Source organism: Notothenia rossii, assembly GCF_949606895.1.
Source record: "Notothenia rossii genome assembly, chromosome: 10".
Classification (NCBI taxonomy): domain Eukaryota; kingdom Metazoa; phylum Chordata; class Actinopteri; order Perciformes; family Nototheniidae; genus Notothenia; species Notothenia rossii.
The window spans coordinates 9,803,725-9,947,903 of NC_136908.1; the positions used below are offsets into that span (position 1 = coordinate 9,803,725).

At 39.5% G+C, this 144,179-nt stretch overlaps 10 protein-coding genes across 17 annotated transcripts in view; 7 read left to right on the forward strand and 3 right to left on the reverse strand.

Moving 5' to 3' along the window:
- Positions 1–8,987: 8,987 nt before the first annotated feature.
- On the reverse strand, positions 8,988–28,324 carry LOC307021161 (SNF-related serine/threonine-protein kinase-like). The gene is made up of 8 exons (XM_079653007.1): positions 28,112–28,324; positions 23,561–23,906; positions 22,421–22,639; positions 20,838–21,084; positions 15,334–15,475; positions 13,703–13,915; positions 12,746–12,880; positions 8,988–12,121 (listed from the first exon to the last, which is right to left on the reverse strand). The coding sequence occupies exons 2-8, from the start codon at positions 23,681–23,683 to the stop codon at positions 10,903–10,905; spliced, it is 2,298 nt and encodes a 765-aa protein (XP_079509133.1). The 5' UTR covers positions 23,684–23,906; positions 28,112–28,324; the 3' UTR covers positions 8,988–10,902.
- Positions 28,325–33,472: 5,148 nt separating this feature from the next.
- On the reverse strand, positions 33,473–38,042 carry rpl14 (ribosomal protein L14). Its single transcript, XM_079653438.1, has 6 exons — positions 37,968–38,042; positions 36,661–36,762; positions 36,482–36,576; positions 35,807–35,906; positions 34,053–34,106; positions 33,473–33,568 (listed from the first exon to the last, which is right to left on the reverse strand). Exons 1-6 carry the CDS (start codon positions 37,968–37,970, stop codon positions 33,509–33,511), a joined length of 414 nt encoding a protein of 137 aa, XP_079509564.1. The 5' UTR covers positions 37,971–38,042; the 3' UTR covers positions 33,473–33,508.
- Positions 38,043–43,861: 5,819 nt separating this feature from the next.
- LOC307021673 (uncharacterized protein) lies at positions 43,862–50,293 on the forward strand. Its single transcript, XM_079654019.1, has 7 exons — positions 43,862–44,103; positions 45,663–45,718; positions 46,123–46,154; positions 47,760–47,797; positions 47,907–48,289; positions 48,404–48,533; positions 49,830–50,293. The coding sequence occupies exons 1-7, from the start codon at positions 43,980–43,982 to the stop codon at positions 49,880–49,882; spliced, it is 816 nt and encodes a 271-aa protein (XP_079510145.1). The 5' UTR covers positions 43,862–43,979; the 3' UTR covers positions 49,883–50,293.
- A 12,099-nt stretch (positions 50,294–62,392) lies between these two features.
- LOC307022411 (uncharacterized protein) lies at positions 62,393–65,712 on the forward strand. 2 transcript variants are annotated; one of them, XM_079655222.1, is made up of 5 exons: positions 62,393–62,509; positions 64,116–64,132; positions 64,226–64,343; positions 64,459–64,632; positions 64,780–65,712. In XM_079655222.1, exons 1-5 carry the CDS (start codon positions 62,507–62,509, stop codon positions 65,407–65,409), a joined length of 942 nt encoding a protein of 313 aa, XP_079511348.1. In that variant the 5' UTR covers positions 62,393–62,506; the 3' UTR covers positions 65,410–65,712. The 2 variants fall into 2 exon arrangements, with proteins under 2 accessions (XP_079511348.1, XP_079511349.1); XM_079655223.1 differs by lacking the exon at positions 62,393–62,509 and adding an exon at positions 63,959–63,974.
- A 6,218-nt stretch (positions 65,713–71,930) lies between these two features.
- LOC307022863 (uncharacterized protein) lies at positions 71,931–74,908 on the forward strand. The gene is made up of 5 exons (XM_079655765.1): positions 71,931–72,579; positions 73,149–73,189; positions 73,315–73,697; positions 73,809–73,938; positions 74,093–74,908. The coding sequence occupies exons 1-5, from the start codon at positions 72,503–72,505 to the stop codon at positions 74,281–74,283; spliced, it is 822 nt and encodes a 273-aa protein (XP_079511891.1). The 5' UTR covers positions 71,931–72,502; the 3' UTR covers positions 74,284–74,908.
- A 2,099-nt stretch (positions 74,909–77,007) lies between these two features.
- LOC307022069 (uncharacterized protein) lies at positions 77,008–78,702 on the forward strand (the record flags this gene model as incomplete). Its single annotated transcript, XM_079654642.1, has 4 exons — positions 77,008–77,407; positions 77,502–77,637; positions 77,740–77,913; positions 78,076–78,702. The coding sequence occupies exons 1-4, from the start codon at positions 77,337–77,339 to the stop codon at positions 78,700–78,702; spliced, it is 1,008 nt and encodes a 335-aa protein (XP_079510768.1). The 5' UTR covers positions 77,008–77,336.
- A 5,960-nt stretch (positions 78,703–84,662) lies between these two features.
- LOC307022198 (uncharacterized protein) lies at positions 84,663–88,322 on the reverse strand. The gene is made up of 5 exons (XM_079654858.1): positions 86,604–88,322; positions 86,177–86,439; positions 85,938–86,004; positions 85,695–85,733; positions 84,663–85,399 (listed from the first exon to the last, which is right to left on the reverse strand). The coding sequence occupies exons 2-5, from the start codon at positions 86,253–86,255 to the stop codon at positions 84,985–84,987; spliced, it is 600 nt and encodes a 199-aa protein (XP_079510984.1). The 5' UTR covers positions 86,256–86,439; positions 86,604–88,322; the 3' UTR covers positions 84,663–84,984.
- Positions 88,323–105,915: 17,593 nt separating this feature from the next.
- LOC307021780 (uncharacterized protein) lies at positions 105,916–110,363 on the forward strand. 2 transcript variants are annotated; one of them, XM_079654208.1, is made up of 7 exons: positions 105,916–106,043; positions 106,726–106,792; positions 107,174–107,205; positions 108,892–108,929; positions 109,039–109,421; positions 109,530–109,659; positions 109,800–110,363. In XM_079654208.1, the coding sequence occupies exons 2-7, from the start codon at positions 106,745–106,747 to the stop codon at positions 109,832–109,834; spliced, it is 666 nt and encodes a 221-aa protein (XP_079510334.1). In that variant the 5' UTR covers positions 105,916–106,043; positions 106,726–106,744; the 3' UTR covers positions 109,835–110,363. The 2 variants fall into 2 exon arrangements, with proteins under 2 accessions (XP_079510334.1, XP_079510335.1); XM_079654209.1 differs by lacking the exons at positions 105,916–106,043; positions 106,726–106,792; positions 107,174–107,205 and adding an exon at positions 108,028–108,291.
- A 2,550-nt stretch (positions 110,364–112,913) lies between these two features.
- On the forward strand, positions 112,914–114,729 carry LOC307023179 (uncharacterized protein). Of its 3 annotated transcripts, XM_079656284.1 has the most exons (5): positions 112,943–112,976; positions 113,124–113,143; positions 113,237–113,354; positions 113,470–113,643; positions 113,793–114,729. In XM_079656284.1, the coding sequence occupies exons 1-5, from the start codon at positions 112,974–112,976 to the stop codon at positions 114,420–114,422; spliced, it is 945 nt and encodes a 314-aa protein (XP_079512410.1). In that variant the 5' UTR covers positions 112,943–112,973; the 3' UTR covers positions 114,423–114,729. The 3 variants fall into 3 exon arrangements, with proteins under 3 accessions (XP_079512409.1, XP_079512410.1, XP_079512408.1); XM_079656283.1 differs by having other exon boundaries at positions 112,914–112,976; positions 113,124–113,354; XM_079656282.1 differs by lacking the exon at positions 112,943–112,976 and having other exon boundaries at positions 113,072–113,354.
- A 24,797-nt stretch (positions 114,730–139,526) lies between these two features.
- LOC307021256 (uncharacterized protein) overlaps positions 139,527–144,179 on the forward strand; it is a 6,114-nt gene continuing 1,461 nt past the window's right edge. The window contains exons 1-4 of one of the 4 annotated variants that reach the window (XM_079653216.1): positions 139,527–141,087; positions 141,166–141,401; positions 141,495–143,244; positions 143,350–144,179. The exon at positions 143,350–144,179 is cut by the window's right edge and continues 1,461 nt beyond it. In XM_079653216.1, coding sequence (XP_079509342.1) covers positions 142,209–143,244; positions 143,350–144,179 — 1,866 coding nt within the window. In that variant the 5' untranslated portion in view covers positions 139,527–141,087; positions 141,166–141,401; positions 141,495–142,208. Of the gene's footprint in view, positions 143,245–143,349 lie in introns of all 4 variants that reach the window. The other 3 variants (XM_079653215.1, XM_079653214.1, XM_079653213.1) reach the window with 3 other exon arrangements.

Below are 144,179 nucleotides of genomic sequence, written 5' to 3' on the forward strand. Positions count from 1 at the left end.
ATCTTTCATCCATACCACCACATACAGGTTTCTGCAGCCAGAGCATCAAGCTCTGATCTAAAAGCTATCAGTGATATCTCTGTCTGACTAAACATATATTTCAATGATTTTAAGGACTATTTTTATGGTTCCTGTGTAATTTATGTTACATTCAAAGCTTTTGAGACCCTATTCTGCTTTTTTGAGTTCTCCTTTTCCTGTAGTGTGTTTAATAGGTTTAAAAAGAAAGACCTTTTTGAACATTCTAGCATGGAAACAATGCTAATTTAATTTAATTAAAGTGATTGATATCATTGGATAAAATAAGTTGGTATTTTTCTTAAATCAACTTTTGTTCTAGTTTTTTCACTTAAAATATTGTTTTTGTAAACCTTAACGCATAGTAATATGAATTAAAGTGGTAATTACTCCTAAACTAAAAACATTTGATCGGATTTTGATGTTTTTTACATCCATCTGTTTTCAATGCATTTTGAACGTCAATAGTTTCCAGTTACTGAATTTCTTCCTATCACACACGTTGAAAGCAGTCCTAGTAAAGTACTAATAACATTACTCTAGCCTAGTCTGTATCATAAACTGAGTTCCATTGAATACAATAAGTTGAAATGCAAAAAATGTAAAGCTAACAACAATACAACAAACAATTATTCAATTTTTACGTGACAATCCACTGCAATGACACATTTGCAGCTCCATACCCGCTTGTCTAAACCAAACTATTAGAGTAACTCCTAATATTTATTTTTATCGCAGAGTTGGTAACTAGCTTGATATTTGCACAATAAACAAGAACAATATGTCACTAAAGTGTGCAGTGCCACTGTGTTTAAAAAAAAAAAAAAGGAATATCTATAAAGTAAATTCCCCGACTACTGATATGAAAGCTAGGTTTCTTTGGCCAGAAATCCCACAATTCTCAGCCTTGATGCATTGAGAGCTCTTCAAAGCACACACATCATACCAAAGGCGTCTAATGATCACAGCATTTAAATGATGCCTGAAAGAAGTAGATCTGGAGTTTGCCAGCTGGTTATTCTCTACAGACACAGCACAGGAAACGCATGTGGATGTGATGACTTCTCTTCACCTCGCAGGAGGAGGTAAATGCATCCAAAGAGGCAATGAGAGTTTTACATTCAGACTCATGCAGAGCCATCTCATCAGAGACTTCACTGCGACTGAAACTGAAGTGCTGCTGATTCATAACGTCCTGTGTTCCTCCTTCTTCACTAAAACTATTGAATACAACTAAATCTGGTCTAGCATGTCTCCAGGCAAATGTACAAGCGTGTCTCAATTGTTTGTTTACTTTCAGTTCAAGGTTCGAGGTTCAAGGTTCTTTACTTTGTCCTATAAACATAGCTACAGTGTAGTCATGACATGAACATCTTAGATCACAGGCTTCTCCAACAGTGCAACACAATAACACAGATACACAGAAAAAAGTAAAGTTAAAAGTAAAGCTGGGCGTTCAACACCTACACATTTAAACTCATTATAGAATTATCATTAGTACATATTCAGATGGCTAATTTATATGTACTGAAGATGTAAACATAACTTTAAAAAGAGTACTCCAGTGGTCGCCAGTAGGAAGTTGTTGGACTAAAGTTGACTCCATCTATTATACAAGAAACAGGTTTTTAAAAATGAATGCAGCAGTTAGAAATATCCTTACTTCAAAGCTAGTCAAAGCTGCCTCAAAGCTTACTTCAGCTAGTTCCCCTGAGCTCTATGCAGCATTTTAGCATCTTTTTTTTACATATTGTTTTTTGTTTTATTGCTTGAAACTTGTCTCACTGGTTGTTTTCTGCAACTGACAGCTGTTTCCAGCTAAATAGAGTCTAAAGAACCCTCTGAACACCAACCGGCAAGCGCCAAATTAGCAACTGCAGTTAGCTACTAGAGTTAGCCATTAGAGTTAGCAACTAAAGAGCCAAATATTTTGAACTAAAACTTAGCTAAAACCAAACACTTTTTATTGTCACCCTGCAGACTGTTTTGCCTTTCTTGGAAAAGGGCTGTTGGCTGCATTTGTTACTTACTTTCGAACAATGGCTTTCTAGCTAAATGTCTTCCTCACAGTTGAGGAGCCTCGATGGGCACTTTTAGAAACGCGCTTGGGCTAGATCCAAAACGCCATTCTCATATTTAAGATCATTAGTGTGAAAGAAATCGTCCTTCAACCAAAAGGATGTGGCATGGAAGGAAGTCCCCTGTCCTCAAAACCAGTAATTATCTACTCTATAGTCAATTCAATTCTCATATTCTTAAAGCTGTAACTTCAAAGCTATATCGTGCAATCATCTTTGCCTTTGTGCAGCTTTGTTTTTTCCTGTTTAGCAGCAATGTTGTGGCTGCCATTTATAGCACAATGCCCAATGTTCCCTGTGTCCTGCCTGTTTTCTTGTGTGTGCACTCCTGCTGTTTGCTCCTTCGATTCCAGGTCATATAATTAGAATTTCACAGGTTTGTTTTTTGTTAACCCTTTCATGCATGAATTATGAAAACCTCAGTCAGGATTTTTTTACCAAGTGTTATTATTGCTCTTGGGGCATGAAAAACTTTAGTTTTTTCAAATAGATTTGTATATGTCCACTCAGGTGGACAGTATGTGATGATATGATAAATTAAGATGTGCAAACTTAAAATTACATTATAAAAACATAAGTATATTGATTTACGGCCCAAAAAGATATTGCAGATGAAGTATTTTCAAGAATAACCAGAGCCAGGGGCCAATTTGAGGCCCCACGCAGTTATTTAATGAGTGCTAGTGGAGCCTCGCAGCAGCGAAACCGTGCCGCGCCACCCTAATTGCGTCACATAAGCGCATAGGTGCGCCTCAGATGAGGCCCCCCTCCGCAAGGTGTGGCCCCCTCCACAAGGTGAGGCCCCACACAGTCTGCATGATCTGCCTGTAGGGAGGGACGGCCCTGGGAACAACAGCAGCAGTACCAGTATTCATTGTAGTTTAAATATAGCCAGTGATGCATGACGTCCACTGTAGTGGACAGGTGGTTAATCTTGATTTCCTGCAAACATAAAATCAATACTTTGATAATTTATGAATCATATGATTCCTTAGTTGTTACTTGATGTCACCACATGTTTTATAGCTGCAGGGGACGCTTTCCATAAAAGGATTGGCAAGATATAGATGGGAGACTTGGTCCATATGGCTTTCTGTCGTCCATCTTGGTTTAGAGAAATGTATCATGCACTTACACTGACTTTCCACTGAGTGGCAGTCTATAGGATGATGCATTAGGGTCCTATGTAGTGGCTGATGGTGCAACTATGCAAAAAGAAAACAATGCATATACAAGAAAACACCTTTTGAATAGCTGTCCACTGTAGTGACCTCTATGCATGAAAGAGTATTTAAAATACATTCTCCTAGCTTTTCCAAGACATATGTTTGTTGGTGCCAATGTAAAAAACACAACTGGAACACTTACTTTTCATTTTCCTTACTCTTTGGCAAGAAGGGATAACAATCCAAAAGCACTATCCTCTTCCTGTTTTGGTTGTGTAGTTGCATTAATCCAGCCTTCATTTTCCCGGAAAATTGTACCTTTTGAAAGACAGAATTGCATACTGTAGTGAACGAGAGGTTTATAGGGAACCAATCCCCATAAAAAGATTATGCATATGAATGCATAACGTGTAGGCACTGTGACAAGAATGTGGTATCGGAAGTACCACGTTTGACTGGGATTTGGTGAAATTCAGTAAAATGGTTGGTGTGGAGATTAGAAAAGGCAAGCTCAAATTTGTATTGGAATGCTTTGGCTAACGTCTGACAAGAATATCCCTTTTATTAACTTACAACTAGTTTGTCGCAGTCTTAATTTGCTAATCAGACTTAAGGGGCACACATGAGGAAATCTACGTGGTTCCCATCAGAAATGTAGCCCTTGCCTGGAGAGGCTCTAAAATTAATAAGGAACCAATTTGAAAGTTGATGGTGTCATTATTTTACAGCCTTGACATTTTGCAATCAGCATTTTCCTCATAATGGAAAGTTAAAGCAAAAAAAAAAAGGGTCTAATTGCCATGGCTTTTGTTGCCTTCCATGTAATGTCTGTAATAATTGTTATTTTATGCTCTCCCTCCCCTGTTTGCTATTTTCCCAGGCTGTCACGGCTAATGAAAATTCCCTTTAATTGACTTGCTGTTTTCTCTCTCTCACTCTTTGGCAGTCCTTGGTTTCACATTGCATAAGATGAGCAAACACACACTCTGTTTCAGAAACACTCTGAGCAAGTGAAATCAAATGTACTTTACACACACATAAAGAAAACATTGCTAAACACACACTTATCAATGCCAGATTTAAAAGAAAGGTTTGTTACATGGCCAAAAAAAGTGTCTGTTTACTCTGAGACCAACCATGTTAGTGTGTAAGGGTGTGTGTGTATAATGTGTGTGTGTGTGCATGTGTGCGTGTGTATGTGTGTGTGTGTGTGTGTGTGTGTGTGTGTGTGTGTGTGTGTGTGTATGTGTATGTGTGTATGTGTGTGTGTATAATGTGTGTGTGTGTGTGTGTGTGTGTGTGTGTGTGTGTGTGTGTGTGTGTGTGTGTTTGTGTGTGTGTGTGTGTGTATATTTTTTACATGTTAAACTTTAAACAAAATCTCACAATACGGCTGGCATTTGGAGGTATAGTAAAAGAAAACATGGTACATTTAACACTAATTTATTGTATTTACACCCTTTTTTATACAGTATTTTCATGTTTTTAATTAAAAAACAAGGTCTTGTCTGCAATCCAAGCCTCAGACGTAATATACTGAATATGAGACAGAGGGAAGAATACAAATGTGTGTGTGTGTGTGTGTGTGTGTGTGTGTGTGTGTGTGTGTGTGTGTGTGTGTGTGTGTGTGTGTGTGTGTGTGTGTGTGTGTGTGTCCGCGCGTGTGTGTGTGTGGGGGGGGGGAGCTTTAGTTCAGCCATAATATTCTGCTTCACTGACAGTTAGATTAAATGCTCTGTGCTTTTTCCATACCATGTAAAAAAAGAGAATTACATATAATGGACATAATGCTCAGAAACAAAGTGCGAAACCAGCTGATATTGCTGAACATGCTGTTATCCAACAGAAATGACATGCATTGGATGAAAAAGAGAAGAGCTACTCTAAGAATGAAGGGCTTTTCTATGTGAATATTTTCCAATGATTAAAGCAGCTTTAAGTACAATTTGGAGCCACTTGTGCTTCATTTCAGCAACAAGGCAATTCAAAGTGCTTTGAATAAAACATTGAAAACATCGAGACAAAGTGAAAAGAAACACACCTCTGAAGATTTTCAAATACAAAAACAATCACCAAAAAGCCAAAAATATATGAAATTGAAAACAACTCAAATAGAATAAGACAGGTAAATGAAAAACTTACAGTGCAATGTAAGACATTATTTATTATTTCAGTTAATTAAAGGCATGTGAAAAAATAGAAAAGTCAGCAGCCTTGATTAAAAAATCCCTAGGACCTGCAGTTTTTCATAAAAACAAGAAGAATAATGACGATAACATTGTAGTTTCTATACCAATTTCAGGCTTACAAAATACTCTTTTGTGTCAGTACAAATGTCAGTAAGGGATTAACTTTAAAAACCTCCTGCTGTTAATACGCACTGACATGCCAGAAGCAGATAATCTGTCTGCTGCTGTGAGCGGCGTGTCTGTGGACCGAGTTTTACTGACTGTCTGCCAGAATGATCCCCCGCTGCCCTGTACGAACCACAGGAACTAATTTGGACTCACAGGATTACATAAAACATGCTCTACAGATTAGGTAATTTAAACATACTATTAAACTAACTAATAGAGGTGTACAGGGAAGGAGAAAGACCCTCATTGCTTTTCTAGAAAAATATGTATTAATGTACATATATGTGTGTACAGTATGCATGTGTATATGTGTGCGTATCTATGTATGTATGTGTGTGTGTACATATGTGTGTGTTTGTGTGTGTGTGTTATATATATATACACACACACACACACACACACACACACACACACACATACACATTGTATACAATACATATATATATGTATGTATTGATATCAATGTCCATGTATTTGTATAGTAACATACCATTGTGGCAGTAACCATTTAAAACATTGTAACACCTATAATTACAATAATAGCAGTAACTTTCCTTACTATATACACACTGGATCGTTCATGTATAGTTACCAGCATAACATACAAAATAAAAGGCAAATATAAGGCAGACATCTTGTAATGTTCTAATAGCAGTTAAGTGATATACCACCCTGCAGAAAACATGACTTTTAGCTTGTCGTTTGTGACAGAAAACCCCCCCAGAGATTATCTCTTTGGACGGAGCAGAATTCTCTCCATGTATTTATTTTCCTGAATGGTCTGGAAGCTTCCCTCCACACACTGCAGCGAGTTGTAATCTCTGCAACATCTGGGCCACTGTTCCACATCAGCCAGCTGGGGGGAAATCAGATCCGACCAGATGAGCTCCAGGGCTTACACACACACACACACACACACACACACACACACACACACACACACACACACACACACACACACACACACACACACACACACACACACACACACACACACACACACACACACACACACACACACACACACACACACACACACACACACAAGCATGGTAAATGCAGGATAAGGTGACAAGTTGTAAATGTTGGGTTAAAAAAAGAAAGAGTAAGGCCAACCAGTGGCGGTTCTAGACCAATTTGACTGGGGGGGCCACTGGGGGGCCAGTTATTTTCTGAGGGGGCCACTAATAAATGCACGACGAAAAAGAGAACTAGACCGTATGAAGTAATTGCGCATAAGAAAACAATGCAATACAGTTATTGGTATTTGTTTCAGAACACTTATTTATTTCAGATATATCTTATAGTTATTACTGTTAGCTTCAGCTTAAGTTATAGTATAATTTTTGCACTAACACCATATCGTATTTATATAAAAATAAAGGCAATGAACAGTTACATCTCTGCTTTACATCTACAATTACACGGATACAATAGTTTAACTCACCTTCAATTATCGTGTTAGTCTCTCGAAACGTAGGTTTCAATCAGTCTTTCTTGGATGCAACAGCCTGATGATCCGAGATGAAAAGTGTTTGTTTTTCGCGCGCTTCAGACGGACAGTGAAAGTGAGTGCACCGCTCTAATGGGTCCGACTAGAATGACGAATAACGTTAGTTCCGCCTATTCCGTCATTCAATAAATTGTTTAATAAATCATACATTTTTCATTTTTTTCACTTTTCATTTTTCTTTTCCCCCTGGCCCACCCTAGAACCGCCTCTGAGGCCAGCTGAATATTGTGTCAGAGAAAGGCATGTACATTTACTTAAGTACTTTAAAGGGGCCCTATTACGCTAATTTTGTAAGGTTCATAATAGTATTTAGTGTCTCTACTGCAGTGTTAATTTTGGCAGCTGTTTTTGATTTAGTCTTAGTCTTTAGACGAAAATGGTTATTAGTTTTAGTCACATTTTAGTCATTCCTATCCTTCATAGTTTTAGTCTAGTTTTAGTCGACGAAAACTCAAAACGTTTTAGTCTACTTTTAGTCGATGAAAAATTAAATTTTAGTCAACTTTTAGTCAAAATGTTTTCTCTCTTTAAACCAATTCAGTGAGGCAAATACAGGTAGGTCGGATTGGAATCAATGTGACAGTATCAAGTGTTGAAATTCGTAAAGCAACATTTCACTCTCTTAACACTTTACTTGTGTAATATCTAGGGATGGGTATCGTTAAGGTTTTCTACGGTACTACTAGTCTTATCGATACTGCTTATCGATCCAGTACTTTAACATATTCTTGTATTTACTTTTTGTTATTTTTTAAAGGGAAAAACTAACAAATTGTTAACCGAATTAATTGCTTTATTTAAATGTGAAATAAATGAAATATATATAATTATGTTAAAATATTGTACTGTACTTGAGCACAATGTTGAGGTACTTGTACTTTACTGGAGTATTTCAATGTGTTGCTACTGTGTTTATACTCCACAACATGTATTTAATACCTTTAGTTACTTTGCAGATGTGGATGCATGATGCGAAATCTAATCAAGTGTTAAATCAGACTTTAGTTCCACCTTGAGTAAATTCACAAGCTACCCTGCAGTATACAAAGTCATTCAAACTTGAAGGTCTCCAGCATGTGTCCCACTCCCTTCTGAACGCTCCGTCCCCGGCAGATCTCTGTGTGCCGCTCATAGACTGGTGCCGCTGCAGCATGTCTGTTAGGCCCCGCCCCCCACACACAGAGAGACACAGGAGGGAGATCGCTCTTCTGGAGTGAAGAGAGCGGAAATAATGATATTGCAAGTTAGAAACGTAAGATGCATTTTGACAGACAAGACAGACAATTGGGGGAAAATACCCTGCATTTTGAATGTCCGTTAGTCCACCATTAACACCTTAGTCCCGTCTCGTCTCGTCAACGAAAACTAAATATACATTTCGTCAACGTTTTCGTTATCAAGAATCTATTTTTAGCTCGTCATCGTCTCGTCTTAGTCATGTAAAAAAGGACGTTGACGAACATTTTTCGTCATAGTTTTCGTTGACGAAATTAACACTGCTCTACTGTGACATGTTAACATGCTTCAATGTTCAAAAAGGTTTTTATTTTTCTCATATTGCCTGTGCTTCAGCACCTCTTTCACCCTCTGTCTGAAACCAGAGCCAATAGAAGCGTGAGTGTTACATGGTGATGTCATTATTTTACAGAAGTAAAGGAGTCCCAAAAGTTTCAGGCGGGGGGGGCAAGGGTGTGGGAGCCTTTGCTGTCCATTTACATGCACTAAAACCTTTGTTTAACCTTTTGCTTTGCGTAGGATACTTTCACAAGATTTTGAATGCAGGATTTTAATATATATGCAAATTAGTACAAGAAAAGAGCGCATCAACTTGAATTAAAGAAAAATCAAGACTTCATTCACTTTTTTTCATTTTAATATATCTCTATCATATACATACAGTACAATATGCTCAAGACAGAATTTATGGCACATCCATTTTTGTTGTACATTTTGCAGTCGCTGGTATTGCTGTGAGGCTACAGTAAAGTGACCATTTGAGTCTGTTAGTTCAGTAGTTAACGCAGGTGGGTCAGAGTAATGTTGCTACAGTAAAAACACATGCACTGTCAAGTTATATATTCCACTAGGGGTCACACATCCAGTAACACAGACCGATACTTGGAGGGGCGGTGTTGTTTTGTTATAATAAAACCCCTCGTTGTTGTTTTTGTCTTGGAATATGCTACAACAGTGGCTACCGTGATCCTGGAACGCTACGGGATATACAAGGTTTCCTATCCAGAAGTCATCTGAATTTAAAGAGCTGCCATTACCTATATCCTAATTTATTTTAAATTGTATTTTCAAATACATTTCTATCTCCGGGTTTAATGGAAACCTTGAATAACCAGTAGCCGTGATGATTAATGGTGTATAAAGGATCTAGTATTCAGGTTTCTACTGAAATACAACGTTACCGTCAATACTACAGGTACAGAGTACTGCTATTCACATATGTACAAACTCTGACGTGTTACTGCAGAGACTTGACAGGTGGGTGCGCCTTTTCCTTTCTTCCGATTCTGTGGAGCAAGTACGAGATAGAAAAATAAAACAGTGATAGACTACAAAATACTGTGTGCCACCATCTTAAGTGCTGCTATCCATTTTCTCTGTTCTCATTTCAATTAAAAACAGAATTTCAGTCAGAATAAAAAAAAGTGATAAAATGATTGTCTCAAAAAATCATTAAAAACAATTATGATATTTAAAAACAAAACAGCATAAAGTACAACTAAATACACCATGTAACATGATACTAAAACTCCTCATCTTTCCCTTTGATCAGCTTATCAGAGAGTGATATAGTGTGGATGTGTACATACAGTATATACAAGTGTAAGAGCAGGGATGTGAGCACCTCCAGTATCTATTTCCAGAACGTAATGTCTCTTATTTAAACACACCAGCAGGTTAAAATGTCCCTTTAGTGTCCCGTATAATCTCCTGAAAGTGCTTCACATGCTCTGCAAACCTCTGAGTCTCCGAATGTGCAAAGTAGGCATTTCTCCCAGTTATCCACCGTTAGTGTTAAATAATAGTAAACAACATGAAACGCAACGTGAACTCATGAGCCAGTAGTGACATGTATGAATCAAATGATGAGTTCGTCTATTTGCCAACTCCTAGGGTCCTATTGTGAACCCGGAAATGTCGAGTACCCCAAAGTTTGATATTAGAAATGTTAAGTACGGGTCCCCAGCACATAGAAACTGCCGGATTTGCCAATTGCACAATTAGTATAAATTGCGTTAATTAGCATTATAGCTTAAGTTGACAAAAGTTTAAAAAATGGCTTGTCCGATTTGGACAATTTTGGAGTGGTTTCGGGGGTTATTGAGGATTCTGAGTCAATTTCTGACACGTTCAGGATACAAAATTGAAGGTTTAACCAGATTGTTGCCATATTTGTACCCCTGATGGAGTGTTTTGATACATTTTGGGTCGGTTTTGAAGTCTTAGGGGATCATCTGTATTGGAGAGATTGCTTATCTATTTAAAGAAAATAAAAAAATTGTCCACAGTAGAGGTAATCATTTTCCTCTTGTGCTCTCTATATCCAATGGTCGCAAACCTATTCTTAGTCAAAATCAGCCCACAGAAATTAAAAAATATGGCGACCTATGCTAATTGTGCAAATTGCCCAACATATGCAAGTAAGCATGTGCTGGGGACCCGTACTTGACATTTCTAACATAAATCTTTGCGGTACTAAACATTTCCAGATTCACAGTGCTGGCAACTAGACTAAGTGTGGAGGTGCAGCAGATCTAGATGACCTGGCAGCAGCTGTGGGGGGTGGGGGTGCACAGCAGACCCTCCTTGGGGCCCCGGTGGATGTTGACGGACAGAGTCTTGTCGCTCAGAGGCCTCTGCAGCACGCGGTTCTTCATGTTCCTGTGGTTCTCCCTGGCCAGGTCCAGCTCCCCCAGCCTCAGAGTGCCCGAGTGGGGGCCGTCCAGCAGAGGGTCCCCCAGCGGGTCCCCCAGCGCGGGCTGCTGGTGGTACAGGTTCCCCCTGGGGGAGGGGCCGCCCAGGAGCGAGACTTTATCAAGGCTGCCGGTGGAGCCGCCCATGCACATCCTCCACATTGGGCGGTCCTGTGTGTCCCCAGCAACAACAACACCCCCGCCTTCCCCGCCCCCCCCTCCTCCCCCCGTCAGGTTGTGGAACTGAGAGCTCAGACACAGGCTCATCAGCTTCAAGCTCTCCACCAGACCGCTGGCTGCTTTGGCCTTGCCTTGACCCGACAGGGACCCAGGACTGGCGCAGTTTGAGGGACTGGACTCCCGGTTCTCCCCCCCCTCTTTGCTCTCCTCTCTCCCGCCCCCGTCTCCATCTACACACGTCGTATCCAGTTTATGGTGACTCTCTGTCTCGTCGTCACTAGTCTCTGCGCTGGGGGTGAAAACAGCGACCGGTGCTCTTAGTGTTACCGTTTTCGGCGATGATATGAGCGTGGTCGGGGACGGTGGTCTAGGGTTCAGATTGAGGCTGAGGCTGGGTTTGGGTGGGCCGAATCCATGCAGCTCCCTCCTCTCCTGCTGCTCTTCCTCCTCCTCATGGATCTGGTTGAGAACAGGGGCGCTCATTCGGGATGTCAGCCGATTACCAGAAGAAGACGAGGGAGCTTTAGCACGAAGAACCACCTGAGCAGGTAGGGAAGAAGGTTTGTCGTCCTCTTCCTCGTCCTCCTCCACGCTGAAAAGACTGGGACTGCGAGTTTTTCCAGGACCCACTAAGGTCAGAGAGCCCAGCCTGAGGGGGTTGATGTGGGGATTCACCGGAGGCCTGGGCCCCCTCTCCTGGGTCTGGCCGAATGCTGGCCGCTGGCCGAGGTCCAGCAGGGCTGTTTTGGGCCGGGGGCCTCTGTGGAGGCTCTCAGCGCTGCGGGCAGGGGACTGTGGCCCCCCGGGGAGAGAGATAGTTGGACCCCCCAAGCCATCGCTGACATCCTGGTGAACATCCACTCTGGTTGGCCAGGACTGCCTGTGATAGGTTGAACACACAGAAAACAAGGTTTAGTAAGTTAAACTGAAAAACATGTTGATATATTTGAGTCGTTAATAAAAGGTTAACAGAAAAACACCAAGGAATATTTTGGAAATGATGTGTACATTTTCTAGAGTTCTAGATTAATTCCTTAGCTATCTGGTTAGCTTTAATCCTGCAGCCACTTTGTTTCTATGAATAACAATAACAAGATGTCTAGCTTATAACCCTAAAGAGATAACAAAATTCTTCTTCAACCTTATTAATAAGGACACTAGGAGCTGTTTCTCCTTTTATTTCAAGATATCTTTTGGTAGTACATGCCGGGCAATATTGCTGATCTGCAAATTCTCATCTATTCTCAGTCCGTTCTCTATTCTCTGCTGAATGAAAAAGGCTTTGTCTGTCCATCTGCTGTCAAACTGAGAGTACACAAACAATGCAGAGGCAGCACCCTGTCCATCTGAAGATGTGTGTGTGTGTGCGTGTGCGTGTGCGTGTGCGTGTGCGTGTGTGTGTGTGTGTGTGTGTGTGTGTGTGTGTGTGTGTGTGTGTGTGTGTGTGTGTGTGTGTGTGTGTGTGTGTGTGCGCGCGCGTGCGTGCGTGTGTGTGTGTGTGTACCTGAACTGGGCCTTGCTGGGGCTGGGGGAGCGTGTCTGGTTATGCTGCTCCTTCTCCTGCTTGTCCCTCAGCATCTTCTCAGCCAGCAGGAAGTAGGTGGCTGTGATGTGGTTGTACTGATTCGACTCCAGAGCCCTGAGAAGGAAAGGAGATGGAGAGGGGAAATCAATTTGAAAAAAAACACACCGAGACACACAACATGACCTCTGATCAGCACATAAAACCCTGAATAAAAGGAGTGACGGGGGGAGAGATTCAAATAGACATGGCAACATCTCAGTAGTGACAGCTGCTTGTTAATGGCAATTATAACTGTCAAAGCACTCAGTAATCTCTGTGCACCGTGGCGAGTGTTTGAGATAACACAGGAGAGAATAGCTGCATGATCATTTGTGAGCAGTGTACAAAGTTATAGTAATCTGATTACATTTGTGTATAACGCAGTAATGTAATGCGTTACTGTTGGATCAGCAGTTATTACATGACAGTTACTGAGCATGAAATGATGTTGTTACTTTAAGGTCTTCGACTGTCTCTCTATCTCTCTGTCTAAAGCCAGTTGAGTAGCACTTGAAATGTTTTAGCTCTATGAAACCTGATGTACTTATATGATTCTGTTTTCTTCTGTTTGTATCTTGTTGGTCGAATGCACTTAGTCGCTTTGGATAAAAGCGTCAGCTAAATGCAAAGTAATAATGCATAATGGGAGGACTTGGACATAACGCAATGGAAACTGAGCTCAAAAAAACATGGCGGATGTTCAAATGAAGAGCAGAAAACAGAGGGCAGAATTGTCCTTATTAGATTAAGGATTTGTGTCGATCTTAAATTAGGTTGAACTTTATGTTGCTCTCAGGTGATGTTACAGAGTAATCCAAAATGAATGAAACGAATAGTGTAACTAATTACTTTCTAAGGAAGGCATTTTTTATGAGTGTGTGTGAGATAGAGACATACTCGGTGATGGTGTCTCTGTCTGCGATGGCCCCCAGCACCATGCGCTGGATGATGGAGCCGTGCTCCTCCTCCGACAGGCTGCGGTGGGACACCAGAGGCGTGGAGAGCTTGGTGGCCGGGGAGGGGTCGACTCCTTGAAGCCATTCGTGGGCCCCGATCTCCTCTAGGGTCGCTCTCTTTGTGGGTTCCCTCTGCAGCATACGGGCTATAAGGCTGGAGGAGACACAGAGGGGGAACGTTATTATGCAATCAAAATGTCTCGTCAATGAAATGTGTTTAAATACGTACTCATATCACTAAATCTGGCACATTTACATGAGGGACTTGAGTGCTCATGTTATTAAAGCGAAATGTCCGTGAAATTATCATTTTATATGGGAACATTATGTCCATTATTTGCCATTTGCACAGTAAAAAAAGAGTATATTTATTGAAGGATGTATGCAAATCATACAACTACAAAGGCTGCACATTTTATATAAATGATATCAAAAATGTGGACTAGTGCAATATCCAAAATCACAGTTAGTGCAATATATGGCATACATTTCACACAAGAGGGCCGTAGTAGAAGATTGAGAAGGTGTTATGGATGATTTACTTAAGCCACTTTCTGTCTATGTTCGAGAACAATTGTAAACTAAAATGTCAAATTATAGTGTTAATAACAACAAAAACGTGAATAAAAACAATGGAAATGAAAAATGATGGTGATGAAATTATGAAATAAGGTTTTATAGGGGATGCTCATTTTGAAGTTTGTTCTTGTATTTTGGGTTTCACATGTACTTGTTTCCATGGTTTAATGTTTAAAAAACATGTTGTTTTTATCATACTGTCTGTGTGGACGGCATACCATACCTCTCTGCTCTGCTTCCTGCCTCTTCATAATTAACTGTCCAAAGGCTAAATGCTGTAAAAAATCTGATAATAGATTTGCAGTGCCTTCTGCCTCCAAGAAGAGGGATGATGCCCTTTTTTCAATAATGTAATTTTGGTTTAAGTGATCAAATTGCTCTGCTGGCGTGACAAATGGTCAAATGCAGAGATATTTCACAGTGTCAGTAGGAGTCGACCTCTGCGGCTGATATCCAAGAGCCATGTTATCGGTGTTTGTCTTTAAACCCATCAGTCAAACTCTAACCTGGCAGAATCCAGGTTAATCCTGTAAACAAGCTTTCTACGTTTACTGTGTGATTTTGCAGAGCTAACCTTTCTGTCTAAATCTCTCTCACAAAACAGGAAGATGTGCTACTTCCTATGTTGTTTCCAGACCAACCAAACAACAAAGGAATCGTGATGTGTGCCAATATTTCAAGTCATGTCCGAAAACATTGTGAGTGTTCTCGAAGCTACAGCCATTCAAAATGTGTTCTATTTTGCCCTTCTCTGCTTTGACGCATCGCTAAACCCTCGCAATGTTAAAAATAGAGGGCCGATTTTAAAGGGTGCATTAGATACACTTAACGCAGCGCTGCATCTCTGCTGGAGCAGCTGACTGCAGCAGAGAGGGAGAAGCAGGACGAGGAAGAGAACAGAGGTCTCTCTTTCTCTTCACACATCTATAAACATGAAAAATGCAGCACCTGCAGAGTACTCGGTGCATCTGTGTGCACGTGCGTGGTACTCACTCTTTGCATGCATGGGAGATGTGTGGAGGCACGGTGTATTTGCAGTCCATGATCATGGTGAGCGTCTCGCTGTCGTTAGTCTCCTGGAAGGGGGGCTGACCGCAGACCAGCATGAACAGGATCACCCCCAGACTCCAGATATCTGCAAGGACACGCAGGGAATAATGTATGATCACACCAAAGAGAGTTGTGCACACAGTATTACAACTAAGTGTGGATTTGAAGCAGTGGTGTAAAGTAACTAAGTAGATTTACTCAAGTACTGTACCTAAGTAAAATGTTGAGGGACTTGTACTTTCCTTGAGTATTTCCATTTTATGCTACTTTGTACTTCTACACCACCACAATGGTGTAATTTAACTCCACTACATGTATGTAATACCTTTAGTTACTTTACAGATCTGGAGTAATGAGGTGAAATATAATCAAGTGTTAAATCAGACTTTAGTTCCACCTGGAGTAAATCCACAAGCTACCCTGCAGTATACAAAGTCCTTCAAACTAGCTGCACCTTTACCAGCTTTGAGAACACTTTCATGTTTTGATGCTAATGCATTTGTACTTTTACTTGAGTAACATTTTGAATATAGCACTTTTACTTGTAACACAGTATTCCTACACTCTGCACTTCTACTTTTACTCAAGTACAGGATCGGAGTACTTCTACCAAATTGGATTTTAAGGAAGATGGACTTGGAAACAAACAAAAAATAAGGAAGACAGACCTGAAGCGTGTTCTGCTTACTGACCTAGATAAATAATCTAGACAGATACATTAAATGAAGCGTGAATAGTATTCGATCAGAGACATTTCTATAAATATGTCGTGGCTTTGGACACATCTGTCTAACCATGGGTGAGTCTCATCCACACACAAACACACACACACACACACACACACACACACACACACACACACACACACACACACACACACACACACACACACACACACACACACACACACACACACACACACACACACACACACACACACACACACACACACACACACACACACACACACACACACACACACACGCGTTAAATTGTTCATCCCCTTCATGTAAATGCTCATTTCATGCAGCAGTTCTCTTGGTCTAATGATCCGTTTTTAAAGCAAAACCTTTTCGCTCCGGTGCGTTCGCTGGCTCTCTGGACAGCGCGATGGTCCACTGACACACATTCTGCAGTCACACCGACTCAGGCAGAGAGACCGTGACAAACAGCCTGCAGTCTGTTGAGCCCCGAGGATTACTTTTATTCTTTAATATTACAATGCCGTACTGAAGTTGTTTTGTTAGAATAAGCTCCCCTGTATCAAAGTAACAAGAACCCGGTGTTTGTCATTATGTTGAAAACCAATGTTCAGTTCTATATATAATAGTTCTAAAGAAAATAATTTATATATTTATGATAATATAATCTACCTGGCTTTTGTTATGATCCTTTTCAAATGTATCTCTAGCCATCATCTGTTATATTATTTAAATGTATTTGCTTAAGATTTTAGGATGATGTACTTGGATTCACAAGGAAATGAAAAAAACTGGGTTGAAGATTTTGAGTTTTACGTGTGCTATCAAGCAGGATTAAGGGTTAATAAACGAGAAGATAAAGCCTTCATTCTTCTTTTTGCTATGCAGGTAATTTACAATCTCTTCATCATTTTACAGGTTGTGTTTATTTATTTTTTAAACCACTTTGGGGCAGCACAAAAAGCTCCAAACGTAACATCGGGGTCGTCTTCCTGTTCAGCTAGTTGCTAATTATGTTAGTCTGAGGAGGAAGTGTGTGGATGAATTATCAGGTTTTTTTTTACAACCAGCTGATAGGCTAAGGGGCGGGACATCTCTAAGGTGTCGACCAATCACCAGTTTTAGTGCTAATCTTTGAATGTGCCTATTGCTGAAGCTACTTTGCACTACACTTTGCTCAGATCACTATTTGATCAAACCAACGGTGTGACTTTTCTCTTAAAGATTTCCTGCTGATTAAGCTTTTCTCTGCATTGCTGCTAAGGCCGAATGTCCGTTCTTCCTCTGAATATTAATACCAACAAAATACTTTTTCTCTGAAGACACAACAACAGAACCTTGAGCAGACCCTTTGCTCATGTCACCTGCATCAGTTTGATATTTTAAAGACTTATTCTGCAGAAGAAATGTGGGTAAACTAAGCGGGTTTATCCTCCCTGACATCGATGATACGTCTTCACATCACTGCAGTTTGTCACGTTACGCCTGAGATTCCCATCAGGTGGACTAACTGTGCCAGTTGACTGTAAGCGGGGAGTATTTCTTGCTCCGAGGCTGATGGAGGGAGTCAACGCTGCTGCGGTCGCCACCACCATCTTACCCCTAGCCAAGGTATCCTAGCAACCGTCACCCTGCTCCATCATTACTTGCGTCAGCAGTGGTCCAACGAACTTCCTTCCCAGATAACTTTATTTATAAACCAGATGGCCGACACATCTCTGGATAACACCTTTTTGCGTCACTGGCCATTTGCATCACTCGAGGAAACGACGCCGTCTACTTATTGGCGACAGCTCGGAGTGTAAACATCCCATAATACTGCCCGCGTTGCATTTGGACACCAGTTTCCTTCCTGAGATAACCAAGAAGCACTTCCTTGTGTTGGGACACGGTTCACCCCGAGGTGGAGTTAAGCATCCTGTCCTGCTGATCATTATGCAACATCTTCTTCTACAAAATCTTTCCTAATTGTGAATGATTGTTATGCACAGATATGCTCTAAATTATGCATAGGCCCAGGATATGTACTTTGAAATTGCTATTAGGAAAGTGTTTTTTTATTTCGAAGTGCAGCTGGTGCTTCTTGGAGATTAAGCAAATATCTATATTTAACTTTCCATTAAGTGGAGACAAAAGGAGAGAGCCCTCCCGTTGCATAACATCAGAAAGAGGCATCTTTTCCCAGCACTTATGAGTCCATTATCTGCTCCCAGAAGAGACACCCGGCTGCATTGTGACAAACCTGTGATTTCCTTCAAATGTTATGCATAACAATAAAGTTCACCTGCTTTTGTTGACTTATTTCTCCCACCTTGAGAGCTAAGATGATATTATCTTTTTAATTATTATTTTGACATTTTAGAGCCCAAACAAGTCATGGGAAAGAAAACAAATCATTGATTGATATAAACAAATGATAATAAGGGTCGTTATGTCCAGCCATGCTGATAATGAAGCATGTAACAGAAGGATTGTGTGCTGTTAAAAGCACTTGACAAGCGCCTTTTTTGTCAGCTCTTTTAGCAGTTTGCTAGCGCTAATTGGCTCCTTCTGTGGGACTGACGGCTGGTGCTAACGTTTAATCCTCTCTATTTTGGATCACTTTTCATCTCAAATTATTTTCAGCACTTCCTCAAAAGGGCCACAACTCATCGGCTTGTGAGCGGGCCGGGCGGGGACAGCCTCTTTATCTCTGCAACAAACGGGGCCGGCGGCCACATGGCTCGCCTCCAGCACAACTCAGCACCCTGCGACTGTCAGCAGGTACTTAGGCAGCGATGTAATCCCAGGCCGGGTTGCCTCAAAGCCCCCAAAGTCAGGACTTCTGGCCTCCGTTCAGCCTGTTCCATTTAAACCTGCACCGCTGATAGAATCGCATAATATTACATCCTGGCTGGGTGGGTAATCCCCGCAATCAAAACATCATCATCTCAGCTGAATGAACAAAAGGCAGTATGAACACACACACACACACGCACACAGACCACATGTCCACATCTGATTTATCATCTGGGTCAAGTGCTCAGACAACCTATTACAGAACAGCTGACCGCACATATCCAGCTACTCACATCCAAAAACACTGCTGGTGGAAGAAGTACTCAGAGTTTTTACTTAAGTAAAAGTAGCTATACTTCATTGTAAAAATCCTGCACTCAAAATTGTGAAAGTACAAATGTATTGGCATCAAAATATACTTCTAGCATCAAATATAAAATAACTATTTTTACATATTATTATTAATGCATTAATGTTGTTGTTGCACTTGGCATAGGTGGCGATTATATCAATGATTTGACATACTGCTGGGTAGCTTAACCTATAATAATACATAATAACTTGCTATTTATATTCTCTTTTATAAATCCATGCCTGCCAAGCAGCTATTAACTACATTTTTTAAATAAATGTAGTGGAGTAAAAACTAAAAATATACTTCCAAAATGCAATAAAGTATAAAGTAGCATAATGTGAAAATACTCAAATGAAGTACAAGTACCTCAAAATTGTACTTAAGTACAATACTTGAGTAAATGTACATAGTTACATTCCGCCACTGAAACACACACACTACTAAAATAACTATTACTACTGCACTTCCAATATTTGGGAGCAGCAAATCTGCAGACAGAAGAAAATGTCCACTGCGAATCCATTCAGTCAGAAAAAATAGAAAGTGTTTGTGAAGCAGTGGCTTCTGGGTAGACACACAGAGGTAATTCTGATGCATTTTCTCACTCGTTTCCTGTAGTTTCTCTCCCTGTCTTTCTGAAGCTTTTTCCTCCCCCGAATCTTCACGCCTGTTTCATTTCTTTTCCATTACATTTTGATTGAATATCTAAGCTGTGGCTCAGTGTGGATTGGTACCACTATCGATGGGAGAGACAGAGGGCTGCTGGCGAGGCTGCTTCAGAGTGCTGAGGAAACCAATTTCTCCCTTATCTGATTTCAGATTTTGTTATTCACAGAAAAGCCATGACTCTCAATGAAGGTAAACCACAGACACAAAATAAACTGCAGGTGTAGGGCGGTAGTTCTGTGGGTTCAATTATCGTCTTATGTCAAAGCTGCATGGCAGACTAACACAATCTGAACTTTGAGCAGCTCTCCTCCCTCTGATAAAGCTTCAATGCTGTCTGCACGGTCCATCCAAAGTCCTGCAGGCTGTTCAGTACGGTCAAAGTGTATTCAGAGCTATGAGTAGATTGTACCTACAGAGCGAGTGTGTGAATGTGAAAGCATCAGTTCACCAGGATATGAACTACAGGACAGCATGCACCATGTCCTGCTGCTGGGAACACACACACACACACACACACACACACACACACACACACACACACACACACACACACACACACACACACACACACACACACACACACACACACACACACACACACACACACACACACACACACACACACACACACACACACACACACACACACACACACACACACACACACACACACACACCAGACTTTTACAATAAAAGCTATATTACATTACATGGTGCAATCAACCATGAGAATACAAAATCAGAACAGCAAGAATCCTGCAAGTACATTAGCTTCAAATAAGCCACACCATGTTAATGAACCTTTTTACAGACAAAAGGTTTGGTCAGAACAGGTGGGTTTTGTATACCATGGTAGAAAATGTGTAGACTTTCTGCAGTCCTGATTTCAATGGGAAGTTCAGTCCACCATTTTGGAGGTCAGTAGGTCAGCTCTTTTGACTTACCCACAGCAGGAGCGTCGTACTCGTCCCCCAGCAGTATCTCAGGCGCAGAGTAGGCCAGCGAGCCGCAGGAGGTGTTGAGCGTCTTCCCGGGCTGAAACCTGTTGCTGAAGCCGAAGTCGGTGAGCTTGACGACGCCCAGCTTCTCGAAGAACACCACGTTCTCCGGCTTCAGGTCCCTGTGCACCACGTGCAGCCGGTGACAGTAGGAGATGGCGTGGACAATTTGGGCGAAGTAACACTTAGCCACCTTGGAGAGGAAAGACATGAACGGTAGTTAATTAAAGTAATGTATCTTGTTAATAACAAGACGGACAACCCTTGAGGTTATTTAGATTCTCTAATCCATCTTAATTACATTATAAGCTTGTGAGATAAATATCAAGAGATACTGGAAATACTGCTAAACAACAATGACCTTTAGCAATGCAAGTAGACACCTTAAGGCGGTATTTAAACATTTCAAGAAGTACGCATACTTGCTTTATGTCTGAGATATGAACAGTTTGAAACCAGGTTAGCACCAACCCCACAACCACCCTTCTTTTTTCATGTTTTACTCTAAGCTATGCTAGCTCTTCTGCCTTTGACTCCGTAATTAACAGACCAATATACCTCTGTGCAAGAAGGCAAATAAGCATACTTCCTTAAATGTTTACTTCCTTTGAATTAAAAAACAGGACACCATTTCTCATTTCTCAACAGATTCTCTGGGGAAAACATTGACAAACATCTTACAAAACATGACAACCTTTGTTTCAACATATTTTATTACAAAACTGACTTTAACTTACTCATTGGCTCTCACCATGTACCAGTGAGCGTGCATACAAACTTAAAGGGACCCTTTTATGCTTTTTGCATTTTCCCTTTTCTATAGTGTGTTATATAGGTTTTGTAAATGGTCGGCAAAGGCTAAAATCCCAGAGTTTCTCTCCCACACACTCCACCTGGAGGGCAGGACATCTCTAAGAGGTTGACCAATCACAACAGAGCCTGCCAGCTAACAAATCAGAGCAGACTGGGCTCTGGTTTTAGACAGAGGGTGAAAAGAGGTGCTGCAGCACAGGCAGTATGAGAAAGATAAAGAGCTTTTTGAACATTACAGCATGGAGACATGTCACAATAGAGACACTACCTACAAATATGAACCTGAAAATGAGCATGATAGGGCCCCTTTAATGAAAAGCTACTGTTAACCATGCAGTTTGAGAGCTTCTCAGCCCTTTTCCCTGCTTAACTTGCAATGTCGCAGCTTTGAATGTCACACACTTGCCTCCTGGTGTCGGGAATTGATTCCCTTTAAAGAATCGGTATGCGCGATGCATTGGTGATTTCCTAACTACCTTTGAAGTGTCCTTCCCTGCATTCCAACAAAGTAGTCTTAACTTAAATAAAAAAATACATTTAAATTCGGTTCCAAAGATATGTTTTACTTCAGTGATTCTCATCCATTCAAAGGAGAATGAATATGATCCATTATATATCTACTTTCTCTTGCTTTATGGTAGCACAGAGGGCCCTTCTGCAGGTAGGGTTAACCTTCCTCAGCCAGCAGAAAGCCTTAAGTCCTAAATCCCACTCACCTCCTCAGTGAGGCCTCCTTCGTGCTTCATGATGCAGTCGTACATGTCTCCTCCGTCTCCCAGCTCCAGGATGAGGTAAAGCTTGGTTGCCGTGTCGATGACCTCGTAGAGGCGCACCACGTTGGGGTGCTGCACCATCTTCATGCAGCGCACCTCCTGGAAAAGATGTGCCCGCGCCACTGGGTCCAGCTTAGTCTTATCTATCACCTTCACTGCAACCTGGAAGAAAAAGAAAATGAGAAAACTGAACAACTGATAGACATCTGAGCCAATCTACAACTATCACACGCAGCGATTGCACACTGGACTGACGTGGAGTGCCTTAAACGCTTTTTAAACCCATGCATACAAATACTTTATTCTTAAAAAGACAAGAGGTGATTTATGCCAGACTTGAGCTAATATCTTATTTCAATCTGCAGGCCCTGGGCAGGTACACTTATATATTGTGATTATTTTACATATATATGATCTATTCCTGCACTCTTTTATGGTAAGGCTTGGTGATATGAAGTGGGTAAAAGCAAAACAATTGAAAAGCTGCAAGTCTGTCAAACTGTAACTCATACTTTTAAACCAGGAAAAGAAAAAGCTTACCATATTACAATATGAAAAAGACAATCTCCCTCTTTTGTGAAATGTATCTTGAAATCCACTCAATATCAATATATTACCTAGCCCAATTATGGCAAACTATTTTACCTTTCTTTGTATTTATCTTTCTATTGCTTCTTTTTTTGTGTTAAGTATATTGTCTAATGCATTGTTGAAGGTGCCTGAGACTTTGCATTTCAGATTTCCATTGCCAACAATTACGCTGTAGCTATTGTGCACATGACAATAAAGCATTTGAATCTCTTGAATGATTATCAAACAGTAACATGACAAGTATTTAGGGTTAAGTAAGTGCCTTGAGAAGGAAAGACCATGATGTGTCGCTTAAGCATTCATAAAAGCCAAGATCAACACAATATGTTGGCGAATCGCTTCACTCATCACCCTTGAGAGCACACGATACTCGATTCTCAGAAGTGTTATCAGTCACCCTTGTGCTGTTTATAAGGGTGAGGCTACCTTTAGCTATTTAACGCTGAGGAATTTCAATACAAGCATTGCATTTGCATGTGCAGACAAGCCTACCTTTTCCCCTGTGAATACATGTCGGGCCAGTTTCACTACGGCAAAGTGTCCACGGCCCAGCGTCTTATCCAGGTCATACAGCCCGGCGACCTTCCCATCGTGATGACGTTTGAGCCCCGCCATGGACACTGGTGGACAGGGGGGGGGGGGTGGTGGCCTTCTGTTGCCTGGTGGTTTCCAGTCAGTTCTCCATTTCTTCAGGTTAAAGTCAGACAGTGAGATCCGTTGGAGGCTCCTAGACGTGGACTTTCAAAGGTAACGCTTTGACGATCAAAGGTTCTGCTGGATGGGAGCAGCAAAAATTCAGAGTTTTGTCCAGCTCAATTCTTTCCAATCCTTTTGGTATCTGAAGGTGAAAATGATACAACAGAAGAGACAGAGAATGAAAACTCACCCCTCTATATAGAAAATATGACACCAATTAACCTGTAAAATGAACTGAGTCACCGCTTTGGAGGGAATACTGCCGAACCCTCATGAACCTTGGCATGTTAGTGTGTCATGTAGCAATTAAATCAGTTGTTATAATGGAATCCAATACTTCCTATAATCCTATTAGGTGGCTCACCATTAAGAATTCCTATTAATTAAAAATGAAACAAAAATACTACAGCCATGCTTGCAGCTCTTTAGCGCTTTGAGCTAAATGCTAACATGCTACCGTGCTCATACAAGGACATTGTTAACATGCTGATGTAAAGCAGATCAAATGTTCACCATCTACGGTTTTCTGTCAAACATTTATTTATTATCAGAACTATACAAATGTACAGCTGGTGGGCTTGTTTGGCTGGCAGTTGATCACAAACCTTAAGTGTACAACCGAACATATGGCAGAAATCTTTAAATGTACTGATGATTTATTGTTCTATATACTGTAGGTATTGGGAGAACCACTGGTAATGTGTACAATGACGTTTTTTATAGTGTTGATGAGACTTTGTTATTATACACTTATCCTATCCCTTACCAGGTGTTAGTTTTGGCAAAGTAAATGACCATAAAAGTAGGGAGTACAATTTGGCCTTCAAATAATCCTTTAAGACATTTTTGATAAATCAGTAGTTATTTCAATTTTCTATTAGTAGACTGTAAAAAGTAAAAACAATCAGTTCTTATAACCAAAAGGAAACATTTGTATATGTTTTGTCCGACCAAAAGTCCAAATATATCCGATAAACAATGATATCAGCGGCGTGTGGCGCAGTGGGTTGTGTTTAGGTTGTGCGTAGGTGCGTTGTGCGTAGGTGTTCGGATCAGGAGGTCACAGGTTCAAACCCCACTGCAGTCAGCATGTCGTTGTGTCCCTGGGCAAGACACTTCACCCCAAATTGCTCCTGTGGGGATTGCCCACAGTCTTGAGTATGTAAGTCACTTTGGATAAAAGCGTGTAACATGTAATGTAATAATGTAATGTAATATCAAGCGGGGAAAAGCAGAAAATCCACTCGACTCCAAATGAGTACCTGGAACCAGCAAATATGTATATTCTTTCTTGATTACATCCCTAAAGCGGTCCTATAAAAAAGAATAATAGGGCCTCTTTAAGTGATAACATGTTTCTGAATCATATTATTTTAAAGTATTTATCAATGACTATTTTCTCAACTCTAGTTAATATATTGCATCATCGTTCTCCGGTTCTCTGTGTATTTAGATTGTTGTAATGTTGCGTCACGTCACGTCTAACCCAGTCTATGTTCTAACCCTCTGTTTTTGTTGATCACAACCAGGGCTGTCATTCAGTGCGATGCTTCACAACCCTAATTATGAAAGAATGCCCCCGGGGCAGCCATAGCATTCCTCTTCTAGGAGTCTACCTGCGTGCCAAGATCGAAATGTACAAGTGAAGAACATTCCTGGGAGGTGATACTTCACCAAGGAGTGTCCTTCTCACCTGGATTCACAGAGACAACTGGAAACCAAACAAAGGTTGCCTGGAAACATGCCTAACAGTTTAACCGAGATGAAAAAAGAAAAAGGTCTCTGATCCACTGGCAGTTTGTGGCTGCTCAAATGAAACGTTGAAAGCCTAAAAAGCTCTTTTGGGGGGTTTTATGTGATCCTCAGTTTGTACCTGTGAGAAAAGAGTGAGTCATTTTCTTATAATAGGAGGCTGACAACTCCGTCTGTCTCTGCTCTGAGTCTCTCTCTCTCACACACACAGGCACAAAGTAATCTCAATGCTTCTCAACTCCTCGCCTGACACTGACAATGTGTAAGTGTTGATGTTAGAAAAACTGCTATGAAAATAAAAAATAAACCACATGCACACACACACACTAGGGCTGCTCAATTAAATCGTATTTTAATCGCAATCTCGATTACGAAAACGTTTTTAATAATCGTGATATCAATTATTGACCCAAATAATCGAGATTATGATTTTTGCCATAATCGAGCAGCCCTAACAACTGCGTCAAGCCGGGATCTACTCGTCTAAATCCAGACATCTTAAATCACCTGAAGAGTGACTGAGTGTGTGTGTGTGTGTGTGTGTGTGTGTGTGTGTGTGTGTGTGTGTGTGTGTGTGTGTGTGTGTGTGTGTGTGTGTGTGTGTGTGTGTGTGTGTGTGTGTGTGTGTGTGTGTGTGTGTGTGTGTGTGTGTGTGTGTGTGTGTGTGTGTGTAATCACTTGATCGGATTAAAGCAGGTGATGATGACATTACAAGATGAGAAAATGCAAGTGACCTTAAAAAACACCCAAACCTCTCCGACATGAAAGTGCAGCACAGCAGTGTATCAGTGTGTGTATCAGTCAGTTGTGTAACTATACAAGGTGCTGGAAGTTTGTTGATTTACAAGGTAGTACACAAACACAAACAAATATGAGGTCAAGGACCTGTTATTGGAGCTGCTCCGCTCGAATAGCTTGTGAGATTCAAGATATGAACGGGAGGTTATCAAGCCTCTGGTTAGCTGGAATTAGCTTCCGGGTAATAAGATATCAATGTGTTGAAGATTAGATATAACTTTATTGCTCAAGTACAAAGACAACGCACGATGCAAAAAGCAGTAAATTGCAGAAAACATTCACATAGGTAGAGAAAGAAATAGTGAGATATGAACATTATATGCAGAAAGTTATACACAACAGTATGGGGTTAGGTTTATAATACAGTGGTATATAATAGGGTATACATAAGGTGTATAGATCAGTCAGTTACTGTATGGACAGTAGTATAAATATATACAGTACAGGTCAGTGAAAAGTTATATACTCAAGTTAGTTGACAAGCTAATGTATGTGATATACTGCAGATGGTCCTCAATTAAAGATTGAATTATTTACCGGACAAAGATTTGGTTTTCCCCGAGCTTTCCAACCATTGTGGCAGGCACTGACCAGATAATATTAGATATTACTACAGTAGTAGAACCTAAGATGTTATTACATAGGCCCAAAATTACACTGGTAAAATTGTAGAGATTTGAGGAAAATCTAAATAAATAACATTTTAAGTAGCACAAATATCGTCTTTTCTGCTGTCCACAACTCATCATTAGAATATACTTGTATCCACTTGCATACCCAGGTTGGGAGGCATTACTAATAAAATAAAATACAAATACAGCAGAGAAGTTATAAACTTAACTAAGGGGCAGGATATATATGGCGAGACCGTAGTATTTGTATTTCAGTGTTCAAGAATGTCCTATGCATTAACAAAGAACTTAATACCATTATATTTCCTGCAATGGTGCTATTGAGAACTCAATGTAAACTCACAGCACAGGAATACTGTATGTACCTAGTTTGATATAATTGGGAAAACAGTCGAAATGTATGTGATACATGTATGCAATGCGGGAATATAGGTGCATTTATATCTGCTTATAATGCACACATCTGTTCATTTAACATTTACATTTGTTCTACTTTACAGTATTTACTTTTACATTATGTTTTACCCTATCATGTTTTACATGTACAGTATAGCTATACATGTATAGTTCCTGCAACTTAATTGCACCACTATTTGTTTATTTTAAGTATAGCATGTTGCATTGTAAAGATTGTAATGCCATATATACATTGTAGATATTGTGCCTTTAAAAATGAAACACACTATGAATCTTTGAATGCTTTGCTGGCCATCCTACACTGCATTATATTATGTTTTACCTTATTCTTGAATCATTATGTCTCTTGCACTATTTGTATATTTTAAGCACAGTATGTTGCATTGTAAATATGATACATGCTATGTCTAGGTTTAGTGCCTTTGTAAATAAAACACACTTCTCCTAATCTTTGAATGCTCTGCTGACCATCCTACACTGGGTATCTATCCCTGCATTGACGCCAATGCCCATATGGGATCCGTCCAACCCGTCCAACCCCCCCCTCCACTGTCAACATGCCTGCTGGCTGCATCCACAACAACATGGCAGTACTGACCACCCTGCGCCAAACGCACACACACAAACACACACATATGAAATGCAATAAACAAGCGCCTCAAAATATTCACATTTAGGAAACCTTGAAAGCTTCTTTGACACATATTACTCCACGGGGCCCTGCACGCGCCGCAGCAGATCTACTCACCACACAGTGATATAATGATGATGCGTCCTCCCGGTTACACTGCGGGGGCTCCGTGCGGTGAACAGGGCCCAAGACCTCCGGTAAACACTCGGTACCGACTGATAGGAAAGCGGTTATTCCATATTCCCTGTGCAAGTGTGTGACACTGTCAACTCAACCTCCCTCTTTCTCGCCCCCCTCTCTCGAGCGTTAAGTTGCGTCAAAGTCACAGGTAAGCAAGGCAGTACCGGAAGCGTTGCTTTCAAAATAATAGGTTATATTGGGGTTTCTTTCGATTCAACAATCTATGTGATACAGACAGGGAGATTGATATGCTGCGTCTCACCCTCCCAAATAATAAAATACATGTGTATACATACATACATAACTATGGACAGTTATTGCACTACTTGTATTTGTGCTGTTCTCATATTCAACCGTTTTTGTCTACCAGACTGTTATTTTTATATATTTATTGTTGTGCCTTTTTATGAATATTTTATTTGTATTTTTTTGTATGTACATATTTTTATAAATTGTAATCTTTGAGACGGTGGGAAACGGCATTTCGGTCTCCCTGATAATACCACACACATAGAGATACTTTGACTTTGATACAAACCTGTACATCCACTCATATATATTGTCATACATAGACACACATACACACATTAAGAGGGAGAAATAAAAAAAACTTGTTTATCATACCTATTTTGACTTGTGAAATGAAGCATAACGTATATTTCACATCATATTTATTATCCCCCATGCCATGCCCAGGCCTGCATATTTGGACAATTGTAGAGGAAAATAGACACAATTTAATGCAAGAAATCACATGGATAAATGTACGTACACCCTCAGACAGTTTGACTAGTTATCACATATTTTGTACTAGAGCCACAATGTACAATTTTTTATCGATTGAGCCGACGATTATTGTTCTAAATGAACCACTTCAAGTTTTGGTGTATTTTTAACACATATATATATTTAAGATGTCCATAGCATTTACTCATCTATCTACCTATCTACCTACCTATCTACCTACCTATCTACCTATCTATCTACCTACCTATCTACCTATCTATCTATCTATCTATCTATCTATCTACCTACCTACCTACCTACCTACCTATCTATCTATCTATCTATCTATCTATCTATCTATCTATCTATCTATCTATCTATCTATCTATCTATCTATCTATCCATCTCTCTCTCTCTCCATCTATCCATCTATCTATCTATTCCACAGCGTGAGCACACCGTATGTATAATGCTTTTATTTTGAAGGGAAACTAGCTTGTGTTCCGGTGTCGTTAATACTGATTGACAGCTCCATGGCCACTGCGCATCCGTACCATTCATCTCTGACGTCAGAACTACGCTCCGAGAAAAGCGTGTTAGTCAGGCTCAACACAAAATGTGCATATTTACTTTAATCAGTCTTTTATATGACACAGGATACAAAACCACAATGGGGTCATTATTTTACTTCCTACAATTATAGTATTATTATATAAAAGTAAAAAGGTTTATTTCTTAGTTTATGTATATCTTGTATCAACTAATAACCTGAATCTGGAAGTGATTTTGTAAAATACATGCAGACTTAAAAGTAAATAATTGTTTCCAAATGGAAGTATAAAGCAGCATAAACCAAAAATAAAGAGTAAAGTACTACCCCAAAATCATACTTAAGTACACCACAGAGGTGGGAGAAGTACTCAGATCTTGTACTTGAGTAAAAGTACAAGTACCAGAGTCTAGAAAAACTATGTTACAAGTCAAAAGTCCTGCAATCAAAAGGTTACTCAAGCAAAAATACAAAAGTATTCACATCAATATATACTTTAAGTAGTTTTAAGTTCTCATTGTGCAGATTGGCCCATTTCAGAACAATATATGATGTGTTTTATAATGATTGACCATTAAAGTGTTCTCAAAGCTGGAAAAGGTGCAGCTAGTTTGAATGACTTTTTATACTGCAATGGTATATGATTGTCTTTCACATCACTCATCCAGATCTGTAGAGTAACTAAAGGTGTTACATACATGTAGTGGAGTAAAAGTAGCCTACACCATTTACCTCTGAATTGAAGTGGAGTAGAAGTACAAAGTAGCATCAAATGAAAACACTCAAGTAAAGTAGAAGAATCCCAAAATCATACTTAAGTACAATACTTGAGTAAATGTACGTCACCACATTACTCACTGCTTATTGCAGACTTGGGATGGTTACTTTAAAAATGTTATCCATTACAATAACTAGTAAAAAAATGTAATCGGTAACCTAATCTGAGAATCTAAATAGAAAAGTAATCCGTACTTTCTGTTACTTTTGGATTTCCTCAATATCAAATGCAATGCAAATAAAAACAATAGAAAAATAAATAAAATGCTTTTTACAAAAGTGTATGTAACAATATAACCTTAGAAAAGAAGAAACCAAGATATTTTATATAGAAAATGTACAAAAGTAATAGTTTACAAATGCTGTTTAATAGACTCTATTTCTGTTTAATAAATCAGCTGTCCACCAATTTCATTAAAACAAATGTTTTTAAAATAAATTAAAAAGTATCCTAAATATAAACCATAAAGATAATTCAGTACGTATATCTATATTATATCAATCTTTATTCCAAAATGTATGGTAACAATGTCATCCTGCTAGTAATCTCAATTTATTATGTTACAGTAATCCGATTATCTTTTTTTTTTTAAATGCAATTGTCATTTAATTAATTTACCTTTTTTTTTTACCCCGATTACGTATTCTCGTTACATGTCGTTACAATGCCCTTCATGCTTTTATTTAACTATAAAGGAATTAACTTCACATACGAGAATAAAAACCTACATTCATGCTTTTGGGGAGGGTTTATTTAAGATAGTTTATTTATAACTAAAATAAAAGACAAAGGGGTCAGCATCCTTTGTTAGCTGAGACTGACATCTAGTGGACGTTTGGGCACAAGGCTCTTATAAAACAAACAATTTCCAATTACATTCTCTACTTTAATGCTACCAGGGCCCTTTCTCATTTCTCTAACTCCCCTCCTCGACTCCTATCCTCGAGACTGAGTCCCGCCCACAGGAGATGCGAGGGGAGGAGCCGGGGAGGGGAACCGAGGAGAGAGGAGGGGAAGCAGCAGGCGGTTAGAGAAATGAGAACTTCTCTCCTCTGAGTGGTCATTTTAAAGAGACGTCCATTAATGATGACAGGAGGCACAGCAGCACTCTGTTTGATGGAAAGAAGTGTTCATGACGACTTATATATTTACTTTAATTCATTCACAGTGCGGTATAATGACACAATAACAGGCTACAGATGCGGACACACACGCACGCACGCACACACACACACACACACACACACACACACACACACACACACACAATTTCAGAATCAAACAGAGCACTCGTAACGTAACACTCAGAGACTGGATATTCCACCCTCCCCTCTCTGGTCGCTACAATGAGGAAAATAAATGAAGGGCCCAAAGTTTAATTTACAAGTATTAAAAGTAAGCAGAGGACACCAACCCAACTGAGACCTGTCTGTCCGCTGCATCTACAACACAAACACCTACACACTGTACCAAACGCACCTACAGCTCCTAAAGCATATAATCAGGCTACAGCCGTTGTGTATTTTATTATGTGAAGCACTAAATGTTTTTTTTTAAATTGACTTTGTTTCTTGATATCTACTAAACTAAAGCAAATAAAGAGAGTAGGCCTGTTATACTGAGTTATATATATATATATATATATATATATATATATATATATATATATATATATATATATATATACACACACTGCTCTGCTTTCTGCACGGACCTCACAGCTGTTCTCTCTGTAAACATCGCGTCGCGATGAGAGCAGTAAAATAATATCCAGGGGATGCATGCAGAGCTGTCATTGGCTGAGATAAGTCCGGCTGTGCGTCACGTCTCTCTGAAAAATCTCTGTTCCCGGAAATGCATCCGTGGAGGACCCATCAGTGTATCCTCGGTTATAGCTCCTCCAGAGAGCCTCCTCGACGCTCGATCCTTGATCCTCGAAGTGCATTTCATGGTGCATTTAAAGAAATTAGATGCCCTTCAACATGGCGCGCTGAAATTCATTTCCGGGTCACTACCGGAGGACCGAGGAGTCGAGGAGGGGGATTGGATGAAATGAGAAAGGGCCCTGGTCTGCAGTGAAGACACATTTAGGGGACTCCAAATCAATCCTAAATCCAGATTAAATTGAATCCCAGGAAAAAACTAGATTAGGAAGAGCAGACTAAGTTATACAATGCATGCAAGTATTTAGAAACACCTGAAGGTCAACATTCAAGTGGAGCTCTGTAACTATTTAATAAAGTAAGAATATTGGTCGCAATAATCAGTTCAGTTTAAATTGCCGTGTGTGCTTTTGTTCAACGTCTGTTATCCGTTACTGCTTATATTCAGATGTCAATATCCCTAATTAATTTAATTCATATACATTCATTTTAGATTATTCAATATTAGCACTTTAACCATCTCTTCATGTGTATAGGTATTTCTATTTATCGATGCACATTGACACAAAACAGGGGCTTGAAATTGAACCGCTGATACGCATATGGCCTGAAAATGTCATAACTGAACCAAGAGTTTATAGTTGTGTGGCTGGGAGAAAAGCCAAAGTGTAATCTGAACTCAGATCAGTAATGTGTCTTTTCCCTCAAAGCAAAACACAACCCTTGAGCTGAACATAAGTGTGTGAATGATTATGGCGTATATAAACAAAAGTTATTTAAGTTGATTATTATTTACTTTTTGCATCTTATGAATAATTAAGATGGAGGGAAGTTGGGTGTTATGGTGATTTGCCATCATCCTGTTTTCCCGTAAGTATATTTCTTTAATTTAGTGACTGAATGACAAGTGGATGCTTATATAAACATACATGGTCTCATGGTTGTTAAACTCGAGAAACTACTGATTAAGTGTTGCCTCCTTGAGAAGCAATATATTAAAAACATTCAAAGCAAACCCCACAGCACTGAACCGTCTGAAACACCAACCAAAGGCAAAGCTGAAGCAAGATCAGACGGGATTCCAGGCTTGACCAGTCAATCATTTCATTTTTAATTTGGCTACAAGAGTTTAACTTTAGAGTATTAACAGACTAAAAAGCGGTGCCACAAAATACTATGTCCTGCATATTGCATTATGTTTACACTTCATTCCCCTGCTCGCTGCACATACAAACATTTGTAAGCCTAAGGTTGACATTTACCAGTCACTAGTTTATATTAAAGTACACACGAGAAGGAGAGTAAACCTCTAACTGAGCCATTAGATGTTTTTCAAAGATGGCGAAGACAAGACACAGATGAACAATTGAACAGGAGATTTATTTTGTGGGCACTGTTCACTTCTTTGCTGCCTCCTTCTGGAGCTTCTTCACCTCATGCTTGATGATCTTGTTCCTCTGCAGAGACAAAAAGTGCATCGATTAAGAACTGCTCAATGACTGCTGTACGATCTCTATTCTACACACTTAGACCAATGGACCCGTTACATTTAATTGGCTTTGGTTGTTAAATCAAACTGCTGCTCGTAGGAATTAATAACCACATTTCATTCGAGGGCCAGAGACGGAGCATCGGCAGGAACAAACCATTGTCAATTATTTCTCTCTGGGACAATTAAAATCAGCCCGACCCATCATTAGTTTTATGAGCTGCAGCTGTTTAGTCAGTCAGCTGTGAGAAGAGCTCCATCAGGAGGCATTACAAGTCCAACCTCCCAGATCTACAATGGCCCATTTTATATTTAACCATTACTATTGTGTAATAAATGTGACTTAAAGAAGGAAATGCAGGATAACTTAAGACCACATATAAAGCAAGCATCAATTTGCTGGCCAGGTTTTCCCCACGTGAATGAAAGCTGCCTAAATCTGTTTCACTTACCATCCTCTTGGCCTTCATCACCTTGTAGCGGTCAAAGTCGCACATTTTGGACCTCTGCAAAAAGAAGGAGAAATAGTCAGGGAAGAACCAGAGTAGTTGATTTCTCTCACAGTTTAGCGCAGCACAATTCAGTTTTAAGGATGGACATGTGCATTGATAAAGGGAGTCAGTTTGCTTTAAGTTTAATGTTTGGGGCACATGAAGCAATCCAGAGACCCCTACAGCTGGAGAAATGGAAGGTGGGCTGCCTCTTTAACAGAAGCCTATTTGTGAAACTCAAACCTGCAGGGAAACCGCTCAGAAAGGAGGGGCCGCATTTTTTTATACAATCCTCTAAACTTATCACACAAACCACCATCAGGATCAGCTGAGCAGTAAACAGTGACAGCTCAGCCTCACACAAACACCCTCCATGTTAAATAAAGCAGAATATAACACAGTTGGGGAAAAAACTGAAATCATGTTTTTTCAGAAATCGTTGGAGCAATTGTATGGGAACCAAACTGCTGCACTCACCAGCTGAATGTACTTTCAACTATGTCAGTAACTACGTAGCGGATTCAAATCGAGCCGTTTCCTGGAGAAACCGTGCAATCCATCATTGAAATACTGGTAAAAATATAATTTGGTCTTGCTTCTATGGCATTCAAAAGTCTTTACCTACCCTAGCACATTTTCCCACACTAACATGAGAAGTTAAAAATATTTGTTTTGGAATGCAACAGAAATGTTGAACAAAAAGCCTGATACTGCTGAACGGAAATCATCAAAATCTTAGCAAGATTTGAGAAATTCTCACTACCGGCTAGGGATGAGTATTGTTTGAAATGTATCTATTCCAATTCTGATTCCGGTTCTTATCGATTCCGGTTCTTATCGATTCCCCGTTTCGATTCCAAAATGGTAAAAGAAAGAGGTCAAACGTTTAGATAACAAAAATATCTTTATTCTTTTAAGCTTTAACTTACATTTTTACAAATAAAAAATATACATGCAATAAAAATGTATTGCACAATAGCTGTGCTTTATTTTAACTGAGCTATGCCTGTGGCAAGCTATTAACTTGCCAGAGGCCTATATAGCTTTGTGCCTTGTCTTTTTTAGTGTAGAGGAGCCTCACTTTAGAGCGTTTACCGCGATCCATCTTTAGTGTGATGTGAGTGAGCTCGTGAACTGTCTACGGGAGGAGCCTCGCTGCGGGGCAACTGTGGACCTCTGTCGCCTGTCAGCGCAACTTAGATGATGCCGTTTTAAAATAATAATAAGGGCGGACCATGCCGTCAGCGAACCGAGCCGACCGTACCCTGTATTCCACCGGGTCACCGCAGCGCAGACGGAACCGTTGGAATACAGGGTCTGCCGCGTTTAGGAACCGTTAAGCAGAACCAAAATTGTGTATTTTGTCAGGAGTTTCGGTTCCCAACCGTACTACCGGCTATAATACATCTTACATTTGAAGGACAAGTAGGATGCCATGGTTTTGCCCATCCTTGCAGTGTTCAAAGTGAATAAATAATGCATGCATTTGCCTTACGACTCTTCTTTTACCCATAGGACAACCTTCAAACTAGTTTCATGACTGTTTATGTATCCCTGCTGTCAAACAGAACAAACCAGCGGGGGAAACATCTCCTCACTGCCGGAAGCAAATCAATTATTTAAAAGCCAACTGGAATCTGCTGCAATAACAACTTATAAAATCGTTTTTTATTATCTAATATGTTCATAATGACCAGAGGGAAACATTGCCTTACCTTCTGTCTCGCCTCGATCTTCTTGGCCCAGCTGCTTTCCGACCACTTCTGGGTGACTTCGGCCTTCACCCAGGCTCTCCTCACAAACTTCTGACGAGCACTGTGAATAAATACAAACAGTCAGTACATATACAAGAGGGATTACTCAAGTTGTATCAAATAACAACCACGCAGAAATCATGTTTTTCCTTTTTGAAGTATTAGAAATGCAGTCACGGTAGTCTCATTTGCAATACTGCGTTTGCACAAATCTGGATTTCTTAAGATGCTCGATACGAGGAATTTCTGCAAGGCTGTCAAATTTTGAAATAATGAATTAAGAGTCCTTAGCTCTGCCTCCCTGGTGCTCCCAGTAAACCGCTTTATTACATGTAACCGCTTGTAGAATTAAAAACTATCTCCAACATTAAAATAACAGATAAGAAAGTGGTTCCTTTTGAACTAACTTTGATTGCAGAGACAAAAAACGATGTTGTGCCGCCCTATTGACCACAATGACAGGCCCCTTATAAGATGCCGCTTCTATAAAATTGCAAACTAGGGTTATCCTTGAGTGGTTTCTAGAAATGCCTAAACTCTTGTGTACCTAGCCTGGTAGGAAAAGGAACACAATCTGTACCCTTTGTTTAAAATAAGTTGTGTTTTTGTTTTAAGAAAAGGACTGTTCCCACTCACCTGTGAGGTACTTTGATGACGTAGTCTGTAAGCTGCATGCACTTGAAGGGCATGGATTGTCTCTTCACACCTGTGCAGGGACCATCAACAAGGGCCTAAAAAATAGAAACACCATTATAAAAAACTATATAAAACAAATCCAAAGTGATGCTTACGCTACTCAAGCCAATCTCACTCACCCTGTTTTGGTCGATGACATCTACGATGGCCACCAGCTTGCCAGCATGGGGTCCGAAGGAGATGTAGGCAACGCGGCCGATCTCAACGAAGCGTTTGAACACCTGAGAAACACACATCACAAAATACAGAAAGTCAAAATGAGGCCTTTACATGGACAGGTGGATAGTCTCAGTTTAGCCAGTGGGGCAAACGAACTAAGTACTTATACTAGAGAACTCTACTTTCTTCTTCTACCCCACTTCATTTTTACCAGGTAAATCCTGTACTTTTACTCCACTATTATTTAATACCTTTAGTTACTTTGCCGATTTGAGGAATGACGTGAAATTTAAACAAGACTTTAGTTAAACTTGAAGTAAATTCACAAGTTAACCTCCAATAAATAAAGTAATTTAATGTAGCTGCACAGTTACCAGCTTTGAGAAACACTGATGCATAATGTGTTGATCTACAAATTAGACAATCTGCATAATGTATGTTTTACTTTTGTCAACCATATTTTGATGTTAATACTTTTACTGGAGTTACATTTTGAATGTAGGTCTTTTACTTGTAACCTATTATTCCTACATTCTGGTACTTCTTATACTTGAGTAAGATAAGATGTAGTATATTGTCGCAAATTAGTTTGTTTTTTTCTCCACTAAGTACAAGATCCGAGACATTACATTTCAAACCTTTATTTAACCAGGTTGGTCCCATTGAGATCATAAATCTCTTTTTCAAGGGAGACCTGCAAAAGTACTTCGAGTACTTCTTACACCTCTGAGTTTAGCCTTTAATTGAAGACACCCAAATCAAGAGACTGTATATTTCTGAGTCAACACAACTGCTCGATTTGTAGGCAGGAGACTCACTTTTCTTGACTTATAGCTATGTTCGGATATACCAGTTGATAACGTTGCAAACAAGCTAATGTATGCTAGCTAATGTGTCTGCTAACGACTTGCATGCCGCTAAAACGGGGCTACGTAGAATCGTATTTCCAGGTGTATGTATAAGATATGTCAAACAATTGAAAAGAAGACATCGCATGCAGACGATATCAAGCAATGTTGTCGTGACAAAACACGTGTAATTAGTCCAATAAAGCGAGCAGGCCTCTCCCCGGACGGACCACGTTGTAGCCGACATCTTACGCATATAGCGTTAAAACTTCAAATACAACCATAATACCACACAAAACTATCCATGAATATATGTGCAAGTGTGTTAACATTGCACATTAGTCTCGTTGTTCCAGTTAAATTAGATATATGAAAAGAATTTCGACAAAGAAACGCTACAACTCTGATGGCGAACTCACCATGATGGCAGTCCGGGAGCAGAAAGGCCGTCTCAGCTTCCGGTTGACGCAGATACGTCTTCCGCTTATACTGTACGCATGCGCACTGTGTATATTTTCTTCTATGAGTTTTCTCTTTTATAATTTTGGATACCAAATTCATGATGTTCATATACGTTCTTGTATAAATAAAGGGGGAAAAAAACCAAATCTTTACAAAGATAAAAGTTACAAACAACAACAATAGGATTTATTAAAGTAACACAACGAATACGTGCATTACTGCCACCTACTGGACTGGAGTCTGGATCAGCAGATTTTGTTTATTAGTTTTTTTTTGAGAGAAATTAACAAAAATTGTCTAATATTTGTTGAAGCTTTTGACAATGGGATGTTTATTTGAGGAAAAACACATGTAAAAAGTGTACATTTACAGGGACAACAAACATTTCAGACCCCATTATATCCTATACAACTTTGTGCAATACATGCAAGTGCAATTTATCCTCCTGCAATTTGACGTTTATTTTTGTATTTATTATTTATTATCTTTATTTACAATTGGCAAACAGTACCAACTAGCTTTTTTATTCAATATGGTCACTTTTCTTAAAAAACAAATATACTGCTACTTTTTTTTACCATGGTGTACATATCTGCTATTTAGTTTTTGATTTATTGTGCTAATAATAACGTGTGCATACTTAGACATTTTTATCTGCTGTTGTAATCGTGTACATTTCCCTGTTACTGTTTTGATTCTGATTTCAACACTAACAATAACATATCTTTAAAAATAATTTTAAAAGAACATTGAGAATGTTTACCAACATTAAGCAAATGTTATCTTTTTATAAACCGGAAAGCAAATACATTTATACCTTGAAAAATGTTTTATCCTTTAATTTTATTAAGGGAAATGTTAGAAGATAAGTGGTTTTGTTAGATCTTGAAAGGGACAACTTGGGACTAACACTTTGTAGACGGTCCCTGCAGATAGAAGTTGCGCATCTCGGTGTATATCGGATTGTTTTGATAGAAATAAGGTTGATGCTCCTTTACTCAAGTTATGGTGGTTAAGAAGACACAACGTGTGTGTCTTGGGAACATTTTGTTTGACGTATTGATCAATGTCTTTCTAACTTAGCCTAAATGTTTCCAGAAGGTGTTTCGATCCACAGATAATAGCTCATAAAATGTCATATAAAGTCGAAACACTGTACATATCTTAAAGTCTGGCTAACGTTGGCCCTGCAGTAAAATAAATACACTATTAATATGCCAAAGACAGGTTATTATGGAAGACATTGTGATTGGTTGTTCTCGTCACCACTACTTTTAACCATGGATTTAACCATGGATGTATAATATGATATTATTTATATATAATAAGAACGGGATACAGCGTCGGAGGCGGGGTCTCGTTCTTTCCTATGAGAGCTGCTCCTTGGCGCATGAGGACAAAATGGCCTTCACAGTTTTAACACAACTCTGAAATTATGTCTGGAAGAGGCAAGGGAGGAAATTCACTTGAAATATTTTGATCTGTAAAGATGAGTGGAAGAGGCAAAGGAGGAAACTTTCTTCATAACGTCGAAGAATAATCTAATAGAAAATGTAAACATTATTCCTATAGTTGACCGTTTGAGGATTCGTTCTGAGCAACCCGATCCAACAGACTCGAAAATGAGTGGAAGAGGCAAGGAAGGAGCTAAAAAACGGTGATAAAAATGCGTGCCATCTTTTGCTTCAAAATTTGACATTTGAATTTCACAGGCTCAGGAGAACCCCCAGGTTGTGAATATGTTGGAGAATGTTTGATACCGAATAGAAAGTAATTTGAACTCTGCTTCTTGAAAGAAGCTGACGTTTCCTTGATGTTCTTTCGACTAAAACCTCAGATCCAAAGTGGAAAGACTTGACTTTTTAATCTTCAATTCAAATAGATATTTCAAAAATCCTTGTTAAATTCTGGACTGGCCGAATTCCAGACCATGATGTTGAAACCTATTTGAAGAGATATGGAGATATAGCCTAATCAGTAAATACAAACCCATACATTTGAGATATGGTATGGGGTGAGAAAATATAAAATCAAGATGAACAGAAACAGTGATGGTGAGATCCAAAATCTCCCAAACTCTCTTTGTCTCTGCCCCTACAATGGGAGAATAATTTTATCCAGGGCAATCCGTCACCTGCTTCATCTGCAACTCAGCTAACCATCAGCTCAGAAAATGCACCACAGTGAAATGTTGGAGATGCAATGAACTGGGCCACAAGGCTAAAGATTGCAATTCAGATAGTCTCTGCAATCTGTGTGGAAAGATCGGGCACACCTTCTTCAACTGCCCATCTTCTTATGTAAACAAGGCAAAAACCCAGCAGCAGCCTGGTCCTCCTCCAGTCACCCAGCAGCAGCCTGGTCCTCCTCCAGTCACCCAGCAGCAGCCTGGTCCTCATCCTTCAGCCCAGCAGCAGCAGCCTGGTCCTGGTCCTCGTCCTGCAGCCCAACAGCAGCCTGGTCCTGGTCCTCGCCCAGCAGTAGCCTGGCCCTGGTCCTCGCCCTGAAGCCCAGCAGTAGCCTGGCCCTGGTCCTCGCCCTGCAGCCCAGCAGCAGCCTGGTCCTCATCCTGCAGCCCAGCAGCAGCCTGGTCCTCGTCCTACAGCCCAGCAGCAGCCTGGTCCTCGTCCTGCAGCCCAGCAGAAGCTTGGTCCTGGTCCTGCATGGTCCTCGCCCTGCCGCCCAGCAAGGGGTTCAAGGTTCTTTATTAGTCAAACATACACAGTGTAGTTATTTATGATGAAAATCTTGTGTCACAGGCTTCTCAAAATACAACATTTTTAATTGTCCTTATGTCATAGAAAGTGCTCATTCTTATATATTTAAAAATAGTTGTTTGTTTTAATCTTCCTCTCAGAACTCAGATTTCATGTATTTATTTTAACAATGTATCCGTACACAGATGTCTCCAAAACATTCTCCGCAGCGACAATGGAGTTTGCGAATAAAGTGAGTACCACATGTTGATGGAAAAAGAAGTATGTAGTAATGTTACGTATTGTGCCGAGGCTTCGGAGCATGTGTATGGTAATCCCCGAAGCCTTTTGTGAAGCTTGTATCGAGGCTTGTATCGTTTTGGGCCAGTGACGTCACCGATGACAAACAAAGCCTCGCTGCCTGTCAATACCTCGTGACTGCTTCAGAAAGCGATTCAGATCGGTTGAACCACAACGCTCATATTACCCATGGATGTATAATAAGAACCATATTACCCTTCCTGTACCCGGGCCGGGTGACACGATGGAATCAAGAGAGCTCAGACCCTCACTTATATAGAGGTCGGAACATGTCATAAGTAGGCCTATAAATAAATAAAAGAAAATAAAAGTAGGAATAAAAACATCAATTAATTAATTAATAAATAAATACAGGAATAACTATAGAGTGTTTTCAGTCAGAATCAGTGTCTGTGCTGTGGCTCAGCTGGAAAACAGTTGACTCACAACCACAGGGTCACTGGTTCAACGACTGGTCAATATGTCTTCTTTTTTGTTTATAAAAGTTACAGCTAAATGAGATAATGTAATAAATGTATTCTTTGATATGGTTTAGCCTTTCTCAGGCTACAACATGGTTAAGTTTACGAATATTATTAAGGATTTATTATTTTTTGAGAGCAAAACGTTACAGATTACCCGTCATACCTGGCTGTCAGAGCAGAAATACCTGTATGTTCGCTCATAGAGCATGCACAGTGGAGTTGCCACTTTTACAACTTTAAGGACCTTATGAATATAATAAGGGCAATACAAATGTTCATACTGGCTGGTTTATTTAGTTAAAAAAAAAGTATCCGCTGATTTACAGACGTCTCTTTCCCAATGTTCACACCCCAGCCAGTGCTTTAAGGTCGGCTGACCAGCTGTTGCTGATAGTGCCCAAGAACAGGCTCAAAAGAGGAAACCGAGCCTTCGCAGCAGCTGGCCCCAGGCTCTGGAACAGTCTGCCCCTCCACTTGAGGTCGGCCCAGACACTAGGGTTTTTTAAATCCTCACTAAAAACACACTTTTTCTCTCTGGCCTTCTAGTCAGAGCGGAGTAGGACACCTGACTATTCCCTGTGTTTTAGTTTTTTTGTATTTATGTTGTAAATTATTGTCTTTTATTGTGATTGTAGTTAAGTGTTTTTATTACATGTACAGCACTTTGGCTCGAACAAAAATTGTTTTTAAATGTGCTATATAATTAAGAAAATGTTTGATTTGATTTGAATGAATGGGAAAAAGTCTTTCTGGAACCAGTGACGTCCCAGACTGATACGGAAATTGTAGTACCGCCGTTTGGCCACTACGAATACTTTCCTCAGAGTGTGGCGCACTTCCTTGGAGCTTGCTGCAGCTGGGTGTTATTGAAAATATCAGGCCATTTTGTCCTCATGCAACGCTGTATCCTGTTGTTATTATACGTCCATGGTTCATCCAGGAACAGGGAGTGGTTAAAGTCGCTATAAATGTGAATGCTAGTGATGGGCAAATGAAGCTTTGAATGAAGCATCGAACCAATGGGACAATTGTGTCGGAAATAGGTTAATTTCTCGAACCTTCAATTACAGCGACCTCTCCTGGCGAAATGTGCAGTGGGTTTAACGTATCTTTGCCTTGAAAAATATTCGATGCACACACACTATTATACTGAATATCATGTTCTATTTGCAATTAAAGATTGATAATTGTGTGTATTGAGTTATGGAAAGGAGAGTGCTGGAAAATGTAACATTGGTGGGGTGTGCTTGTGTAATTATGGCAGGGGGTGATTATGTGGGATGGGGAACACTCAAAGATCTTTATTGAGATCATTATTATTTTGTATTTTTCTAAAGGCATTTTTTTGGCCAGGGAGGGCCTTTTATCAGTTATAGTATTAAAGTTGAAAAGCGGGCAATGATTAAAAGTTCATCCATACCAGGATTTGAACCAGTTGCGCGGAGGACATCACCGCATGCGGGCCTCCGGCTCTATCCACTAGGATATCTATTATTTAAACTATCCGACTTTTTTTTAATACTCATAATTTGTTCACAACTTCTCCACATTTTGAGGTGTTTCCCGAGCTAGAACGACCTATCTTTCTTCCTGGCTTGCTCTATAATGATCCAATACAAATGCAGGACAACAACAACGCAAACTACTACAACAACCCACACATTGCGCATTGTTTAAAGCGGTTATAAAGTGTTGAAGAGCTCACATTCGAAACTGTTTTAACCTGTCACCTGTCAGAATCGAGACGAGGCAGTGCATTGAATCACCTGATTGGACGGCGAACCAGTGAGTTTATTCAGGCCCAATCACAATCCACTCCCTCGACCCTACCCCTCCGTGCGTCTGTAGCCACACTCGCAGCTCAACGAGGCTCCCTCCTGTCAGATGGAGGGAGTAAATACAGCAGCAAACTTTGGGACAAACTCCCCTCTCTCCGGCAGAAACAGGAAATGCCGTAACTGTATAACTGTAACAACGGTTTCAAATCAGCATCTCTTTGACAAAAAATGTAAATTAATAACTCAAATAAAACATCTTTAATTGTGTTACTTTTTTGTAAAGCTCTTTTAGTTTTAAACCTGATGTTTATAAGCTTCTTAGTTTTTGCAACAGTCTGTAAATATACACAACTTTATAATAAAATGCACACATTTACCTTTTTCTAGACTAAACACAGGTATGATCCTAAATTGAGGTTATCATGAGGTTGTTAACATTGCAGTTTATCAGTGAATGTTTGCTGGAACTACTTGTTAACAGCTTGTTTCCTGACGGACACACACAGCGTTGAGACGGGTCAGGTAGAGACCAGTCTCAAGTCAGCACCAATGCAGACCTGATGCAGACTCGCTGTTTGAGGGCTTGATAGCCCACTCCCCGTCCACACCGCTCCACACTCGTTGCTTTGGAACAGCCCTTAATATGGCGGACCCTCCGCGTGAACGCGCAAACGGAGGGGTAGGGTGTAGGGGGCGGTTTGGGACGTCGTATGTCACGTGATTTGAAGCAAGCTTCGAAGCACTGCTCCTATGGAATAGGAAGTCCAGGGTTTCAAGCACGTATCGAAGCTTCAGTGCCATCACTAGTGAATGCAACTTCAATCTACTTTTTGGGTAACTATTATTTTCGTTTGTATGACTTATCCCACACTTTCGGTTTACTTACTTCAGTTCGAGGTGTATTTGTAAAACAATTGTGCAGGCTAACATTGACGTAGAATATGTAAATCAAGAGTTAGTGTTATTTTATTTTTGCGTTTTACTCATATAGGTTTAGGCTGCTTAACATTATATTCAGATAGAACCTTGCCAATTGTGCTAATAGGTTTAGGAGGATTACTCGAAGAGAAAAGGGTGTTGTCTGGGCCCGTCTTTAAAGGAAATGCGAAAGCAAATGTGTTCCTGCTGGTTTCTGGCGTAGGGACAAATACATACCGAGTATTTCTCGTACAAATCCACACGATTCGACTTATAATGAAGCACGTATGTATGCTCGAGTCCTCCTGTCTGTCGGCTCTGCTGCTCCGCGATGAGGGTCTAACTTCAGCAGCTACATTACCTACGGTGCGTTTGTTTACAGTAACTGTGCGGAGTCACTGTGGCACAGACTGGACCGCTGGTGAACAGCTGTTATAACAGTTCAGGTGTTCAGAGCAGAGCTCCCTGTCGCAGCGGCAGAGCGTGATGTGCACTGAAAAGTTGTTCTGTCGCAATATTATTTAAGGAATCGTTGAGCTAGCTAACTAGCATACATTGTCACTATCTGCTAACGTTAGCTGTAGCCTTCGTTTTCTAATAGTTTTTTTCATAGGCTATCAACAGAGGTGGTAGAACTAGAAGTAGTCCTACTCAGATATTGTACTTGAGTAAAAGTAGAAGTTCCCAGATCTTGTACTAGAGTAAAATTAGAAGTACACAGATATTGTACTTGAGTTAAAATAGAAGTAGAGTACACATATCTTGTACTTGAGTTAAAGTAGAAGTATCAGAGTGTAAGATTACTTTGTTCAGGCCCGGCTCCAGGATGAAATGACTGAGGGGGCTGTAAACAAATCCGAGCGATTTTTTCCTTCCTCACTGCTCTACAATCTCTTTGCTTATTTATTTGTATTCTGGATGTACCCCTCTCATTCCATTATTTTCCTATGATCTTTAACGATAGTAAATTATTAGATGGCTGCACTTTTTTAACAGACTTTTGCCCCCTCGTGCCGCCGGGCCCGACTCTGTTACAAGTAAAAGTCCTGCAATCCAAATGTTACTCAAGTAAAAGTGCAAAAGTATTATCATCAAAATATAGTTAAAGTAGCAAAAATAAGGTAGTCATTGTGCACCACTGGTTATAAAGATAGAAAGACTAAGCCTTGCACAGAGGCATGAAAATACATTTTCAAAATGCTCAACAGTGCTGCCAAAATTATAAACTGACTGCTACACAATTAAAATAAATGCTATAATATATTTATATTAGATGTGACTCTATGGCGTTTCTGTTATTATTACCACTGCTGCTTTAGTTGTTCTGACTGCTAAAATCCTCCGTTATCCCAAATTTTGAAGCCGATATTCCGTGGGGTGGGGGGGTTCGGATCCTTGTCACCTTTTTCATACCTAATGAGTTTGCATCCCTTGACTTAATACAATTATTATTTTAACAATGTTTCTGTACACAGATTTACCGTACTCCAAAACCTTCTCCCCAGCGACAATGGCAGTTTGTGTTGTTGAAGTGAGTACCACATGTTGATGGAAAAAGAACTATGCATTTATTAATTAGTTAGATGTTGTTAAATGAAACAGACTATTACAATTGTAAATTTGAACATTTATATTGCAACATTAAATGCAATATTAGATAAGCTATACCTTATTGGCTCAGCCAACATTTTGTAACACTATTTACCCTTTATAATAAATACAAGTTTAAATATAACTATTATTATATTGTCTGTTATTGTTTTTTTATTAACATTTTTATTGATTAGATTCGATGCTCTCTGTTGATATAGTGTATCATAGTGTTTCCGAAAAGACACAAATTCTGTAATGGTGTTATAATGAGTAAAGGTTTTGATTTAGATTCATTTTACCACTGTTAACAATGCATTTTATTTTTTTGTTTTCCTTTAACAGCAAGCTATTGTGGAGCTCAGTCTGGAGAGCAAGTAAGAATTTTTCTTTTCTGTTAAGGTGACTTCTACACCTTTTCATTACGAGACCCTCAAGTGTCTTTGAGAGTTTGGAGTGAAGAATGTGGTTCAAAGAAGATTTGCAATTTTGCTGTGCACATATAAGACCTGTACCACAAAACTAACTGCGTCATGAACACCTTCAAGAGGAGAGACAAGATCAGGGCCGTCCCTCCCTACAGACTGCGTGGGGCCTCACCTTGCGGAGGGGGCCTCATGTTGCGGAGGGTGCCTCAACTGAGCCGAAAATGTCATATAACTTTGCGTGGGGCCTCATGTTGGCCAGGGACGGCCCTGGATAAGATGCACTGGCTTGAACACTGACGAGAGACAAGAAGAAGTAGGATAAAGAAGGGAACTGTGGATAACAGGAAGAGCAACAGGATCACCATTGGCTGAGTCATTTGGAGGATAAAAAGCTGTGTTATAAATACAGAAATTGAAAATGTAACTTCATCACTGGATTTTTTTTAACATATTTGTGAATTAAGTAAGAACAACTCTTCATAATGATGTCATTAATTGTACATTTTCAATAGTATGGCATGGTCAATCTTATTTATTTTTTAGGAATCACAGCATCTCATAATTTCTGTTTGTGTGGTTTTTGTTAGCAGCCACATTCAGGCGTATCATGGATTATAAAGTTGTAAAATTAGAAGGACTGCAGAGTTGATTCACACCATGATGACTAAGTGGCTTGTCTTCAATGTTTGTCATATAATTTTGATAACAGAGAAATTAAGTGGCCAAAATGAGTTTCCCCTTTAGGGTGGATGGCTCACCCTTATAGATCACGTATTATATCTGCGGTTCCTTTGTATTAAGTCGAAACAAGAATATTGTGACAGCGTCTAGAAGAGTTTTGAGTAAAGAATGTCGTTCAAAGAAAGTCCATTTCCAGATGTTGCCAATCACCTGGACCACAAAAACTCCCCTGTGTCATGAATACCTGGAAAGATGGAAGACTACACAGAGCAGGTAAAAAATGGACTGATTTAATATGTTCTAGTCTTTGCGACCACTCAAATCACGGTTTAAACACGTCAGCACTCGCCCATTCCAACACAGTCACCATTACCCTTGACACCAGGAGCAATTTGGGGTTCAGTATCTTGCCTATAGGTACAAATTCAACATGTTGACCAGAGGGGGCGGAGATTAAACCACCAACCCTTCGATTGATAAAAGACCACTGAGCCGCAGACGTCCCAACATCTTCTAAACAAAGAGGAACAAAGGCGTAGCAAACATTGGCTGTGTGTCTCCTGGAGAATGAATCCGAGATGTGTGGAGGGATATATGAGCCATGACTTTAACCAACTCAAAGTCCTGGGGAAAAAGAGACGGACAAGGTCTCAAGATGGCTGATGGTTTGTGTACATCGGTACTGAAAAACTGAATTCAGGACACACTGGCATTGAGCCTCATGGCTGTTGAACATTTACTGAAAATGAAGCTGAATCAAGAGTCTCCTGGGATCACAATCATGTAAAGAAATGTGGAAGAAATGGACTGGAGCTCTCTGATTAACTTGCAGCCATTCATTGGGAAACATTTTTTGTCTTCTCTTCCATTCAGGTCATTAGATCTGCTGTTCGGGAAAAAAGGAAGAAAAGGTGAGATAAGATAGAACTAAAGAGAAATGGTTGTGTAGTTGATTAGACTACACTCTTTTTGCCTCACATTTAATAAAAACTGTGAACTTTTGTTCGGCATGTGTTGCAGGTCCAGATTACCTGAAAGGGGTTTTAGATTGTGTGTCCAAAGAGAAAAGGCACAAGATATTTGACTTAAAAAAACCAGCTGGCGCCAGATGGAAGATAGGACCCCTGGAAGACACCATTTACAGTGAGGAGCCTAAGGTAGTGAATGGGTGGGGGAAATTCTATCTTCCCGAGATAGTAAGCATGCAGGTTGTAGGTGTAGTGGAGGGGACCTCCTGCCCATGGGACCAGCTCGTTCTAATGATCTGTGAGGATGAAAAGCTGTATGCCTACGATGGAGAGGAGCTACATTTGGTGGCTTCAAGCCCGAAGCAGCTAGATAAAGAGGGAATAAGCTATCCAGGATCCAAGACATACTACGAAGGGGAGGCCTTCAAAGACATGGTGAGAAGTTATGGTAAAATAGCTGGGAACAAACAGCTTTGTGTTTGCTGAACCTGATCGTTTATCACCTGCGGGCACCGACGAATGTTTATTTATATAGTCTTTTGTGTGTAGACCAAAGATGACTGGGAAGAAGTGCGGAAAGGACCTACGGGGATGAGGCTGGAACGAGAACATCTTAAACTGGTGACAGACAAAAAGGCCAAATTTATGGAATATCTCAAAGTCACAGCCGCAGCAAAGGGTGAGTATATTTTTCTCTGCTTCAGGGCAAAGATGAAGGTCATGCATTTACCGTCACTAGGGGTGGGTATCGTTAGGATTTTATCGATACCGATACTACTTATCGATACCGGTATTTTTCGATACTCTTATCGATACTTTTCAATAATTTGGTGCTCAAAATTATAGACATGATTACAAGATGTGAAGATTAAACAACAGTCATTTTATTGTAATTTATTATTTAATGTAACTTTTTCAATATCATACCAAGCAGGTGTGAGTGTGTTTGACAGTGTGTCTCTAGTGGAAAGGGGGCGGTAATTAGGGGCAGTTCATAAATCCATGTAAACATGACCATTATTCAGTTAGAACGAGACGCTGCCTGCGCACCTCCTAAACCGGAAGCTCCAGTCGGCTAACCATTATAATCCGTTAATTGCGTTTATTATTTATAATTGTAATGGTGGATTATCCGTAATCATTGTAAAGTTACACAGAGACATTGGGATTAACCGTTTTTATGACCTTGAACACAACTTTTGATCACAAAACAGCAAAGGTAAGGCATGATTATCATCATGGCTACGTGAAGTGAAGTTGTTTTCTTGCTCTTTCCTGGCTGCTAGTTCAGTGAGTTTGTTCGTACAGTGATGAGACTTATACCAATGGAATCTGTGGAATCTCAGCTTTCATGTGATATGTTGTTTGTGCAGATACAATGATGTAGAAAAGATCGCTTTTGCCAGTTATATGCTAAAGTAGCCGTTAGCCCCGTTAGCCCGTTTTGCTAAGTGTTGATTTAGAGTCTTGGTGTTGGACTTCTGTTCCGTGTAGGTAAAATGGTTAATATTGTCTGTTAGCTGAGTTTCTTCCCGTTAAGTGGGTATGGATCATTAATAGGTTGTTAAATGTTAAGAAGCCTGGAGACGCTGTTTCTTGCAAGATGTTGCGTCTGCCCTTATGGTCTGCCCCCGGGATTCTCACAATAATAAGAGCGCTGTTAGGAGAGTGGCATTCACAGTGGCCAATCAGAGTGGTAATCAAACCGGATACGTCACACGGGATGAGGGTTCCCAACCAACCAGATTTGTTTAAACTAAGGAAGTAGTGTAATTAATATACCGATAGCAGCACCGTTTGTCCAGCGGCTTAATAACGGTATACCAATACCTTCCAATCAGGTACCGGTACTGACTTAGTACCGGTTCTCGATACCCATCCCTAAGTGTCACTATCATGTTTCTTCTGTATTGAGTTATTTAATTTGCTCATTTGTTTCTCTCTCTCTCTCTCACTTCCTCTTTCTTTCTCACAGCCGGTCCCTCCCAGAAGCCCGTGACAAGTCCCCAGGTCCTTGTCAGTCGGTGACGTCACTTGTGCCCAAAAATACTAATGTACATATTTCGGATGTGCTCCTACATTGTCTGCTTGTAGTTGTTGGGGAAATATTTTCCTGTGCCTATAACTTTGACCCAGTTTATCAGTTTGTACTGCCCTCGCTGAGCACAGGCCTGCAACCTTGGGCTGCTTTGCTCTCAGTGTTTTGTCTCATTATTCCTGCCTGTTGGCATAAGCTGATGGAGGTGTTCTAGTGCTCCTCCTGTTTTATCTTGTTATGCACAATGTTGATTATTCTCTCAGAGCCAGCTAAATAAATGGGTATGGGGTAGAGATCTTCAGAATTGGTTTGGCAACCGCTGTGTCACCTCGTGGCACACGGCATGTCTTGTGAAATCTCCGGCCGAATCTCCAAATAAACCATCAGTGTTTGCCATCAAAGTTCCTGCTCTCCCTGTGTCTCTCTGAGTCCTTTCTCCATTGCTTCAGAAGTTTCCATCACAGTAGTTAATTAATAAAAAGTACAGGAGCTTGGGAAACATGCATTTTTAACAGCCGGAGATCTGCATAATACATTGTGAAAGGGAACATCTTGATTTTTTTTCCCCCCACAAATGATTAAGTCTTAAAACCTGTTAAGCCCCAAGCTTGTTTTCCAGGTCTCAGGCTCGAAAATGACATTCCCAGAACAAATGACCATAACTACACTTTTAAAAGGGGAACATTAATAATCTTTTTTCTCAAAGCAATGATAAACCTGTGAGTTGGATTTAGAAGAGTCAGAATCAATATAGATTTTTTTTATTTTAAAGTAAATTCAGATTGAACACAGTAAAAAAATGTAAATTATTGGGTCTTTGTGGCCTAAAGGCACCCTACAGCGAGAATGTGTAAAGGTGATTCTGATTCTTCTGATTCTTACTACCTGTCAAAGATGGAGAATCTTTAACTCAAACTGAAACATATTTTTTAGAAATAGTGCCTTCATTTCAATACAATGGGGAATAATAATTTATTTGTACTAATAAAAGAGAACATGTTTAAAATTGTTCTGGAGGGATTGGATTCAGCCTTCTCATTTCTGCAGTGACTCACTATCACCTCGATGGGAAAAAGTGGTACAAAACAGCGATGGTCGGGGCTAGTCAGTTAGCATGCTAATTTCAATGTATATATCTGCTACACAATACATAGACATCTTTGACATAACGTTAACAGTGTACAAATGTCCTATTCTGTGGATATTGTTAGCGTTGTGTTGATTAAAGTGGGTTTCATCCCTCCGATTCTATCTATCTATTTATCTATGTGCACCTGGGTGAAAATAGCTACAAAAACTGCGAGCCGGCACGCAAGACGCTCCGCTTCTGAAACGGCCCGGTTGGTTATGACGCTGGAGGAGGTCGGACCAAAACCGTGGCGCTGCAGGACACGGTGGAATCCTAGGCTACTAAGCGCCTAAGCTTGCTCCAAAAGTCATGTCCAAACTGTAGTTAAAGAAGTTTTTTCAGAGACGAATACTCAGTGGCGGCTGGTGGAAAATATTGTTGGTTGGGCTATGGAAATGGTGACAAAACCATACTAGGGCATTTAAAATCAGGAGACTAAATAGTGTGTGTGTGTGTGTGTGTGTGTGTGTGTGTGTGTGTGTGTGTGTGTGTGTGTGTGTGTGACTTGCCAACCCTCACGATTTTCGCGGGACACTCCCGCATTTCTCCCTATTTCTGACAAAATCAGATTTACTCGCGACTGTTTCCACTCGGACTTTAATACAGCTACACCATTGTTTGGTTTCCATGGTAGCGCGTCTCTTTAGCAGCACGCGCAACTCAAAGTCTGAGAGGGTGAGGAAGATGAAAACTGAACAAGAATCGAATCGACAACTCGACCCTCTGATCACTCCTTTCCTGTCCAGCCCACACATACAGTATGCTCCATGGTGCCACAGGCATTGCCCTTACAACTAAAATAAGCATGTAAATGTTAATCTACAGCTCCGGCGATCCACTAGCACCGGATTCTACACCTGAAGACAACTACTGGAGCGTCACCTTGGATACAAAGTCCAAACAACTCACAGACACACAGGCCAGGGCGCTGAAAGGGCGCCCTTTGACATCAGATCTGACGACGCTGATAGGCTGAAATTATGTTTCGGCGGCATAGTTTACAGATAGCAACAGTCAGCTTGTTGGCTGCTGCTGCTCTGGCTGAGGGCTCCTTTCTACCGCCCGGACGAGAGAGGGTAATGATACACGCTGCGGCCAGGCAGGAAACATGTGACTTATCAGTAACTTTAGACATCGTAAAACAATTTTAAACGAGATTTTATTGTAGATTATACATTTTACTGATACCAACTATATAATATTTACCTTGTTCATTAAAAATTAAAGAAAAATATATATATTTTTTGCAAATATATATTTTTATTTATTTTTAATGACAATCAAACATGTGGGAAGAGGGTGGGCGGCGCCCCTAGCGCCCCTATGGGCCGGCCGCCACTGCGAATACTATATACGAGAGAAGGTAAACATGCACAAAAACACAAAATATACTCTTTACAAAAACTTTATGTTTTCGGATTGTGTCATTTAAATGAAATGGTAATATATGCGGAGTTGCTCTATGATGAGCGAATGTAACTAGTCTAACCAAGCCAAATGTTATTTGCACAGCAGCAGTCTGGCTGATGGACATAATTGTGTTTATTACAATTTAAACATTTACTTTCAATTTATTCACAGTATTGTATAATGAGACAATAACAAGCTACAGATGCGGACAGGTGCCGGTATGATTTGACTGAGGGGGACGAAAAACAGGCAGAGCCCAGCGCTCTGAAATCTGTGATGCGACCAGCTGGCCTGCATTGTTATCACCCAGGGAGAGCGTCTCTTCAACCCAGGTTCATACTAGGAAACAGCCGTGGACAGCTGCTAAAGGGAGGCCTACAAACAATCCTCCTAAACCACCAAGTGTGCCAATCCAGAACAGATACGCTCCACCGACACAGAACTGGAGATCTCTTTCTGATTACCTGGATAACTTGTCCTCTTCACACAGCAGGGTAAGGACCAATCGTTACTCCAAAAGTAAAAGACCACAGGGAAAGCTAACGACTGAGCCTGAAACTCTGATTGTGGGTGATTCTGCTGTAAGAGATGTAGTAAGAAAAACACCAAAGTACTCGGAGAAGATACTGCATATTGGGGCCGAACATCCGAATGTGAAAAATGTGGTACTGCACATTGGAACAAATGATGTTGTGAAACAACAGTCAGAAGTGCTTAAAAGAAGACTTTAAATATCTGCTGACCTTATAAAACAAAAGCGGAAGCCTGTTAAAAGGCAAAACGCTGACAAATGGTTTGACCAAGAATGCAAGACCATCAGAAAAGACCTGAGAAAAATAGCAAAGGAAAAACATCGGCAACCAAACAAGCCTTACGCATTAGATACAATGAAGTTTTAAACAAATATGAATGTACAATAAGCAACAAAAAACTAAATGATACCCACATGAAACTTGAAGATATTGAGAAAGCCATTGATCAAAATCAATTCTGGGATCTGTGGAACAACTTCAACACAAAACAACCACAAGCATTACCCATCCAAAACGGTGACATCTGGAGAGAACATTTTGAAAGTTTGTACAAAGGCATACCAACAAATCTAATGAATTCAGATCAATGTATTACAAAAGAAAAACTCCAAACATTAGAAGAAACTATTAAAGACAACCAAAACCCCCTGGATTTCCCAATGACTTGGGAAGAATTGACCACACAGACACAATCTCTCCGGCCAAGGAAAGCTTGCAGCCCAGACAACATTAAAAACGAAATGCTCAGATGCAGCACCCCAGAGATGCAGGGTACAGTGTTTAAGCTGATCAATATCATATTGCAGTCAGGATGTTTTCCTGACATCTGATGCAAAGGGCTCATTTCCCCCATTCATACGATTGGAGACAAATCAGACCCTAATAACTACCGTGGCATCTGTGTCAGCAGTTGTCTGGGAAAATTATTCTGTAGTATTCGAAATAAAAGAATACAAGATTTCCTAAACAAACAATCCATCTTGAGTAAAAATCAAATTGGCTTCCTTCCAAAACACCACACCACCGACCATGTACAGTATATATACCCTTCACACTTTAATTAACAAACATGTACACCTAACAATTTTTTTAAAATATTCAATTGTTTAATTGATTTCAAGAAAGCTTTCGACTCTATTTGGCATGAAGGGCTCTACTATAGACTTCTACATTGTGGTATAGAGGGCAAAATGTATGATCTGGTTAAATCAATGTATTTAGAAAATAAGTGTGCTGTTAAAATTGGAGACAAACAAACTGAATTCTTCACCCAGAGAAGAGGTGTTCGTCAGGGTTGCAATTTAAGTCCGACCTTATTTAATGTATAAATAAATGAACTTGCTGTTCAGTTGGATCAATGTTCCTCTTGGCCTTTCCCTCCTAGATAGAGAGGTGAAGTGTCTGCTTTATGCTGATGACCTTGTTCTGCTGTCTCCTACTGAACAAGGACTACAACAACAGCTGGACATAGTAGACCAGTACTGTAAGAACTGGGCCCTGGCAGTCAATATGAAGAAAACTAATGTCATGACCTCAGTGTAGAGGCACTCAAACAGGAGAACAGTGTGCTCCGTGTTCAGTTAGCCAGTTTACCATAAATAATCATATCATTGAACATAGTATGAGTTATACCTACCTTGGTTTAACCATAACAGCACCAGGAAGTTTCAACATGGCAGTGAATGCACTGAAAGAAAAAGCCAGAAGAGCTCTAAATGCAATTAAGAGAACATTTTATAATGTCCAAATTCCAATTTAAAATCTGGCTAAAAATATTTGATAGTGTGATCCAGCCCATTGCGCTGTACGGTAGTGAAGTATAGGGTCCACTCAGTCACCAGAGCTATACCCGCTGGGACAAACATCCAACAGAGTCTTTACATGCAGAATTCTGCAGATACATTTTACGTGTACAGAGAAAAACACCAACAAATGCATGGAGAGCAGAATTAGGCGGATACCCACTGATCATTAACACTTTGAGAGCAACATGAAGAGATCTATGGATACATCTCAACATCCATAAGAAACAGAACTCTAAGCAGTTTTTCTTTTTATTTATGGGTTTTTTACAAATCACCCCCCTTTTAAACTATTATTGTTGTTTATTAATAAAAGCTTTTTTTTACTGTCATATAGTATTTTATACTATAAGAGAATAGATGAAAATCTATTCTCTTATTTTTTTATAACCATAATGATCATGTAAAGGTGTGCCTTTACCTCACTGAGCTGAGGTTATCAAAGCCTCTCAGTCTTTCAGGAGAGAGCTCTCTAAAGCTCTCCTACCTGCGGCCGCTTACACAGTAAATTCCAAGTTAATAAAAGCTGTATACGTTTTTTGGGAGTTTGATTTATTTTAAATGAACACAAATACAAAATTAAAACCGATAATTGCACACTAAAACCATCATTTAAAAAAAAGAACTATTTCACATACACCTCTGGTTTTGACTGGGGCTGGGGCAGTTCATCTTGATTTGGGGGGGGGGGGGGGGTGCGCAATAGTTTATGGGCGCTGTATGCAATATAGGCGTAGTTCTGTTAGTATAAGATAATAAGATGCACTTTGTTGATCCAAAATCGGGAAATTGTGTTGTTATGAAATCAAATCTTTTTCTAACATTTTTTTTTTTAAATTTCGGCGCCCCCCATAGATTGATGCGCCCTTAGCATTCGCCTATAATGCCTATGCCAAGGGCCGGCTCTGGGAGAGTCCTCTGCTGTCAGACTGAGAGACTGATAACTACAGCTCAGGTGAGGTTAAGGACTCTCTGAGTGTTTAGATAGTTAATTTAGTCTAAGTTATCTCAGTAGGTGTCAAACGGTTTGGTCACCATTTATGTAAACACATATTTCCATTTGAGGGAGTAGTGATTTGTAAAATATGCATGAATAAAAAGAAAAACAATTTAAATAGGTGAAAAAGGGTAAGATAAACTTTTAAAACTTGTTGAGAGCTAAAACTAGTCTTTGCTTCTGCCTTCTACACTCACAACTATAAATGAACCAAAAATAAACAAATAAGCAATTTTCAATTTGTTTTCAATATTGGATATAGTATGTTATTGGTTATGGCCATGTTCTTAGGATTTTATGATTATTTAAATGTATAAAGTTCTGTTTCATATGGGTGTTTCCATAGATCTAGTCTATTTATTTCCCCCTCAAAGTGCACCAGATTGATGCATTTAACTCCAACATTTAAAACAAAAAATCTTACCCTGGGGGGCACCGGACCCCCCTAGAGGGTTTGAGGTCCACCCCCAAAAATGTGTTCACATAGATAGGTTCCCAAATACATTTGCACATTTTTAAATAGTAACCCCTGTCCATATGTTTATTTGTGGGTAGTACATTTAAACTATAGGGCTATCACTATGGGCAGCAACGCTTTCAATATTCACAAATAAATCCAGCAAAATGGCACAAAACTGTAGTGGCCTGGCTGGGTGTATAATTGCCGGCCTGACTTATTGTCCCAGTCCCAGAAGAAGACGACATGTATCAACAAACCACCGCAGCCCGGACTTGTATCGGAGCAGCGGAGGAGTGATGAGGTATCTAGAGATCTGACTCCAGCGGGCTGCTTGTGTTTCTGTTCATCAGGACATCATAGGACCAGCAGATCCTGTGTGAACGCACTACGTTAGTCAGTGGACGTCCGACAACATGCACACTAACTTGTATTGCAGCTATAGGCTATACTTTGGTTTAAATTGCGTGAATAAACTAGCTAGAGAGCTCAAGTTAATTACATTCATCCAATGTCAGAAGGATTACCTTTTAACAAACGTTGTAATGCTTTTCTTTCATTTTAATTTGAGTAAAACATTGAAGATATAACATTGTATTGTTTTCTTTTTACACTGACTCAGGTATAATGAAAAGACTACGTCAGTCGAAGCTCAGCTTTGGTAAGGAAGAGACAGGACAGGCAGAGAGAAAGAGAGAGAGAGAGAGAGAGAGAGAGAGAGAGACAGGGAGAGAGAGAGAAAGAGAGAGAGAGAGTGAGGGTGAGAGAGAGAGAGAAAGTGATGGAAATCAGGGAGGAACTGCAGGTACAGTCACACACAAATAATGTAGGCTTATTTACTCAGCTGTACAGAGCAGCAGTGGTACAAACCAAGAACTATGGCAAGTCTGAGAATAATGTCATTGTAATTCAAATACTAAAACTACACACTCATCATGTCTCATACGCACATCATCTCATCATTTCTATATCTTGCTTAAACCCACAGTGTGTAAAACAGGCCCGGTAGAGAACATGGCTGGGATGTCCGCAGTCCAAAGCAGAGAACAATGTCAGAGAAAGTAAAGTGAGAGATTAGTAGTTATGTGAAAGTAAGCTATGCACACAGAATAGTTTATGTGTTGATGTCTCTGAGAGCTACCACCACCATGCTCCACCACGGCCAGATCTACCACTGGCTGGCTACAGACTACAACCATCTGCATGCGTTTTTTGTTGTTGTGAACATCAACAGCTGCCCTTAAGGGGATAGTTCTGCATGGTCTTTAGAAGTGGGGTAGTGTGTATATCCATAATCAGTGTATTACAGTAGACCAGTGGAGAAACATACAGGAGCAGAGCCATGTACTGCTGAGGACGTGGGCAGAAGCAACATTTATTTTATCCACCCAAAAAAGCTGTATCAGTTTAAGTGTACGTTATTTAATGCTAAATATAGCGATTTTTTCAGGTGGGCCTTCATTTTTGGGTGCATAAAATAGGTTTTGCTGCTGTGCTGGTACTCTTGTCTCTCCTACTAACTGGGGTCGTGCCGACCGCTGTCTTCAGGGGCGCCGTAAGGGGGTGAGCAGTTAGGACGATTCTAAGGGCCCGTGAATGACGGGCCCAAACAATTTTAGAACATTAAGAAAAAACAGTTTAAGTAACCAATGTGATTATCTTTTCATAGGGCCCAAAATCCCTGGCGGCGACCCTGGCTGTTTTCTGGAGGTTATACACTGACTGGATAAGAACCTCATACAGCCCATTTCAAACAATCCAAACTATCATCTTAAAGTCTCTTGAGGTCACCTGCAGATGAAAATATGCTGATTCAACACATATACAGAGACAGTGACGTGATCCAAGGGATAAAAGAGACAACAGACCTCTGTGTGTCTCTACCTACATGCACAGCTGCCTCAAATGTCTGTTGATATATTACAATTAATGTCAATAAACATGTGTGTTGAGAATTAAGCCTGGTGTTTCTTAAATCACTGTAGTTGTTCAGAGTAATGAGATACAGATAAATAAAGCAATGATCATATTTGTAACCGACTCAAAATCTGATCAAGACAAAAAGCTTTTGTAACATTTAACAACATTCAGTACAATTCATTTTTCAAAATAGCTTTATTTAACACAAAAACATAATAGCATATAGTAACACAAGTCCACAACCCCCCCTAACTAAACACACATTTTAATCAATTAAACACTGCAAACAAAATAAGCAAACTGAACCAAAACACAAAGCCTCTAACCCAGAGGTGTCAAACTCAAGGCCCGGGGGCCAAATCCGGCCCGTGACTTCATTTTCTGTGACCCCACAAGAGCTTGCAAAGAATATTATATGTTTATTATACGGTTACATGCCGATTTACAGGAGCACGTTGCCCATAAACTGCATGTCCCACAATGCATCTCAAATTAGACTTTTTTCTCAGAATTTGACTTTTTTTCTTCTAAATATGGCTTTTTTCTTAGAATGTGCTGTTTTCTCAGAATTTGTTTTTCAAGATGTTACTTTTTTTTTTAAATGTCACTTCCATTTAAAAAAAATGTCACTTCTTGTTTTTAAAATTTCACTTCCTTTTTTTTAAATGTCACTTTAAATGACTTCTTTTTTTCTCCAGAATTTGGCTTTTCTTTTTAAATCATTTTGTGACATTCTCACTGAAGAGACTTGCAATTATTTGCCCCAGACTTCTGCTTTCAGACGTAGTTAATTATGAAGTTATTACCCTATGTGATAATAATCCAATGCAGAGGCAATAATGTAATATAATACATTATTTTATATATATATATTTATATACGTATTTTTAAATAGTCTTAAAGTTACAACCGGCCGTTTGAGTGCAGCCATAATGCTGATGTGGCCCGCGATTAAAGTGAGTTTGACACCCCTGCAGTCTAACCCCTAATAACATCCCTTTATTAGGGAACAGCAGATTGATGACTTCCCCCATCCCTGCCATTTCGAGTTCTCTGTCCATTGTTCAACGCTGGGTATGTCTACCAGCCATGTCGAGACCTGAAGTCAGCATTGAGCTCTTCATAACACCATCAATAGAGGATTGATAGACAATATACTTGACATTGTGAATTTAAAAGTGAGGTGCATGCATGGGACAGTTAGGAGTTGGGTGGGAACCACTTACAATCCCACATTGAGTGTAGAAATCAAAAAGGGAGGAAACGGCATGCCTTTGGAATGCTGACACTGGAAGGGAAATATTTCCATATTGACCCCAAACACAATAAATGTTACTTTCCTTAATAATATACTGTACATTTTATAAATGCCAAATTTGTACTTGGAAATAATATAGATCCTTTGACAACAGCAAAAAGATCATCCTTTAAAATGTTACGTCAATCAGTGAGATTTTATGGTGATTTATATATTTTACACTGGTCACATAATAGGAATTATGGATGTATAATGCTGTGGGTGGAGGGGGAGGCGGGTGTAGTGTTTTATTTAAATGAATATTTAGATAGTCAACTAAGAAACATAAAGTACTTGAAACATACATTTTGGTAACAATTTTGAATATGATCATTTTCTTGATCTTTAAACTCCTGGGGTCAAAATGACCAGCAAGGATAAAGGGTGTAAAGCAAATGTGAATATAAAGGAGGGTTAAGAATACATTAGATTTTCGTTTCACAATTTCCTAAAGTCTATTTTTAACACACTATTGAGTTGGCTTTTACATTATATTTAAAGGTCCCATGTCATGGCCGATTGTCGAACCTCAGATTGAGGAGGAACAATGCAGATTCCGTCCTGGTCGTGGAACGACGGATCAGCTTTTTACTCTCGCAAGGATCCTGGAGGGGGCCTGGGAGTACGCTTATCCAGTCTACATGTGTTTTGTAGACTTGGAGAAGGCGTATGACCGGGTTCCCAGGGAGTTACTGTGGGAGGTGCTGCGGGAGTATGGGGTGAGGGGGTCTCTACTCAGGGCCATCCAATCTCTGTACTCCCAAAGCGAGAGCTGTGTCCGGGTCCTCGGCAGTAAGTCGGACCCCTTTCAGGTGAGGGTTGGCCTCCGCCAGGGCTGCACTTTGTCACCAATCCTGTTTGTAATATACATGGATCGGATTTCGAGGCGTAGTCGTGGGGGAGGGGGTCTGCAGTTTGGTGGACTTAGGATTGCACCACTGCTTTTTGCAGATGATGTGGTTCTGATGGCTTCATCGGTCTGCGACCTTAAGTACTCACTGGATCGGTTCGCAACCGAGTGTGAAGCGGCTGGGATGAGGATCAGCACCTCCAAATCTGAGGCCATGGTTCTCAGCAGGAAACCGAGCTCCTGCACCCCCCACCTCCCTATGAGCCCAGTGGCCGTCTGCGAGACAGTGAGACACAGCGAAACCCAGGCCGAAACCAGCCCGAACACACACACACGCACGCACGCACGCGCACACACACACACACACACACACACACACACACACACAGGCTGATGCGTTGACTGGGACAGATGGAAAGATGAGGCTGATGAGACGGAAGAATCGTCGAGGAACAAACTAGGGTCAGAGAAATAATCATATTTTAACCCTTTAATTGCACGACCAAGAAGAACTCTATGGACAAATTATTTCTTTGCATTTTTTTTTATCAAATAGGACACAAATAACCACAAACCATTTTTATTTTTTTTACTGACCACACAGTTTTGTTTTTATGAGCCTCTACCAACTGGTCGAGAATACATTTTTTTCTTTTATGGAAGATGAGCAATATATACAACCAGATATATTCATAAAAAATATAATAAATAAAAAAATAAAAAAAATGGAAAAAAGTAATGGAAAGTGTTTTTCATTACACTCTTGTTACAAAAATGTTTTGTGCACCAAGTGATATAATTCTGTTCAGTAAGTGCTCTGACACTAAAATATGTCAAAGATTATGGTTACCTTACAAAAGTTGACCAAAAAGAGTGATTTCTTCAGGAGGAGTGATGTTTAGTATGCCAAATTTCTCAGTGGAAGCTAGCTGAAGGGTATTCAGTTCGAACCACAGTGACATCTAGAGGTTGTATTGTGCATAACATGTCAACCAAACGATAGAGCTGGCTGAATCAGATGGAGTTACACTTTTTAATTTATTTTTCAACAAGATATCAAGACACAAAATGTGCTCTACCAAATGGTGGCGCTGGCTGTTAAAGGTTAAGACAGCATCATCCTAAGAGGCCAACAAGAGTGACAGGATGTGTCACTTTGCTGAAGGATATACCAGCTATCCAGGATATTCTCTGAAGATTTCCCAAGGGGTAAAAGCTGCTGGAGTACTGACTGGAAGTAGTGCTGATATCATGTCTACCATATCCTCAAAAAATACTCTGTCCAACAATATAAGTCTAATGAAAAATTTGTATTTAAGATGCATTCTTGTACTAAGGAGGGGAATTTGAAAAATAATACCTGAAAAAGTACTTGTTGGTGTAGTTAAATTAGTATACTGAGTCACACATCACTCTCATTAAGAATTTATGGCAGAACATCATTTCATCTCTCATCAAAGATAGCAGAAAACATGCATTATTGTACTCAAGAGGGGAGTTAGAGAGAGTACACAGTAAAAGTACTCTAAATAGTATTTATCAATCCTCAACCTCCAAGCTATTTTAATATATAGTTTTGAAGAAAAAACCCTCGATGCTGACATGACCACGCAAACGGGAAATACGGCCGCATCAATTCAGCAGTGTCAGTAACATCAAACAGAGAGATATACAATAAGATAGGGATTCATGGCTGACAGTGCAAGACAGTCAGACCAACAGACCGACAGACGCGCACACACATACATACACACACACGCACACACGGACAGACTGTCTTCTGCATGTTTTGCATGTAGCCATATATTCAATGTTGTGCAAGCACTGCACTGTCTATGCAAAGAGTATGAACCTTTATGTTGAAGATCACAGCGCAATCATAGGGCAAACTAGCCAATCAGAAGCAAGGAGGAGACACACCCTGCTATGGAACGAAACATTTAGTGGTATACAGAAAAACGAAAAAACGAGCTGAATTGCAGTTTTTTCATTTTGGGGCAACATTGAAAAACAAAAAAACGACCCGTTTCTGTTTTTATTTTTGTTTCAATTATAACTAAAAAAAAAACGGTTAAAACGTACCTTCGTCCTTTATCTTTATGACACAAAACTAATCCCATACTTGCCTTGCCCCGCCTTCACATAATGCAAGTTCCGTTTAAGGCGTGGTAGTTCAAAACACGATTTATTTATTACCGTTCATTTCCTCCTGACCTACAATGGTAAGTAGCTGCTTTTAACTGCTTTCCTTTGCTAATATTTGAAGTATTTCTGAATAAATTCTACATTGTGGTGATTGACTCCGACTCCCGTCTCTCGGCACTACAACATTGCAAATTTACTTTCACTTGTAAGCAGTGATGCAGTGGGGATTTTTTAACTGGGTGGACGGGGACGGGGACGGGTGCTGGGGGTCGGGGCAGCACACTTTTTGTGGACCTCTGTGTTGCCTGTCAGCGCAACTTACATGATGCCATTTAGATGTTATAATAATAAAGGGCGGTGCCGGCTTTAAGCGAACCGATCCGGCCACACACACACACACACACACACACACACACACACACACACACACACACACACACACACACACACACACACACAATCTTGCAACTGATAACACTGGAAATGATTTTATATTTATTTGACTATGAAAAAAAAATCATGCTTCAAATAAGTGGGGGTACGGCGTACCTCCGCATCCAACGCCCACTACACCACTGTAAGTGTAAGTGTTATAATCATGGTTTAATGTGTCGTGTGTTATTTCTCACTTTATAGAATAATTAGTACTCCAATATCATCTCTCCTATCTATCATGGTCAAAGCCAAAATCATACTAAACATAAAGTTGTAAACACACTGTTTCTTTTCTTTTTAAAACTGACCATGCATTGGCTCTTGAAGTCATAAGTAACCTAAACATATTTAAAGATATCTCAAGACTTGAGATTCTCATGTGAGGTCGAAAAGTAGCCTTTCCATAATGTTTAAAATGAGTTTAGCTTGCCAGTCTTAAACAACAAAAATGTTGCTAGCCCCAAACTTTCTCTTTTAACTGGTCGCATGCCTGGACAGTTTCCAAATAATTGCAGGGAAATGTCTAATGTGGGACAGAAGAAAGCTAATCTAACACAGTTCAAAAGTAAAGATCATCAATTGTCATCCTGATACATGTTTCTTCATTAAAGGTTAAGAATATACTTTGATAATAATATCTGATTAATTTTGGGGTAAAACGACGGAAACCTGCTTAGTGCAAGTATGCAGTTTGACCAACTATTAAAAGACAGTCCTCCGATTTAGCCTAGACAATCTTATTACCTTAAAAGGTATATCTGAAGTTATTGTGTTTGAATCCAGAGAAAACACATCAAAACCAATCTTCAAAATCTCATTCAAACTCTTGTGAGGCTTTTTTCTGCTGAGGAGAACAACTCAAAGTTATCGATATTTCTCTGTAGATTCATAAGCATTACACAAAAATTCATTTGATCCAATATGTTTATGGGATTATACTTTAAAGATTTTTTACACAAATTAGATGCTTTTCCCATTTATATGAAACATGACCTTATTGTTATCACAACGTTTTGACTAAATAGTTTTTGGTTATTGACTAAAAGTTATAAGCACACTTATCACTAAATTCATTTATTTCCATTCATTCACTCCTGACCTACAATGGTAAGTAGCTGCTTTCAACTGCTTTCCTTTGCTAATATTTGAAGTATTTCTGAATAAATTCTACATTGCTAATTTACTTTCTATTGTCAGTGAAATGTGTTATATTCATGGTTTAATGTGTCGTGTATTATTTCTCACTAGGCTTCTAGAGAGCAGAGGTGAGTACGCTGATTAACCAAACTTTACATTAATACTGACTTGTCATTTAAAATGACCAAAAACAACTTAACACTGTCTATATATTATTATAGACAAGAAGAATTTGAGGAGAGGACAACGCCTTTCAGAACAAATGCTTTTCGGATTATCTACAAAATGATGGAGCTGAATGGCTCCAGTGCAAATCCAACTACACAGTTAGTAGATGAGGTATGTATGATGTGGCTTTTATGAACTTTTGAAATTATGTGTTTTTTGGGCATAATGCATCTTTCATAGAGCATTACAGTTACACACATTGAAAATGGCATCTCTTTTTTGACAGATTCTTCACAGCATCTTTTTTTTGGGAAGGATCAGCACACCACCAATTTCACCGGAAGATATTGTGAATGTTAAGGATATGTTAGATGCGTTGAAGAACACCTACCCTCTGCCTTTTGAACTTTATTCCTCTCAACTACCCAGGAGGAGTCCATTCTCATGTGTGCTCGACATGGTAAGATTAGTTTGTCAATTCTTCTATTTATATAGCTCCTTTTCCCCCTAAAATCATCCTGAAATATAAGAGTTGTATGCACATATTCAAACATGAAGTATGACATAGTTAATTACCAGCTTGATCAAATTTCTAAATTATTTTCAGATTGTTTTCCTGAAAGGACGAGAGAAGGAAAATGAAATAAAACAGAAGCTTCAAGAGATCATCAGAGAACTCGACCTTGATAAGAGGGATCCTCTGGTCTCCTCCACCTTCTGCGTCTCTCAGAAGAACCCAAACTCAGCCAGGTACTACGGGGTCTCCATGTCCACTTCTAGCAAGGTTCCTAGGAAAATCATGGTTGCTGCGTCTTGTCTTCCTGGTAGCTGGGACAGTTATGTTGCTGGTGCAGTGATGACATTCAATCAAAATACGAGCAAGAAGCCATATTTTGATGGAACCATCAAACTGCCTCAGCATGTAACGTGCCAGGCATATAGCCTCCACGGGGAAGGAGCACAAATGGATCCTTGCAAATCATGTGTGGAGTTGTTTGGTTTGGGAGGAGACGACACAAAGAGGTTTCTCTATGGCAACTGTGCTGAGGTTGAAAGTGTGAGCAACTTGTTTAAAAAAGATACAGAAGTTAGGGAGCAAGCACGACCAACATCTGAGCTGTGCACACCTGAAAACAGGAGCAAGGCGGAGGAAAGTGTCAGGGATGATCTCAGGAATTTGCTGAAAATATTTAAATTCCCATCTGACGATTTTCACTTCTACATCCCCTCAGCGTAAATGAAGGGGGGAAATATTGGACATTAAATATTGATCAGTCTATTTAGCATGGTCTTTTAATATGTAGTGAAATTACAGATATCTTGTGATATTATTCACAAATACTTAACCTTCAAACAAATTATCTCATTTTAATCCTCTTATGAAATTCCTGTTCTTCAATCAAATACATAATGCTTTATCTTTGCTACTTGTTATGTGTAACAGTAAATATATAAATTCAAATGTTTGTCAACTGTCTGAATGAAGTATGCAGGCAATGATGTATTGATCATGTTGTTAACAATAAATTCTAATAACGTACGCTAAGTTTCATACATTGTGTTGTTTTTTTCTCCTGCCACTTCAAGTGATTCTTTGCTAGAGAATAATAAGTACTGCAATATCATCTCATCCTTATTGTTATCTATGGTCAAGGTCAAAATCAAACTAGACATCAAGTTGGAAACACTGTTTTTTATGTTTTTTAAAAGTATGACCATGCATTGGCTCTTAAAGTCATTGACAACATATTTGAAGATATCTCAAGACTTGTTGAAAGTTGAAAAGTAGCCTATCCATAATGTTTAAAATGTGTTCGGCTTGCCAGTCTCAAACAATACAAATGTCGCTAGCCCTTAACTTCCCCTTTTAACTTGTTGCATGCCTGGACAGTTTCCAAATAATTGCAGAGAAAAGTTGAATGTGGGACAGAAGAAAGCTAATCTATCAATTGTCATCCTGATACATGTTTCTCCATTAAAGGTTAAAAATATACTTTGACAACATTATCTGTTTAATTTTTGGGTAAAACAACGGAAACCTGCTTAGTGCAAGTATGCAGTTTGACCAACTATTAAAGGACAGTCCTCCGATTTAGCCTAGACAATCTTTTTACCTTAAAAGGTATATCTGAAGTTATTGTGTTTGAATCCAGAGAAACACATCAAAACCAATCTTCAAAATCTCATTCAAACTCTTGTGAGACTTTTTTCTGCTGAAGAGAACAACTCAAAGTGATCGATATTTCTCTGTAGATTCATGAGAATTACACAAAGTCATTTGATCCAATATGTTTATGGAATTATACTTTAAAGGGTTTTACACAAATTAGATATTGTCTTGGAAAAAGTTGACACTTTTCCACTTTATATGAAACATGACTTTATTGATATCACAAAGTTTTGACAGGTTATTGACTAAAAGTTATAAGCACACTTATCACTATCACATTGAAAATAAGAATTAGGAAACTTCAAACCTGATCATTAATAGTATATTCAAAGTTTAGTCACGTTTTGTTTTGGTGATAGCTAAACCATACTTTCTCTTTTTAATTTAGTATTTGCTCATTAAAGGTATTCAGTAGGAAGTCGTAAACATATCTGCTGGTTAAGCTGAATGGTTGAAAATGGAAACCAGAGGTAAATCAAGATAAAACATACATTAAAATGATTAGACAAAAATGTTTGGAGATATATTCAGACTTTTCTATCTTTGGTTTAACAGTAGAGCTTGTGCACAGTCAGCTCTGTAAGTATTATCAAAAAGTCCAAGAGAGCAGCACATGTAATGCCCCATTGGAGGAGGCCAGACTGTGATTGTTGTGTGAACTCGGTGAAATTTAGAATGACGTTCACTTTATCACATTTTTCAAAATCTTTCGGCTCATTTTGTGTTTCTTCTATTTCCGAAAAATGGCAGCAACAGTTGTCTCCTTCTCATCTGCTGCTTTCTGATGGTCTTTTAGCCAATCCCAGCCTTCTGCAGGTCTACAATCTTGTCCCTGAGGTCCTTAGACAGCTCTTTAGTCTTGAGGTTGGAATCTGATTGATTGATTCTGTGGACAGGTGTCTTTTATACAGGTAACTAGTTGAGGGTTACAATAGTCCATGCTGCACAACAGAGTGGGTCAGTTGCCGGTTCTTCTTGGTGAAACAGGAACTGTGAACTGCTCTTCTTGAGAAACAGGAACTGTGCATTGCTAAATAGAAAAACAGAAACTTGTTGAAGACACTGTGTCCGACCCCCCGACAGTTAAAGGTTAAACATAGGTCCAGCAAGGGACATTAACTGACACTGTGTCATCATGAAACTGCTGCATTTGGTTTAACCATATAAGCCTAGGTAACATAAGCAATTCCCACTATCAGGAGTACTTTCTTAAAGGAAAAGGACTTATGTAACCGGTCTGTGGAAGCCAGAGTTCTTGTTGGTTGAAAGGGGGATCAAATTCTTATTTCACACAATTACATGCAAATGAATGTATATCTCTTATATGATGTACATTTCTGGATATTCTTTTTGATATTCTGTCTCTCATTAGTAAAATAAACCTACCATTGAAATTGTAGACTGTTCTTTTCTTTGTAGGTAAACTTGCAAAATCGGCAAGGGATCAAATACTTATTTCTTCCACTACATGTATATTCACAAGAAGTGACAAACAAATCAGAGAGAGAATACTCAAAGCATTTCCTCATATCAAACACTTCTTCTCTATATTCTATAGGCTCATGATTAAAACCGAACCCTTCTCAAGTGTTTGCTGACTTCACATATATCCTGCAACTGAAAAAGTCTTTAATTAATTAAATAATTAAATACAATTTAACTAATTAAATAAGTCCCTATTATGCTATTTGGGGTTTTTGCTTTCCTGTAGAGTGTGATATAGGTTTTTGTGCATGTAAATGGTCTGCAAAGGCTAAAATCCCTGTGTTCCCTCCAGACAGAGTTTCTCTTCCACACACTCTGCATGAAACACCTCCGTTGGACTCCTTTGTTAACTACCATAACATAATGACATCACGATGTAACACTCATGCTTCTATTGGCTTGCGCGCCAACACTTTAGATTTGATAGACTAAGGGGCATCAGAGCCGGCCAGCTAACCAATCAGAGCAGACTGGGCTCTGGTTTCAGACAGAGGGTGAAAGAGGTGCTGCAGCACAGACAGTATGAGAACAATAAAGAGCTTTTTGAACATTAAAGCATGGAGACATGTCACAGTAGAGACACTAACTACAAATATGAAGCCTGGAAGTTATAAGAATAGGACCCTTTAAAGACTGGTAGCTGATTTTAACTGAACATGGTGGTGCTGCCATCTAGTGATGCTTCTTTGCCACTGAAACAAATACTTTCAGAGAAAAGTAAATCTGAGTTTGAATGTAAATCATTGGGTTATGTTTAACATAAAGCGGATTTTTTTTGATAAGTTTATAGAAAACTTGACATTGTTGTTGCCGTCTCTAGATGTTTTTGTGTTTTTATATGCAGCTTAAGATAATGGTTTGATTCACACCATAATCTAATAGACTTTTAAATAAAATTAATGTTTGTGTCAAAGTCTTTTACCACCTTTACCTCTGACAGGCCAGACTGTTTCTTTCACAGCAAACAACGACAGAAGGCGTGCTGTGGTCCGCAGAATCATTTCCCATATTTTAAAGGGAAGAATAGGAAAAGTGCAGCAGGTATATTCACAGCCACCTGTCATCAGACGGGCTTATTGAGCGCTATAGGGGTATACACCTTTATAGTTTATAAAACAATTCCCCCAGAGCATTAATGCAATACTGGGCAAACAAAACAAAATACATCCATTGTTACTCAGAAGGAGACATTGACAGAGGATTACTGGAAAAGTACACAGTAAAAGTACTTAGTAGTAGTAGTTTCAGTCGTACTGAGTCCAACAGGATCAATCTCAGGAAGAACTATTAGCAGCAAAAAATAATTCCTTCATCAAACTTAGCAGAAGTGGCTTGATTTTGTTCTGAGCAGGGGACTTTCTCAAAAAATACACATTAAAAGTACGTCAATGTATTGTTAGTAGTAGGTTAACTAATACAAAGTCAAACAGTATACATTTTATTAAGAACTAATGCTAAAATTGTATTTTTATCATTCATCAAAGATAGCAGAAAAACATGTTATGTAATATGGAGGGGACTTTGACAGAGGATTACTCACAAAGTAGCTACACAGCAAAGATACTTCATTTTATTTCTGGTAGCAGTCAAACTAGCCTAATACCGAGTCCAACAGCGCCAGTTTTATTAAGAACTTGTGGTAACAAATATTTGTATCACTCATCTAATATAGCAGGAACAAAAATGAAGAGAGCTGATTTGAAAAAACAAACGCGAGAGACGGCTGAGGTGAACGCAGTCCAGAATCGCTGTATAGTTTAAATCTCCTAACAATGCTGTCCATTTTAGACATAGGCTTATTATATTTACAGCCCTTAATAACATTCGTTTCCGGGCTCAATATGTGTCTTAGCCGTTTTCATTGTGATCGCTAAATTCACCTTGTTTATAATATTATCACCGTTCCTTCAGCCGGATACTGTAGTTCTTCAAAGTGTATTATAGCAAAGGAGTGCGTTTGTTTTGAAATCACTTCCGTGAGTTTCTCCCCGCACCTCGCTCCACTGACCATTAGACCATTTGGTAAGGTAAAAAGCAAAAAGCAAAAACGCCTCTCAGACGCTCTTCCGTTTACTTGTAAACGATTTTAAAGAAAAACAAATGGTCCGTAGATACACGGATTTAGAAGATATTTCGATCGTATGACAGATCATAGCTCATAAAATGTCCTATAAAGTCGAAACACTGTAAAGTTCTTAAAGTCTGGCTAACATTGACCCTGCAGTAAAAATAAATACACTCTTTAATATACCGAATACATGTTATTAGGGAAGACAGGAGGGATTGTGATGAGTTGTTCTTGTCACCTGACTGGCGGTGCACACTGCTGTGTTCCAAAACTTAAACTACTTTTGACCATGGATGTATAATAAGATATGTATAGCTAAGGATACCTTCATAAGTGGCGTCTATGCGTAATTTTCCTCAGAAGAAGTGTTCTCCGGGAGCATTTCTCTCCTCATATATGAACTTGTTATGTCTAGCCAAAACACTGTGTCATAACATTACAGTACATTTGTTAGACGCTTTTATCCAAAGCGACTTACATACATTCAGTACTGTGGACAATCCCCTCAGGAGCAATTTGGGGTGAAGTGTCCTGCCCAGGGACACAACGACATGCTGACTGCAGTGGGACTCGAACTTGCTACCCCCTGATTCGAAGTCCAGCACTCTACCCACTTAGCCACACCTAACAAAGGTGTGGCATGTTGTTCAAACCAGGCAGAAAGAGTGTTTAAAGTCGCTATAAATGCGATTACAATTCTGAATTTAAATCGAAGACACCAACGACTTCAATCTACTATTTGGATAACTATTATTACCGTTTGCTTACTTCAGTTTGAGGAGTCTTTATAAAACAGGTAGGCTAACATTCACGTAGAATTGTTCATCAAGAGTTACTGTGTTATTTTATTTTTTGCGTTTTACTCGTAGGCCTACTATAGCTTTAGGCTGCTTAACATTATATTCAGATAGAACCTTGCCAAATGGGTTAATAGGTTTGGGAGGATTACCATGGGGTTAGATTTGTCTCAATAATATTTGTGTTAACATAAAAATAAGTTGTTGTAAATGTGTGATTTGTAAAAGTAAAACATCTTCCACAAATACATTCAAAAGACTTGAAAACTCACAAAACAATGTGCAAATGTAAAACGGATCTGCAAATATTTTCAAAAATAAGATGAACATGTTTTATTTAATGAAACATCCGTCTGTCTGTGTTACTCAAACATTTTGGGATACTTTCCAATATCTGGGAAATTGTTGTTCAATACATTCAATACAAAATACGAGGGATCAATTTTTGTTTTTATGAAACAATAACTTCAAAGTTACATTTAAAACACGCATTTTAGAATATTAACATTGAAATCATGCAAAAAATATTGAAAATAATTTTAGTTGTCCTTATTTCATAAAAAAGTGCAGTTTCTTATTTATTTAAAAATAGTTTTTTGTTTAATCTTCATCTCACATCTCAGATTTGATGTATTTATTTTCAAGTAATTGTTTCTTCCACATTTGAATTTAACTACGTTTCTGTACACAGATTTGTGGCTGTTTGTGGCATGATGGCAGTTTGTGGCACGATGGCAGATGGTCCAGTTCTCTTTAAAGTAAGTACCACTACTTGATGGAAAAAAGAGGGCATTTATTAATTAGTTAAATGTTGTAAAATTAACCTTTCTTAAAATGGTAAAATTGCACATTTGTATTGCAACATTTAAATGCAATATTATATAAGCTATGTATTCTACCAATTAGCTCATAGCCAATATTTTGTCATGCTATTTAACCTTCATAATACGAGCACGTTTAAATATTGCTATTATTATTATTATATTATTATTTTTTTTTTTATTATTAGATGCTCTTAGTTGATATAGTGTATTTCATAGTGTTTTCAAAAAGGTCCAAATTCTATCATATTGTTATAACGAGTAGAGGTTTTGTTTATTATATTTTATTTATTACTGTTAACAATGCATTTTCTTTTCCTTGTAACAGAGAGCTAGATTGGAGGACAGTCCGGAGAGCAAGTAAGAAGTTTTATGTTCTGTTAAGGGGGGGGGTTTAAACAACAATGGCAGACAACACCTTACTGTGGTACACAGTCTTTCCTGTTCTCTTGTTTCAGTCAATCTTGTAATGTTGAATATTAACTACGTCACATGTAAAGCAACTTCAAGATGCTTCCAACTTCACAATTAAAAGCAAAATGCGTCTATAAAAGAAAATGCCAGAACCTATTTACAACCTTAATTTAAAATGAATTCTACACCTTTTATTAAGAGACCCTCAAGTGTCTTTGAGAGTTTGGAGTGAAGAATGTGGTTCAAAGGGGATTTGCAATTTTGCTATGCACATATAAGACCTGAACCACAAAACTAACTGCGTCATGAACTCCTTCAAGAGGAGAGACAAGATGCACAGGATTGAACACTGACGAGAGACAAGAAGAATTAATTGTACATTGTCAATAGTATGGCATGGTCAATCTGATTTTTTTTTTAGGAATCACAGCATCTCATAATTTCGGCTCGTGTGATTTTGGTAGCAGCCACATTCAGGCGTATCATGGATTATAAAGTAGTAAAACAAGAATATTGTGACAGCGTCTAGAAGAGTTTTGAGTAAAGAATGTCGTTCAAAGAAAGTCAATTTCCAGATGTTGCCAATCACCTGGACCACAAAACTTCCCCTGTGTCATGAATACCTGGAAAGATGGAAGACTACACAGAGCAGGTAACAAACGGACTGATTTTATATGTTCTAGTCTTTGCGACAACTCAAATCGCGGTTTAAACACGTCAGCACTCACCCATTCAAACACAGTCACCATTACCCTTGACACCAGGAGCAATTTGGGGTTCAGTATCTTGCCTGAGAAAAATATTCAACATGTTGACCAGAGGGGGCGGAGATTAAACCACCAACCCTTCGATTGATAAAAGACCACTGAGCCACAGACACAAAGGCGGAGCAAACATTGTCTGTGTGTGAGAATGAATCCGAGATGTGTGGAGGGATATATGAGCCATAACTTTAACCAACTCAAAGTCCTGGTGAAAAAAAGAGACGGACAAGGTCTCAAGATGGCTGATGGTTCATGTACATCGGTACTGAAAAACTGAATTCAGGACACACTGGTATTGAGCCTCATGGCTGTTGAACAAGTACTGAAGCTGTAGCTGAATCAAGAGTCTCTTAGGATCACAATCATGTAAAGAAATGTGGAAGAAATGGACTGGAGCTCTCTGATTAACTTGCAGCCATTCATTGGGAAACATTTTTTTGTCTTTTCTTCCATTCAGGCCAGCAGGTCTGCCATTCCCACAGACAAATGGGAAAACAGGTAAGCTAAGGTAGAACTAAAGAGAAATAGTTGTGTAGTTGATGAGACTACATTCCTTTTGCCTCATATCTTAAAAACCTTGATGTAACTTTTTTCAAATGTATTTTGTTCGGCATGTGTTGCAGGTTCAGATTACGTGAAATGGGCTTCAGATTTAGTTACCAAAGAGTATAAACACAAGACCTTTGAATTAAAGAAACCAGCTGGTGCCAGATGGAAGATAGGACCCCTGGAAGACACCATTTACAGTGAGGAGCCTAAGGTAGTGAATGGGTGGGGAGAATTCTATATTCCTGAGATAGTAAGCATGCAGGTTGTAGGTGTAGTGGAGGGGACCTCCTGCCCATCGGACCAGCTCGTTCTAATGACCTGTGAGGATGAAAAGCTGTATGCCTACGATGGAGAGGAGCTACATTTGGTGGCTTCAAGCATGAAGAAGCTACGTCAAAATGGAATAAGCTATCCAGGATCCAAGACATACTACGAAGGGGAGGCCTTCAAAGACATGGTGAGAAGTTATAAAATTGCTGGGAACAAACAGCTTTGTGTTTGCTGAACCTGATAGTTGATTACCTGTGGGCACCGACAACTGTTTATTGATATTGTCTTTTGCGTGTAGACCGTGAAAGACTGGGAAAAAGTGTGGAAGAGCCCTACAGGGAGAGCGCTGAAAAAGGAACATCATAAACAGGTGATGGAACACAAGACCAAATCTATGGAATATCTCAAAGCAACAGCTGCAATACAAGGCAAGTATATTTTTTTCTGCTTCAGGGCAAAGATTATATTTGTGCATTTAATGTCACTATCATGTTTCTTTTGTTTTGAGTCACCTCATTTGCTAATTTGTTTCTGTTTCTCACTCTCACTTCCTCTTACTTTCTCAATTCCTGTCCCTCCCAGAATCCCGTGGCAAGCCCCTAGGTCAGTCGGTGACATCCAGGGCCGCCCCTTCCTACACTCAGATCACGCAGACTGCGCGGGGCCCTCACCTCGCGGAGGGGGCCTCACCTCGCGGAGGGAGCCTCACCTCGCGGAGGGAGCTACACCTCACAGAGGGAGCCTCATCTGAAGCGCAACTGCGGCGCAATTAAGCTCGCCGCAGTTTCACCGCTGCCAGGCTCCACTAGCACCCACCCGCCCTCCCCCCGTCGACGTTCACGACACATAGGGCCTCCTCACATGACTTTGCGTGGGGCCAAAAGTTGCCCAGGGGCGGCCCTGGTGAAATAACTTGGGCCCAACAATACAATAAATATTACAGTCTAAAAATAGTCAATTACAAGTAATAGTACTGTATTAAAACTTAGGTTAGGTCTGCAGCATAAAATGCAATAGAAATCCAGCCAGGTTAAGAGGCTTTATCCTCATAATATCCTGCTGGGTAGTTAAGCTAAATGCACTTTAATACAGGGCTAACTCCTCTTGCACTTTACGTAGCTCTTGTATCTTATCTTGCACTTCGCATGTCGTTGCTGCTAGATTGTACTGCCATGTGGTAAATACTTGTATATGCTGCTCTTGCTCTTTTGCACTTTTTGCACATCATTTATTTAATTTTTGCTATGTTTGTAAAATGTAATTTTCTTAAATGTTTTATGTTAGGCTTAAATGAGCTCAAAGCTAAATCTGGCGCTGTGACGCTTGACACATTTGTAATGTTTTAAGTGTTCATCACTGTGCATTGTCCCTGCCAAATAAACAATTAAATGAAATTAAGCCAATGTTGTAAATAAGAAGCTTGTTGAATTATTGATTTGTGGATTTTTTCAAAAATAATTCAATACATCTACAGCACGTGCACTCCACTTTGCCTACGGCTCGCTGCACCGGCACTGCGAGGGGGACCCAAGTTCCCATCAGCAAAAACACGTGGGTTTGCTATCCTGGCTCCAAAATGGTGGAATGAGCTCCCCATTGACATCAGGACAGCAGATAGCTTACACATCTTCCGGCGCAGACTGAAAACTCATCTCTATCGACTCCACTTCGAGCGATAGAATTACTAACAAAGCACTTATATACTAATAAAGGACTGGCTTATCTAAAGCCAGTTGAGTAGCACTTGAAATGTTTGGCTCTATGAAACCTGATGTACTTATATGATTCTGTTTTCTTCAAGGTTGTATCTTCCTGTTCGAATGTACTTATTGTAAGTCGCTTTGGATAAAAGCGTCAGCTAAATGCAATGTAATAATGTAATGTAATTCACATCACAAGTCACAGCTGCCAGAGGTTCTGACTGCACGGGAGAGTGCCACGTCAATTCTGAAGAACTCTACCCCAGACCCATGTATTTAGCTAGTCCAGAGAGAACAATCAACATGCTGCATAACAAGATAGAATCATAACACCTCTATCAGCTGACGCCAACAGGCAGGAACAGGGAGACAAAACACTGAGAGCACAGCAGCCAAGGTTACAGGTGCGTGTGCTCAGTCAGGACAGTATGAACTGATAAACTGGGTCAAAGTTATGGACCTTAGAAAATATTTCCCCAACAGTGAACACCTTTAACATTTTATATGGGATGCATATGATTTCGACAGCAACTTCATAAAGACACATATCGACGGTCTAATAAAACCAATTTCTATGCTAGTGAATCGAGCAGCACGAGGGAAGTTCCATCGTCCTGGAAGGTGGCCACGGTGACACCGAACTTTAAATCTGGGGATAAGGCAATGATGTCCAATTACAGACCAATCAGCATCCTCCCCTGTGTCTAAGGTAGCTGAGAAATGCGTGTCAAAACTAATCACCAAACATATAGACAAAGGTTTCGCTCCAATACAGTTTGGTTTTCGTGCTCACCACTCCACTGAGACAGCTAACTGTGTCTTTGTGGTAAAGGTTAAATCTATGTTGGACACGAGCCCATATGTAGGTGCTGTCTTCCTTGTTCTCAGGAAGGCTTTTGACACTGTTGACTATCAAGTGCTCCTTACAAAGCTGACTCATTTCAAGTTTTTGGCAGTTTCGATACATTGGTTTAAGTCTTACTTATCGAACAGAAAACAGTGTGCTTTGGTCAACGGTGCCAAATCCCCCTACCTTGTGAACCCTGTTGGGGTTCCACAAGGTTCCATTCTTGGACCGTTACTGTTTTCTCTGTACATTAATGACTAGCCTAATGTATGTCCTGAGTTGAATGTGCAAATGTATGCCGATGATCCGGTCATTTTTGTACACGGGAAAAAGACTGAAATAATCTCATCCTGTCTCTCAAATGCATTGGACAAGGTTCAACACTGGCTGAACAACATTTGCTTTCAGTTCATTGCAAAAAAAACGTATGCATGATGTTCAGTAAACAAACGGTCAAAATCAAAAGATCCAACGTGTTTTTAAACGGAGCAGAAATAGAACTAGTCTCCCAGTTCAAGTATCTTGGAGTCATACTGGACTTAAACTTGACTTTTAAGAAACATATTTAGAAAGTATCCAATACCGTTAAATTCAACTTGCAAAATGTGTCAATGCTGCAAAGTCATACCTCCACTGTATGATTCTATCCCACATTGAATACTGTTTGACAAACTGTTTGTTGCTTGTGCCACAAACCTGAAACCCATAGAACAGCTAAGAGAGCTATCCAGGTGTTTGACAGAAAGCCAAATTCATACCACCACTGTACCATCCTGGAAAAACACAATTTCTTGAGTTTTGACAATTTCAAGTCTTTTAAAAGTATGTGTTTTTTTTATAAATGTTTCCATGGACTGCCCCCCCCCCCCCCCCCCTCCCTTCGGGGAATTCATCCACAAAGAACACACTGGACGCTGCACTAGGTCAGAAACCAGAGGAGACTATGAAGTCCACCGCAGACGGACCACTTTTGGACAAAATGTCCTCTCCATTAAGGGCAGCTCTTTCTGGAATAGTCTCCCAACTGAGATACATCATCAAAACAATGGAAGAATAAATGAGAAGGTAGCGTTCATACCTTATTCTGACCGTGATAACAACTGCTTTAAATAAGGCGTGGTAGTTCAAAACATGAGGCAGGGCTTAATTCATTTATTCCCATTCATTCACTCCTGACCTACAATGGTAAGTAGCTGCTTTTAACTGCTTTCCTTTGCTAATATTTGAAGTATTTCTGATCAAATTCTACATTGCTAATTTACTTTCTGTTGTCAGTGAAATGTGTAAGTGTTGTAATCATGGTTATAATGTGTCGTGTATTATTTCTCAGAAGGCTCCTCGAAAGAAGAGGTGAGTCAGCTGATTACCTGAACCATACACTAATACTGACTTCTGCTTTTTTATTTTCTAAAGACAATTTATTACTGATTTTATATTTTTATAGGACCAGAAAAGTTCTGCAGCACGAAAAATCTCTGCAGAACATAAAGTCTTTCCAAAGCAATGCGGAAGGGATTATCCATAAAATGTTGGAGCTGAATAACTCCTGTCAAGATGAAGCTATACAGTTAGTAGATGAGGTATGTCTGATGTGGCTTTTATGAACTTTTGACATGATGTTTTTCTTTCATAGAGCTTGACAGTTACACACAGCATTAAAAATGGCATCTCTTTTTTTACAGATTCTTCACAGCATCTTCTTTTTGGGAAGGATCAACACACCACCATTGTCACCGGAAAATATTTTTTCTGATAAGGATTATTTAGATGCGTTGAGGCACTGCTACCCTCTGCCTTTTGAACATTATCTCTCTCAACTACCGAGACGGAGTCCATTCTCATGTGTGCTAGACATGGTAAGATTAGTTTGTCAATTCTTCTATTTATATAGTTGCTTTTCCACCTAAAATCATCCTGAAATATAAGGGTTGTATGCACATATTCAAACATGAAGTATGACATAGTTAATGACTTGTAGGGATGACAGCAGCTTGATAACATTTCTAAATTATTTTCAGATTGTTTTCCTGAAAGGACGAGAGAACGAAAATGAAATAAAACAGAAGCTTCAAGAGATCATCAGAGAACTCGGCCTTGGTGAGCGGGATCCTCTGGTCTCCTCCACCATTTGCGTCTCTCAGAAGAACCCAACGTCAGAAAAGTACTACGGGGTCTCCATGTCCACTTCTGGCAGGCATCCTGGGCGAATCATGGTTGCTGCGTCTTGTCTTCCTGGTAGCTGGGACAGTTATGTTGCTGGTGCAGTGATGAGTTTCAATCCAAACAAGAGCAAGAAGTCATATTTTGATGGAACCATCAAACTGCCTGAGCATTTAACGTGCAAGGCGTATAGCCTCCACGGGGGAGAAGCACAAAAACCTCCTTGCAAATCATGTGTGGAGTTGTTTGGTTTGGGAGGAGACGACACAGAGAGGTTTCCCTATGGCAACTGTGCTGAGGTTGAAAGTGTGAGCAACTTGTTTAAAAGTGATAAAGGAGTTAGGGAGCAAGCACGACCAAAATCTGAGAAGTCCACAACTAAAAACAGGAGAAAGGTGAAGAAAAGTGTCAGGAAAGATCTCAGCAATTTGCTGAAAACATTTAAATTCCCAAGTTATTTTCACTTCTACATCCCCTCAGCGTAAATGAAGGGGGGAAATATTGGACATTAAATATTGATAAGTCTATTTAGCATGGTCTTTTAATATTTAGTGAACAGACAGATATCTTGTGATATTATTCACAAATACTTAACCTTAAAAACAAATCATCTCATTTTAATCCTCTTGTGAAATTCCTGTTCTTCAATCCAATATGTTGTGGTGACTATTGCCACTCAATATCACCCGGGATTTGCTAAACTGGGTAAACTAATTGGATGCTTGCAATTTCCATGTACGAAGAAGTTTTTAGCTTTCAATATCTTTTATTTACAAAGAAAAAAAGCGTGTTCACAGACACGTTCAAAAAACTATTGCTCTCCCAGTCACAATCAATCACAGCTGTGCCAGGAGATCAGTTATATGTGTTAACAAAAACATACAAACCATTCTAATGGGTGCAACATATGTCATTCTTTATCTTTGCTACTTGTTAGGTTGAACGGTGAATTTATAAATGCAAATGTTTGTCAACTGTCTGAATGAAGCATGCAGGCAATGATGTGTTGATCATGTTGTTAACAATTCAATAAAAATAATGTAAACTAAGGTTCATATTTGTTTTTTTTCTTTCCATTGCAACTTCAACTGATTATTTGCCAGAGAATAATTAGTACTCCAATATCATCTCATTTATCCTTATTGTTATCTATGGTCAAAATCTAAATAATACTAGACATAAAGTTGGAAACATACCATTTTTTGTTTGTTTTTTAAACCCATTAACTGACCATGCATTGGGTCTTAAAGTCATTGACAACATATTTGAAGATATCTCAAGACTTGAGATTCTCAGGTGAAGCTTATCCATAATGTTTCAAATGTGTTCAGCTTGCCAGTCTCAAACAATACAAATGTTGCTAGCCCTTAACTTCCCCTTTTCACTGGTTGCATGCCTGGACAGTTTCCAAATAATTGAAAGGACATTTCTAATGTGGGACAGAAGAAATCATTTATTTGATTCTCACAACAGTTCATTGGGTTTACTTTGACTTTTTTCCATGAATACTGAAAAAGTAGAGATCATCAATTGTCATCCTGATACATGTTTCTCCATTAAAGGCTCAAAATATACTTTGACAACATTATCTGTTTAATTTTGGGGTAAAATTACGCAAACCTGCTTCGTGCAAGTATGCAGTTTGACCAACTATTAAAGGACAGTCCTCTGATTTAGCCTAGACAATCTTATTACCTTAAAAGGTATATCTGAAGTTGTTGTGTTTGAATCCAGAGAAACACATCAAAACCAATCTTGAAAATCTCATTCAAACTCTTGTGAGGCTTTTTTCTGCTGAGGAGAACAACTCAAAGTGATCGATATTTCTCTGTAGATTCATGAGAATTACACAAAGTCATTTGATCCAATATGTTTATGGGATTATACTTTAAAGCTTTTTTACACAAATTAGATTCTTTTCCACTTTATATGAAACATGACCTTATTGTTATCACAACGTTTTGACAGGTTGTTGACTAAAAGTTATAAGCACACTTATCACTATCACATTGAAAATAAGAATTAGGAAATTTCAACCCAAATCATCAATTCTATAGTCAAAGTTAAGTCAAGTTTCATTTTAGTTATAGCTAAATCTCACTTTCTCATCACACTCTGATTTTGATTTGAATTTGCTCTTTAAAGGACTATGCGGTAGAAAGTCTAATATTAGAAAAATAGAGAGTTACACAAAGGATAATCATGTAAATAATTATTTATTGAGTTGTTTGTCAGGGCACTTGCCGTAGACGTCTTCTTTATCTACTGATGAATTGTATGTTTAAGCAATAGCTCACGACAGGCCGCGGTGTATGGTCATTATATCACAGGTACGTCTACACTACAGGCATCAAAAAATGCTTTCAACGCTTCGCCCATTCACTTGAATGGGGTGACGTAGAAGATTTGTAATCTTCGCCGAACTGCATTGTGGGGAGCATGGCATGGCTTTGCAAGCATCACGAGCATCTATCGGCATCAAAAGTTGAACAATGTTCAACTTTTGAGGCTCGATGCTTGGCATCAGCCAAGTCCATTTATGCAAATCCCGCCAGTGCAAGCTCAGCCAATCAAACCGCGTACAAGCTGGGAGAGCCAGACCGCAATTCATTTCCTCATATTCCAAACGAGATATTACGGTAGCAAATCACCCGGTTCTTTACGACCGAAACTATTTACCGGGATACAAACCGGAGGAACCAGGCATGGAGGGAGGTGGCAGAGACAGTGGGTGAAACTGATAGTTTTTTCGCCTGTTTGGAGAGTTTATATCCAGTTTACTTCGTTTTAACATTGCTATTGCTTTGTATGTCGGGGGCGGGAGATTCATGTGATTGGTTGCTCGCAAAAAATCGCCAAGCTTCAGACACGCCCAGCTTCAAGATTTTTTCATGCCTGTAGTGTAGACGGGCCGCGTGGTTTTATGCAAATTATAAAACAGCTTTTGTCTGTGTGAGTACTCCGTTTGAAAACCTTTGTTGTTTCCTGTTCTTTGTACCTTCATTCTAAGCAATGACAACTGGAATGACTGCACCTGCCCTTATTAATTAACAAAAACTCCCTGAAAACCAACAACGCTGATATTGTTTTCAGTTTGTGAGGCTGTGCGTGTCATCATAACAAAGTGTGCTTCACGGAACATACTATTCACATGCTACAAGGAACTATCACAGAAGTGGTTTTGAGCATTTGCACGTCTGTCTGTGAACAGGTTTTGTCCTCTCACGTGGAACATTTACAAAAAGGGAAGATTAAAAACGCACCTGACAACAGATATAACAAATCAGTATTATATTAGGTATCCCTCACAGTGACTCCTCTCACATGGAATGTTTACAGAAAGGGAAGAGGAAACGTGAGGGACACAATATAAAGGGGAAGTCCCCACAACCGAGCGACCACACTTCAGAGGTTCCGCCCACTGATCTCCGACCTTGTCAGGCAAGGTATTGAACATTCAATAAATGAAGAACACAAAATTACTAAGTATAAAACACAGAATGTGTGTTATTATACTAAATGATTTACAAATAAACCCCACTGCATATTTACAACTGTTACACATACACAACTGAGCCGTAATGTTTTCATGAATTGTAAAGCAATTGTGTTGAAACGTGCTTTATAAATAAAGAGTAAGATAAGTGGTTAAAACACGCTGGTATAGCAGATGTAAGAATGAAAAAAGCACAGTGTGTTACAAAGTGAGTGAAAACAAATCTGAATCCAAATTATTAAAGCATATAATCATATCATACTACTCACAGTTATTCTTTCTGTCAATTCTTCTATTTAGTTGCTTTTCCCCCTAAAATCATCCTGAAATATAAGAGTTGTATGAACATATTCAAACACGAAGTCTGAGGTAGTAAATTACAGCAGCTTGATAACATTTGTGATTACTTTCAGATTGTTTTCCTGGAAGGATGAAAGAATGAAAATGAAAAAAGAGGCTTCAAGAGATCATAAGTCCGCTAAACCAAGACTATCTGGTCTCCGGTGCCATCTGTGTCTCTAAGATCAAGAACAACCAAAACTCAGTCTGTAGGTACTACGGGGTCTCCATGTCCAGAATGTCGCCTGATTTCTGCCGTATCATGATTTCTGCGTCCTGTCTTGAATACTGGGACAGTTATTGCTCCAGACATCCAGATTTTGATGGAACCATTACACTTTGCCGTTTAAACTTTTTACGGGGGGGAAAAGTGACCATGCCTCCTTGCAAATCATGTCAGAATTTGTTTGGTTTGAAACCTAAACCGTTTCCCTATGGCGACTTTGCTGAGGTTGAAAGTGTGAGCAACTTGTTTAAAAATGATAAAGAAGTTAGGGAGCAAGCACGACCAAATCCTGAGAAGTTCACAGATGACATCAGAGAGACGGCTGTAGAGAGGGTCAGGGCAGATCTCATGGAATGTTTGCCCGACCCACAGTTGTAGAATTGATTTGATTGAGTTGATGATAAAAAAAAATATATATTGAATATATTGATAGGTATAATTGTTATGGTCCTTTTTCATTAAGTGACCAGACAGATCTCTTTTGATATTAGTCTCAAGAACTTAAACTTACAAATGATCTCACTTTAATCCTCTGTGTTATGAAACATGAACTTATTGTTATCACAAAGTTATTGACTAAAAGTTATAAGCACATTATCCCATTGCAAATAAGAATTAGGAAACTTCAATCCTAATCATTAATACTATATTCAAAGTTTAGTCACGTTTTGTTTTGGTCATAGCTAAACCATACTTTCTCATTTTCATTTAGTATTTGCTCATTAAAGGTATATTCAGTATGAAGTCGTAAACATATCTGCTGGTTAAGCTGACTGTGTTACAGAATGGTGAAAATGGAAACCAGAGGTAAATCAAGATAAAACATAAATAAAAATGATTAGACAAAAATGTTTGGAGATATATTCAGACTTTTCTATCTTTGGTTGAACAGTAGAGCTTGTGCACAGTCAGCTCTGTAAGTATTATCAAAAAGTCCAAGAGAGCAGCACATGCAATGCCCCTTTGGAGGACGCCAGACTTTGATTGTTGTGTGAACTCTGTGAAATTTAAAGGACGTTCACTTTATCACATTTTTCGAATTCTTTCGGCTGGATCACTATGAAAAAGTTTGGCTTTAGGGAATCTTTTTGTACCTGATTCTATCTGCAAATCTTCTTAAATCCAGAAATTGACATTATTATTCAGATGTTCATGGTCAAATTTCAGACGGGCCTTTCATGAGCCTTCTCCAGCAGGGGGGGGGGGGCTTCAGGCGCTGCAGGACTTGATCCATTATGGTGTAGTGTGTAACCAATAGTTTTCTTGGTGACTGTGGTCCCAGCTGCCTCGAGATCATTAACAAGTTCCTCCCGTGTAGTTCTTGGCTGATCCCTCACCTTTCTCATGATCATCAATACCCCACAGGGCCAGATATTGTGTGGAGCCCCAGACCGAGGGCGACTGATGCTATTTTTGTGTTTCTTCTATTTCCGATCAATCGCACCAACAGTTGTCTCCTTCTCACCAAGCTGCTTTCTGGTGGTGTTGTATCCAATTCCAGCCATGTGAATTCATCAGAGGGTCTAAGGACCTCAGGGGAAATCTTGTCCCTGAGGTCCTTAGACCGCTCTTTGTTCTTGCCCATGGTGGAAAGGTTGGATTCTGATTGATTGATTCTGTGGACAGGTGTCTTTTATACAGGTAACTAGTTTACATTATGAGTACTTTCCTAAAGGAAGAGGACTTACCTTGGTCTCAGGATCATGGACAGACCATGTATGTCCATGGTCAGACCATGGTCAGACCATGGACATTAACCATGGACATACGTGATCTGTCCGTGATATTGTCCATGGTTGACCATGGTCTGACCATGGACGTTAAATGGCACCATGGATGAATCATGGAAACCCACGGCCAAGTGAAACATGGACAGACCACGGTAATTCATGGACATCAAAGACGTGGTTAGCCGTGGTCTGTCCATGGTATAGTTAACCGTGGTTTTCCGTGATTGATCTGTGGTGCCATTTAATGTCCGTGGTCTGACCATGGACAACCATGGTCTTATCGAGGCTTGCAATAGTATGGCCGTGGATGTCCATGGAGAGACCATGGTCATCCATGGTCTGACCATGGACTTCGATGGTCAGACCATGGACATCCATGGTCAGACCATGGTGCCATTTAACGTCCATGGACAATATTATGGTCAATGGTCAGACCATGGATATCCATGGTCTGACCATGGATATCCATGGTCTGACCATGGGTGTTCCACCCCTGAAGTTATAGAAAGCTTACCAATTTGGTCAATTGTTACCAAAGTTGTATATAACAAGACTTACCATAATGTCCACATAATGCTCCAGGGGGGGAGGGGGGGCTACAGACAGGACCAATTTAACTTGCATCTAAAGTCTACAGATATAAATGTGCTAAGATTGCATTTCAAAATGTTTATTAATATCTTATCATGACACTCTTGTACAAGAAATACTACACAGGATGTTTTTTAACGAATCTCAGAGAACAGACAGTGGTACAAAACTTAATTCACACAATTAAATGAAAGGTTTGTCAATCCATGGGAACATTTTACAGTATTTATAACATTTAAGTAGAATCCTTGTCTGCTTTACCACAAACGATACATAACCAGTTCCCTTACTTACATATGACTTTGTATGAAGAAATATGTGTGCCAGATATATGTTCACCATAACAACATACATTTTCTTCCCAAATGTACACTTAAGTCAGTTTTCACACTTTTTTTAAGCCTTTTTGCACATGGTGCACCTTCTCCACCATATCCTTGTCTTTCATTTCGGGAAAGCGTCCCCGCATCAAGTCCTTGTATACCAGGAACTTATCTTCCGGAAATTGTGGCTTTGGTGGAGTCATCCGGTTGGGAGCTTTCCCGGACACACTGTGGCTGAGGAGATCGTCTTTGGAGAACAACTGTGTCAGCAGCCGTCTGGCTGCTTTGAAGGTGCTCGTCTCCAAGACGACAGTTGCACGCAGCTCCTCCATGGTGTTGCCATTGTACCGTGGCTCACAAACTGCCACACGCCCCTCGCGGTTCTTTTCCAGTTCGCGAACTCTTCTCTTGAGTTTCCTTATACTCTCCTGTGATTCCGCAAACTGACCTTGCAGCTCGTACAGGTTCTTGGCTAGTCTGAAAAAGAAAGATTGCTTAAAAATATAATGCCGAAGTAAAAACAATACAGACGGAACAAAAATTACATCTACCACAGTCTTCAAATATATAATTTGCTGCCATATCAGACAATGTGTAAACACTATTTTGGAGTCATATAATATTAACCACATTATTTTCCTTCCCAGCAAACAGTATATTATAAAAAGGGAACATCTGTATCTGTTAACAATATAAAAAAATATATATATATAAATATATATAACATATATAATAATATATATAATTAATATATATAATTAAAATAACTTACTGGGCAACATTGATATCCTTTCCAGCTGCAAAGGGAGATCTGTAAAAACAAATACCCAAAAACTAGAACCTAAAAGGTAATGTGTGAAGTTGAAGCAGTATACAAAAAGGTTTACCATGTTCACCTGGTATCAATATTCATTCCATCTTAAAATAATGAATAAACAGATTTTAAACAACATTTTGCTGATTGTCTTCTACACGTCTCTGGCTGCAGTCAATTGGAACTGCGCAAGTAATTTACCTTTTCAATTTATGACTGATATTTCCAAGTCGACTCCAATGAAGTCCAGTGATGTTCAACACTAGACCTTTGAAGGTATGTGTGAAATTTATCAAGTTCAGTCTGCATATTTGTGCATGGTTTTATCAGCAGATAAACTTCCTAATAGATCTTTTCACAATGATAGTGTGCTACATTTTGTTCTCATTTACACACATATACATATACATATACGTATATGTATATAATATTAATATTACCTGTGCTTCTTTTTGGTGATCGTTGGAGATGGCGACCCCAGTTCCAGTCTCCTGTGAGCAGAGGGGGAGGCTGTGCCATGCTGTGGAGGTGAGCGACTGCATCTGGGTGCAGCCTTTTGAGGCGACTGGCTGTGGCTGCGTGCTGACGGTGCAGCCTTTCTGGGCGATGACCGGTTGCAGCGAGGTATTGTGTTCCTCTGAGGCGATGGGCTGTGGCTGTATCTAAAACCTAAACCCTCTAAAGATCATATCAACCCTCCCGACTTGAAATGATCAATTTATTAATATGAATCTGAAATAAATGCAACTGGAAAAAAACGGCCGCCATCTTGTGAAATTATCTATTTATTTAAATATTAAAAACTTATTTTTCTTCAAATGGATCATATTTCTGGTCTCTGATATGTTAATAATCAAATGTACTCACCCTCAACGTTGAAAGATCAGTATTTCAATGTGGATGTCAAAGGTTTTTAGCAGTCTTCTCTCAACTGCCGTCCTATGTAAACGCTAGACAGGAAGTGGCTGTTCCGCCACCCGGAAGTGACGCCAAAAACGGCGGAATTAAAGGTAACATGACCATTAGCACTCATAGTGGTTACTCCATGAACTGCAAGCAAATTATAATATACCAAATGTCCGTAAAGACAGTGTATTTAAATTAAAAAATATATAAATCCGTTTTTTAGATTTTTAAAAAATATATATTTTATTTTTTAACTCATTCCACCCTAAATGTATTTATCTATATAAGAGTAAGAGTAAAGTTAGAGTGGTATATATTAAAGTAAATAAATAAAGAAGTATTCTAAAGATCAAACCGTGAACATTAAAAAACTTCTGGTACAGGTTACACTTCTTTTGTGTTTTTAAAAAATTCTAATATTTAAAGAGTGAATATAAGCGGACATTTAAACGCCATCACTCAGTAGAATTGGTCAGTTGACCTCTTCTACTTTTAGTCTAACCACAAAGTTTCGCGGTCCGACTAAGGTTTTAAGTGTAAATCTATTAAATGATTATGTTATTTTTGAAGTATAAGTAAGGAGGTTCTAAAAGGATTTAATATAAGATATATCTTAATATAAGATATATCTGGCACACTTAATTATATTTGTTCATATTGAAGTAAGGGAACTGGTTCTGTCTTGTTTTTGGTAAAGCAGACAAGGATTCTACTTGGGAGTCCAATATTGTAAAATGTTTCCATGTATTGACAAAATTGTAACCTTTCATGTAATTGTGTGAATTAAGTTTTGTACCACTGTCTGTTCTCTGACATTCTTATTGTATTCATATGAAATTGGCACTGTTGTTTACATTTTCAATGTCAGTCTACCAGGTAAATAGAGCACATGTCCAAAAAAAATTCCTAAATATGTAGTGCGTGCCAAACCCTAATTTTCATGTTGGCAGGGGTATTGCTAATGTCATATTTGCAAACAATTTATTATTTCTGCTGACGAACATGTAGGTCACATATTTAATGTTATTTGATCAGACATTACATTTATCTGTACATTCTGAAATAAATTAAATGTGTCTATTATAAATACTGTATGTTGTGCCTTCATATTTTTCATAAATCCCCAGTTCAGCCCTGTGTAACTCACTACTCCAGGACAAACAAAAAGAGTCAGAACTGAGAAAAAAAGATTGGCACCAATATCTTTGATCTGCATTCAACATTGAGACCACAGAAGAACATGATCATTTCATGGTTAGAAATATCAGAATTCTATCCATGTTTTACCATGTTTCATGACCACAGAAAAGCATGAATATTTCATGGATAAAAATATCAGTGATTGTCCATGTTTCACCGTGTTGCATGACCATGGAAAATCATGGATATTTCATGGATGGAAATAATATAGGATTTGTCCATGTTTGTCCATGTTTCATGACCATGGAAAATCATGGTCAATTCATTGCCAGACAAGTGAACATGTTTTTCCATGTTTCATGACCATGGACAATCATGGTCAGTTCACGGCCAGGCGGGTAGTACGTGTTCTGTCCATGTTTCATGACCATGGACAAACCACGGACAAACATACCATGGACACCCACCATGGACAGATCACGGATGTCCATGGATGACCATGGTCATCCATGAGTTTTCCGTGAAACATGGATGACACGAGACCAAGGTGTAAGCGATCTGTGGGAGCCTGAATTCTTGTTGGTTGCAAGGGGGATCTCTTATATGATGCACATTTCTCAATATTCTTTTTGATTTCCGTCTCTCATTAGTAAAATAAAGCTACCATTGAAATGATAGACTGTTCATTTCTTTGTAACTGGGTAAACTTGGGATCAAATACTTATTTCCTGTTTGTTGTGTGAACTCGGTGAAATTTAGAATGACGTTCACTTTTTCACATGTTTTTATGGACTTATGAGCCACATTTAATTTAAATGAACTGTTAAATTATTTCGGCTGGATCACTATGAAGAAGTTTGGCTTTAGGAAATCTTTTTGTTCCTGATTCTATCTGCAAATCTTCGGAAAGAGGGCACTTTATTTGTTTCAAAGGGCCAAGCAAAAAATAAAGTGTGTTATTTTAATGAATGATGTTTGACCACTGCAACAGTATTTCTGATGTATGTAATCGACAATGGTGTATTACACAACACGTTCTTCAATTCAGTGGGCCTCAGTTGATGCCTCTGTTCCGCATCTGATCTTAATCTATTTTTACCGGATTTTATCACGAAAGCTTCGGAGAGAGGGCCCTAGTTGACGCCTCAGTTTTGCATCTGATATTTCTGTTTCCTCTTCTATTTACATTGACCCATCTCTTTGCAGGCATCTTTTGCATTGCAAAAATCTCCCTGCACGTCACCTTGAGAAACAACAAACACTCTCTGTCAGATGTAACAAACTGGTCATCAACAACAACAACAAAGAAACATCAAACATCTACAGTGTGTGGGCGCAGCAAAACCCGAGTGCACTGGAAGATATTTGTTTGATGCAAATGAAATGTAAAAGGCAGAAAGAGAAGCATGTGTTTCCATACATACTGAAATGAGTGGATAACTCATATTTAATACAGCAGATGTAAGAATGGAAAAGTGTTTGCTTATTATGCTTCATCTGTATGTACAGTCGATACTGAAAGTAAGTAAGTATCTACAGTGAAGGAAACACATATTTGACCCCTTGAAGATTTGCCCACTTACAAATAAATTAAAAGTCTATAATTTTAATGGTATGTTTATTTTAACAGTGAGAGTAAGAATATCTAAAAGAAAATCCTTAAATTGACATTATATAAAATATTAAAATGTATTTGCATGTAACTGTGGGAAATAAGTATTTGATCCCTTTGCAACACATGTCTTAGTACTTGGTGGAGAAACCCTTGTTGGACAGCAGAGGTCAGACTCTTCTTGTAGTTGGTCTCCAGGTCTGTGAACATCTCAGGAAGAATGTTGGTCCACTCCTCTCTGAAGATCCTCTCCAAATCATGAAGCTTTTGAGGCTGATGCTGGGCCTCTCGAAGCTTCAGCTCCCTCCACAGATTTTCTATGGGATTAAGGTCTGGAGACTGGCTAGGCCCTCCATCATCTAACTGCTCTTCTTCTTTAGCCTCTCCTGTGTTGCCTTGGCCGTATGTTCAGGGTCATTGTCGGGCTGGAAGACCCATCCAGGACCCATTTTCAGTGTCCTGGCTGAGGGAAGGAGGCTATCGGCCAAACATGGCCCTGTACATCCTCTCCTCAATGCAGGGAAGTGGTCCTGTCCCCTTAGCAGAGAAACACCCCCTAAGCCAAATGTTTCCACCTCCATGCCTGACGGGGAGATTGTGTTCTGGGGTTATAGTCAGCATCCTCTTCCTCCAAACACGGCGTGTCGAGTTGATGCCAAAGATCCACATTTTGGTCTCATCTGACCACGTCACCTTCTCCCAAGCCTTCTCTGAATCATTCAGATGTTCATCGGCATATTTCAGACGGGCCGTTCATGTTCTTCTTGAGCAGGGGGGGGGGGGCTTCAGGCGCTGCAGGATTTGATCCATTATGGTGTAGTGTGTAACCAACAGTTTTCTTGGTGACTGTGGTCCCAGCTGCCTCGAGATCATTAACAAGTTCCTCCCGTGTAGTTCTTGGCTGATCCCTCACCTTTCTCATGATCATCAATACCCCACAGGGCCAGATATTGTGTGGAGCCCCAGACCGAGGGCGACTGATGCTCATTTTGTGTTTCTTCTATTTCCGAATAATCGCACCAACAGCTGTCTCCTTCTCATCAAGCTGCTTTCTGATGGTCTTGTAGCCAATCCCAGCCTTCTGCAATCTCGTCCCTGAGGTCCTTAGACAGTTCTTTAGTTTTAAGGTTGGAATCTGATTGATTGAGTCTGTGGACAGGTGTCTTTTATACAGGTAACAGGTTGATATCAGGAGTACTTTCTTAAAGGAAAATTACTTATTTAACCGGTCTGTGGGAGCCAGAGTTCTTGCTGGTTGAAAGGGGGATCAAATACTTATTAATAATAATAAACAAATGAATGTATATCTCTTATATGATGTACATTTCTGGATATTCTTTTTGATATTCTGTCTCTCATTAGTAAAATAAACCTACCATTGAAATTATAGACTGTTCATTTCTTTGTAGGTAAACTTGCAAAATCGGCAAGGGATCAAATACTTATTTCTTCCACTACATGTATATTCGCATGAAGTGACAAACAAATCAGAGACAGAATACTCAAAGCATTTCCTCATATCAAACACTTCTTCTCTATATTCAACATGAGCTCATGATTAAAACTGAACCCTTCTCAAGTGTTTGCTGACTTCACATATATCCTGCAACTGAAAAAGTCTTTAAGAGGCCCTATTGTGCTATTTGGGGCTTTCGCTTTCCTGTAGAGTGTGATATAGGTTTTTGTACATGTAAATGGTCTGCAAAGGCTAAAATCCCTGTGTTCCCTCCAGACGGAGTTTCTCTTCCACACACTCTGCATGAAACACCTCTGTTGGACTCCTTTGTTAACTACCATAACATAATGACATCACAATGTAACACTCACGCTTCTATTGGCTTGCGCTCCGACACATTAGATTTGATAGACTAAGGGGCATCAGATCCGGCCAGCTAACCAATCAGAGCAGACTGGGCTCTGGTTTCAGACAGAGGGTGAAAAGAGGTGCTGCAGCACAGGCAGTATGAGAACAATAAAGAGCTTTTTGAACATTAAAGCATGGAGACATGTCACAGTAGAGACACTAACTACAAATATGAAACCTGGAAGTTATTAGAATAGGACCCTTTAAAGACTGGTAGCTGATTTTAACTGAACATGGTGGTGCTGCCATCTAGTGATGCTTCTTTGCATCTGAAACAAATTATTTCAGAGAAAAAGTAAATTTGAGTTTGAATGTAAATCATTGGGTTATGTTTAACATAAAGCAGATGTGTAAACTTTTTGATAAGTTTATAGGAACCTTTACATTCTTGTTGGTGTCTCTTGATGGTTTTTGTGTTTGCATATTAAGATACTGGTTAGATTCACACCATACTTTAATAGACCTTTAAATAAAAAAAAATGTTTTAATTAATGTTTGTGTCAAAGTCTTTTACCACCTTTACCTGTGACAGGCCAGACTGTTTCTTTCACAGCAAACAACGACAGAAGGCGTGCTGTGGTCCGCAGAATCATTTCCCATATTTTAAAGGGAAGAATAGGAAAAGTGCAGCAGGTATATTCACAGCCACCTGTCATCAGACGGGCTTATTGAGCGCTATAGGGGTATACACCTTTATAGCTTATAATTAAAACATTTACCCCAGAGCATTAATGTAATACTGTGCAAACAAAACCAAATACATGCATTCTTGTACTCAGGAGGGACATTGACAGAGGAGTACTGGAAAAGTACACTATGAAAGAGTTTGGCTTTAGGGAATCTTTTTGTATCTGATTTTATCTGCAAATCTTCGGAAATACAGAAATTAACGTTATTATTCAGATGTTCATGGTCAAATTTCAGACGGGCCTTGCATGAGCCTTCTCCAGCAGGGGGGGGGGCCTTCAGGCGCTGCAGGATTTGATCCATTATGGTGTAGTGTGTTACCAATAGTTTTCTTGGTGACTGTGGTCCCAGCTGCCTCGAGATCATTAACAAGTTCCTCCCGTGTAGTTCTTGGCTGATCCCTCACCTTTCTCATGATCATCAATACCCCACGGGGCGAGATATTGTGTGGAGCCCCAGACCGAGGGCGACTGATGCTCATTTTGTGTTTCTTCTATTTCTGAATAATCACACCAACAGTTGACTCCTTCTCACCAAGCTGCTTTCTGATGGTCTTGTAGCCAATCCCAGCCTTCTGCAGGTCTACAATCTCGTCCCTGAGGTCCTTAGACAGCTCTTTAGTTTTTAGGTTGGAATCTGATTGATTGAGTCTGTGGACAGGTGTCTTTTATACAGGTAACGTTGATATCAGGAGTACTTTCTTAAAAGAAGATGACTTATGTAACCGGCCTGCGGGAGCCAGAGTTCTTGTTGGTTGCAAGGGGGATCAAATACTTATTTCACACAATTAAATGCAAATGAATGTATATCTCTCATATGATGTACATTTCTGGATATTCTTTTTTATATTCTGTCTCTCATTAGTAAAATAAACCTACCATTGAAATTGTAGACTGTTCTTTTCTTTGTAAGTGGTTAAACTGGCAAAATCGGCAAGGGATCAAATACTTATTTCTTAAACTGTACATGTATATTCGCATGAAGTGACAAACAAATCAGAGACAGAATACTCAAAGCATTTCATCATATCAAACACTTCTCTAACCGGTCTGTGGGAGCCAGAGTTCTTGTTGGTTGCAACAATTAAATGCAAATTAATGTATATCTCATAGGACCCCTGAAGACTGGTACGATTACCTGAACCATCAATCAATGAATCAATGAATCAATGAATCAATGAATCAATGAATCAATCAATCAATGAATCAATCAACCAATCAATCAATGTTTATTTATATAGCCCAATATCACAAATGTTACATTTGTCTCAGTGGACTTCACGGTTTGTACAGAATATCAGTATGACAATACGACACCCTCTGTCCTTAGACTATTAAAAAAAGAAATCATGCTTCAAATAAGTGGGGGTATGGCGTACCCCCGTGTCCAACGCCCACTACACCACTGACTGCAACTACAAAAAGCTAAGGTTTGTTTTCTCATCAGGAAATGCAGACCGGCTCAAACAAAAGATTTTTAAATCATCATCCTCACGATCATTTAATGTATCATATGTTCGCCGAATTGACATGAAAGCACTAATAAATGTAGTTTCATCCACTTGAGTTTACAAAAATAATCGATTTGTTTTTATATCACATCCGACGGGAGGAAATTCAGCAGCTCTCACTACCGATTTTTAATCCTAATTTAATCATCATCTTCACCACGAGTATTTATGTTTATGTTCGCCGAATTGACATGAAAGCACTGACAAATATGAATATACTGTAGTCAACTTCATTAAAACGTTATTAACATGCCTAAACTCAGTAATTCACCATTTCTACGCATGACCACACACTTTGTCCGTGTTTGGCTCTCTCGCCGCACAGTGAAGCGTTCCCGCTTTGACGTCACTTCCGGCTTCCCCCAAAACCTCAAAATGAGTCGAAGGAATTTTCCCGCGATGTTCGAAATTATTGATATTTATCGGAACGGTATCGCTTTTTCGTTTTTAAACTGAAGGTTCGAGATTACTAGTAGCCCACTATTTCATTGCACAACAGTTGTTGTGTTCGTGTCACAGGCTCTTTAAGTGACCAGACAGATCTTTTTGGATATTAGTCACAAGAATTTAAACTTCAAACAAATTATCTCACTTTAATCCTGTGTTGTGAATTTATTTATGTGGAAATCAATATGTCATGCTTTATCTTTGCTACTTGTTATGTGTAACAGTAAATATATAAATGCAAATGTGTGTCAACTGTCTGAATGAAGCATGCAGGCAATGATGTATTGATCATGTCGTTAACAATAAATTCTAATAACGTACGCTAAGCTTCATACATTGTTTTGTTTTTTTCTCCTGTCACTTCAAGTGATTATTTGCTAGAGAATAATAAGTTATCCAATATCATCTCATCTATCCTTATTGTTATCTATGGTCAAGGTCAAAATCATACTAGACATCAAGTTGTAAACACACCGTTTTTTTGTTTTTTAAAAGTCTGACCATGCAAAATATTTGAAAATATCTCAAGACTTGAGATTCTCATTATGTAAAAAATGTGTTCAGCTTGCCAGTCTCAAACAATACAAATGTTGCTGCTAGCCCTAAACTTCCTCTTTTAACTGGACAGTTTCCAACTAATTGAAGGGACATTTCTAATGTGGGACAGAAGAATCATTTATTTGATTCTCAAAACAGTTCATTGGGTTTAGTTTGACTTTTTCCCATGAATACCGAAAAAGTAAAGAGTTGAATCAACTATTAAAGGACAGTCCTCCGATTTAGCATAGACACTCTTATTACCTTAAAAGGTATCTGAAGTTATTATGTTTGAATCCAGAAAAAAGTTGACTAAAAGTTCTAAGCACACTTATCACTATCACATTGAAAATAAGAATTAGGAAACTTCAATCCAAATCATTAATACTATGTCAAAGTTTAGTCACGTTGAAGTCGTAAACATATCTGCTGTTTAAGCTGACCGTGTTACAGAATGATGCTGTGAAAATGGAAACCGTATGCTATGCCATTTCTCCACATAAACATAACAGTCTGCAAAGAAACGGTTGTCTCCTCTGTGCTCCACTTCCTACTTGGCGCACCGGTAACTTTCTTGTGCGAACGAGAAACTAACAAAATACTTCCTCTTTCGCACAAAATACTATCTTGCGCGCACAAAATAGCATTTCGTGCGCACAAGATACTTTTTTCCCCCTCCATGAACCTTTAGGGCTCCGTAGTAAATCAAGATAAAACATAAATACAAATGTTTAGACAAACATTTTGGAGATATATTCTGATGTCTCTATCTTTGGTTTAACAGTAGAGCTTGTGCACAGTCAGCTCTGTAAGTATTATCAAAAAGTCCAAGAGAGCAGCACATGTAATGCTCCTTTGGAGGAGGCCAGACTTTTTATTGTTGTGTGAACTCTGTGAAATTTAAAGGACGTTCACTTTATCACATTTTTCGAATGTTTTTATGAGGACTTATGAGCTTCTTTTAATTTAAATGAACTCTGTTTATGCTAAATTTTTTCGGCTGGATCACTATGAAATAGGAAATCTTTTTGTTCCTGATTCTATCTGCAAACCTCCAGAGAGAGGGCAAATTATTTGTTTTAAAAGGCCCAAGCAAAAAATAAAGTGTGTTATTTTAATGAATGATGTTTGACCACTGCAACAGTATTTCTGATGTCTTGTAACCAACAATGGTGTATTACACAACAAGTTTTTCAATTCAGTGGGCCTCAGTTGATGCCTCTGTTCCGCATCTGATGGACTTGGTCCGACTTGACCCTTTTACTCTTCAAGTTGCATAGTGAAAATTAGTAGGCTAGTAGTCTTACTGCCATTGTGGGCAGTGTCCGTCAAACAAAAAACGTAGAGCCAATCAGGAACTGAGAATTTACTCCAACTCACTTCCTTTTCAATCATACTCTCTCACACACATAACGATTCTTATGCACACACTCTATCATTCTGTTTTATACACACACATACAGGGGTTGAATTGGGATTTGATATGTGGGGGGCTCTGTTTTAATGGTGCGAGGGGGGGGGGGGGGGGGGGGGAGCTCGGCGCTCAGCGGAGTCCGGGCGATGCTGCTCCTCCAAGGAAGAGACGGTCACTAAGCCGTAAAAACTATATCCGGTCACTAGGCATGGGCGGTATCATTTTTTTCATACCGTCATACCTTGCTGACATCATACCGTGGTATACGGTATATGACGGTATCAGTCCCAATTTAAGGGGTAATTTCTCCCCCCCAAAAATTTTTTACTCACTATATCAACAGCCCCATCAAAAATATTTTCCACCAGCCGCCACTGACGGTATGACTTGGGTCGACTTGAGTGAGGTGGCGTTCGGCGGCGTTCGGCGGCAAATACATGTTTCGAACGGTATATTATATGTTCGGTGTAAAATGCAGCCCGAGCGGTAGACGCTCGCAAAGTGCCGCGACGTGCTCGCAAGTGCAAAACAAGGGCTGCATACATGACACATTGTGCAAATGGCACATTTTGAGATGGGATACAGGACGCGTTTGTAGATGTCCGACGTTGTTTCCATAGTGAGCTAAGTTAACAATATATCATCATACATAAACATTTTCCGGGAGTAAATACTTGACTTATTGAATAAATTTTGCTTTATTCAATAACTAGTTTGGCAATATTATTCCGTGCATGTGTTAAAAACCTTATTTCCATTTGATTCATTGGATTACTCGCGTGAATGTTTAGCACGTAAATGCTTTCGTTTTTAAAACCGTCCGACCTCGACTACAAAACCATCAACCAGTTGCATAGGATTAAAAAATGTCAACACTCACTCACCCCGTCTTAAACATTCCCAAAGAAGTGCCTCTGTCTCTCGTTGTGCTGGATGAAGTCACTGGCGACGAGTAAACCCAAAATAGTCCCAAACAGGCGCAGAGGTATTTTTCTTTTTTACTAGTTGTCCGAGTTCGGGGCCGGCAAATGCTGCCGCCATCTTGCTCAGCTCAGCTCTGTGCTGAGCTCTGAGAGCGGGAAAGACGGACTGCCCTCCCCTGCCCTCTGCTGGCGCGTGCTGTGCATTACAACCAATTTCGTCCCTGTCAAAACTCCGTGTCAGTGTAATAGAATGAAACGCATCTGTGATTTGGCGCACAGTCTGTGACGTCACGGTATTGAAAATCATACCGACGGTATTTCGAAATACCCTGGTATACCGTAATACCGTCATACCGCCCAAGCCTACCGGTCACAGAGATCTGCTATTTTAAAGTGAAGTCAACACATATGAACCCTAAAAAGTTTTAACATATATATCGTTTTTTATAAACATATGACAAATGTGCGAGGGTGATGACGTCAGAGCATCGTCTTATGTGCCGCGGCTTAGTCCCGGAAGGCCTCGGCCCAATTTAACTCCTGCCTATATAGTCATTCACATTAACTATTATTACCTCTTTTATAAGCTATTCACTGCTATTCTGTTTTACATATATGACTATTGTTATTAACATGAAATACTATTCCCTCTTACATAGGTTATTATTCTGTCTTACATACATTGTTTACCGATTACACATACTACTATCCTCTTTCACATACACTATTATAATGTGTTATTAGATTATAGTTGTTTGTGAAAGACTATATTGGTGTGTGTACGAGAGTATGATGGTGCGTTTAAGAGATTTAGTTTTTGTGTGTGAGAGAGAATAGTTATTTATGTATGATAGTATGATAGTAAATGAAGGAAGGAATGACAGTGCGTTAAAGACGGAATGATACTGTGTGTGAAAGATTCTGGTGGTGTAATGATATTGTTTGTAAGACCAAGTATGAGTTGTGAGCTAGACGGCCTCTCATATTATCGCCTCATGGCACAAAAACTCACACCCTATAAAGAACAATGGGATATACAGATAACCATATCTCTCTTCCTGTAGTGTCATAAAAACCCCTCCCAAAGACATCTGTTTACCACACATACATTTACATGACATCCCCAGGATACAGCTGTTACATTTCATTATGATTACACTGTATTAAGCTTCATCATTTCCATAACAATACCTTATTATGGCAGTCATAACATAATGTAACCGTATAAGGCGTGGTAGTTCCTAGAGCTTACGAGTTACACACATTGAAAATGGCATCTCTTTTTTGACAGATTCTTCACAGCATCTTTTTTTTGGGAAGGATCAACAAACCACCATTTTCACCGGAAGAGATTGTGACTGATGAGAAGATGTACGATGCGTTGAGCTACTGCTGCCCTCTGCCTTTTCAACTGAAGTCCTCTACCCAACTACCCAGACGGAGTCCATTCTCATGTGTGCTAGACATGGTAAGATTACAGTTTGTCAATCCTTCTATTTACGGTATATATAGTTGCTTTTCCCCCTAAAATCATCCTGAAATATAGGAGTTTTATGCACATATTCAAACATGAAGTATGACACAGTGAATTACTTGTAGGGATTACAGCAGCTTGATACAATTTCTAAATTATTTTCAGATTGTTTTCCTGGAAGGGCGAGAGAACGAAAATGAAATAAAACAGAAGCTTCAAGACATCATCAGTGAACTCCATCTTAAAAGAGGCGTGTGGTGCAGTGGGTTGAGCGTTGGTGTTCGGATCAGGGGGTCAAACCCCACTGCAGTCAGCATGTCGTTGTGTCCCTGAGACACTTCACCCCAAATTGCTCCTGTGGGGATTGCCCACAGTATTGAGTATGTAAGTTGCTTAGGATAAAAGCGTCTAGCAAGTGACATGTAATGTAATTAAAAAAGATGAACCTCTGGTCTCCTCCACCATTCTGCGGATTTTATCACGAAAGCTTTGGAGACAGGGCCTCAGTTGATGCTTCTGTTCCGCATCTGATCTGAATCAATTTTTATCTGATTTTATCTCGAAAGCTTCGGAGAGAGGGCCCTAGTTGATGCTCATGTTTTCGCTGTTTCCTCTTCTATTTGCATTGACACATCTTTTTCCATGCATCTTTTGCATTCATAAAATCTCCCTGCACGTCACCTTGAGAAACAACAACACTCCCTGTCGGATGTAACAAACTGGTCGTGAACAGCAACGCAATGCAAATGAATTGTAAAAGGCAGAAAGAGAAGCATATGTGTTTCCATACTGAAATGAGTGGATAAATCATATTTAATACAGCAGATGTAAGAATGGAAAAAGTGTTTGCTTATTATGCTTCATCTGTATGTACAGTCGATACTGAAAGTAAGTAAGTATCTACAGTGAAGGAAACACATATTTGATCCCTTGCAGATTTGCCCACTTACAAATAAATTAACAGTCTATAATGGTAAGTTTATTTTAACAGTGAAAGTAAGAAAATCTAAAAGAAAATCAATAAATTGACATTATATAAAATATAAAAATGTATTTGCATGTAACTGTGGGAAATTTGATCCCCTTGCAACACACGTCTTAGTACTTGGTGGAGAAACCCTTGTTGGACACACAGAGGTCAGACTCTTCTTGTAGTTGGTTTCCAGGTGTGTGCTAATCTCAGGAAGGATGTTGGTCCACTCCTCTCTGAAGGTCCTCTCCAAATCATGAAGCTTTTGAGGCTGATGCTGGGCCTCTCGAAGCCTCAGCTCCCTCCACAGATTTTCTATGGGATTAAGGTCTGGAGACTGGCTAGGCCCTCCATCACCTAACTGCTCTTCTTCTTTAGCCTCTCCTGTGTTGCCTATGTTCAGGGTCATTGTCGGGCTGGAAGACCCATCCAGGACCCATTTTCAGAGTCCTGGCTGAGGGAAGGAGGCTATCGGCAAAATGTTATGGTACATGGCCCCGTCCATCCTCTCCTCGATGCAGGGAAGTGGTCCTGTCCCCTTAGCAGAGAAACACCCCCAAAGCCTAATGTTTCCACCTCCATGCCTGACGGAGAGATTGTGTTCTGGGGTTATAGTCAGCATCTCTCTTCCTCCAAACACGGCGTGTCGAGTTGATGCCAAAGGTCCACATTTTGGTCTCATCTGACCACGTCACCTTCTCCCAAGCCTTCTCTGAATCATTCAGATTTTCATTGTTATGTTTCAGACGGTTCGTTTATGTCCTTCTTCAGCAGGGAAACCTTCAGGTGCTGCAGCATTTGATCCATTATGGTGTGGTGCACATGTGTCAAACTCAAGGCCCGGGGGCCAAATCAGCCCAGTGATGGATTTAATTTCGGCCCGCAGGATAATTTCTAATTACTATTAGATCTGGCCCGCCGGTATATTGCACGCACACCTTCACACAATCCTGAGGATTTCCTCAGCTCAGAGCCTGAACCCAAACATTGATGAACTTACACCCAAGATGAGAGTAAACTAGCATCACAGAGCAGCAAAATAAGTTTCAATGGATATTTTCTTCTGCACTTTTTTCTTGCGACAACAAGGCATGTTCTTTTTTTTTCTTTGAGGCTGTTGGACAAATGTAATCATAAGAAATGAATGCAACTGATTATTTAATGTTTAATGTTGTTTTTATAGGCATTAATTTAAGCTTTACTTATTTCTTCCACTACATATATATTCGCAAGAAGTGACAAACAAATCAAAGAGAGAATACTCAAAGCATTTCATCATATCAAACACTTCTTCTCTATATTCAACATGAGTTCATGATTAAAACTGAACCCTTCTTTTATCAGACTGATCAGGCAATAAGCCCTTTCAAGTGTTTGCTGACTTCCCATATATCCTGCAACTGAAAAAGCCTTTAAGAGGCCCTATTAGAGTACGGTGTGAATCAAACCAATATCTTAAGGGGCATACAGGCGCGCCGTAAGGGGGTGAAAAGTTAGGACGATTCTAAGGGACTGACAGGGGCCCAAACTATTTGAGAACATTAAGAAAAAAATGTTTAAATAACCAATGTGATTATCTTTTCATGGGGCCCAAAATCCCTGGCGGCGCCCCTTATACAAACACAAAAAACAGCAACAAGAATGTAAAGTTTCCTATAAACGTATCAAAAAGTTTACACATCTGCTTTATGTTAAACATAACCCAAAGATTTACATTCAAACTCAAATGTACTTTTTCTCTGAAAGTATTTGTTTCAGTGGCAAAGAAGCATCACTAGATGGCAGCACCACCATGTTCAGTTAAAATCAGCTACCAGTCTTTAAAGGGTCCTATTCTAATAACTTCCAGGGATCATATTTGTAGTTAGTGTCTCTACTGTGACATGTCTCCATGCTTTAATGTTCAAAAAGCTCTTTATTGTTCTCATACTGTCTGTGCTGCAGCACCTCTTTTCACCCTCTGTCTGAAACCAGAGCCCAGTCTGCTCTGATTGGTCCCAAGTTGACGCCTCAGTTTTGCATCTGATAGTTCTGTTTCCTCCTCTTTTTGCATTGACACATCTTTTTGAATGCATCTTTTGCATTCACGATGTCTCCCTGCATGTCACCTTGAAAAACAACAAACACTCCCTGTCAGAAGTAACAAACTGGTCTTAAACAACAACATAGAAACATTAAACATCTACTGTGTGTGGGCGCAGCGAAACCCGAGTGCACTGGAAGATCTTTGTCTGATGCAAATGAAGTGTAAAATGCAGAAAGAGAAGCACATCTTTCCATATACAGGATAATGAAATGAGTGAATAACTCATATTTAATACAGCTGATACAGCAGATGTAAGGATGGAAAAAGGGTTTGCTTATTATGCTTCCTCGTACAGTCGATATTGAAAGTAAGCAAGTATCTCTATTCGCAAGAAGTGACAAACAAATCACTTCTCCTTCCTGGCAACCAGTGTGACTGCCCTCAACACTGGCAAATAAATAATCCGTATTTGCACCATGCACACATGAGGAGGCTGATAACTGCATCCTACTGCACCTAGGAGATGTGTGAAGGAAGGCTATAGCAAGGTGTCAATACGCACAGTTGACACGGATGTGGTAGAACTGGCAGTCACAGCAGCCCAATCCCTCAACATCACTGCTGTTGGTTGCATTCGGAGCTGGGAACAGTTTTCGGCATTTAGCAGCTCATGAGATGGCGAGATCACTAGGTCCAGATCGATGCATAGCCTTACCAATGTTCCATGCATTTACTGGATGTGAAACTCACTTTCATAATATCAAACACTTCTTCTCTCTATTCAACTTAAGCTCATGATTAAAACTGAACCCCTGGTGACTAAACAAACTAAAACGACCTGTCAGAAGTGAGCAAACTGGTAGTGTGACATTCGTTATCATGTGACTACATCAAACAAAGCCTCAGTGCACTCAGAGGTGGAAGAAGTACTCAGATTATTCAGTAAAAGCAGAAACAAAGTCTGTAAACATTCTTTAGTAAAAGTACTAAATTCAATATTGTACTGTACTGTAATATCTGATCATCACTTGAATGTTGCACTTGGTAAAGGTGTGGTTTATTTGAATCACCTTATAAACTACTGGATAGCTTAATTAATATATAATATATTTATAAATTGATTGAAATTGTTCATTTATAAGCTAAATGTTTAAAGAAGCTGTAAATGACGTAACGAAGTTGCCTTAATTAAAATGAATAACGCAATTAATTTCATAGTGGAATTAGATGGATAAATACTTTATTTCATGTTATTTTATAATCGTTAAATATGGCATGATTTAATACAGTTTGTTATACATGTTAAACCGATATGCGTATGTGTTTCTTGTGCCTAGGAACTAATGTTTGTTCATGTGCTGGTACTGCGTGTTTTGCTGTTACATTGTACAACTCAACGTGGGTTGACGTCTTTTTTGAAGCTCTGCTGAAGTCTGTGATAAAGTTTTAATTTGACAAGAAGTCTGTGACAAAGTTATGCAGAAAAGGAACTAAATGAATCTCCTTTCACGACAAGCGACCAACGAGGTATTTGTTTTATGTTTTCATTTTCTTATTTTCATTCATATGTGTAGCACAATATGCTAATATGTTTGGCTATGTATACGTGTCATTTCGGTGTTGTAGTTCTCACGGCGTAACGGAATAGGGGAGGCTACAGGATGAAAACTCCCAAGAAATAAAGGCCCGTTTTAAAGAACCGACCTGTGTCTGTGTCGTGAAAAGAGCTACAGTGAGAACTCGTTGGCCACTTGTCGTGAAAGGAGATTAATTCAGTTCCTTTTCTGCATAACTTTGTCACAGACTGAATCTGTAAAATAAATATAGTGGAGTAAAAAGAACATCATTTTCCTGCAAAAGTATGAAGCAGGATTTTATTTGTTACAAGTACTTCAATTAATTACATGAGTACTTGAGTAAATGCACTTTGTTACATTTCACCGCTGAGTGCACTGAAATATGTGAGTATGATTCAAAAAGAGTGCACGAGCAGGGATGAAATTCAGAAACACAGAACATACAGAATTTGGATCAAATGGGCTTTCATCAGACTGATCAGGCAACAAGCCCTTTCAAGTGTTTGCTGACTTCACATATATCCTGCAACTGAAAAAGTAATTAAAGGTCTATTAGAGTACGGTGTGAATCAAACCAGTATCTTAAGCTGCATATACAAACACAAAAACATCTAGAGACAGCAACAACAATGTCAACTTTTCTATAAATTTATCAACAAGTGTACACATCTGCTTTATGTCAAACATAACCCAATGATTTACATTCAAACTCAGATTTACTTTTTCCCTGAAAGTATTTGTTTCAGTGGCAAAGAAGCATCACTAGATGGCAGCACCACCATGTTCAGTTAAAATCAGCGACCAGTCTTTAAAGGGTCCTATTCTTATAACTTCCAGGCTTCATATTTGTAGTTAGTGTCTCTACTGTGACATGTCTCCATGCTTTAATGTTCAAAAAGCTCTTTATTGTTCTCATACTGCCTGTGCTGCAGCACCTCTTTTCACCCTCTGTCTGAAACCAGAGCCCAGTCTGCTCTGATTGGTTAGCTGGTCGGCTCTGATGCCCCTTAGTCTATCAAATCTAAGATGTTGGAGCGCAAGCCAATAGAAGCGTGAGTGTTACATTGTGATGTCATTATGTTATGGTAGTTAACAAAGGAGTCCAACAGAGGTGTTTCATGCAGAGTGTGTGGAAGAGAAACTCCGTCTGGAGGGAACACAGGGATTTTAGCCTTTGCAGACCATTTACATGTACAAAAACCTATATAACACTCTACAGGAAAGCAAAAACCCCAAATATCATAATAGGGCCTCTTAAATAAAAAATGTTGTTAATTAATGTTTGTGTCAAAGTCTTTTACCACCTTTACCTCTGACAGGCCAGACTGTTTCTTTCACAGCAAACAACGACAGAAGGCGTGCTGTGGTCCGCAGAATAATTTCCCATATTTTAAAGGGAAGAATAGGAAAAGTGCAGCAGGTATATTCACAGCCACCTGTCATCAGACGGGCTTATTGAGCGCTATAGGGGCACCTTTATAGCTTATAATTAAAACATTTCCCCCAGAGCATTAATGTAATACTGTGCAAACAAAACCAAATACATGCATTCTTGTACTCTGGAGGGGACATTGATAGAGGATTACTGGAAAAGTACACAGTAAAAGTACTTAGTAGTAGTAGTTTTAAGTAGTACTGAGTCCAAAAGGATCAATCTCAGGAAGAACTAATGGCCACAAAAAATAATTCCTTCATCAAACTTAGCAGAAGTGGCTTGATTTTGTTCTCAGCAGGGGACTTTCTCAAAAAATACACAGTAAAAGTACTTCAATGTATTGTTAGTAGTAGGTTAACTAATACAAAGTCAAACAGTATCTATTTTATTAAGAACTAATGCTAACATTTTATTTTTATCATTCATCAAAAATAGCAGAAAAACATGTCATGTACTTTGGAGGGGACTATGACAGAGGATTACTCAGAAAGTATACCGTAAAAGTACTTCATTTTATTTCTGGTAGCAGTCAAACTAATACCGAGTCCAACAGTGCCAGTTGTATTAAGAACTTGTGCTAACAAATATTTGTATCACTCATCAAATGTAGCAGGAAAAAAAAGAGGGCTGATTTGAAAAAACAAACGCGAGAGGCGGCTGAGTTGACCGCGGTCCAGAATCGCTGCCTGTAGGCCTATAGTTTAAATCACCTAACAATGTTGTCCATTTTAGACATAGGCTTATTATATTTACAGCCCTTATAACATTCGTTTCCGGGCTCAATGTGTGTCTGGGCCGTTTTCATTGTGATCACTAAATTCACCTTGTTTATAATAGCCTATTATTGCCGTTCCTTCAGCCGGATACTGTAGTTCTTCAAAGTGTATTTTAGGTATTTTAGCATAGGAGTGGGTTTGTTTTGAAATCGTTGTTTTGAGTTTCGACCCGCCCCTCGCTCCACTGACCATTAGACCATTTAGTAGGGTAAAAAGCTTGTTTAATAAATAAACAACAAATGGTCCGTAGATACACGGATTGAGAAGATATTTCGATCGTATGACAGATCATAGTTCATAAAATGCCCTATAAAGTCGAAACACAAGTTCTTAAAGTCTGGATAACATTGACCCTGCATCAAAAATAAATACACTCTTTAATATACCGAAGACATGTTATTAGGGAAGACAGGAGGGATTGTGATTGGTTGTTCTCGTCACCTGACAGGCGGTGCACACTGCTGCATTCCAAAACTTAAAAGTATACTTTTTACCATGGATGTATAATAAGATATGTATAGCTAAGGATACCTTCGTAAGTGGCGTCTATGCGTAATTTTTTCCTCAGAAGAAGTGCTCTCCGGCAGCATTTCTCTCCTCATATATGAACTTGTTATGTCTAGCCAAAACACTGTGTCATAAGTTAACCTTACATTACATTTGTTAGACGCTTTTATCCAAAGCGACTTACATACATTCAGTACTGTGGACAATCCCCTCAGGAGCAATTTGGGGTGAAGTGTCTTGCCCAGGGACACAACGACATGCTGACCGCAGTGGGACTCGAACTTGCTACCCCCTGATTCGAAGTCCAGCACTCTACCCACTTAGCTACACCTAACCAAGGTGTGGCTTTCTGTTCAAACCAGGAAGAGTGAGTGTTTACAGTCGCTATAAATGCGATTACAATTCTGAATTTAAATCAAAGACACCAACGACTTCAATCTACTATTTGGATAACTATTATTACCGTTTGCTTACTTCAGTTTGAGGAGTCTTTACAAAACAGGTAGGCTAACATTCACGTAGAATTGTTCATCAAGAGTTACTGTGTTATTTTAGTTTTTGCGTTTTACTCGTACTATAGCTTTAGGCTGCTTAACATTACATTCAGATAGAACCGTGTCAAATGGGTTAATAGGTTTGGGAGGATTACCATGGGGTTAGATTTGTCTCAATAATATTTGTGTTAACATAAAAATAAGTTGTTGTAAATGTGTGATTTGTAAAAGTAAAACATCTTCCACAAATACATTCAAAAGACTTGAAAACTCACAAAAGAATGTGCAAATGTAAAACGGATCTGCAAATATTTTCACAAATAAAATGAACATGTTTTATTTAATGAAACATCTGTCTGTGTTACTCAAACATTTTGGGATACTTTCCAATATCTGTGAAATTGTTGTTCAATACATTCAATACAAAATACGAGGGATCAACTTTTGTTTTTATGAAACAATAACTTCAAAGTTACATTTAAAACATGCATTTTAGAATATTAACATTGAAATCATGCAAAAAAAATTGAAAATTATTTAAATTGTCCTTATTTCATAAAAAAGTGCCGTTTCTTATTTATTTAAAAATAGTTTTTTGTTTAATCTCCATCTCACATCTCAGATTATATGTATTTATTTTCAAATAATTGTTTCTTCCACATTTGAATTTAACTACGTTTCTGTACACAGATTTGTGGCTGTTTGTGGCATGATGGCAGTTTGTGGCACGATGGAAGATGGTCCAGTTGCCTTTAAAGTAAGTACCACTACTTGATGGAAAAAAGAGGGCATTTATTAATTAGTTAAATGTTGTAAAATTAACCTTACTCTTAAAATTGTAAAATTGCACATTTGTATTGCAACATTTAAATGCAATATTAGATAAGCTATGTATTCTACCAATTAGCTCATAGCCAATATTTTTTATTTAACCTTTATAATAAGAGCAAGTTTAAATATTGCTATTATTATATTATTTGTTTTTTTTTATTGATTAGATGCTCTTAGTTGATATAGTGTATTTCATAGTGTTTTCAAAAAGGTCCACATTCTGTCATATTGTTATAATGAGTAGAGGTTTTGCTTATTATATTTTATTTATTACTGTTAGCAATGCATTTTTTCCCCCTTGTAACAGAAACCTATGGTGGAGGACAGTCCGGAGAGCAAGTAAGACGTTTTATTTTCTGTGAAGGGGGGTGGGGGTTAAAACAACAATGGCAGACAACACCTTACTTTGGTACGCAGTTTTTCCTGTTCTCTTGTTTCAGTCAATCTTGTAACTAATGTTGAATATTAACTACGTCACATGTAAAGCAACTTCAACATGCTTCCAACTTCACAATTAAAAGCAAAATGCGTCTATAAAAGAAAATGGCAGAACCTATTTACAACCTTAATTTAAAATGACTTCTACACCTTTTCATTAAGAGACCATCAAGTGTCTTTGAGAGTTTGGAGTGAAGAATGTGGTTCAAAGAATATTTGCAATTTTGCTGTGCACATATAAGACCTGAACCACAAAACTAACTGCGTCATGAACTCCTTCAAGAGGAGAGACAAGAGGCACTGGATTGAACACTGACGAGAGACAAGAAGAAGCTGGATAAAGATGGGAACTGTGGATAACAGGAAGAGCAACAGGATCAACATTGGCTGAGTCATTTGGAGGATACAAAGCTGTGTTATGAATAATAATTTAAAAAAAAATGTAACTTCATTACTGGATTTTTAAAACATATTTTGGAATTAAGTAAGAGCAACCTGCTTGTTTACTCTTCATAATGATGTTATTAATTGTACATTGTCAATAGTATGGCATGGTCAATCTTATTTATTTTTTAGGAATCACAGCATCTCATAATTTCTGTTTGTGTGGTTTTGGTAGCAGCCACATTCAGGCGTATCATGGATTATAAAGTAGTAAAACTAGAAGGACTGCAGGTAGTGGATTCACACCATGATGATTAAGTGGCTTGTCATGTTTGTCATTTTCTAATGTTGATAACAAAGAAATCAAGTGGCCAAAATGAGTTTCACCTTTAGGGTGGATGGCTCATCTTTATAGATCACGTAGTATATCTGCAGTTCCTTCGTATTGAATCGAAACAAGAATATTGTGACAGCGTCTAGAAGAGTTTTGAGTAAAGAATGTCGTTCAAAGAAAGTCCATTTCCAGATGTTGCCAATCACCTGGACCACAAAACCTCCTCTGTGTCATGGAGACCTGGAAAGATGGAAGACTACACAGAGCAGGTAACAAATGGACTGATTTAATATGTTCTAGTCTTTACGACAACTCAAATGACAGTTTAAACACGTCAGCACTCGCCCATTCCAACACAGTCACCATTACCCTTGACACCAGGAGCAATTTGGGGTTCAGTATCTTGCCTGAGGAAAAAATTCAACATGTTGACCAGAGGGGGCGGAGATTAAACTACCAACCCTTCGATTGATAAAAGACCACTGAGCCACAGACGTCCCAACATCTTCTAAACAAAGAGGAACAAAGGCGTAGCAAACATTGGCTGTGTGTCTCCTGGAGAATGAATCAGAGATGTGTGGAGGGATATATGAGCCATGACTTTAACCAACTCAAAGTCCTGGTGAAAAAAAAGACGGACAAGGTGTCAAGATGGCTGATGGTTCGTGTACATCGGTACTGAAAAACAGAATTCAGGACACACAGGCATTGAGCCTCATGGCTGTTGAACATGTACCGAAGCTGCAGCTGAATCAAGAGTCACTTAGGATCACAATCATGTAAAGAAATGTGGAAGAAATGGACTGGAGTTCTCTGATTAACTTGCAGCCACTAATTGGGAAACATTTTTTGTCTTCTCTTCCATTCAGGCCAGCAGGTCTGCTGTTCGGGGAAAAAGGAAGAAAAGGTGAGATAAGATAGAACTAAAGAGAAATGGTTGTGTAGTTGATTAGACTACACTCTTTTTGCCTCACATTTAATAAAAACTGTGAACTTTTGTTCGGCATGTGTTGCAGGTCCAGATTACCTGAAAGGGGTTTTAGATTGTGTGTCCGAAGATAAAAGGCACAAGACATTTGAATTAAAGAAACCAGCTGGCGCCAGATGGAAGATGGGACCCCTGGAAGAAACCATTTACAGTGGGGAGCCTAAGGTAGTGAATGGGTGGGGGGAATTCTATCTTCCTAAGAAAGTAAGAATGCTGGTTGTAGGTGTAGTGGAGGGGACCTCCTGCCCATCGGACCAGCTCGTTCTAATGATCTGTGAGGAGAAAGAGCTGTATGCCTACGATGGAGAGGAGCTACATTTGGTGGCTTCAAGCATGAAGCAGCTAAATGAAGAGGGAATAAGCTATCCAGGATCCAAGACATACTACGAAGGGGAGGCCTTCAAAGACATGGTGAGAAGTTATGGTAAAATAGCTGGGAACAAACAGCTTTGTGTACCTGATAGTCGATAACCTGTGGGCACTGACAACAGTTTTTTTTATATTTTCTTTTGTGTGTAGACCGAGAAGGACTGGGAAAAAGTGTGGAAAGGACCTACGGGGAAGAGGCTGGATCAAGAACATCTTAAACTGGTGACAGAAGACAAGGACACATTTATGAAATGTCTCAAAGCCACAGCTGCAATAAAGGGTGAGTATATATTTCTCGGCTTCAGGGCAAAGATGAAGGTCATGCATTTAGTGTCACTATCATGTTTGTTCTGTATTGAGTGATCTCATTTGCTCATTTGTTTCTCTCTCTCTCTCTCCCTTCCTCTTTTTTTCTCACAGCCCGTCCCTCCCAGAAGCCCGTGACAAGCCCCTAGGTCCTTGTCAGTCGGTGACGTCACTTGTGCCCAAAAATACTTGTGTGTGTGTTATTAGGAAAGGGATAACATGTCTTTCTGAAAATGTCAATGTTTTAATGACTGTGCAATGATAATGTATATATTCTACTTTAAATCTGTCCATGACAGGGTGGACATATTTTGGATGTGCTCCTACATTGTCTGCTTGTAGTTGTTGGGGAAATATTTTCCTGTGCCTATAACTTTGACCCAGTTTATCAGTTTGTACTGCCCTCGCTGAGCACAGGCCTGCAACCTTGGGCTGCTTTGCTCTCAGTGTTTTGTCTCATTATTCCTGCCTGTTGGCATAAGCTGATGGAGTGCTCCTCCTGTTTTATCTTGTTATGCACAATGTTGATTATTCTCTCAGAGCCAGCTAAATAAATGGGTTTGGGGTAGAGATCTTCAGAGTTGGTTTGGCAACCGCTGTGTCACCTCGTGGCACACGGCATGTCTTGTGAAATCTCCGGCCGAATTTCCAAATAAACCATCAGTGTTTGCCATCAAAGTTCCTGCTCTCCCTGTGTCTCTCTGAGTCCTTTCTCCATTGCTTCAGAAGTTTCCATCACAGTAGTTAATTAATAAAAAGTATAGGACCTTGGGAAGCATGCATTTCTAACAGCCTGAGATCTGCATAATACAATTGATGTGAAAGGGAAAATCTTGATTCTAAAATGTACCATGGGGCCAGATTATAATTTTCATGAAACCCCCTTTTCATGCTAAACGAAAAGGGGGTTTGTTTAGCATGACTCGTTTTATGGAGGCAGTGAGAATTATTAATTTGGGGGACACTCTGTCCTCTGCAGACATTGGTGAAAACAGTAATCTGTTTATATCTCAAATTAATGACTTCCTTCTCAAGGAGAGGGTGCCTTAGGGACAGGAAGGAACATCATCTTCCCTGGCTAAATCTACAATGCAGGAATTTAATAAAATCTAGAGACCAACTATTAAAGCAGAGCTTGAAATCCGGACGATCCACTGATAGACAGAAATTATTCACTCATGCTCGTAATAAAGTACTCAAACATTAAGACAGGCCAAAGCAAACTTTTTCATCAATATAATTGAAGGTGCGAAAGGTAACAGTAAAAATGTTTGGCAAATCTTAGATAAACTATTAGGTAAACATACCAAACAGGAAAATAATGCTCTAGAATAAAAAATCAATGATGCCCCGATAAAAGACCCTGCAGTGTTGGCCAGCTCTCTAAATTAGTATTTTATAAATAGTGCTTTGGACATCACAAAGCTCTTCCCGCCATCTGAGGTCTCCCCTAGCCCGACTGTGGATACAAACCTCGTTTTTGACCTGGAGGAAATCACAGAGGTTGAGGTCAAAAATATAACCTCAGGGTTAAGAGGTTATAAGGCTAGGGATGCAGATGATTTAGACACCAACTTCATAAAGACACATATCGACGGTCTAATGAAACCAATTACTATGCTAGTGAATCAATCTATCAGCACGAGGGAAGTGCCATCATCCTGGAAGGTGGCCACGGTGACAATAATGTCCAACTACAGACCAATCAGCATCCTCCCCTGTGTCTCTAAGATAGCTGAGAAATGCATGTCAAAACTAATTACCAAACATTCAGACAAAGGTTTCGCTCCACTCCACCCAATGCAGTTTGGTTTTCATGCTCACAGCTAACTGTGTCTTTGTGGAAAAGGTTAAATATATGTTGGACCCGAGCCCATATGTAGGTGCTGTCTTCCTTAATCTCAGGAAGGCTTTTGACTCTGTTGACCACCAAATGTTCCTTACAAAGCTGACTCATTTAAATTTTTCAGCAGATTCAATACAGTGGGTTAAATCTTACTTATCAAACAGAAAACAGTGTGTTTTGGTCAACGGTGCCAAATCCCCCTACCTTGTGAACCCTATTGGGGTTCCACAAGGTTCCATTCTTGGACCATTACTGTTTTCTCTGTACATTAATGACTTGCCTAATGTATGTCCTGAGTTGAATGTGCAAATGTATGCCGATGATGCGGTCATCTTTATACACGGGGAAAAAGACTGAAATAATCACATCCCTCAAATCATTTGGTCAAGGTTCAACACTGGCTGAACAACATTTGCTTACAGTTAAATGCAAAAAAAACAGTATGCATGATGATCAGTAAATGACCAGTCAAAATCGAAGGATCCAATGTGTTTTTAAACGGAGCAGAAATAGAACTAGTCTCAGTTCAAGTATCTTGGAGTCATACTGGACTCGAACTTAACTTTTAAGAAACATATTAAGAAAGTATCCAATACCGTTAAATTCAACTTGCAAAATGTGTCAGTGCTGCAAAGTCATACCTCCACTGTATGATTCTATCCCACATTGAATACTGTTTTACAAACTGGTTGTTTGCTTGTGCCACAAACCTGAAACCCATAGAACAGCAAAGAGAGCTATCAAGGTGTTTGACAGAAAGCCAAATTCATACCACCACTGTACCATCCTTGAAAAACACAATTTCTTGAGTTTTGACAATTTTAAGTCTTTTAAAAGTATGTGTTTTTTTATAAATGTTTCCATGGACTGCCCCCCCCCCCCCCCCTTCCCCTCCCTTAGGGAATTCATCCACAAAAAACACTAAAAAAGCTAAATCTGGCACTGTTACGCTCGACACATTTGAATGTTTAAAGTGTTCATTATTGTGCATTGTCCCTGCCAAATGAACGATTAAATAAATAAATAAACACTTGAAATAACTAAAGGACAAGTTAAAAAAGAAAGTAGAAAGAAAGTGAGGTCATAGAAAATTATTTCTGCTAAAAAGTTAGCAATGATTGAGAGTCAGAAACATTTCAGATGTGTGTATCTCACACTGCACTGTAACTTTAATTAATGTACCTTTGTTATTCATGTTTTATTATCTTTGCTTTTAAATGAGTGTTTTTAAATGCCTTTTTATAATATGTTTCTTAATGCTCTTAATGGCTTTCATTTTTGTAAAGCACTTAGAATTGCCTTGTGTTGCAAGGTGCTATATAAATAAACTTGCCTTCCCTTGCCTTGCCCCGCCTTTACATAATGCAACCGTTTAGTAAGTAGTTCAAAACACGAGGCAGGGCTTCATTCATTTATTTCCATTCATTCACTCCTGACCTACAATGGTAAGTAGCTGCTTTTAACTGCTTTCCTTTGCTAATATTTGAAATACTTCAGATTAAATTCTACATTGCTAATTTACTTTCTGTTGTCAGTGAAATTTGTAAATGTTATAATCATGGTTTAATGTGTTGTGTGTTATTTCTCCCTAGGCGTATAGAGCGCAGAATAAGTGAGTCAGCTGATTACCTGAACCATACACGAATACTGACATCTCATTTAAAATGTGTGATAACAATTTAATACTGACTATATATTATTATAGAGAAGACCGTTTTTTGGAGGGGAAAAAGGATTTCAGAACAAATGCTTGGCTGATTATCAAAAAAATGATAGAGCTGAATGGCTCCAGTGCAAATCCAACTACACAGTTAGTAGATGAGGTATGTATGATGTGGCTTTTATGAACTTTTGAAATTATGTGTTTTTTGGACATAATGCATCTTTCATAGAGCTTTACAGTTACACACATTGAAAATGGCATCTCTTTTTCGACAGATTCTTCACAGCATCTTTTTTTTGGGAAGGATCAGCACACCACCAATTTCACCGAACAGGATTGTGAATGAAGAGGAGATCTACGGTGCGTTGAAGCTCTGCTACCCTCTGCCTTTTGAACTTTGTTCCTCTCAACTACCCAGGAGGAGTCCATTCTCATGTGTGCTCGACATGGTAAGATTACAGTTTGTCAATTCTTCTATTTATATAGTTGCTTTTCCCCCTAAAATCATACTGAAATATAAGAGTTGTATGCACATATTCAAACATGAAGTATGACATAGTTAATTACCAGCTTGATAACATTTCTAAATTATTTTCAGATTGTTTTCCTGAAAGGACCAGAGAACGAAAATGAAATAAAACAGGAGCTTCAAGAGATCATCAGAGAACTCGACCTTGATAAGAGGGATCCTCTGGTCTCCTCCACCATCTGCGTCTCTCAGAAGAACCCAAACTCAGCCAGGTACTACGGGGTCTCCATGTCCACTTCTAGCAAGGTTCCTAAGAAAATCATGGTTGCTGCGTCTTGTCTTCCTGGTAGCTGGGACAGTTATGTTGCTGGTGCAGTGATGACATTCAATCAAAATACGAGCAAGAAGCCATATTTTGATGGAACCATCAAACTGCCTCAGCATGTAACGTGCCAGGCATATAGCCTCCACGGGGAAGGAGCACAAATGGATCCTTGCAAATCATGTGTGGAGTTGTTTGGTTTGGGAGGAGACGACACAAAGAGGTTTCTCTATGGCAACTGTGCTGAGGTTGAAAGTGTGAGCAACTTGTTTAAAAATGATACAGGAGTTAAGGAGCAAGCACGACCAACATCTGAGCTGTGCACACCTGAAAACAGGAGAAGGGCGGAGGAAAGTGTCAGGGATGATCTCAGGAATTTGCTGAAACCATTTAAATTCCCATGTGACGATTTTCACTTCTACATCCCCTCAGAGTAAATGAAGGGGGGAAATATTGGACATTAAAGATTGATAAGTCTATTTAGCATGGTCTTATAATATTTAGTGAAATGACAGATATCTTGTGATATTATTCACAAATACTTAACCTTCAAACAAATCATCTCATTTTAATCCTCTTATGAAATTGCTGTTCTTCAAATCAAATATATCATTGTTTTATCTTTGCTACTTGTTATGTGTAACAGTAAATATATAAATGCAAATGTTTGTCAACTGTCTGAATGAAGCATGCAGGCAATGATGTATTGATCATGTTGTTAACAATAAATTCTAATAACGTAAACTAAGTTTCATACATTGTTTTGTTTTTTTCTCCTGCCACTTCAAGTGATTCTTTGCTAGAGAATAATAAGTTATCCAACATCATCTCATCTATCCTTATTGTTATCTATGGTCAAGGTCAAAATCCTACTAGACATAAAGTTGGAAACACAGAGTTTTTTTTGTTGTTTTTTAAAAGTCTGACCATGCATTGGCTCTTAAAGTCATTGACAACATATTTGAAGATATCTCAAGACTTGAGATTCTCATTATGTAAAAAATGTGTTCAGCTTGCCAGTCTCAAACAACACAAATGTTGCAAGCCCTAAACTTCCTCTTTTAACTGGTTGCATGCCTGGACAGTTTCCAAATAACTGAAGGGACATTTCTAATGTGGGACAGAAGAAAGCTAATCTAATACAGTTCAAAAGTAAAGACCATCAATTGTCATCCTGATACATGTTTCTTCATTAAAGGTTCAAAATATACTTTGATAACAATATCTGATTAATTTGGGGGTAAAACGACGGAAACCTGCTTAGTGCAAGTATGCAGTTTGACCAACTATTAAAGGACAGTCCTCCGATTTAGCCTAGACAATCTTATTACCTTAAAAGGTATATCTGAAGTTATTGTGTTTGAATCCAGACAAACACATCAAAACCAATCTTCAAAATCTAATTTATACGGACATGAAAAAAAAAAAAAAAAAACAGAGAGAGAAAAAAAAAAGTCAGGATAACGGGTTAGTATCTCGTGCGCACGAGATACTTTCTCGTGCGCACGAGATACTAACCCGTTATCCTGACTTTATTTTGGGGATAAAGTTACCGGTGCGCCAAGGAGGAAGTGAAGCGCACAGGACACAACCATTTCATTGCAGACTGTTATGTTTACGTGGGGAAATGACAGTGCATTATTTGAGATATATTTCGTACTCAGACTTCACTTTCAGGACATTTCGGCCAGGGGTGTGTGGTCAGTCCGCCACTGGCTCTGTGTGTGTGTTCTGAGTGTTTCTTTCACTATAAAAAAGCTGCGGGGGAAGCAGGTACTCTGCGAGTCACGGACATTAATTCATACAAACTCTCCTGTTTTCCGGTGCTTAAACAAATAGCTCTACACCCCTGGCCGAAATGTCCATAAAATTAAGTCTGACTTCAAAATATAGTCTATCTCAAATAATGCATTCTCTGTCATTTCCCCGCGTAAACATAACAGTCTGCACTGAAATGGTTGTCTAATGTGTGTTCCACTGCCTCCTTGGTGCATCGGTAACTTTGTCAAAAAAAATAAAGTCAGGAATCCGTTTTCCTGACTTTATTTTTTTTCTCTCTCCATTTTTTTTTTTTCCATGTCCCTTTAGGGGCTCCGTACATTCAAACTCTTGTGAGACTTTTTTCTGCTGAGGAGAAAAACTCAAAGTGATCGATATTTCTCTGTAGATTCATAAGCATTACACAAAGTCATTTGATCCAATATGTTTATGGGATTATACTTTAAAGATTTTTACACAAATTAGATACCTTTCCACTTTATATGAAACATGACCTTATTGTTATCACAACGTTTTGACAGGTTGTTGACTAAAAGTTATAAGCACACTTATCACTATCACATTGAAAATAAGAATTAGGACATTTCAACCCAAATCATCAATTCTAGTCAAAGTTAAGGTACTGTTTTCAGTTTGTGAGGCTGTGCGTGTCATCATAACAAAGTGTGCTTCATGGAACATACTATTCACATGCTACAAGGAACTATCACAGAAGTGGTTTCGAGCATTTGCACGTCTGTCTGTGAACAGGTTTTGTCCTCTCACGTGGAACATTTACAAAAAGGGAAGATTAAAACGTACCTGACAACAGATATAACAAATCAGTATTATATTAGGTATCCCTCACAGTGACTCCTCTCACATGGAACATTTACAGAAAGGGAAGAGGAAACGTGAGGGACACAATATAAAGGGGAAGTCCCCACAACCGAGCGACCACACTTCAGAGGTACACTGATCTCCGACCTTGTCAGGCAAGGTATTGAACATTCAATAAATGAAGAACACAAAATTACTACATATAAAACACAGAATGTGTGTTATTATACTAAATGATTTACAAATAAACCCCACTGCATATTTACAACTGTTACACATATACACAACGGAGCCGTAATGTTTTCATTAATTGTAAAGCAATTGTGTTGAAACGTGCTTTATAAATAAAGAGTAAGATAAGTGGTTAAAACACGCTGGTTTAGCAGATGTAAGAATGAAAAAAGCACAGTGTGTTACAACGTGAGTGAAAACAAATCTGATCATCAGACCGCTAAACCAAAAGCATCTGGTCTCCCGCGCCTTCTGTGTCTCTCAGAACATGAACAACCAAAACTCAGTCTGTAGGTACTACGACATTTAAACTTTTCACGGGGGGGAAAGTGACCATGCCTCCTTGCAAATCATGTCAGAATTTGTTTGGTTTGAAACCTAAACCGTTTCCCTATGGCAACTGTGCTGAGGTTGAAAGTGTGAGCAACTTGTTTAAAAATGATACAGAAGTTAGGGAGCAAGCACGACCAAATCCTGAGAAGTTCACAGATGACATCAGAGAGACGGCTGTAGAGAGGGTCAGGGCAGATCTCAGGGAATGTTTGCCCGACCCACAGTTGTAGAATTGATTTGATTGAGTTGATGATAAAAAAGAAAAAATATTGAATATATTGATAGGTATAATTGTTATACTCCTTTTTCATTAAGTGACCAGACAGATCTCTTTTGATATTAGTCGCAAGAACTTAAACTTACAAATGATCTCACTTTAATCCTCTGTGTTATGAAACATGAACTTATTGTTATCACAAAGTTTTGACAGGTTATTGACTAAAAGTTATAAGCACATTATCACATTGCAAATAAGAATTAGGAAACTTCAACCCTAATAGTATAGTCAAAGTTTGGTCACGTTTTGTTTTGGTGATAGCTAAACCATACTTTCTCATTTTAATTTAGTATTTGCTCATTAAAGGTATTCAGTATGAAGTCGTAAACATATCTGCTGGTTAAGCTGACTGTGTTACAGAATGGTGAAAATGGAAACCAGAGGTAAATCAAGATAAAACATAAATAAAAATGATTAGACAAAAATGTTTGGAGATATATTCAGACTTTTCTCTCTTTGGTTTAACAGTAGAGCTTGTGCACAGTCAGCTCTGTAAGTATTATCAAAAAGTCCAAGAGAGCAGCACATGCCATGCCCCATTGGAGAAGGCCAGACTTTGATTGTTGTGTGAACTCTGTGACATTGAGAATGACGTTCACTTTATGAAATTTTTCAAAATCTTTCGGCTGGATCACTATGAAAAAGTTTGGCTTTAGAGAATCTTTTTGTACCTGATTCTATCTGCAAATCTTCGGAAATCCAGAAATTGACATTATTATTCAGATGTTCATTGTCAAATTTCAGACGGGCCGTTCATGTTCTTCTTGAGCAGGGGGCCTTCAGGCGCTGCAGGATTTGATCCATGATGGTGTAGTGTGTAACCAATAGTTTTCTTGGTGACTGTGGTCCCAGCTGCCTCGAGATCATTAACAAGTTCCTCCCGTGTAGTTCTTGGCTGATCCCTCACCTTTTTCATGATCATCAATACCCCACAGGGCGAGATATTGTGTGGAGCCCCAGACCGAGGGCGACTGATGCTCATTTTGTCTCTCTTCTATCGCAGCAACAGTTGTCTCCTTCTCACCAAGCTGCTTTCTGGTGGTCCTTTATCCAATTCCAGCCATGTGCATTCATCAGAGGGTCTAAGGACCTCAGGGGAAATCTTGTCCCTGAGGTCCTTAGACCGCTCTTTGTTCTTGCCCATGGTGGAAAGGTTGGATTCTGATTGATTGATTCTGTGGACAGGTGTCTTTTATACAGGTAACTAGTTTACATTATGAGTACTTTCCTAAAGGAAGAGGACTTATGTAAGCGATCTGTGGGAGCCTGAATTCGTGTTGGTTGCAAGGGGGATCTCTTATATGATGCACATTTCTCAATATTCTTTTTGATTTCCGTCTCATGAGTAAAATAAAGCTACCATTGAAATGATAGACTGTTCATTTCTTTGTAACTGGGTAAACTTGGGATCAAATACTTATTTCCTGTTTGTTGTGTGAACTCGGTGAAATTTAGAATGACGTTCACTTTTTCACATGTTTTTATGGACTTATGAGCCACATTTAATTTAAATGAACTGTTAAATTATTTCGGCTGGATCACTATGAAGAAGTTTGGCTTTAGGAAATCTTTTTGTTCCTGATTCTATCTGCAAATCTTCGGAAAGAGGGCACTTTTTTTGTTTCAAAGGGCCAAGCAAAAAATAAAGTGTGTTATTTTAATGAATGATGTTTGACCACTGCAACAGTATTTCTGATGTCTCGTAATCGACAATGGTGTATTACACAACACGTTCTTCAATTCAGTGGGCCTCAGTTGATGCCTCTGTTCCGCATCTGATCTGAATCTATTTTTACCGGATTTTATCACGAAAGCTTCGGAGAGCGGGCCCTAGTTGACGCCTCAGTTTTGCATCTGATTTGATGTCCCCTCCTCCATTTACATTATCTCTTTGCATTGCATATTTTGCATTCATAAAATCTCCCTGCCCGTCACCTTGAGAAACAACAACACTCCCTGTCAGATGTAACAAACTGGTCGTGAATAGCAACGCAATGCAAATGAATTGTAAAAGGCAGAAAGAGAAGCATGTGTTTCCATACATACTGAAATGAGTGGATAACTCATATTTAATACAGCAGATGTAAGAATGGAAAAAGTGTTTGCTTATTATGCTTCATCTATATGTACAGTCGATATTGAAAGTAAGTAAGTATCTACAGTGAAGGAAACACATATTTGATCCCTTGAAGATTTGCCCACTTACAAATAAATGAACGGTCTATAATTGTAATGGTATGTTTATTTTGACAGTGAGAGTAAGAAAATCTAAAAGAAAATCCATAAATTGACATTATATAAAATATAAAAATGTATTTGCATTTAACTGTGGGAAATAAGTATTTGATCCCTTTGCAACACATGTCTTAGTACTTGGTGGAGAAACCCTTGTTGGACAGCAGAGGTCAGACTCTTCTTGTAGTTGGTCTCCAGGTCTGTGAACATTTCAGGAAGAATGTTGGTCCACTCCTCTCGGAAGGTCCTCTCCAAATCCCTCAGGTTTTGAGGCTGATGCTGGGCCTCTCGAAGCTTCAGCTCCCTCCACAGATTTTCTATGGGATTAAGGTCTGGAGACTGGCTAGGCCCTCCATCACCTAACTGCTCTTCTTCTTTAGCCTCTCCTGTGTTGCCTTTGCCGTATGTTCAGGGTCATTGTCGGGCTGCAAGACCCATCCATGACCCAGTCCTGGCTGAGGGAAGGAGGCTATCGGCCAAAATCTTATGGTACATGGCCCCGTCCATCCTCTCCTCGATGCAGGGAAGTGGTCCTGTCCCCTTAGCAGAGAAACACCTCCAAAGCCTAATGTTTCCACCTCCATGCCTGACGGTGAGATTGTGTTCTGGGGTTATAGTCAGCATCCTCTTCCTCCAAACACGGCGTGACGAGTTGATGCCAAAGGTCCACATTTTGGTCTCATCTGACCACGTCACCTTCTCCCAAGCCTTCTCTGAATCCTTCAGATGTTCATTGGCACATTTAAGACGGGCCGTTCATGTTCTTCTCCAGCAGGGAAACCTTCAGGCGCTGCAGGATTTGATCCATTATGGTGTAGTGTGTAACCAACAGTTTTCTTGGTGACTGTGGTCCCAGCTGCCTCGAGACCATTAACAAGTTCCTCCCGTGTAGTTCTTGGCTGATCCCTCACCTTTCTCATGATCATCAATACCCCACAGGGCGAGATATTGTGTGGAGCCCCAGACCGAGGGCGACTGATGCTCATTTGTGTTTCTTCTATTTCCGAATAATCGCACGGTTTGCACCAACATTCTCCTTCTCACCAAGCTGCTTTCTGGTGGTCTTGTAGCCACTCCCAGCCTTCTGCAGGTCTACAATCTCGTCCCTGAGGTCCTTAGACAGCTCTTTAGTTTTGAAGTTGGAATCTGATTGATTGATTCTGTGGACAGGTGTCTTTTATACAGGTAACAAGTTGATATCAGGAGTACTTTCTTAAGTCAAGTTTTATTATGGCTAAACCTCACTTTCTCATCACTCTCTGATTTTAATGATAATTTGCTCATTAAATGACTATGCAGTAGGAAGTCTAATATTAGAAAAATAGGGAGTTACAGAAAGGAAAATCATGTAAATAATTATTTATTCAGTTGTTTGTCAGGGCACTTGCCGTATACGTCTTCTTTATGTTAACACAGATTTGTGAGAGCCGATGAATTGTATGTTGACATTTAAACTTTATCACAATAAGCTAAAACGTTACCATTCATTAAAACAATGACAAGAGTTGTTTGTCCTGAATGTGCTGTTTATGAGTCTGGAAGATCTTCTGAGGTAGCATTTATTAAGGTGGGGATGATAATTGCACAATGCAATTATAACACAGCTTTTGTCTGTGTGAGAACTCAGTGTGAAAACCCTTCTTATTTCCTGTTCTCTTCTTGGCTCTGATTTGTTTTGTCTCTCTTCAACTTAATTCTAAGCAATGAGATACAAAACTGGAATGACTGCTTACTAAGTTTATCGGGAATGCATGATACAAATCAACACAATAGCCTCTCCTAACAACAGCGTCAAGTTGGTTTTGATACACCTTCAGATTTGTGTTAAAAAAAAACTCCCTGCACCTCACCTCCCCAAATAACAAACACTCCCTGCTAAACAATAACGCTGGTATTTGTTCAGTTTGTGAGACTGTGTGTCATCATAACAACTTGTGCTTCATGGTACATACTATTCACATGATGTACAAGGAGTTTTTTTCCACGTTACGTTTTTTCCAACATTAAGGTCAAGTTTGGAGATCGATGAGGACAAAAGAGATGGGCCATGTTAGTTGATTCAACAGTTTTGTTTGCGATACCCCGGTGTGCTTTTCTTTTGGCTTTGGCACTTCTTTAATATAATCATTTTACTGCAGGTCTAACGCAACTCTTACTTTTTTTTAAATCAAGGCAGAAGATTTTTTATTTTTGTTGCTGCTTTCGAGTAAAGCAAGTAACTATTAACATCTTGCACTGTAACATTAATTATTGTATTTGATCCTGTCTTATTCTATTTCGGCTTGTTTCATTTTAATTTTATTCTTGTAGCTTTTTCATGAATTTAAGATCGGATAAGTTAAGACAAGATGGACTTTTATTTATCCCTGTGGGGAAAGTCAGGAGTTTAAAGCAGCGATAGAGTGAGAGTGGAAAACAGGACAGAACAGATTCACACAAGGATAATAAAATAAAAGATAACATTATATAAGTAACTGCAAAAACAAGATCTCACAACAAGGTGAAACGTTGATCATTTAATGAACATATGTATACACAACGGAGCCGATATTTCTCTGTATTCATGAGCATTGCACATAGTCATTTGATCCAATATGTTTATGGGATTATAGCTGTTTTAAAGGTTTTTTACACAAATTAGATACTTTTCCACTTTATATGAAACATGACCTTATTGTTATCACAACGTTTGGACAGGTTATTGACTAAAAGTTATAAGCACACTTATCACTATCACATTGAAAATCAGAATTAGGACATTTCAATCCAAATCAATTCTATAGTCAAAGTTAAGTCAAGTTTCATTTTAGTTATAGCTAAACCTCACTTTCTCATCACACTGATTTTAATTGGAATTTGCTCATTAAAGGACTATGCAGTAGGAAGTGTAATATTAGAAAAATAGGGAGTTACAGAAAGGATAATCATGTAAATAATTATTGATTTAGTTGTTTGTCAGGGCACTTGCCGTAGACGTCTTCTTTATGTAAACACAGATTTGTGAGAGCCGATGAATTGTATGTTGACATTTAAACTTTATCACAATAAGCTAAAACGTTACCATTCTTTAAAACAATGACAAGAGTTGTTTGTCCTGAATGTGCTGTTTATGAGTCTGGAAGATCTTCTGAGGTAGCATTTATTAAGGTGGGGATGATAATTGCACAATGCAATTATAACACAGCTTTTGTCTGTGTGAGAACTCAGTGTCAAAACCCTTCTTATTTCCTGTTCTCTTCTTGGCTCTGATTTGTTTTGTCTCTCTTCACCTTCATTCTAAGCAATGAGATACAAAACTGGAATGACTGCTTACTAAGTTTATCGGGAATGCATGATACAAATCAACACAATAGCCTCTCATAACAACAGCGTCAAGTTGGTTTTGATACACCTTCAGATTTGCGTTAAAAAAACACTTCCTGCACCTCACCTCCCCAAATAACAAAAACTCCCTGCTAAACAATAACGCTGGTATTTGTTCAGTTTGTGAGGGTGTGTGTCATCATAACAACTTGTGCTTCATGGTACATACTATTCACATGATGTACAAGGAGTTTTTTTCCACGTCTCTATGTGAACAGGTTTTGTCTGAAAACTGATGGGTTAATGAGATCAGAGTCATGGCCCCATGTGTGGATGAGATCAACATTAAGGTCGAGTTTGGAGATCTATGAGGACAAAAGAGATGGGCCATGTTAGTTGATCTACCAGTTTTGTATGCGATACCCCGGTGTGCTTTTCTTTTGGCTTTGGCACTTCTTTAATATAATCATTTTACTGCAGGTCTAACGCAACTCTTACTTTTTTTTAAATCAAGGCAGAAGATTTTTTATTTTTGTTGCTGCTTTCGAGTAAAGCAAGTAACTATTAACATCTTGCACTGGAACATTAATTATTGTATTTGATCCTGTCTTATTCTATTTCGGCTTGTTTCATTTTTATTTTATTCTTGTAGCTCTTTCATGAATTTAAGATCGAATAAGTAAAGACAAGATGGACTTTTATTTATCCCTGTGGGGAAAGTCAGGAGTTTAAAGCAGCGATAGAGTGAGAGTGGAAAACAGGACAGAACAGATTCACACAAGGATAATAAAATAAAAGATAACATTATATAAGTAACTGCAAAAACAAGATCTCACAACAAGGTGAAACGTTGATCATTTAATGAACATATGTATACACAACGGAGCCGATATTTCTCTGTATTCATGAGCATTGCACATAGTCATTTGATCCAATATATTTATGGGATTATAGCTGTTTTAAAGGTTTTTTACACAAATTAGATACTTTTCCACTTTATATGAAACATGACCTTATTGTTATCACAACGTTTGGACAGGTTATTGACTAAAAGTTATAAGCACACTTATCACTATCACATTGAAAATCAGACTTAGGACATTTCAATCCAAATCAATTCTATAGTCAAAGTTAAGTCAAGTTTCATTTTAGTTATAGCTAAACCTCACTTTCTCATCACACTGATTTTAATTGGAATTTGCTCATTAAAGGACTATGCAGTAGGAAGTGTAATATTAGAAAAATAGGGAGTTACAGAAAGGATAATCATGTAAATAATTATTTATTTAGTTGTTTGTCAGGGCACTTGCCGTATACGTCTTCTTTATGTAAACACAGATTTGTGAGAGCCGATGAATTGTATGTTGACATTTAAACTTTATCACAATAAGCTAAAACGTTACCATTCTTTAAAACAATGACAAGAGTTGTTTGTCCTGAATGTGCTGTTTATGAGTCTGGAAGATCTTCTGAGGTAGCATTTATTAAGGTGGGGATGATAATTGCACAATGCAATTATAAAACAGCTTTTGTCTGTGTGAGAACTCAGTGTGAAAACCCTTCTTATTTCCTGTTCTCTTCTTGGCTCTGATTTGTTTTGTCTCTCTTCAACTTAATTCTAAGCAATGAGATACAAAACTGGAATGACTGCTTACTAAGTTTATCGGGAATGCATGATACAAATCAACACAATAGCCTCTCCTAACAACAGCGTCAAGTTGGTTTTGATACACCTTCAGATTTGTGTTAAAAAAAAACTCCCTGCACCTCACCTCCCCAAATAACAAACACTCCCTGCTAAACAATAACGCTGGTATTTGTTCAGTTTGTGAGGCTGTGTGTCATCGTAACAACTTGTGCTTCATGGTAAATACTATTCAAGAGATGGGCCATGTTAGTTGATTCAACAGTTTTGTATGCAATACCCCGGTGTGCTTTTCTTTTGGCTTTGGCACTTCTTTAATATAATCATTTTACTGCAGGTCTATCGCAACTATTACCTTTTAAAATGAAGGCTGAAGATTTTTTATTTTTGTTGCTGCTTTCGAGTAAAGCAAATAACTATTAACGTCTTACAATGGAACATTAATTATTGTATTTGATCCTGTCTTATTCTATTTCGGCTTGTTTCATTTTTATTTTATTCTTGTAGCTTTTTCATGAATTTAAGATCGGATAAGTTAAGACAAGATGGACTTTTATTTATCCCTGTGGGGAAAGTCAGGAGTTTAAAGCAGCGATAGAGTGAGAGTGGAAAACAGGACAGAACAGATTCACACAAGGATAATAAAATAAAAGATAACATTATATAAGTAACTGCAAAAACAAGATCTCACAACAAGGTGAAGCGTTGATCATTTAATGAACATATGTATACACAACAGAGCCATAATGTTTTCATCCATTGTAAAGCAATTGTGTTGAAATGTGCTATATTAATAAAGAGTAAGATAAGTGGTTAAAACACGCTGGTATAGCAGATGTAAGAATGAAAAAAGCAGCGTGTTACAAAGTGAGTGACAAGAAATCTGAATCCAAATGATTAAAAGCATATAATCATATCATACTACCCACACTTATTCTTTATATTGAACATAAGCTTATGATACACAGTGAAACCCTCCCTGCGCCTCACCCTGTGTAAAAAGCCCCCCCTACTTTACACCCCCAAGATGTATTTTGATTTGAACATAGGTGAAAAGAAGCTGAAAAATGGAAACCAGAGGTAAGTCAAAATAAAACATAGACACTCAATTTTAGACAAAACATTTCGGAGATATATTCACATTTTGTAGACTTTGGTTTCACAGTTAGAGCACTTTATCACATCATTTTCTGATGAGGACTTATGAGATACTTTTCATTTGAATGACCTCCATTTATGTTCAATTATTTTGGCTGGATAATTCTGAAAACGTTTTGCTTCAGGGAATCTTTTTTCTTCGGAGAAAGGGCCCTAGCTGACGCCTCAGTTTCCCATCTGATACTTCTGTTTCCTCCTCTTTTTGCATTGACACATCTCTTTGAATGCATTTTTTGAAAACTCCCTGCACGTCACCTTGAGAAACAACAAACACTCCCTGTCAGAAGTAGGCAAACTGGTCGTAAACAACAACAACATAGAAACATTAAACATCTACAGTGCGTTGGCGCTGGAATATCTTTGTCTGATGCAAATGAAGTGTAAAATGCAGAAAGAGAAGCACATATTTCCATATACAGGATAATGAAATGATTGGATAACTCTTATTTAATACAGCTGATACAGCAGATGTAAGGATGGAAAAAGGGTTTGCTTATTATGCTTCATCGTACAGTCGATATTGAAAGTAAGCAAGTGTCTCTATTCGCAAGAAGTGACAAACAAATCAAACACTCAAAGCATTTCCTCATATCAAACATTTCTTCTCTCTATTCAACATAAGCTCATGATCAAAACTGAACCCCTGGTGACTAAACAAACTGAAACGACCTGTCAGAAGTGAGCAAACTGGTAGTGTGACATTCATTATCATGTGACAACATCAAACAAAGCCTCAGTGCACTCAGAGGTGGAAGAATTACTCAGTAATTACTCAGTTATTATTCAGTAAAAGCAGAAACACAGTCTGTAAATACTCTTTAGTAAAAGTACTAAATTCAATATTGTACTGTACTGTAATATCTGATCATCAATTGAATGTTGCACTTGGTAAAGGTGTGGTTTATTTGAATCACCTTATAAACTACTGGGTAGCTTAACTAATATATAATATATTTATAAGTTGATTGAAATTGTTCATTTATAAGCTAAATGTGCAAAGAAGCTATTGACTGAATCTGTAAAATAAATATAGTGGAGTAAAAAGAACATCATTTTCCTGCAAAATGTGGTAAAAGTATGAAGTCATTTTATTTGTTACAAGTACTTCAATTAATTACATGTACTTGAGTAAATGCACTTTGTTACATTTCACCGCTGAGTGCACTGAAATATGTGAGTATGATTCAAAAAGAGTGCACGAGCAGAGATGAAATTCAGAAACACAAAACATAGAGAATTTGGATCAAATGGGCTTTCATCAGACTGATCAGGCAACAAGTCCTTTCAATTGTTTGCTGACTTCACATATATCCTGCAACTGAAAAAGTCATTAAAGGTCTATTAGAGTCAAGTTAATCAAACCAGTATCTTAAGTTGCATATACAAACACACAAACATCTAGAGACAGCAACAACAATGTCAAGTTTTCTATAAACGTATCAAAAAGTTTACACATCTGCTTTATGTCAAACATAACCCAATGATTTACATTCAAACTCAGATTTACTTTTTCCCTGAAAGTATTTGTTTCAGTGGCAAAGAAGCATCACTAGATGGCAGCACCACCATGTTCAGTTAAAATCAGCTACCAGTCTTTAAAGGGTCCTATTCTTATAACTTCCAGGCTTCATATTTGTATGTAGTGTCTCTTCTGTGACATGTCTCCATGCTTTAATGTTCAAAAAGCTCTTTATTGTTCTCATACTGTCTGTGCTGCAGCACCTCTTTTCACCCTCTGTCTGAAACCAGAGCCCAGTCTGCTCTCATTGGTTAGCTGGTCGGCTCTGATGCCCCTCTATCAAATCTAATGTGTCGGAGCGCAAGCCAATAGAAGCGCGAGTGTTACATAGTGATGTCATTGTGGTAGTTGAGGAGTTCAAAAGGAGGTGTTTCATACCGAGTGTGTGGAAGAGAAATTCCCTCTGGAGGGAACACAGGGATTTTAGCCTTTGCAGACCATTTATATCATGCACAAAAACCTATATCACACTCTACAGCAGTGATTCTCAAACTTTTTCTGTCAGGCCCCTCCTTTGGAGAAAAAAAAAAGTCGGGCCCCCCCAACACAAGTCAGGCTCAGTGGCGGCGCCAGAGATTTATTTTGGGGTGCTGTGGGGTAGCTTGACGTTTCATAGAGGGTGCTCAAACATTTAGGGTTTCCCATTAATGTACCGGGCGCGACAGTGGAATTTTCTACTGCAACAATCCTCACGCAAATACACAGTGTACCCACGACTGTTACAATGAAGGCTCGATAATCAGCTCACGGCATATAGATGTAAGGAGGGGTAAATTGCTATTTGTATAGGTGGTGTGTGGACCTCACATAAGGGGGTCCGTGGGCAAGCTCCCCCGGGAAGATTTATTTTTAAATATTGAAGTTAAATGCACCAATCTGGTAAACTTTGAGAGCAAAATGAAGAGATATATGGATACCTCTCTCAACACCCATATGAAACAGAACTGTAAACAGATTTACTTTTTCTTTATGGATATTTTACAAATCACCCTTTTAAACTTTATTCTTTTTTTACTTTCATATAGTATTTCATACCTGTTTTTCATTTATTCTCTTGTTTTTTTATAACTATAATGATCATACAGTATAAACGTGTGCTTCGGAAATAATTGTTTACATTAATGGGGACCAAAACGTTTGAGACCCACTGAGATAACTTCGACTAAAGTTAACTATCTAAACCAGGGTTCCCCAGACTACGGCCCGCGGGCCGCATACGGCCCGCCACGCCCCTTTGACCGGCCCTCCACCTCTCTGCACCTCACCATTTGAACTGGCCCAAAGAAGAAAAAAAAAAAGAAAAAAAATAATAAAATATATTTTTTAATATTTTATTTTAGTTGTCCAACTTGTTTTGTGAAATAATAACATGACTCTCCAAACGAGGGCGGTAATCGCTGTTCATTCCGTCACCTGAGATTAGAACTCGAGGCCGTCAGTATGTAGTGGCCAGAGCGGCTCTGGTAGTGGCCATGAGCCAAACAGTGGAACTGTCAATCAGATCGCCAGCGCCTCTATCACGCTTTAAAAGCAACGTTATGTAACGTTCTGGTTGACATCTGTTACATTTGCATCTTGTTTTTTTAACACTAAAATATTTTTTTATTAACCATTTATATTTTATATAATTTAATATGTGTGTCTGTATTATTTATATGACGTATGTTTATGACCGAATTTCCGCCACCTTACAAGCTGATCGAAGTCATGCGCAGAAAATATTATTCTACAGTTGAACAGCAGTGTAATGGCGTGCAGTAAAGTGAGGAAAATTGACAGAGAGTGTCGGGTTTTTAAAGAACAATGGACCAAGGATTATTTTTTTGTTCCATGGAAGGACCGTGCCATTTGTATTATATGTAAAGAAAATGTGGCCGTGTTTAAATAATTCAACCTTCGCCGCCATCACGAAACCCGGCACAGAGAGTATGCTAGCTTGAGCGGGCTAGCGAGAGATGATAAGGTTCGGCGTCTGAAAGGCGGACTAGCTGTTCAACAGGATGCCTTCCTTCGTCAATCCCGGGTCAACCTGGCTGCTTTCCGAGCTAGCTACAAAGTAGCTAACCTACTGGCTACCCACGGCAAGCCGTTCACAGACGGAGAATTCGGGAAGGCCATGATGCTGGCTGTGGCCGAGGAGGTGTGTCCCGAGAAGACAGATGCCTTCCGTGGGGTGAGTCTCTCAGCACAAACGATGACGAGACGAATTGAGGAGATGGGAGGAAACGTGTTTGACCAACTGAGAGAGAGAGCTGCAGAATTCAAGTGTTTTGCTTTAGCCATGGATGAAAGTAATGACGTACAGGACACGGCACAACTGTTGATTTTTATTCGTGGAGTCAACACACGTTTTGAAGTGTCAGAGGAGCTGGCATCACTGAGAAGCCTAAAAGGCACAACAACTGGAGAAGACCTTTTTGTCGAAGTGTGCAAAACAATGGGCGAACTTGGTCTGCAATGGGCTAATTTTGCCAGTGTCACTACAGATGGTGCGCCTAGCATGGTCGGATCTACGAGGGGTCTAGTAGGGCGCTTGAACGGCGAGTTCGAGGAACGAGGTCTCGCCCCACCGATTCAAGTCCACTGCCTGATTCACCAGCAAGCGCTGTGCTGCAAAGTTTTGAAGTGGGCGTCTGTGATGAAGGTGGTTGTGCACTGTGTCAACTACATCCGGAAAAATGGGCTGAAACATAGGCAGTTCCAGGCCTTTCTCTCCGAGCTGGGGTCTGCTCACCAGGATGTGCTGTACTACACCGAAATCCGGTGGTTAAGTCGAGGCAAAGTATTGCGCCGTGTCTACGACCTGCTGCCCGAAATCAACACCTTCCTCCAGTCTAAAGGTGAAATGGTACGGTAGCTGACCGACCCGGAGTGGAAATGGGACCTCGCGTTTTTAACTGATGTGACTGAACTGTTGAACCACCTCAACCTACAGCTCCAAGGCAAAGGGAATCTCATCAGCGACATGTATTCCCACATAAAAGCATTCGAGGTCAAACTGCAGCTCCTTGTGCGACAGGTCCAAAAGCTGGACTTCACACATCTCCCTGCCACCCAAAGCTACTGCGCCGAGAAACCAGCCGCCCCTTTCCCAGTCGCGAAGTGCAAAGATGCCCTGGAGATGCTGCAGCGAGAGTTCAGTGTGCGCTTCCGCGAGCTTCATGTCAACAACAAAGACATAAGTCTGTTCCAGAACCCCTTTGCTGCTGACATTGACGACGCACTTCCCTCTCTTCAGTTTGAACTAGCCGAGCTGCAGAATTGTGATGTCCTTAAAGATGCATTCAAGCCTGACCACCTCCTTGAGTTCTATGCTGAGCTACCAGAGGGCACTTACCCAAACATTAAACAACATGCTCTGAAGATGTGTACCGTTTTTGGCAGCACCTACACCTGCGAGCAGACGTTTTCCCGCATGAAGCAAATAAAAAATCCAACGAGGAACAGACTCTCAGATGAACATTTGCATCAAACTTTGAGACTGGCAACGACTAGGCTACACCCAGACATCGGACTTCTCACCAGCCAGAAGCAAGCACACAGTTCACACTGATATGGTAAATATACTGATTTGAACTATTACAATTTTATATGGCTGTAAACATGAACTATGATTTTTTGATGAAATATGATTAATGTTTTTAATGAATTTTAATGAATAATGCTACACTGTATTTGTAAAATCACATCACAAGGAACAACAGGCAGCATATTTATGTAATTTACTGAATGTGTCCAATGTCATCCCTTTATGCCAGGTTTCCAGGCAGCAAGAGAGGGGACTGCAACTGCTGACCTCAAAGATCACTGCCCATCCATCCTTCCTTCCACCCTGGCTACAAGTACCAATTCAGTTCACCTAATGCACATATTGCTGACTTCCCATTCTGTTACTCTCTTCTAGTTTAACCTGCCGAGGGTTTACTGCTCAGTCTCTCCTCCCAATCTCTTCTCTCAGCATCTGCCTCTCCATCGTTGTCTCTCTCTCTCCCTCTCTCTCCTCTCTCTCCTCTCTCTCCTCTTTCTCCTCTTTATGCACTGCCCCTCATCTCAATCTCCTATTTCAAAAGGATGATAATTGTGCTGTAAAAGTGTTTGGGTGCTCATTGCATTTTCACCTTGAACAAAAAAAATCTCACCTGAATATACAAATAAGAGTTGGTTAGTTGATATATTGTTCACCAAGTTTCTTGTCTTGATGATTTCTCATCTCACTGTAATATAGGCCTACCATTTCTATTGTATCACTCATAAACTGTCAATCACCATGTTTTTCTAACCTTTCCTTGCTATTTTTACATGGTTGTTATTAGAAAATAAAAGGAATACCTGTGGTATTTCAAATTGAAAAACATGTGAAGTACTCACTTCTTTTGCAAATCACTTGTAATGATGAACTATTTTGTGCTAGAAATTATGGCTATAACAGGCAGTGGCCTAGTATACAGCCCACATGATCGATCCCGGCCCCTCATCACAGTCAGGAACGATAATGTGGCCCCCAGAGAAAAAAGTTTGGGGACCCCTGCCCTAAAGGATGGTCGGTCCACCCCCCAGTTGTAAAAAAAATAGCACTTTACCCCTGCACCCCCCAACAACTCCTGGGCTAAGCCCCGGATCTACAATCCTAAATCCGCCACTGGTTCAGTGTAGAGGCTGATCACCAGTGGTTTCCCTTTCCTAGCATAGTGGTCCCTCAATATTTGTAACGCTTTTCTTCCGTTGTCCGCTGCTTCTCTCATGATCAGTGAAAGGCTTTTATCGTCCAGTACCTGGATCGATTCTGCATAGGCTTCTTCGTTTTTCTGATCATCAGCCTCATCATCTTCACCTGGCTCCTCTAGGATGGCAGCCTTCAGTCCTAGCAGTCGCAGGTGACCCAAAAACCTAGTCTCCCATAACTCGTAGTTCTTCTCATCTCCGTCGAAACACAAACGGCTCCACCGGCTTCCATGGTCCCTCCTGGGCCCATAACCTTTTAACGATGCCATGATCTTAGGGCAGGAATACTGTGAACATAGTTTAACGTGACAGAGGAATAAATATGCATACACCATCGGCTTTGCTTCAACCTGAAGTGACACGTTTTATTGCACATGACCCTTTGATCAGGGGAATACAGGAAGTAGTATTAGTATAAAGTGGCGAAGTCACGCCCATCTACTTCCGGTCCATGGGACCTTATTTTGGGAAAAATTATGTATTGAAGTCAGGAGAGAGAAAACGTATCTTTCGATCCCGTTTGAATTGTGCCACGAATTACACATATGATGTTTTTCAATCTTAAAAAATAATTTCCATGTCAAAAAAGTCACAGTTTGTCGTAAAACTGTTGAAATATAAGACTATGAAAAATACGCAAATCCCAGTCGCGTAAGTGATGTCATAACTGATGTCACAATTGTTTTCCTCCGCTAAATGTAAGAGATAGCTAAGATAAGATAACTTTAACAAGATGCCTGTGTGCTTAGTACCAGGTTGTTATCATACCAGCAATGGGTCTTGCTCGTTCTTTCGCTTCCCGTCTGATGAAAGGACCAGGAGTGGCTGGATCAAGTTAGCTACCTAGCTAGTAGCAAGCACGTTAGTTAGCATTACAGCCTTAGCCTTGTCATTTTCATTAGCCTTAACATGAAGTAACATCAAGTAACCCACAATGTTAAACAGTAAGAGTAGTAGTCATATTTCGTGAACCCTTTGAAGAGTACTGTCACACCGGTGTGATCATTCTATAATACACCATTTAAGCCCGGGGGAGAAATGCTAACGCTAACGCTACATTAGCATCGGCGATCTTTTGCACTTCATGCTATCTGCACAAATGGTTGACATTAAACATTAAAAAGATCAGGCAGTCCAGAGAGAATCAAAGGAAGGCAGAGAGGCAGGCAGCTTTGCATGGCATTCTTCTGGACGTGTTTCATTGTGGTGATAGTGAGGGTAGCAATCCCTTGTTTAGCAAGACAGTAGTGACGGCCATCTTGGTGACGTGTGTTGTTGTGCAAGACCAGAGAGTTCATTGACCGTTTCACACAAACAAATGTGTTACTTCACAGTTTTACGACACATTTTTTTTTTTTTACTGGCAAAATTATCTTTTAAATTGACAAACATCATATGTGTAACTCGTGGCACTATTCAAACGGGATCGAAAGATAATCTTTCTCTCTCCATTGACTTCAATACATAATTTTTCCGAAATAAGGTCCCATGGACGTCCACCGGAAGAGGAGGGACTTCACCACTCTTTAGTATAAGAGTATTAAATAAACAAATTCATATATTTCAATTCATAATTCAACAATTTTGACCCACAGTGGGAACTTCAGTCTCATGCTTTGACAGTTATGAAAACAGTGGAGCGGCATTTCGCCAACAACTGCGCCGACACACACACACACACACACACACACGCACACACACACACACACACACACACACACACACACACACACACACACACACACACACACACACACACACACACACAGTGGTGTAGTGGCCATTGGACGCGGGGGTACGCCGTAGGCTACCTCCACTTATTTGAAGCATGATTATTTTTTAACAGTCTAATAAATATAAAATCATTGCCAGTGTTATCAGTTGCAAGTGTGTATTTGTTTTAATAATAACGAAAACATAATAGGCAGATTTCACAGTAATTATAATAAAAACGTAGCTCAAGCATTTAAGCAACTTGATTTGAAGCGTGTGTGTGTGAGGGGCAGCACCGTGTGTGTGTGTTGGGTGACCAGGTGTGCCACTTTGTGCGGGACTGCACACAGCATTTTTATTAATTGTCCCGCGACCCACAAATTGAGACTATGTCCCGCATTTGAGTGACAGTCGCACAGAAAGGCCGGATCGGTTCGCTGGCGGCCGGCACCGCCCTTTATTATTATATTGTTTAAACGGCATCATGTTGAGCTGACAGGCGACACAGAGGTAAACATTTAGAACAGATAAAAAATGTGCGATTAATTTGCGATTAATCGCGATTAACAATGAACAATCATGCGATTAATCTTGATTAAATATTTCAATCAACTGACAGCCCTAGTTTATATTAATGTATTTTATATTCAGTGTTCTCTGATTGTATGCTACAGGTAGGCTGTCATTTTTATTTAAAGGTGACCTATCATGCAAAATGCACTTTTGTACGTCTTTTCTACATGAATATGTGTCCCCGGTGTTCCAGGGAACTCATCAAGTGTCAGAAAACACAACCCTCTCTATTTCCTCCATACCCAAATCTCTTAAAAAGGGGCTGCAATGGATCTGATACAGACTGATCCAGATTTGAACACTTCTCTGACGTCACAGAAGTGGCGCTACGGCTATTGGGCCAACTCCACCAATCAGGAGGAGACAGCCACGGACATTGCCGTTCGAAAGGGCTGGAGACGCTGTAGTACATATGCCAGGCCTGTAGATGGTTCTGTTCTCACAGAATCAGCCCATGCAAAGACAGTGTTAAATTGAGCGAAATGAGGAATGGCTAAAATGCATGATCTGTTTGGTATTTTGAAAAATAAAAGGTATAAATATGCCTTATATAGGTATGGTCCTACACTATATTATTCAAATATAGCATGATAGGTCTACTTTAAAAAAAAAAAAAAAATGTATTTCCCGATTTTGGATCAACAAAGTACATCTTATATCTTATACTTACAGAACTACGCCTATATTGCGTACATCGCCCATAAACTATGGCGCACCCCCCCCAAAATCAAGTTGAACTGCCCCAGCCTCAGTAAAAACCAGAGGTTTATGTGAAATAGTTCTTTTTTTGAAATAATGGTTTTAGTGTGCAATTATAGGTTTTAATTTTGTATTTGTGTTAATTTAAAATAAATCAAACTCCCCAAAAACGTATACAGCTTTTATTAACATTGGAATTTACTGTGTAAGCGGCCGCAGGGGGGAGAGCTTTAGAGAGCTCTCTCCTGAAAGACTGAGAGGCTCTGATAACCTCAGCTCAGTGAAGTAAAGGCACACCTTTATATGATCATTATAGTTATAAAAAATAAGAGAATAGATCTTCATCTATTCTCTTATAGTATAATATACTATAATACAGTAAAAAAAAGTTGTTATTAATGAACAAGAATACAGTTTAAAAGGGTAGTGATTTGTAAAATACCCATAAATAAAAAGAAAATCTGTTTACAGTTCTGTTTCATATGGGTGTTGAGATGTATCCATAGATCTCTTAATGTTGCTCTCAAAGTGCACCAGATTGATGCTTTTAAATTCCATATTAAAAGAAAAAATCTTCCCGGGGGAGCTTGCCCCCGGACCCCCCAAGAGGAGGTTAGGTCCACCCCCCACTTAAATCATGTTCAAATGGATAGGATACTAAATACATTTGCACACATCTTATGTCCATATCTTTCTGTTTTGGTGGTCATGCCACAACCGTGCACATGCATGCGCAAGTCATAGTGAGTGTCTGCATTTTGGGGGGGGGGCACCAGCTAAAATCTTGCCTAGGGCAGCACATTGGTCAGGGCCGGCCCTGCATACACAACTTAGACAGACACAGGTCACACGTGCGACAAAAGTATCAGATAGGCTTCAATTTACTTTTGATTGTCTCTAATTACCTATAAAAAACTATCGGCGTTTTAACACTACGTTTATATATGTACTTATTTTTACGGTTTGCATATGAGGTGGTCCCCGAAAATCCTTGATAATAAATAGTGGTCCGCATAAACAAAAATGTTGAGAACCCCTGCGTTAGAGGATGTGTAATCAACTGTGGAGCCGCAGCTATGAAGCTGTGGCACTCTCTGCCCATTCCGCCTCCAAACCCTCCATAGAAGGAAGTTTGACCCACGGGGGGCTGACACAGAAAGGTCCAATTTTCCGCCATGATGCAGTTTTCACCCAGACAAAAAAAGGCTTTAATCAGAGTTTTTACGCTAGGTGCAATGTGTCTTCTAACAACATCACGCCGGTCATAATCCCCCTGTACCATGGATGTATAAAAACTGGATACAGCGTGGGAGGCGGGGCCTCATTCATTCCTCTGAGAGCTGCTCATTGGCGCATGAAGATAAAATGGCCCAACTTTTGAGAGAGCGAAACGTCACAGATAGAGAGGCAGAGTCCCTCCCCTTCCGGGGGAGCTCCATGGGACCTTATTTCGGAAAAATTATGTATTGAAGTCAATGGAGAGAGAAAGATTATCTTTCGATCCCGTTTGAATTGTGCCACGAATTACACATATGATGTTTGTCAATTTTAAAGATAATTTTGCTAGTCAAAAAATAAAGAATGTGTCGTAAAACTGTGAAGTAACACATTTTTGTGTGTGAAACACTCAATGAACTACATCTCTGGTCTCGCAGACTACCACAACAACAACACGTGGCTGGGTCTTTCAGCATGACAATGATCCCAAACACACCGCCCAGGCAACGAAGGAGTGGCTTCGTAAGAAGCATTTCAAGGTCCTGGAGTGGCCTAGCCAGTCTCCAGATCTCAACCCCATAGAAAATATTTAGAGGGAGTTGAAAGTCTGTGTTGCCCAGCGACAGCCCCAAAACATCACTGCTCTAGAGGAGATCTGCATGGAGGAATGGGCCAAAATACCAGCAACAGTGTGTGAACACCTTGTGAAGACTTACAGAAAACGCTTGACCTCTGTCCTGTGCTCTGAAATCAAAATGTGGATAAGCATAAAATAACACTACAATATAACTTGTTATTTGTTTTTTGACAGCAAAGGTTGTTCATTTGTGTGTATATACAACATACAGGCTATATACATATATATATGTATAACCCGTGTAATTAATACAATTAATACAATACAATATCTTTATTTATATATGTATAAGTATGACGACTTCCCCGGGCGATATCATATGGTATAGCGAATGAATCAAACTGGGTCAAAACGTGTTGTGCCCAGATGCAAAGGTTGTACGCTCTGGCTTATCCCTGCGTGGTATTATATATCAACTCCTTTAATGGTATATTGCAAGTGCAATAAGAAGCTACAGGGACAGCGATTTACAGACTACATAATATTCAGTGTGCATCGACATGAAAATAACAAAAAAGTTCATGCTGGACTCAAACCCGAGTCCCAAAAGCAAAAATCACTTGAACCCTGCGCGTTATGAGTGCGCCACGGAGAATCATGGATTAAATACATTCGCTCACATTATAAATGATGGTCGGGTTGCATTTTTCTGGAATTTGTTATCAATGTTAATGTTAGAAAATACACTGTGGTGATCTATTGCAAAGTGTTGATTCGTGGCGCAGGGCTCGAGTGATTTTTGCTTTTGGGACTCGGGTTTGAGTCCAGCATGAACTTTTTTGTTATTTTCATGTCGATCCACACTGATTATTATGTAGTTTGAATAGAGGATTCCTAATATTGTTTGCCGAGACCAACATTAATGACCCAACAGCAGTGGCGGCTGGTAGAAAATATTTTTGGTGGGGCTGTTGATATAGTGAGTACACATTTTTTTGGGGGAGAAATGACCCCTTAAATTGGGACTTCTGGTGATGTAATGGCCCCATAAAATCGTGGTTCTAGGGCCAGGAACAACCAGGCTGAGTCGGGCTGAGTATGCTAAACTAACCGCGGTCAAGCCAGCCTCCACTCGGAAAAACCTAGTCAAGCCAGCCCTCACGTGATATTGCGGTGCGCGAATATCCTATGCATTACGGTAGAGTAAAAAAAAATCATCCCTCTGTGTTTAGATGAGAATAAAACAAAAACTGTCCAGTATCAAAGACTCATTTCACTTCAGGGTGATAGCAGGACATCCCATCTAGTCACTCAGAAAAAATCAGGACATTCTGATGTAGAGTTTCAAAATAAAAGACCTTTGAAGTCTCATATATGAGCTATCATCCCTGTCCCCAAAGGTCTTTTATTTTGAAACTGTACATCAGAATGTCCTGATTTTTTCTGAGTGACTAGATGGGGTGTCCTGCTATCACCCTGGAGTGAGATGGATCTATGATACTGGACAGTCTTTGTTTTATTCTCATCTAAAAACAGGGATGATAGCTCATATATGAGACTTCAAAGGTCTTTTATTTTGAAACTCTACATCAGAATGTCCTGATTTTTTCTGAGCGACTAGATGGTCGGTCCTGCTATCACCCTGAAGTGAAATGAGTCTTTGATACTGGACAGGTTTTGTTTTATTCTCATCTAAAAACATGGATGATAACTCATACAATAGAGAATTCAAAGGTCTTTTATTTTGAAACTCTACATCAGAATGTCCTGATTTTTTCTGAGTGACTAGATGGGATGTCCTGCTATCACCCTGAAGTGAAATGAGTCTTTGATACTGGACAGGTTTTGTTTTATTCTCATCTAAACACAGAGGGAGGATTTTTTTTTTACTCTACCGTAATGCATAGGATATTCGCGCACCGCAATATCACGTGAGGGCTGGCTTGACTAGGTTTTTCCGAGTGGAGGCTGGCTTGACCGCAGTCTAAACTACAGAGAAAATCGCTCTCAAGGGGGCTACAACTACAACAAGATGAACATATTTGACCGTGATTTAATTGTAATACAGGTTTCAAAATGATGAAACCTGTAACCCCTGTAAATTATGAAACCCGAAGTAACAACATACTGATACCGGTTAGTAAAAACTATGAAGTAATGCTTTGACAAGTCTGCAGACAGACGGCAGGCGAAAAACCTTTTAAAATGCGTGTTTTCTAATGGAGATTTGGCTAAGCTAACGTTGTAAATGCTCCGACCGTCCACACTCACAACAACGGCCTATACAGACATAAATAAACCAGGGACTGTATTCGCCATGACACAGACAGTATGTGGTTTGTACTTGTTTAACTTTTGTCTAGTTTCTGAACAGATATGAAGAGCTGTGAGCTCTGAGTGCTAAGAGCTAACGGCTGTGTTGTTTTTCTGGGGAGCTCATTGAAGATGACGTCACGGCTCCGCCTACACTGCGTTACTATAGATACTACCAGCGCCGTATAGACTGAGAGTTACGTCATCTCCTTTCACTCCAATGGACCACTTTTTTACAGCAATGGCGGATCGTGGAGCCTCTCAATCGTTCCCCGGAAGTTAGCGCCAAGGCTAGCAGAGCTGTAGAGTTGCAGCATAATAGACCGTTCGTGACGGACTTTTAAAGGTAAGAAGAAGTTTAAAGATTTATATTGCGGATATTATCAGTACATCTGATTCAAATTAACATGTGTATTAATAGTTAGGGAAAGTTAGGTATTTTTTTGGCCATATCGTGAAATAATTTATTACCAATAGCTTTTTTTACCATATGTCCCTATAGGTGTCTAGTAACATCTCCCAATTTATCCACAGCCAAATCCTCTGGGAATCGCCTTGAGAGCCAATCAAAGTTGGGGTGCCCAGAGGGCCTGGGTAAAAATAGTGAAAACATTTTTTCTACCAAAAGTGACTTTTGAGATGTCTAACTATGGTTTTTTAGGGGTGCTGAATCTATCCCAGCCATTAGTTTTGAGTCAAAATGACTCCTTAACCCTGAAATATTGATCTGTCAAATTTAACCTATGGATTTGGGGTGAAAAATGTATTCTACACATTGAATAATCCACTCTGAATTTAAAAGACACTACAGTAATGACATCTGCTAGGTACGTGCTCAGTATAATTACTTCTCTGCACGTGGAGAATATCAAGGTAGAGGTATTTTGCAGCTGCTTTTATTCAAAGCGTGCAGATTGAACCCAGGCCTCCCGTATACCAGTCGAAGACACTAACCACTGCTCCAACACGCCCACAACAAAGTTACTTTCTGACATGGTAAGTAAATAATTTTGCTTTCTAAAGTTTAGTTGGCTATACATTTATTTATAGGCCCATGCATCATTTTTATCTCTTAGTTACAGCCTAAAATGAATGTTGCTAGCTAGCATCCAGCTTAAGTTAGCTAACATTAGGCTAATATCAAATCTAGTACCTTAGCTAAATAAACCATTATAAATAGTCTCTGTGTCATTGATCAACATTAATTGTGTTGTAAATTGTGTCATTTTATAGTGGGCTCACTATATGATTCAAAGTGAGATTATTGTTCATAGTTACACATAATCTATTAATGTGGCTGTGTGGACCCATTCTGCATGATATGTTTGATAAGTCTTGCCTTTGCCTTGCCTTGCCTAGTAAACAAAAAGAAAAAGTAATTGTTCACCGAGCTGTCTTGTCTTTTTAGGACAGTATGGAAGTTGATACCACAAATTGTCATGGTTTGAGGTGCTTCATCTGTGGTGGTCCTGGGACTGAAATGCAAAAACTCTCAAAAGTCACTCACAAAGGTTATCAGCAGCTATTATCTTATTCTGAGATCGTAGATGATGCAATGCTGATCAACAGACTACATGAGGACTGGAATGATGGAGATGACCCCAAGCTGAAGTACCATTTGGATTGTAGAACCGAGTTGTACCATCGTTCGAGAAGTGTATCCATTGCGAAACGTTCAGGTTTTCTTTTTCATTATGTCAATGTTGTTGCCACTTTCTGTCAATCATTCCGTTCAACTCATCATTTCAATCCAATACATTTTGTGGCATGAATAAAAGCTCACGAAATTGTCTTTCATCCATCCAAAGGACAAGATGCTCAAGACCAACGATCAGACAGGATGAAAAGACGCAGCGTACTGTCTGGGCCAAGTACTTCAAGTGCTGGTAGCTCCACATTCCAAACCCCATCAGCACACCTGGTCTACCGTGATGTTTGTATCCTCTGCAATAAGAGCATCAATGTTGAAATGCTTGTAAAATACCCTAGTAAGTTGCCTGTCTTCTACATTCTCATGAATGAGTTTGAAAGGTCTTTCTTTTTTTTCAAATTAAAACTCTCTTTAGTAAATCATATATGTGGCTATAACCCAGACACAGCCCGGAAGTTGTATCGTGCACCTGACAATCGCTTCCAGGACAGACTGAAAAGGAATTTGTTGGAGACAGCTGTGAGACGAGGAGATGCCTGGGGAGTTGAAGTTGCTGGTCGCCTGTCTGGAATAATAGATTTGGTAGCTGAAGAGGCACTGTATCATCTTCGGTGCAGGTCCCAGTTCGAGAACCCAGTTACAAACTCTGGGGTAATATATTTTTTTCAAGACCAGAAGTCCCAGACTCTGTAGACAAGGTTCTGAAGCCAATCATTTCAATTAAAAGTTGTTTTTCCCCCACAGGTCGGACGGCCTACAGATGAGGAGAGGCAGTTGCTGTTTGAGAAACTGTGCAAATGGATGGATGAAGAAGTGGAGCATGGTGTAACAAGTCTCGCTGAGATCCACATGAAGATGGAAGAACTTGACCCCACGGAGGACAAAAGTCTCACATATGGACGGATGTATCTTAAAAAAAAGCTTCAGGAACATTATGAGGAGTCTCTCTGTTTCACATTAGATGAGGGAGGAAGATTCATTGTGTGGCTAAAAGACACTACAGAGGCAATCCTCCGAGACTACCATCAGCAGGTCATCAACCCCTCACAAACCATGGATGATTCTGCACTTAAAGACCTCATAATTTCCACTGCCATTCATCTGATCTGTGGAGACTTGGCAAGAGTTTCACTCGACACAAAGCAGTATCCCTCAGTAGACAGCATGACCAATACACAGAGCCAACTTGCTCTGATTCCTGACAGCCTCAAGCAGTTGCTGAAGGCAATTGTAAAAACTGACGAAAAGGTGGCAATGTGGGGACAGAACCTGCTGAAAGCATACCGCCCTCGATCAGGAGTTATGCCCTCCCAACTTGGACTTACAATTCAGCTTGACCACATGTTTGGATCAAAGTGGTTGATTGACCGTATTCATCACTGAGGATACTCTGAATCATATGTTGAGCTCCATCACTACAAGTATTGTTACTTGAACGTGAAAAATGGATGTGGTAGCATGGACCAGGATACCATAATCACAGATGAAGATGGTATAGATGTTGTGGAGCATGAGGAAGCAGAGGTCGATGCAGTCCTATCTGCAGAACAGCCAGAGGAGCAAGAGGAGAGTGGTTCTGGAATGCATGAAGAGAATCAGCAAACATTTGCCCTCTTTGTTCCTGCCGATAGCACTGTTCATCAATGTGTTGGTGATAATATAGATCTCAACATTGCCTCACTACAAGGAAACACAGCATTCCATGCAATGGGCATGATCAGAGTAACTTCTCCTGCTCCAGCAACAAGACAACATGAGCTTCACACAACCATACCAAGGAGGAACATGGCAGTTGAGGAAAAGGTAGCAACTCTCAAAGCAACAGAGGTGAAAATACTGTCCTTTGTACCAAAAAACAAAGCAGGATTGGCAGACATCCGTTTGGTTCCCATAGCTGATCTCCACCAAGACCCTCCGGTTTTGAAGTCAGGGGACATTGGTTGGATGGCAGGATGGGCTATCAAGAATTACAACGCCACATTTGAACATCCGAACTGGAATGGCTTCATGAAATCCATACATCAAACTGAATGCAGGAAAAAGTCCCTCATTGAGTTTCTTCCAATCATTGAGGGTGACCCAAACGAGTACAGAACCATCTACACTACTCTAATGGAGTGCCTACGCAGCGGTCAGTCTCCTGCTGTCATCACATTTGACATGCCAATATGGCTGAAAGCAACTCAGATAGTTCTCCAGTCTGACTTGCCCATCATCACTAGACTAGGAGGGTTTCATCTCCTGAAAAGCTTCCTGGGCTCTATTGGGGTTATTATGGCAGACTCAGGGCTGCAAGAGCTGATACAGCTAGTTTACCCAGGCAGCAACACTGCAGAACACATTCTCTCAGGCAGGGCTTATGCTAAGGCCATCCGGTTCCACCTTCTTGCATCAGCGGCAATTACCAAGTTTTTGCTGAAAGATGTTGCGTTCAGCGAGCAGGACTATGAAGACATGGAGAACTTCATCAGGACTGCAAAAGAAATGAAAAGAGGTAATTTGACCTTTCCCTAATCTGTGTCTCAAACTATCTCGGAGTATGCCGAATTATATTTTCTCATTATGTAGTAATACAATTAAAACTGTCTATCTCTAACAGGTTCCATGGACACACCAAGGATAGTCACTGTGTTCAAGGAGAGGATGGAGGAGAGGTTGAAGACTTTGTCTAAGGCTGGAAGAACACCTGCACTCTGGGTCTGGTACTATGGCAGAATCGATCTAATCAAGGTATTTATCAGGAGTGAGCATGTCCCAGACCACACAGGTCACCTCAGCTGCATCATTGGAATGCTGAACACCTTTGCAGCAGCAGGGCACCATCAGTACGCAAAGGGAGCAAGGCTCTATGTACAACTAATGCAGCAGCGACAGGACTGTCCCATGTTCCAGGAAACTCTGTCCAAGTTTACTGTGTATGGCAACCATGTAGTCCGGTTCTCAGACCATGAGTGGTCAGGCACATGGACTGACATCACAATAGAAACCACACTCATGCGTGAGGCCAAATCCTCAGGTGGTTTAAGCAGAGGGCGGTTCCGGAACAAATCTGCTCACAAGTGTTGGGTTCAGACTCTCAACCACTTCTCATTCATTCACCAGGAGCTTGAAGGAGTAATGAACAAACGTAGGGTACCTATCCACACAGACATCACAAAAGCCCAGATGGAGAAAGACAATGACTCTGTTAATGCCATAGTTGGATGGTTGGAGGAAGTCAACCCCTTTGATTCCATACGGGACAGTAAGACCCTGGTATCTTTCTCGACGGGGTTCAGCAGCACTCCTGGGGACTCAGTCAATGCTGATCAGGCAGAGGAGGTTGGCAGAGCCATACAGGCCAAGATGGATGGGAAAACTGTTCTGGATGCAATGGAAACCAAGCACAAGGTCAAGTCATTGGCAAGCCTCAGATCTGCTCCTAAAATC

Coding starts and splice junctions, on each gene's coding strand:
- LOC307023179 (XM_079656283.1), top strand. CDS start 113,196: ATGTGTGATAACAATTTAATACTGACTATATATTATTATAGAGAAGAC. Junction 113,355..113,469: donor CTACACAGTTAGTAGATGAG/GTATGTATGATG, acceptor CTTTTTCGACAG/ATTCTTCACAGCATCTTTTT. Junction 113,644..113,792: donor TCTCATGTGTGCTCGACATG/GTAAGATTACAG, acceptor AATTATTTTCAG/ATTGTTTTCCTGAAAGGACC.
- LOC307022863 (XM_079655765.1), top strand. CDS start 72,503: ATGTTGCCAATCACCTGGACCACAAAACTTCCCCTGTGTCATGAATAC. Junction 72,580..73,148: donor TGGAAGACTACACAGAGCAG/GTAACAAACGGA, acceptor TCTTCCATTCAG/GCCAGCAGGTCTGCCATTCC. Junction 73,698..73,808: donor GGGAGGCCTTCAAAGACATG/GTGAGAAGTTAT, acceptor TTTTGCGTGTAG/ACCGTGAAAGACTGGGAAAA.
- LOC307021780 (XM_079654208.1), top strand. CDS start 106,745: ATGATGGCAGTTTGTGGCACGATGGAAGATGGTCCAGTTGCCTTTAAA. Junction 106,793..107,173: donor ATGGTCCAGTTGCCTTTAAA/GTAAGTACCACT, acceptor CCCTTGTAACAG/AAACCTATGGTGGAGGACAG. Junction 109,660..109,799: donor AGCCACAGCTGCAATAAAGG/GTGAGTATATAT, acceptor TTTTTCTCACAG/CCCGTCCCTCCCAGAAGCCC.
- rpl14 (XM_079653438.1), bottom strand. Junction 35,907..36,481: donor GTCATCAAAGTACCTCACAG/GTGAGTGGGAAC, acceptor ATTTATTCACAG/TGCTCGTCAGAAGTTTGTGA. Junction 34,107..35,806: donor AGATCGAGGCGAGACAGAAG/GTAAGGCAATGT, acceptor TTCTTTTTGCAG/AGGTCCAAAATGTGCGACTT.
- LOC307022411 (XM_079655222.1), top strand. Junction 64,344..64,458: donor CTACACAGTTAGTAGATGAG/GTATGTATGATG, acceptor CTTTTTTGACAG/ATTCTTCACAGCATCTTTTT. Junction 64,633..64,779: donor TCTCATGTGTGCTCGACATG/GTAAGATTAGTT, acceptor AATTATTTTCAG/ATTGTTTTCCTGAAAGGACG.
- LOC307022198 (XM_079654858.1), bottom strand. CDS start 86,255: ATGGCACAGCCTCCCCCTCTGCTCACAGGAGACTGGAACTGGGGTCGC. Junction 85,734..85,937: donor ATCAGTCATAAATTGAAAAG/GTAAATTACTTG, acceptor TTGTTTTTACAG/ATCTCCCTTTGCAGCTGGAA. Junction 85,400..85,694: donor AAGGATATCAATGTTGCCCA/GTAAGTTATTTT, acceptor TTTCTTTTTCAG/ACTAGCCAAGAACCTGTACG.
- LOC307021673 (XM_079654019.1), top strand. CDS start 43,980: ATGTCACGTGATTTGAAGCAAGCTTCGAAGCACTGCTCCTATGGAATA. Junction 47,798..47,906: donor CGGGAAAAAAGGAAGAAAAG/GTGAGATAAGAT, acceptor CATGTGTTGCAG/GTCCAGATTACCTGAAAGGG. Junction 48,534..49,829: donor AGTCACAGCCGCAGCAAAGG/GTGAGTATATTT, acceptor TCTTTCTCACAG/CCGGTCCCTCCCAGAAGCCC.
- LOC307021161 (XM_079653007.1), bottom strand. CDS start 23,683: ATGGCGGGGCTCAAACGTCATCACGATGGGAAGGTCGCCGGGCTGTAT. Junction 21,085..22,420: donor AAGGAGGCCTCACTGAGGAG/GTGAGTGGGATT, acceptor TTCCTCTCCAAG/GTGGCTAAGTGTTACTTCGC. Junction 13,916..15,333: donor ATCTCCCATGCATGCAAAGA/GTGAGTACCACG, acceptor TGTCTCCTCCAG/CCTTATAGCCCGTATGCTGC.